Consider the following 123,162-nt stretch of genomic DNA (forward strand, 5'->3'; position numbering starts at 1 on the left):
ACTCAGCTAAAGCTTATAAGCTGCTGCTGCCTCCTCCTTTCCATTCTTGTGTGAAGTCAGGCAGCTTCTGAGTAAACCTCCTGGACCAGGCCATGCATGTGATTTAGGCAGAGGAGCACCTATCTTCCCCATCCATGGCTCCCTCTGGACTCAGGCATGAGATAGGCATTTGGAGCAGCGAACATGCTCAGAGGCAGGAACTTAGGTGCATATGTTTACTGCAAAAACTTAGGCACTGAGCAAGTTTAAGCACCTACAGGGTTAGGTGGCAGTTGAGCAGCAGTTTTGTGGATTGCAATGTACCCTGGAGGCTCTGGGCCTTAATCTCACTGTGGCTTAATTCCCCATCTGATAGAACAGGCAATGGAGGGCTTATTTTTGCCACATCTCGTTATAGCTCCATCACTTTTCAATCTGAGTAGAAGTGACACTTGGATTTAAGAGAATAAAGGTTTGGATATGCCACATTGTCAGAATAAAGCAGCAGTTAAACACTCTGTCAGAATGAAAGGAAGGGGCTGTTATTCTTCCATTTCCAGATACAAAGTTAGTCCTACAGCTTCAAATTCAAGCTTACATCCGCAAAAACAGTTTTTAATGGTTCAACGAGACTGGAAAGAGATCAATCTTCAAGGGGTCGAAGCTTTCACATAACTCTCAAGAATGTTTCTCTGTAGCATGCAGTAAGAATCCTTCAGAAACATCAAAAGTCTGTTCACCTCAGGATGCCTTGTATCTTTTTAGCAAAACAAGACAAATCAATTAAAGCAGGGGTAGTCACTAGGTGGACCATGGGCCAAATCCGGACCCACCAGATGCTTTTCAATAGGCCATGCAGCCTGAAATGGAGTTGGGGCTGGAGCTGTATGGAGCTGTGCCCGCACCCCAGTGCAGGGCTCTCTCCCCCTCCCCCAGCAGGTATCTGGAGGCTGGGCCAGGCTACAGGGAGCAGTGTGTCCCTGGGCGACTGCTTGTGCAGCTGCAGCCAAACCAGCAGCAGCACAGGTATTGGAGGAGGCGAGCAGCAACTTTTGGGAGAGAGAGACCACACCCCATCCCTGGCAGGCAGCCTAATGTGTCTCCGCTATGCTCTGCCCCTCCAATCAGGGAGTGATGGGGTGTCACCTGCTCACTCAGCAGCCCAATCAGAAGGCAGTGCTGTAGAGGCCTGTGAAGGGGTGTACCTACCCTGGACTAGAGACAAGGGAGTTAAATCTACATTGTGGGCAGAGGAAGTCCCACGCCTTAGACCATGCAGGGCATGCTCCAACTATTACCTTCTGCGCATCTGGATCCTCTGCACATCGGTATACCACCCGCAGACCGGTGACTCATTGAGCATTTCAATGGGACGATGAAGTTGATGCTGTGCAAGTTCGTAGAAGACGACCTGAGACATTGGGACTCGCTTCACCATACGGGAGGTGCCCCAAGGCTCAAAGGGTTTCTCACCCTTCAAACTCTTGTATGGGAGACAACCACGAAGTATCCTTGACCTCCTGAAGGAGGACTGGGAAGAATAGGAGACACGGGTTCGTGGAACCACCCAATATGTTCTACCACTCCGTGAGCACCTCTGGGTCTTGGGGATGTTCGCACAGAAGAACTTGTTACTGGCCCAAATGACCCAAGAGTATCAGTACAACCAAGGAACTAAGATATGCAGTTTTAAGCCAGGCGATAGGATCCTCCTCTTGTTACCTTCCACTGAGTCAAAGCTTTTGGCCAAGTGGCAGGGTCCATTTGAAGTGGCCCGGCATGTGGGACCAGTCGACTATGAGATCAAGCTACTGGGGTGTCGCAAGGAAGTCCAGATATACCATGTAAACATTCTGAAAGCATGGAAGGCTAGAGAAGCTTTATTCATCACCCCAGTGCCCCAGAACCCGAACTAGGGCCTTTATCTGGGAAGCCACAGGAACTGAGGCCGATGTTGGTGGGAGATAGATTAGATGACACCCAGCGGGAATGGTTGCAGCTACTTGTACAGGATTTCTCTGACGTCCCGTCAGTGCAACCAGGGCGGACCACGATCATGAGTCACCACATCGCTACTCCCTCAGAACAGACAATACGCAACAACCACAGACCCTTCCCCCCAAAAAATGTGGGCCACCACCCAGCAGGAATTAATTAGGATGTTTAAGATGGGAGTCGTAGAAGATTACCAGAGCAAGTGGTGAAGCCTGATCATATTAGTCCCAAAACCAGACAGCACCCTAAGATTTTGCATCGACTTCCACAAGGTCAACACCATCTCCCGGTTCAAAGAGTACCCAATGCCGCATGTCAAAAACTTCTACAGATGCTTGGTGGAGCTAGATATCTGTCAACCCTAGATCTAATGAAAGGGTATGGGCAAATACCCTTGTTGCCGATTTCTTGTGAGAAAACAGCCTTCCCCACACCATATGGCCTGTTCCGGTTTGTCACCATGCTGTTCAGCTTGCACGGGGAAGCCGCCACATTCCAGTGCCTGATGAATAAGCTACTACAACACCATGATCAGTACACAGCAGCTTACAGAGGTGATATTGTGGTCTATAATAACAGCTGGGAAGATTACCTTGAACACCTCTCCATGGTACTCCAGGCCCTGAGAGATGCTGGACTCATGGCCAACCCCGCAAAAAGCCACCTTGGTCAAGTGGAGGTGACCTACCTGGGGTAAATAGTGGAGGGGGTGGGGGGACAAATTGCAACCCCTGGTTGACAAGGTTCAAGCCCTGAAGGACACTCCAGTTCCAACAACGAAAAGACAAGTGTGGCAATTCCTAGGCTTAGTGGGATATTACCGCTATTTCATGCCCATTAGCATTGCTCACTGCCCCCATCACAGACCTCACCAAAAACTTGCAACCACAACAGGTGCGGTGGTCCACCAACTATGAGACAGACTTCCAGACCTAAAGCATCGACTGGTTCAAGAACCCATCCTCAGCTACCTGGACTTTACGAAGGAGTTCATCCTACAAACGGATGCCTCAGGAGTCAGGCTCAGGGCTGTCCTGTCACAGGAGGTCAATGGGGAAGAGCAATCCATCTTATACATTAGCCACAAGCTGTTCCCAAGGGAGCTCAACTACTTGACCATAAAAAAGAATCCCTGGCATCGACACCCTGCGATATTATCTGCTTGGGAATACCTTTCAATTGGTGATGGACCATGACCCCTTAGGTGGCTGAGCAGCATGAAGGACACTAACCCTTGGATCATGCGATGGTACCTCTCCCTCCAACCGTATGACTTCTGTGTGTTCCACCACCCCGGTAAGGCACATGCTAATGTGGACTTCTTCTCCAGGGTGAGGGAAGCACAGGGGGACCTTCTTAAGGGGGACTGTGTGACAGGGTGTGCATACCCTGCACTAGAAACAAGGGCATTGAACCTATATTATGGCTGGAGGAAGTCCTGCCCCTTAGACCATTCTGGGCATGCTCCAACTAGTGCCTCAGTATAAAAGAGAGCAGCTGAACTCATGCAGAGTTGACCACTGAGGAGGAAGGATGCTTGGCGGAGGCTCCAAGCAGGGAGATGCTGAAGCCACTAGCTGAGGGAACTGGAGACCCAAACAGAGACTGGTCACCCATGACTGACTACCGAGAGCCAGATGTCCAGGGAGCTACCAACATTGGGGAACCCAAAGGCCCTTCAAGACCCAGGCCACCGCATCAGGAGGCAGGGTAGGAAGTAGCCCAGGGAGACAATGCAAGAGTTGTCTGAGACCAGTCAGTGCATTGTGGTAGGATCCCTGCTGACCAGGGTGCTGACCTTCCCCATCACAGACAGGGCCCTGGGCTGGGACGTGCTGGAGTCAAGTGGGCCCACGTCCCCCTACTCCCCCTGCCACTCCCCTTGGGGTGACAGCAAACCCCTACCTGAGCATCAGGCTTCAGAGGTGCGCCAACCCCTGCCATAGCTATTGACTGCTTACACATAGTCCTGACCCCAGGGCAGCTACTAACTCTGGCCGTCAGCCAATACTGCCCCACTCCCCTGGCAGTGATTTGGACTTTGGCCATCAGGCCATACTGCTACACAGCCCTGGGAAATCAGGCCTCCCAAAGGGGGATGTGGGGTGCCTACCCCCAACAGGGCCCTAATTCAAATTCTTCTTTGCTTTCTGTGGAGACGGCGAGGCTGGCTGGGTCATGGAGCTATGACTCATGGGCTCTGGGCCATACCAGGCAACTCGGCTGGTAAGTGCCCGACCGGGTCCTGCAGCATCTGCTTGTGCCAGGGCTTCGTGCCCCCATCCCCAAGTGGTCTCCGGAGCTCCCCACTCCAGCCTTCTGTCCTCCCCGCCCCCTGTCCTTGGGGCCAATCCTCAGAGCTCTTTCCAGTCCCAATTGTACCAAATGGCCTCTTTCTCTTCCCAGTCCACCTCCAGTCACCCACTTCTGCCACATCCCAGCCTCCCCCCACATCCCCATGGCTGCTATCTGGAGTCTTCTTGGTCCCTCCGTCTACCTGGAGCCCCCTTCCTGCCCCTCTGCTATCCCAGCCGCCAAAGGGGCATCACACCACTAGCTGGATCATAGTCTAATAGCTTCACCTCCTGGCTCCAAGCTCAGAAATACTCCCACCCTGCTTGGCTGCCCAGATCACAACCCATACCGATTCCTCCTCCTCCTGCCATCATCTCTGCTACTTGGCTCAATTGGGGGCATGGAGGAACATTTGATGGGGCAAGCGGTGATGCCAGGTGGCTTTGGCCAGCCCCGCACATCCCTTTTTCAGTTTAGGGAAATATGGTCATCCTCCTCTCTGGATGGGACAGGTGGGAAACTGGTGGCCAATTGGGGGATAGGGAAGGGAAACTGGGTGGTGGTGGGGGAGGGCATTAGGTGGTTATATACCTACAATAATTTTGAGAAAATCAAAAGTTAACACTCTTCATAAACTCAAAACAAATTCAAAACTTAAAAGTTGTCTGAAAGTGTTTTAATGCTAATATTTGCATCTATTTGACATTTTACCTATGTACTTTCTAAAAGTCTCCAATTCATTACATCTTTCTTGGAGGTTATTTTTAGGTTATACAGCAGTTTGAGTTTATTTTTCATATAATGCCTTAAAAATATAAGCAATAGACCCTGGGTCTATTACACAGCATTGTATGTGTTTGTTGAACAGAGGCACTTGCGGTGTGAACAATGTTTCTCTTGACCTGGACCTTGACTATACCTTGACCAAGAAATGTGGGCCTTGACAAAAAAATAATTGACTACCCCTGAATTCAAGTCTTTGTGCCACAGAATTTTATTCTGACTATCCTAGTCTAATGTAAAACAAGAGCATGTCAATCAGATTTTCTCAGAAGGTACATTAACCCCTGCCCTCTACAAAGCATTGGTTCTCAATAGCATCTGATAGTCATTTGATATGAATCGGGAATCCTGCCAAGGACTGTTTGATCTCCATAAATCTCCCACAGTACTGCAGCCAGGTATTCAAGGTGGTCTTCTGAAACACTGACAATGCAGCCTTTGAAAATAGTTCTCTTCTCCTTGTATGTGGGAAGGAGGATGGGAAAAGTGTCTATTTACCAGTGCATAGAAAGGGGAATGGTTCACAGACATTACATTTTCCCACATCATTATTATAAATAGTGGCTCAAAAGTCAGACTCTGGTGTGAGGGGGTTCATTTCTTTCTAGAAACACAAAAATCAGTGTAGTGACTGGGGAAGGAGGGGGGAGGAGTCACATAAGCGTAAATGAGCTGTTAACCTGTGACTTGAGCTACTGCATCATGAAATATTCAGTGACCATTGTATCAACTTCATAAGTATTGTGCGTATCTGTGCAGGCTACAGGAGAGTTACCAGTGTTTCCTGAAGGAACTAAAGGTGCTAGTGGTAATTAAAATAAATCTCTATGTTGGTAAACAAGTGTGTGTAAACACACACTCACATCCCTAAGGGAAACAGCATGGTTTGAAATGGTTAAAAGCAGCTACCAAACCAAGAACTGAGAACAGTATGAAATGGCCAGATTGTCACAGGGAAGAGATCATTCTCACCCAATGGAAGAACTGACATGAGACTGCATGGGAGACCCTGCTGAAAGGGTTTAAGGACTATGAGTCCTCCACAGGCCCTAGTAGTAGACAGGTATTACCCGGTAAGTGTGTGAGTAAGCTGTTCATTGTTTTATGTTTTCTCTGTAATGCTTTTGTTCTGAATAAATACTATTATGCTTTATGAAGGCTGGCTATTCACTGGTTAACCCCCTTATTGCCCCTGAAAGAACACAGCAGATGCTGAACTAAAGTCAGACTTGCTAAGATGATCACAGTGAAGAAGGGAGGAAGAATTGCAGCCTAAATTTACAGTCTGGATAGAGAGAGAGAGGAACACTGCTTCCTGCTCCAAGAAAAGAGGATGATTAGAGGCTTGCAATCTGAATGGGGTGCCGGCACTGTAGCACCATAGTATAGATGCTTTCTACAGAGATAAAAGGGGTTTATCGTTGATGTAAGTAATCAACCTCCATGAGTGGTGGTAGCTAGTTCAACAGAAAATTCTTCCCTTTACCTAGCTGTGTCTACACTCACGGTTAGGTTGGCTTAACTATGGCACTCGGGGTATATGAATTTTTCGCACCCCTGAGGGATGTAGCTTCGTCAATCTAAATTGTAAGTGTAGACCAGAGCTCTAATCAGCAAATAGGGGTCAAATTCTTTTCTCATTTATGCGTCTATAAACCCAGAGTAACTAACTTGATATTATTTCTACTTTGTGGAGACTGGTGTATAGCAACTATAATTACAGTCCAAAAATAAAAGGTAAGATATTGTGAGAGGCATAGAAGTCATCTTTAACTGTTGATCTGATCATTGTATGAGTTAATTAAAATACTGGCATCTACAATGGTTCACAGTAAAGAGGCCAATGCTGTTGAAATCTGTTTGCCGGCTGTTTCTTGGCATACATTGATGATGATTTTTTGGCATACATTGCTCAACAGATATATGGACAAACCTGACCTGACCTGACCTGACCTGACCTTTAATGTTAGCTTAATAATGAAATGCAGTACTATTTAACCAAGTTTCTGAAAAAGTAGTTCTATTCTGAAAATTATCTCTGACATCATGGGAATCTAAATGACAATGATTTTCACATCAGTATGCTCAATTTATACATAACATCCCCGCAAACTTTTGACCTATTTTATCTTCTCACTTATATGAGTGTTACATTGAAGTTACTTCAGATTTATGCTGTTATAAGTGAAAGGTGAAGCTGGCACTATTTTCTTAAGTGCCCGTGCTGCAAATTCAGGACCTCACCCTCCTCATTTGGGCTGGTGTAAATCAGGAGAATCTCCACTGAAGCCAGGAGAATTATACCTCTGCAAGTGTGATCAGAATCAGCTCCTCAGCCTGAGATCTGAAAATCCAGCAGTAAACCTTCCGCATTCATCACCAGTTCAAGGAACTGCATTTAGAATTTAGCTGATAATTTTGTTAATAGTGCATGAGGCAGAATGGAATTCACCTCATTCTTTCACATACTGGCTAGTTCTATTATCTCTGCAGCTTTAATAATAAAAGTGAAAACTGTCTTTTGTCTGCAAAATAAACAAATTTGACCCAAAGATACATGGGAAGGAAGAGGGCCAGGGTATTTTGAATCTGAAAATGCTGGTTTTTACAGGTACTTTCTGACTATAAGCACACAATTTAAATTCAGCTGCACATCTCTAATTAGATTACACTAATAATTAGAGTGAACAATTATCCTTAAATTTGCCAAGTGGTGTGTGGGGATTTTATGGCATCGCACTTATTAATGTCAGTGGGGATCACTGTTAAGATAGTATTGGAAAAAAAAGATTCTGATATCGTCACCTCGTCATCCTCATTTAGATCCATCCCATCATTGGCTTTCCCATTCCTAAGGCATAAATTTCAAGCTCCTTTTCATTGCTTTCAAGGCTCTGCACAGCTCCATCACTCCCAATATCTCTGTTATTGTTCCATTCTACCTCTACCTAGATCCATATAACATTATTAAAAGAAATGGTTGTGCATTGTTTTGAACAGCAGGATTTTGAGCCTGGGTAGCGCATAACAAAGATAATTTTGCTGCTTTTCCTTGTTATTGGACAGTCCTATCAACTCTTCAGTCAACGATAGCTTCCTTCTGTCACATTTGCTAAGTGACTGTAAATAGAAAACCATTACATGTAGTGAGTACTGCTTAACAAAAGCGCTTCCCAAGATGACCTAACTATTTGGCACTTGCACAACTTTCAACCAGGCAGGAAAATTCAAATTCAATACTTGACTTTGATATCTTGCAGTAGAAAAAATGCCCTTGGTGCTTATGACAAGAAGTAACTTATGTAACTACAAAATTATGCGTCTAGCAGGTTTATTGTGTGATGTTAATGTCTCCCTCCTTAGCCTGAAGGATGTTCATCATGACACAGATTCATAAGGATGGTAGAAGTAAGGAAAAATGGGTGGAGAATACTTGGAAAAAAGGCTCTAATATTTTATATGGAGATAAAAAACCCAAACGTTTCCATGAATAATATATGTATGTTTAATTATCTGCTGTTTTTCAACAGACCTTGGTCTTGACAAAAGCAGAGAAAAACTGAGCAAGCTGGCTTGGAAAAGCTAATTTGAAAACTAAGGAGATGTCACAGCAGCCACATTGACAAATGATCTGACCTTAAGCTGGCACAATGTTTGAAGTACTGAATCTAAGCAGAATATGAGCTTGGCAGAACTGGAAGCAAAAATTTTAAAGTTGTTTTTTTTTTAAATCCAAATCTCCACACTGTGCAATTGCTTGCAATCAAAGCAATCCAGGGCTCATCACCCTCCACTTCCATCTCAGTTTTTGGTTGTGTGTTCCAGGTAATAAAGTTTCGAGAGTCTAAAACTGTCTGCAAACACCGAGAAAAATCAGTATAATTTTGTCAGAGGATCTGAAAAAACAGTAGCTGCAACAGCAGCAGTGGAAAAACATTCAGTCCACATTTATTGGCAAAAGAGTAAATATAAACAAAAGTGTGTGTGATTTTCGTCACCCTTTAGACTGAGGAAACACCAACAAGGAAAGCAGAGTTACTTTTCACTTAGAAATACAGAGGAATGTCTAGTCGGCAACAAAATCAGAGAAGTAATCTTTACTTCTTCATTTTCTGGGTAAATTAAATATGGGTAGATTTGTCAAGCACTGAGAGTCTGCATCTAAGTTTCCCGACCAGTCAGTACTTACTGTGACAGAATGCTTAAGGACCAGTTTTGTAGGCCTTGCTCGTGTAAGTAGCTCCATAGACTTCACCTCAGGTGGCCTGCTTAACTGAGATAAGAGTGGACTGGTAACTGCTGTTCTCTAACTGTATTCTACCAGATTCAAGGCATGTTGACCAACACCTCCCTTTCTTAAATGTTTCTCAAAGCCGCCCCGATTTCTTCTTTATCTACTATTAAAATATAAATGTAGCCAAGGGACATGATGAGGATGAAAAAAATTAGACATGTCCATAAAGTTGTGCTCTTGTTTGTGTTATCTATTGTAAACGCACGATGGGTCAGATCATGAGGTCTTGCCTCAGTCTTTACTTGGTAGACTCTGGCTGAAAGTTAATGGGTTTTTTTGCCTGAGAAAAAATAAGGAAAAACTTAGGTTTAGACCTTAGAGCAAAATGTATTCGAAGAGGAGAATGTGTTAGTCATTCTGTGTAGAGTGGTTGAACAATCCTGTCATTATTTTCCTACAAAATACTAAAACAGCCCCCAAAATGTTTTTTAATTGGTTTCATCTTCCTTCCCTGTCTCCCTGATCACAATTTTCAACAGAAAATAAGGAGAGTCTTCCACATGGCATAAACATCCATAAACGTGTGCAATTGGTTGCTGCAAAATTAAAACAAAGAGGCTCTTTGCAACAATGATTGCAGAAGAAATGAATAAACCATAAATGTGTCTTTAATGGGGTCACAGTGTTCTGTGTTTGCACTGCTCTGCCTATGTAATAAACTCATTTCTACAGGGCATCTGTTGCCCTTTTCTACAATTCCCAAGGAAACTGCATCTCTGACCACTTCATGGCATCCTTGGCATAGTTGCTGTGCTATAGCTGTGATGTTATAGTGCCCATAGTGCAGACATGTCCTTAGAATTTGGTTCTAAAAGTTAATATAGCATCAGCTACTACTTTCCAACTAGCTGGTAAATTCATTTCCTGCTACATGATTAAATATTTAGAGGTGATCAAAACTTGGAATTTACGTCACAGGAAATTCCAACATTTCAGCATTTGTTTTTGTCCCAATTTGGAATGAAAACAAAAAACTATTGACATTTCCCACAAAACAAAATTCTGGAAAATAATTGTTTTAGGTCCATCGAAATGTTTTGTTCCAATGAAATGAAAACATTTCATTCAGATTTTTATTTTTAATTTTATATTCTGATATCCCATGAAATAAAAAAAAATTGAAATAACAAGTTGTTTTGAAACAGAAAATTGAAACATTCCTTTCAGAAAAAATTGATATGGGGCATTTCGACCTTATATAAATGCTTTTTCCATGTTTTTTCAAGATTTTCATTGAAATCAATGTATTTCAGCAAAATGTTTAGATTTTGACAAAATGCTATTTTTCCAATGGAAAAACATTCTGACTGGCCAAAATTTGCCCTTTCCTCTATATTTTTTTTATTTGCTTTCTTTTGGGTATGGCCATGGAATATTCATCTGCTAATGCAATAGTGTATTACACAGTCCAGACTTGCCAACACTATTATGTAAGGTTTTTAGGTTTTTTGATATATTGGTACCCCTTTTTGATCCAAGTGGTTAGTCAAAGTTTGGGGCTGTGTAGGTTGTTCCAGTTATCAGGAGAAATTGCTAATGAAGTGTAGAATTTTATCTGATGCAACCTTATTTAATTACAAGGAATGGATAAAGTTTTGCTTCTCTGAACACAGGAGGAATAAAAAAGAACAACATCAACAAAAACAGGATAGCTTTTTTACTTACTGCACCAAGCCTTTTTAGCCAGCACCAGACCCATAAGCTCCCTCTCTAGCTTCTTTCAGGATCATAGACAATGCTTCTCCAGGCTGTGCCTCTGTGGTTTCCAGTCTGTTGTGTTCCAGCTTGCCCTGTATCTCTCTGGTGCACATGCATGCAAACACACACACAAAACAGTTCTACTAATCAAAGTCTGAGCCCTTGCATTTTAAAACCCTGGTGTAACATCATTCAGCTTCTACTCAGCATTTCCATGTACCTGTGATATTTGCATGCAACTGCTACTGTTTCAGCCTCTTGAGAACAAAGCGTTCTTTACATTTATCCTGGCTGAAAGGCGGCAGCCACACCTGATCAATAACAATGTTTAGCCCAACGCATAGCGATATTATAAGGTTTACCAAACAGGTAACATTATTTAACCAATCCTATCAGTAAAATAGTGTAGTGATATAACTCCTCAGCACCCGTTCTAGTTTTATATCCTTCTGATCATCTCTGGAAAACAGAAGGGTCTCGTTTAGTTAGTACTGACTCAACTTGGAGAAATAGGTGGATTAGGAAAAGAAGGTTAACGAAAACTCAGGGAGAGCGGGAGTAGGAGCAGCAGGTTGGAAAACAAACAACACAGAGTATCTCAACAGGAAACGCTTTTCAAAGTATTGACATTGAAGAGAGCTGTTGAAAAAATAATTGGTTCTCTCTCGAGTACCAGGGAATTAGAGAGAGAGGATGAAGAAGTATTAGTGAAATTCCACAGCAGATTTATATCAGTTTTTACTAATGGATGGAGATTTCCTTCAACGTGGGATCGTATTTCTAGAAAGCAATAACAAATATAGTCTTCAGCCACATGTGCAGGCTGAAACCTAGAGGTGGAGGCTAAAGCAAAAGACTTGGGAAACATAAGATGCCAATGGTGTCCAGTGGTAAAAGTATGGCAAGTAGCTGCAGACTCCTGACACAAAGCTGACTCAGATCAAAATGGAAGAGGAAAGCAAGCATAAGAAGAAATCCAAGGCAAGAATCTGGGGCTTGATTTTTCAGCATTTGGAGGCATGTGTTTATCAGATGTGCACACGGAAATCTGAGATGTGGTTGGATGCACATATGGCTAGATAGAATGAATTTTCCCCTTTGCAAATAGCACTGCGTACATACATAAAATGAATGCATGTGGTGAATGATTGCTGAATAATAGTGTGACATAAAATGGAGGCCAGTGTATTTAATCCATGCGCATGGCAGACATGAAAAATGTGTGTTGTCATTTAGGGGGTGAGGGAATGCACAGTTGTTCCCTGATTTCCCGTCTAGTCCTGCTACTTAGGCAATTAAATAAACTAGATAAGCCACAAATTTCCAATTAGGTTTATGTTCATGCACAAATACTTGATGGTGACATGATAAAGCTTAATATGAAGCCTTGTATCTGGCCAGTACAATCTGGATTTTATCTTTTTTGTCTCTCATTCATGCAAGCTGCAAGGAACTTGCAAATCTGGGCTCCACACACACAGCCTATTTCAAGAGAGGTCAGGAAAAGATTTAATATGTCCTAAAATTCTCGAGGCCACCTGCCTCCTGTGATCTCTCTTTCCCTATAAAGCTCCTCCATTCTCTGTGATTTATTTAGGTACGCCTCCTATTTATAAAGCTTGTGTCACGAATCAGGGAACAGATGCACAGCGTGACCTAGGGGCCCAATGACAGTGTGAATTGTGAACAGCAAATACTGATAGTGGCCAGTTCCAAACCAATCAACAGGCTAAACTGTGGTTGCACAGAAGGTTTGTCAAATAATTGCAACTAGCAATATAATTAGTAAAAATCTTAACTTGGTAGTGAATAATCAGTAAACCGAAAATGGTCTTGATTTAACCTGATTAATTTCTTGCCCGGCTCTACAGATAGGACAGTAGGAATTGCAGGGGGATCCTAATTTAATTCATGTAGATCACTCCACACTGATGATCAGATAGTAAATATTTTTGGTCAGCACCAAATAACCTGTCCAGATTCATATCAGCGACCAAAAGGTGAAGAGCCCTGTATCAAGCTCCTACTATTAGTATTAAGAATAAGTATTTAAAGGGTAAAGGATTGTGAACCTGACAAGATGCAAGTTTCAAACAACAATGCAAACATTACTCCAAAGGGGTGATTATTGTGAGGTGATTTATAATATATAATATGAATGTTTTATTTTTAATTCTCCACATCCTGCTTGCAAAAAATCCACTCAGAAGCTTGAAAAGAAAACATTCAATTTACCAGTGAGTGTTTTCCTTTCCCATTTGGGCTGCACTGGAATTTTCTTCCCTTTTCAAGTGAAGATAAAATTAAGGGCAGGATAGTGTGGCTGGCCATTCCACCAGTGTGTAAGGGTGGTGGAGGAGAGTGCAAGAAACTGTTTCCCACCTTTCATCTTGCATTGTCAAAACAGGGGCCAGCCACCAGGAAAGCTTTTGCAATCTCCAGAGTGCAGGGGCTACTCTCTGCTATGTACCATCCCCTCTGCACTGGCCAGTTCCATTCAGAAACCTTCTGAACTATGAACTGGATGCTTAGCCAGTGCATGGGACTGTGCACCCCATGCTTCCCCTGTCGCATGCTCCAGGACGTGAGGCAACCTTTCCTCCCGCTTCTCTCACTTTCCTCGAGCAGGTCCTGTAGGAGGATGCTCCCTGTCTGCTTCTCACTTCTGGCCCTCCAGAAGTCATCATCAGGCCCCTTCCCTGCAACTTCCCCAGCCACCCCCAACATGCAACCTCAGTTGGCTGACCACCAGGCAGCTGGTCCACCTCCGAACCACACCCAGGAAACATCTGTACACACTCATGTTCTGCACTATTCACTTCCTCGCCCTCATGTCCTGCCCTGACACCAAGTGGCAGGACCTGTTCTCACCTAAGGAGGATGAGGAACTCCAGTGGGCCAGTCTGCACTCCATTCTGGTCCCACAGCCTGCTGGGAATATCAGCTGGCAGCATCTCCATGGAGATTGGTGTGGTCCACAAACTCCCCCACCACACCTGTCGCTTTTGAGGCAAGAGGGAGACCCTGGCCCACATCTAAATAGAGTGTGTCAGGTTGCAGTCCCTCTTCCAGCTGCTTAAGAACCTCTTAGTGAGATTCTGCCGGCATTTTCCCTACATTTGCTGATCCTGGCACATCCCATCAGTGGCCCCACAAAGTCGTGGGACTTCCTCGTCAGTCTCCTCCTGACATTGGCCAAGATGGCCATCCATCATACAAGGAGGAGGAAGTTGGATGGAGGGATGCTCTGTGACTATGCTGCCTATTTCCCTTCCATTGTCCATTCACACCTCTAGGCAGCATTCCTCTGGGTGGTGGCCACTGACTCCTTAGATGCCTTTGAGGAGCAGTGGGTGCTGTCTGAGATTCTCTGATCAGAGTCCCCTTCTGGATCCCTGATTCTTTACCTCTGACCTCACCCCGGACCCTGTTTTTTCATTTGTTGTTCCTCATATTCAGTTGATGCCTGGACCCAATCATTCTGTCCCCTTAATTGAGGAGGAGGGTCTTTAGTTTTGGGCACATCTAAGCCCACCCATTCCCAGCACTTCAAATGGTAATGACCAGTTTCATAGAGTGTAGGCTGTGACCCATCCCATGCCCAGGGTAGCCACCTGAAAATGCCAGGGTCAGGGCAGGCTGCAAACGGCGAGCAGATTCTCCCAGCACTGGTGGGTGACACTGAAGTCAGGCCTCCCAACCAGCCACAAACTGCACTTCTGAATCCCCACAGAAGCCAGTACACAAATACACACAGCCCCATTTACTGCATTTCAGCTTCTGGTTCCCAAATCAGCACTAGGTCCAGTAAAGAGACCAGTTATTTAAATTCTATGCTCTTTACTAAAAAGGTTCCCTCTGACCCCGAGGGGTCAGCCACAGTACCAGTTCAATATAAGTCTGGATCTTACCTAAAATACCAAACTGCCAGCCAATCCTTTAGGAACTAAAACTAAAAGGTTTATTGAAAAAAGAAAGAAAGAAACCATGAGAGAAATATTAAAAGATTAGAGCAATCACATACATACAGATGATTAAAAGTCCATATACATCAGGTTTCTAGAAGAATTGTGGAGTTGCAGGCTTGTACAGTTCCTCTGGTATACATCCAACATCTGGATGGGTCTAAGTCCTTTGGTTCAGTTGCAAAATGAATAGATCCAGAGGTAGGTCTGTGTCTGCAGCTGGACAGGAACAAAGACAAAATGGTTTCTGTGGCTTGGCCTTATATACCCTCTGGCCTTGGCCATGCGGTCTTGTGGAATATTACAAGAACTAAAATGGAGTCCAGAATCACATGGGCCAATCCTGGTAACTCTTCAGGTATGCCTTTAGTGTCTTCCTGTGCCCCTTGCATCCGTGAGTATCTTAATGGGCCATTAAGCAGTCTATTGTTCTGCCGCCATCCTATCTGGGGTGTTGCCTAGGCAGCACAATTTGAAATACAGATATCTCAAATATATCTATAACTTCCATTTCACATATTACACCTAAACATAAGTATTATCATCTGACTTAGCATATTATAACCTTTCCAACAGTACCTGACATGGCGTATCTCACATGAATTATTATGATTTTGACATCTTGATGTCAAACAATATAACAAATGCTCTCCCCCGCATCTACCCAGCATGACATAGGCCACAGCCCTGTAAGGCATGAAGCAATAGCTGCTCACCTCAGGAGCTCCAGTCAGGCATGTGAGCCAGTGTGGGAGCGTGGATGGGTAGTAATCTGCCACTTCCCTGAATCACCACTCCTCCCTTCGGCTTCTCCTGAGAAGGTGCCATAATGTGAGAGAAACCATCTTGAACAAAGACTGTATCTTGCCAAATCAAGTTTTAGCCTTTTAGATGCGTGTTTTCACTTTTATTTGCATTTAACCATCTCTGTCTTTAACTCTTTTACTTGGTATCACTAAATCCATGCTCTTGTGCTATTAAACTTGTTTTACTTTTACTATAAACCAATTCAGGGCTACGTCTGAAGGGCAACGTGTATTCACCACAGTCACGTTGATAAACTGTGATGTACTGACCCTTTAACAGATCGGCAAACTTAATATCTTCTGTGAATGCACAGTGGAAGGGGCTATGCATTGCACAGAAACATCTCTGAGGAGTTCAGAGGCTGCAGTGCACTGATTCTTACCTGCTGGATGAGGTTGGGGGCAGGAGAGCCTTGAGGAGGTTGCTGGTGAGATAGACTGGTGTGGCAGGGAGCTGACACCCAGCTGAATCGCCAGCAAAACTCACTCTTGCTGCAGCAGAGAGATAACAGCGGCTCACAGCTCTGGGTATCCCCTGCAGTCTGTTAGCCACTTCTTTAAACAGCTGTATGTTACCTGACTCTAATAATAACTCCTAATAAGCCCTGATTGACCATCAAATTTAGATTGGCAATCTCTAATATAGGCCTATCTATTTTGGGTGGGCCATAACATAGGGCATTTGAATTCTTTAGGGTGCCGTGTGCAAAAGTTAGGTACCATGTGCATCTGACTCTAGTGCCATGTGGAAACATCTGAGTGCCATGCACAAAACAGCGTGCAGTGTGCAAAAGGTGGGAGAGGGAAGCTCTCTGATTGGTCAGATCGGTCAGAGCAGTCAGATTTAAGACTTTTGGAAACCTCCTGAGCGGTGCAGTCCTCCCAGGTGGCAGCCCACAGACAGCTGCGTGTGTTCTCCCTGTTACACTGGATTAAGATCAAGACTTACCTATTCATCATTTCTGCTCCTGTTGTAGCTGGTTCCTGTCCCTGCATTGAGTCCATTCCAGCTGGTTCCTGTCCTCGTTGATTCATGTTTGCTCCTGTTCCCTCCAATGCCTGAGTCCTTTCATGTCCGCCTGACCTTCGTGTGTTCACCTCACCTGTAAGTAGCCCAAGAGGCGTAAGTTAGAGATTTCTGGTTTCTTTGTTATTGCCCATAACTGCCATCTCTTTTGGGCTCCAGGTATCTCTGGTTCTGTGCTATTCTTTAATAAACCGTTTGTTATTTACTTTACATTGCCATTGGTTTCCTTCAGTGAGTCCCTGGCTGATAGATGCCAGTCAGGACAAGAGTCTGTAAGAGGGCCACAATACAAATTTTGGATCTGTTGCTTATTTTGAGTTGAAAGGGAATACAGGCCCATCAGCTCTGGGAGGGTGTTGGCATCTGTTATTTCTCTTCCCCCTCTCATTTCTGCAGCATCTAGTACAACAAAAACAGGTGGCAATGGGTTAAATCAAACACTTCTCTACTGCAGTATAGCTATCACAGATTTCATTATTACATTTGTTCTAACTAGAGCTTCCTTAGCTTAGCTTTCACTGACAATTCATGGGTACTTACTAGCTAAGCTAGAGTGACCAACTGGGAACCACAATTTGTCATTTATTAAGGTTGCCTATGTTAAACACATTATCATCACTGTAGTAAACAAGAATTGTTAATATTGTTTCAGGCACACTTTACTGAGAATTAAAAATATTTGTCAAGTAATTTAAGTTTAAAATATTACAGATGTTGTCAAATGAGTTATTCACACATATATTGTTGATTTATGAGCTTAGTTTTAAAGCTGGGCAAATACTTTAATAGGAAAAATATTTTAAACTTCGTCAAATGAATTATTTAGGTCATAATATTCAACCAAATCTAACTAAGAGCCAGAAGAGGGCATATTTGCTGAATAAATGGTGCTGTAGCATTCTGATCAGAAAAGAGACTGTAGAAAATTCCCCAAAGCTATTGGCTAGCCTGTTTGCACAGTATACATAAAATATAAATTAAAGGTGTTCATTGTTTCTACATAAGGTTAGAATTCAGTTGGAATACTAAAATATGAGTACACAGCCCGGGTCACTTTATTCTCCAGCACAATACAACTTGATTTCTGCATCATTTTAGAAGTGAAGTTTTAATAGACAATTTCTCAGGATGAGAAGAATAACAGATCTCCAAGATTAAAGTCAAGAGCAAGGTAAATTTATTCTCATTGTGAAAACCCAAACTCTGATGATCATCTAAAATGGTGTCTTTTTGTAATGCTGCAGATGAATCCTACTGAGTTACATTAACTATCTGTGAACAAGGATCATAACAACAAACTACAAACCGTCTAGTCTCTTTCTCCTACACAAGACTTTTTCTAGAATAGTTTGAGGCAGCCGGTAATGGAAAGCTTGTACAACTCATGCTGTACCTAATCTGTAGATTAATGGAGAACTTTAGTCTCAAGGCTGTCAATGTGATACTTTTCAGGAGTTCTAAATTCAATTATAAATGTAAAAGGAAGTTTGAAGACAACCGACAAGTCCAGAGAGCAAACATAATAATAGAAACAGAGATAAAATGGCAGGCACTCTGAACTAATAAACATTGATCTTCTATTCTCGTTTTAGCTCATAGTGTTTACTTCCTTGTATATCTTATTCTGGAACAAAGCTCAGGATCCATGGACCAGATGCTGATCTCATTTATGCAGTTAGTCAGAGCTTTGGCTCCAAGATGGTCCCTTTGTGCCACTCCAGTGGTATAGAGGAACTGTAAAGGAGCCCTATCCAGGCAGCTGTGACTTCTTTGGAGTGAGGCCCTGGGTGCATCTCAGCTGTGCCATGGATGTCAATTCTGCTGCACTCTGGCTTTCCCTGCTGGGGTAAGAGTTTCTTGAAGGCTGCCAGCTTGAAGGCTTTTCTGACTCACAAAAGGGCCTACACAGGCCTCAGAAGCTCCAAGGATCACAGGAGTGCAAAGATATCACATCAGCCACCTTTAGGGCATGTCTACACTTCCACAGCAGCAGGCATTGATGCAGCGGCATCAACTGAGTGGGTCTGTGTAGACCCGCTCAGCCAATGGGAGAGCACTCTTAGGTTGACTCAGTTAGTACCCCTCCCAGAAAGGCAGAAGGTAGCGTTGACGGGAGATGCTCTCCCATCGATGTAGTGTCGTGAAGATGCCATGCTCTGTAGACATAAGTACATTGAGATGAAATACACTCGTTATGTTACATAACTAGCATATCTCTCATCAACCCAGCAAGGCAGGGTAGACCAGGCCTGCGTGGTTAAGGCAATCGGTTATAATCCTGAAAGTTATGGGTTTGAGTTCTCACTTAATCTCACACTGATAGACCAGCTGGGTGAACTGGAGGTGGCCTATCTGTTAGAGCAGGCAAATGTGGTCAGACATAATGCTGGCCACATCACTTCCTTATATACCATTGCCTGTGAAACTGACATGCCTTAACTGCCTCAGCCCAATAAGCCATTGGCTTGGGGGAACTTTAACATTTAGTCATTCTAGGTCCCCATCAAGGCCCAAGAATAGGGCCCAGTTCTACACCAGGGCAAACAAGTGTATTTCATTGGATTTACACTGGATTGATTTACACTGGCATAAGCGAGGGACTCAAGTCCTGTCACTAGCATCTGTAGATTCGCCTGACTACTGACCTGTAAACAAGAGATGGACCAAAAGTGGGATGCTTGAGCCAAACACCTCAAACTTCCTGGCTCAAGCACTCTTCTTTAAAATGACTGATTTACAGTAAGTACTGCATCACATCCCCCTGGGAAAGCTCTGTATAAGTTACTCATGCTCTTTTGATGCATGCTTAGCACCAGATTGTGGCTGGCCCCTGTCTGAGTGTGTAAGGGGAGGAGGAGGCCCTTGGGATTGGTCATAACTGTAGCCCTTGCACTGCCCTGAAACCAAAGTTCCAGGAACCCGTTGATACTCCGGTTTGATCCGAGCTCGTATCTAGCTGTCAGGGATACTATTCTTTTATGCATTGTTTGGGTAATTGCTTCTGGTTGTCATCTAAGTCTATGATCTTGTTTGTGGCAGATGGAATTGCTCTTTGTTGCAGCTAGTCGTTGGCAGCATGTTATTGAACATTGATTAACTCTGGAGCTAGAGAATCTAAAAACCTTGCAAACCACAAGAGGGCAGAGCCGTAACAGCAATGCACGACTTGACACACCTCCCTAGCATCAGGCAGTTAAGAAATGCCTGCTTTCACTGATAGATGATATTTAACACCAGTGGGCTTCTGTTTTCACAGTGCAATTTACAATATATTTTATTTTAAATGCTATTTAAAACATGACACTGTTAATATGGATTTATAAGATCTATGTTTGTATGAACAGCCAGCCGTCTCTTTAGAGCCTGCAGAGGCATAGGGCTTACCTATCTAAATAAGAGACTGCTTCTTTCCCTGTGATACGCTGCTGCAGTGGAGTGGCCAGAGCCAAAGACCCATCACTGTGAGAGAACAGGAGTGGCTGGTAGGGTGTTCTCCATTAGGGTCCTGGATTCCTGGGCCTTTGCAAAGTTGAGTTTGTTAATCTGGAAGGCATGCAGAATGGGCAACACGTGACTCCTGCCTTTGGGGAGACTGTGTCGGGGGGCACCAGTGGTGCTCAGATGTGCTCCCATCCCCTGCTCCATCCCTTCCCCCTGAAATTCCACCCTCATTCCACCCCTGCTTCACCCCAGGCCCCACTTCTGTTCGGCTCCCTCCCCAGAGGTGGGGAAGCCACAGGGGAGGGGGCCGAGCAGGAGCAGGGTCTGGGGTGGAGTGTGGGCAGGGCAGAGAGGCGGAGCGGAAGCTTCCAGCAGCGGCTGTTTGCAGAGGCTTAGCCTCACCAAGCCTATTATATTCACCGCCTATGACATGTAGCAAAACTCACCTTTTCTCCATGGCCTATGAGGAGACGGATGTTAGGGCAGGCTAGGTAGAAGGTTTGTGCAAGGAGGCTGAGTTTTGTTATATTTATGTTATTGCTGGATTATTTGATTTGATCTGCAGTTATTTCTTTAGGGCAGGGACCATTTTTGGGTGTTTGTACAGCACCTAGCACAATGGAATCCTAGTGCAGGCCTGAGACACCTAGGCAGTATTGCAATACGTATTATAATTGATGTGTCTTTATTATTAGTTTATTTTTAACAATATTGTCAAGGGTCCCAGAGCATCGGAGGCGAACTCTTTTAAAGCAGAGTAATAAAAATCCAAATAAATAAACCCAAATATAAACCATATTTCTATCAAATGTATCTCTAGTTAACTACAGAGGGGGGAAACAAAACAAAGTACACAATAGGTGTATTAGGCATCTCTACAGAAATTTGACTTTATTTTCCCGTAGACTTCCTGATTAGTATCCAAATGGAAAATTGACCTTTCTAAATTAGCTACATCTACAAACTGATGAATCATTCTGTAACATTTACAGTGAAGTGACTTGTGAAATGCTGAATTTTTAAAGAGCACATTTTTAAAGGTCATACCCCAAGCTTTGTTAATCATCACCCGTTGTAGCATTATCTCTAATTTAGTGCCCAGTGCTGCAAAACCTCCACGCTCATAATGGGAATTCCATGGGTAAAGATCTTGTACCTTTAGATTTAAATATCCTCCAGGCAAGGAACGCACATTTATAGCATTATACAATAATAGATATGGATTCTGGCAATTTATCAGCCAATTTAAACAAAATGAGCTTAATTCTTCATTCACACCAAGTGGTTGGTATAAATACACTGGGCCAGATCCTCATCTGATGTAATTAGTGCAGCTTCACTGAAGTCAACGGAACTATGATTTACACGAGCTGAGGATGGAGTTACTCCACTGCTACATCAATGTCACTCAGAGCAGGCCAAGGTCCAATAACGTAGCCCAGCAGGATACTTTCACTTAGACAATAAAGCTCTTTATATAATTTTATATCTAATCAGGGATAAATGTTCAAAACAATCCAGAAGGTTTAGCTTTGCAACTCCTATCAACTTTAACAGGCATTTTGCAGCCAAATCCCAGCAATGTACTTCTAACGGTGCTGGCAATGTAAAGACAATGCCTCTTTCCTTTTTATTCCCTACCTTGGTGATTAGGTACGTGTATGTCTTGGACTTAGTTAAAACAACCAGTCTGAAATACTATGGTCACAAAACTGAGTACATGTAACAGCGAGGGCACATGTATCTCTATGGGATTTCTTTTACCTGTCCATATATAACAGTGTAATCCCTTAAAAGGAGAGGACATAAGGTGCATTATCAGTTAATATTTTACAGTGACTATCATCTGCAGTTGTTGCAAATGACAGGCAGCTGACGTATAGTGGCATACTTTTGTGGGATATTAGCACACTTTGCCGACAATTCTCACTGCGTTCATATGAGATTTGAGACTGATACCAAGAATGGAAATATATCACTATTCTGTAGTTTGGAAAAGAAAATGTATAGAGCTTCAGGTGGAAACATCATATCACACAACTGATGCTGTCATCAGCACTTGGACACATGAGCTACTATAATCAAATAATCCACATAAACAGATTCATAGACATTAGACAAATGGAAAAAAATTAGGAGGTCATCTGGTCCCCGTCCTTATCCCTGAGGCAGGATTCAGTGGGAGTTGCTGGATGCTAGCACACTGGAAAATCAAGGCACTAAGGTGCCTAAACATGGACTTTTGGTTCCTATTTTTGAAAATATTGGCCATGGTTACTTGTCTGCACAACATAGTGATAATATTGCTTATAAAGATATTTCATGTATTTGATCTCAGTTAATGTGAATCTAGCATTGTGCACATTTCCTCATCTTTGCCAAAGGGAAATTTAGTTTTTTGGCTCCTGGAATATTTTCCTCTATGAGAATGAGACATGATTGTGAAAAATATGACCAAATTCTATGGTTATTGTTTTTGAGATTAATGCCCCAAGACAGTTACATTAATCATTTGTAACAGATAGAAATAAAGGCTGCAGTTGTAGTAAGAGTCACAAAATAATGTACAAAGCCATCAGTCTGCCATTCCCAAGAATGAAACTATTGTAAGGCCAATGCAGCCAATCCTTCCATGAGGAATTGGACCAATAGATGAGACCTGCTCATACCATCTTAACCCTAATGAAATAAACAGCCCCGCTTTCTTCCCACCATTAAAGAAGGATGTGATAAAGTTCTGTGAATCTCAGCTTCCAATCTGCATACTGTAAAAACCTCCTGTTTCCCCAAGCAAGTAACAGTTTTATGAGGCATCAGCAATATAATATCGCATATTAGTGTAACAATTATATATAAATCTGTCTGTCAACCAATATTGTGCCCACATAAAAAAACTGAAAATACCTCTGGAAGAATTTTTTAAATAGAGATAGGTGTTCCCAACAGTTCTTCCATCTATGCTAATTAAGCATCTCAGGAAATCCACATCCCTGTTTTCATAAAATTAAGGATGTGGCTAGTGCTCTTCTCAGCCCCAATGGATGCCAGTTTGCAGACTCTTGCAATATTTGTTGTTTTGCTTAAAGCCCCAACTCCTGGAGTCAAGGGATTATGTGAAAATCTCAGGTTTCATTTCTTTAATAAAGTAAGTTTATAGCCCTTGTGGTTGCAAGGAAAAGCTTGAAAACATGATCAGAGTGGGACCGAAAAGCTCAGAAACAAGAAGGCAAATAACCTCCCCCCCCCCCCCCCAAAAATTATCATTATTTTTAAACCTCAAAACTCCGGGGGGCCTAACTCATGGTTGTTAAACACTTAAGGTTGGTAATACAGGACTCACCGACCGAGGAAGAAAAAATAAAGTCCCAAATACAGATCTTTGCATGTCTCTTTCTTCAGAGCTTGCTTTAGTTCCAAAATACAGACTCAAAACCAGAACAAGTCAATTCAAACTACTGGGTAATAATAACCAGCCAAGGCCTTCGTAGCTTCAGCCAGCTGGGAGAGTAGAAAAGAGGGCACATCCCTCCCCAAGATAACTTCCTTTGCAGGAGCTTCTTTTTCCCTTCTATAACCCTCCACAGACGAGCCATATGAAAGGCAGGAACCCAGTAATCCTTTATGTGTTGAACTTCTTTCCATCTTGTCATATCAATTACCATAAAACAGATTTGCCTTCCCATTTTTGTAGCCAAAATTAGAAAATGAAATTCTAGGCATGAAAGCCTGTTGTAAGCTGATTCTCTATGGCTGTTCTGACAGCAGAAGAGTCTAATATATAAAAAATCCAAGTAGAGTACAAAATATACAAAGGCTTTTTTTCCAAACCACAAACAAACACAGAAAACAAAGCAAACATTAGGCAACTGCAAACCTTGCCAGCACATTCATACCATTTCATGAGTTATTTCAGATGCAATGCCACACAGCTGTACATAATGAAGGTTTTCATTTTCTTGACAGGTTGAATGACAGTGGCAAACAATTAGAACTTTGTTCATGTGATTGCTTTTCATTTTGTAAATGTTCTGTTCCCAACAAGTACATAGTACTGCTGAGGCAACTGCCATAGTACTCAGTGAAGTGAACTAAATTTTAATGGAGAAAAAGCAGTGGGACCCTCTTCACTTTCTGAACTCTGCATCAAACTGTTTTCTGCAAAATTATTTGCTGTCCTTCTGAATTAACAGCTAACTATTTTCCACCAATCCACCAATTAGCTCAGAAACTCTAGCTTTCAACAGAGTGGTGATTATTTTGATTAGACACTAATTCTGAAGATCCTGAGTTTATAATGCTTCTCTTTAAAAGTACCTATATGTCCCCTGTTACTCTCTCAGGCCCAGATCTTCAAGGTATTTAGACTCCTAACTTCCAATAGATTTAGGCCTGAGTACTTCACAGTTGCTTTTCAATTTATCCTCACACCATCCCTGAGAATAGGGACATTTTATTATCCCTATTTTACAGATAGGAAGTTGGAACACAGAAAGATTAAGTGACTTGCCTAAGATCATATGGGAAGTCTGTGGCAGAGCAAGAAATTGCATTTGGATCTTCCAAATCCCAGGCTACCATCCTAACCACTTGATCATCCTTCCTCTGCTTGAATTTGGGATAATTACAACATGCCTATAATGTATTTTCCCCTAAACTACTGATACGTATTCTCAGCTTCAAACCCCATCTAAATGTAGAATTTGTCTGGGAATATTTTAAAAAGAACCTCTGGAAAGATAGCAACACTCAGAAACAGCTAAATCCTCTAACACGATTAGAGATCATCCTGAGCAACAGTTTGCATCTGGATTTATCATAGAATCATAGAAGATGAAGGTTGGAAGGGACCTCAGGAGATCATCTAGTCCAACCCCCTGCTCAAAGCAGGACCAACTCCAACTAAATCATCCCAGCCAGGGCTTTGTCAAGCCAGGCCTTAAAAACCTCTAAGGATGGAGATTTCACCACCTCCCTATGTAACCCATTCCAGTGCTTCACCAACCTCCTAGGGAAAAGCTTTTCCTAATATCCAACATACACTACCCCCACTGCAACTTGAGACCAATGCTCCTTGTCCTGTCATCTGCCACCACTGAGAACATCCTAGTTCCATCCTCCCTTGAACCCCCCTTCACAAAGTTGAAGGCCGCTATCAAATCTTCACTCTTCTCTTCTGGAGACTAAATAAGCCTAGTTCCCTTAGCCTCTCCTCATAAGTCATGTGCTCCAGCTCCCTAATCATTTTCATTGCCCTCCGCTGGACTCTCTCCAATTTGTCCACATCCTTCCTGTAGTGGGGGGGCCCAAAACTGGACACAGTACTCCAAATATGACCTCACCAGTGCCGAATAGAAGGGAATAATCACTTCTCTCGATCTGCTGGCAATGCTCCTACTAATGCAGCCCAATATGCCATTAGCCTTCTTGGCAATAAGGGCACACTGCTGACTCATATCCAGCTTCTTGTCCACTGTAACCCCCAGGTCCTTTTCTGCAGAACTGCTGCCTAGCCAGTCGGTCCCCAGTCTGTAGCAGCACATGAGATTCTTCCATCCTAAGTGCAGGACGCTGCACTTGTCCTTGCTGAACCTCATCAGATTTCTTTTGGCCCAATCTTCCAATTTGTCACTCTGTATCCTATCCCTACCCTCCGGCATATCTACCAGTCCCCCCAGCTTAGTGTCATCTGCAAACATGCTGAGGGCGCAATCCACCCCATCCTCCAGATCATTAATGAAGATGTTGAACAAAACCAGCCAAAGGACTGACCCCTGGCGCACTCCGCTTGTTACCAGCTGCCAACTAGACATCAAGCCATTGATCACTACCTGTTGAGCCTGATGATCTAGCCAGTTTTCTATCCATCTTATAGTCCATTCATCCAACCCATACTTCTTTAACTTGCTGATAAGAATACTATGGGAGACTTTATCAAAAGCTTTGCTAAAGTCAAGGTATATCATGTCCACTGCTTTTCCCACATTCACAGAGCCAGTCATCTCATCATAGAAGGCAATCAGGTTGGTCAGGCATGACTTGCCTTTGGTGAATCCATGCTGACTGATTTGAATTTCCCTAAAGTTCTATTCTGTTTAGATCCAGAATTTTAGTTCAGACTCATCTTGATCAGTTAACTGAACTGAAATCTGTTCTAAAAAGAGATGCCTATGAAATACAACAATGCTGTAATGGGGAAAGGTAAACCTTACCCACCATTTGTCTGCATTTGTCTAGGTACTATAATAGAAGTAAAGGCATTCAGATCCCTTATAATTGTGACCAAATGGAGCACTTGTTGCCAGTGAATGCTTGGGCAATGTAAAGCATAAAGCTGCCAGCGGTATTTTAAGATAAAATGGCTCCATATCTGCTTCTTAACCAAAAACTCAGTCTCTGAAGAACTGCCTCTGAAAGCAAGACAGAACATAAGCTAAAACTGTAGCTGATGCAATTGTAAATCACGGTCTAAAAAAGATTTAAGAGCCCCTGGCTTTTCATTGACTGTGAAATGGAGAAGCTGCGAAACATCACGTATCACTGAATGTGTAGTTATGCTCTGCACGTTGCACTTTTATGCTAGAAGATATTTAGCTCTGAGCAGTTTTGTTGGAAAATGCCAGTTAGTCAAAAACTGTTCTTGAGAAAGGGTTAGTTTTGTGGGAAAGACTCTCCCACTTTGCAATATATTGGGGGGGAAAAAGTTTCAAAATTGTCAGAACATCCTGTATCAACATTTTCTTAAACAAAAAGTTTCATTTTTTGAGTTGAAAATTATTTTGTTTCATAACGTTAGTTAACGTATACCAAAAATAAAAAAAATAAAAAAGGTTGAAATCAAAATGAAAAATGGGATGGGAAAAACATTTTTTGCGCAGCTTATAAGAAATGAAATCACTGAACTAGAATAAATCAAGTGTCTGTTTATGAGCAGAGAATTTCAACTGTCTAGGCTTCAAAATGGAAAACAAGAAAAATAGTTGATGCACCGAGTAACAGGGTAGCTTGCTCCTGAGATCTAAAAGGTCTGGAGCCAGCCAACACTGATTACTAAGGACCCACATCTGGGAGTGAACTGACAGTTTCCCTATAAAGATCAGCATGAAGCAGTGACAAGTGAATACAGAGGGCTAGTCTACAATAGAAGCGCTACAGTGGCACAGCTGCAGCACGGCTGGTGAAGACGCTATATGCCAACAGGAGAGAGCTCTTGCATCGGCCTAATAAAACCATCTCCACGAGATGCAGTAGGTAAGTGCACACTGGTGCTTAGATCAGTATAATTTATGTCACTCAGGGGTGGCTTATTCACACCCCGGAGCAACATAAGTGACACCAACATAAGTGGTAGTGCATACAAGCCCTCAGAGATCAGTGAGCAGGCTGTAGTAGAGAGTCCTGGGAATTAGAACTGAGACTCCAGCCAGGTAGGGCATGGAAGTGGCCTGCCAAAGCAGAAAAGGGCCCAGCTAGGAAGGCCTATGAAAAGGAAGAGAAACCTTTGTTTTGTGTGCACTTTTGGACGGATTTTGTTCTGGGATTTTGAGTTTTTTATTTGGAGTTTATTTTATATTGATAAAGCCAGTCCTCAAGGCAGGGTATTTCTGACCAAAAATGAAAAAGGCCTAAGTAAAGTGTTATTTGAACAGTCCAAGAGGGAAACTGAAACAGGCTGCGTGCAGTGTGAGCTGAGGCCGTGCTGGGGTGCACAGAAAACAAATTACCTCCTTTCATACCCGCATATGAGTTGTTTCATGAAACCTGTTACACTGGCTGGATGAGACGGTCTGATAAAGATGAAGCAAAAATTATGTTTCATTAAACCTTTGAAGAAGTATTGATTTTTTTTTTTAATATTATAAATTTTCTCTAACTTAGATAAATAAATTAAACGAATAAACTCTTTTCAGATTCATTAACATTACAGGATGCATGAAATTGACAGCCTCTTATCAGCTTAATGACCATGTCATCATATGCCTATTAGATTCATGAAAGAGGGCAATTTACTTTGATTTATGAATGTTAAAACTTGTCTCAGGTTTATAAAATTATGTCTCTATTATCACATGTCTATCAGATTCATAAATCTGGTAGAAGATGACCAACCAGTTCATAAAATCAGGGAAGACAATTCTGATCTGAAATGTGATGTTTATTGCAAATGGTAATGGTTTTCTGGATAAGATTACAGAACTATGAAAATGACACTAACTATACTGAGATGAACTGTTCTATGTTTATTATAGAGATATATTTAATTAAACCTACCCAGAACTTTGAAGAACAAGATGTATAACTTGTGAATGTCAGTTCCACTGATCTTGATACACACAGCTGTCATGATATGCACAACACACATATGAAGAACACTTAGAGCAGTGAAAATACATTGTATAATGACTGTATAAAAATATAGTCTGGAATTCATTAAGGGCCAAATCCTATTTTCAGAACGCAGCTAGAGTGAAAGTCGCAATCACACACAATCTGTTTAAAAAAAAAAATGGGAGTGGGTTTTTTTTAGCACTTTCTATAGCACCTAACTAAAGGTATTAGTTTCACCAAAACACTATTTGAGCTCTTTGCATAAGCTGTACACTTCTTCCATAATTGCACTTGCCTTGAGCAAGTCATATAGGCCCAGATTTTAAAAGGTATTGAGGTGTTGCTGCGCTCAGCATTAAAATGCCTGAGTCTCATTTTCAAAAGAGATTTAGGCAGTGAGGAGCTAAAATCCCCTTGACAGACAATGGGATTTAGGCCCCTGTCTAAATTCCTTTTGAAAATGAGACTCAGTCTCCTAAATCAATTAGGCGTTGCAACTCTGAGTGCTGCAGTGCTCAAATACCTTTAAAAATCTGGGCCTTAGCCTCTCTGCCTCAGTTTCCAGGTGTAAAATGGGGATAACAGTACTTCCCTACCTCACAGGATAAATACATTAAAGATTTTGAGGCGCTCAGCTACTACAGTAATGGGGGACCATAGGAGTACCTAAGGTAGATGTATCAAATGCTTCACTTATGGTGTCTTTAATACAGCGGTTCTCAAACATTTTCCCTGACTCACCCCATTTTCAGATGTGTTGTTTCCTACGACAACATGGAAGTTGCAGTTTAAAAATGCACGTGCAAGGTCACGCTGCAAGCAGGATGCCATTTTGCTTTACAAAACGGCATCCTCTGGACAGCATAATCCCACACACATATGGTGCATGCAAGGTCATGCTGCATGGAGGGCACCATTTTGTAGAGCAAAATAGCATCCTCCGTGTGACATGACCTTGTGTATATGGTGTGTGTGAGGTCAGGCTGTGTGGAGGAAGCCATGGCGTCCTCTGCACGCTTGGAATTGCTGTGACCCCATCTGCTGATGAAGTGACCCCACTTAGGGTCATGACCCATAGTTTGGGAACTGCTGCTTTAGTATTTCCTGTAGTGTGTAATACAGAAGTTTCTTATGCTGTCACTATTCAAGATTTAGATATTAGTTTACATTCATTTAATTCTAAATTCAGACCGTTCAAGAAGTCTTGATAAAACTTTAGTGGCATGTTTGTAAAATATATAACTAGCATCACATTATTTATTTACAGCTTTGTCTCCAGTCTGCACATTTTATTTGTGACCGGCTCTGTAGGAGCATCTTGGAAGCAGTGTTGTAAAAACGTCTGTAATGGGGCTTTCAGCAGAGATTATGGCCCCTGTCGAGAAAGTGCCTGCTGTGTGTGAGGATGGCTGAGTCAGATATTTACTTATAGGATCAGAGCCAAGGAACAAAGAAGTAGATCAAAACAGGAGACCAAATCAGAAGCATAATAATGCTACATAATAGTGAATGATGAACACGTTCATTCTTTATCCTCACATTGTTACTAGGAGGAAAGTGACTATAGTTCATGTGTGGCTGAAAACAGTTCTACTAGCTGCCAGTCCTACACTAGGCTTGTATGATGAACTATAATGTGTATCTCTAATCTAAAGCAGAATTAGTCCAACTAATCTTTAAAAATGTCATAAATTTCCCCTTTCCTTTTTTTGGTTAGCAAATCATACACAAACTGATCCTTTTTTTCTTCATGTATATTTATTATTCATAAATATACACTGCATATTGTGAGCAAATTGTCAGTATATAGGTCATTTTCATGCTCTTCATTCTGACTACTTGTTATTCACTGTTTGCAATATATGGTTGGTTACTTTAGTGACATGGAATAGCTTCTGCTCCCTGACTGATGATAAAAAATTTAAATGGAGTTTAGCAAATAATGAATAGCAAATAATAAATAATGCACTTTTGGCACAGAATTTGTATGAATATTCATTTATGCTAAAATTCATGACAATGCTTTACCAAATAGAACTCCACAAATTATAGCAAATTTAATTAGCAAGATTATTCATGAATCTTTTTTCTTTTTACTGTTTGACCAGTTATAGTCTGATGTTTTTATTTTTCTTCAAAAGGTCCTGATTCTGAGGATTTTTTGCCTGCATAAGGATGGCAGGGTAAAGCTCAAATATTATTCTCATTTACCATATTATTTAGAGACTTTGTTGTGTTTTTTAATGATATAGTCTCATGTTAAAGTAATACAGAAGATTGTCTGGCTTCATAGTTAATCAAAGATTAATAACATGCTATCAAAAACTAGCTACATCAAAAGATAATCCCTGAACTTCCAACTGCAACAATACAGATCATAGACTCAGACAACATTCCTGAGCTAACTACCTGATCAATCCATAAAACACACCTTTCACAGCCAGAAAAAGGACTAAATCAAAACTCTGGATCATCATGTTTTGATTTCAGAGCAATTGTGACAAGTCTTAGTGGCTTCCTCGTCTTGAACACCCACATGGCATCCAGCCACAATTGGGTCCAATACATCAACAGTAAGTGCATATGTAACTTATCCAAAGATGAGGTACTGTGAATCATTCCTAATAGAGAGAGGTTTGAACTGTGAAGGTCAGCTTAGGAGCTAGATCTTCATTTTGGTGTTATGCAAATCCACTAGTATATTGTTATTTAAGAATAACAATTCTAGTAAAAATGTAACGATGGAAGTGAACTTAACAAAAGTGATCAAAATGATTTCAGAAAACTGTTTCTTCCATTAGGAACTCTCCTCTGCCATGTGAACACTTTTCAGATCTTGTCTTAGAAAACGCCATTTTTTCCTTCCCAGTGGTTGGCTTCTGTCACCTACCTTATAGAAGGGAGACAGAGAAAATTAATGGTTTCATAACATTGATTAAAATATTGCTTGTATCATGGAATTGCTAAAGTATATCAACCTACTGAAACCATCAATTCTTCTTATGCTTGCACAAAACCATGACATCAACTGTCTCTTATCAGATTCAGGAATCTGTTAGCACATGTCCATTAGATGCATGAATAAAGTGGAAATGGGCTAGCCATGCAAAAGGTGTCTAGAAAAACCAACCCGCTGCTGGGATAGTAATAAAACCCTTGTGTGAGAGGGTGTGCACTGAGTGGGGGGCAGGTTTGCAATTAAATCTGTACCAATAATGGATTTTTCAGTTTACTGCCAATTCCAACAGATACAGTGGAAAACACACTGTATAATGACTGTAAAAATATAGCCTAGAATTCATTAAGAGCTAAATCCAGTATTAATGCTGAAAGTTCCAGCCCATATTGCAATAGCTTATGGATCAGGAAAACTCTAGAGGAAACTACGATGGGATGCAAGACTTGAATAATCAAACAGAAGCTTGTCTGAGGTGAGGCCTACAGGACACCACACCAGATGTATAAACCAAGAGGTAAAAACTGCTGTTGGAAATGTGGTAAGGCAAAGGGGGATTCCATTAACATCTGCTTTGGCTGTGCTGAGTAACTCAAACATTTTGTTATCTACTCCAGACCAATCCATGCTGCACCACAGTAGGCCCCCAGCCTATTGACTCTAGCTAGGTTCTGAAAACAGGATTTGGCCCTTAATGAATTCCAGACTATATTTTTATACAGTCGTTATACAATGTATTTTCCATGGTTTGAAGAGAACACATACGGCTAACCATTGTGGGATGCATCATTACAGACTTGAGGCTCTTTAAGGTTCCTTAGCAAAAAGGAAGTCTTTCACTTAGATAAAACACTGCTGGTGTTATTATCTGCATTCATATCACAGCCTGTTTCATATTAAATGCAGAACTAATGGGTTTTCAGTTGGAAGCACAATCATTAAATACTAGCTGGCCACTTTTCTTTTCATATCATTTCGTAGTATGAATTCCTTTGTAAAATAGGCTTGTTTCTAGATGGAAGTTTAATGACACAACAAGCTGTAGGGGAAAAAAGGAGGCAATTTTAGATTTTTTTTTTCCACACATAAAAATGCTGATATATTTTATGTAGCAGATCAGCCATGTAAAACCAATTACCATTGGTAAAATGTTTCTTATAATAAAATAATAAAACTAATTCCTAGCTCTAATATAGCACTTTTTATCAGTAGATCTCAAAGTGCTTTACAAGTAGGTTAGTATCATTATCCCCATTACATAAATGGGGAAACTAGGGCACAGGAGGAAAGTTTTACTGAATGCTGATTTCAATTGCCTTATTATGGATATTTCATAGAATTTTTAAAGTTGGAAGGAACCTTTAGTAGCCACTTAGCCCATTCCTCTGTATCAGGACACAGAATTGAGTTCATTAGCAGAGCTAGTTGAAACTCAGAATTTCTACTCTGCAGAAAATTCTGACATTTTGAAATTTTGTTAGCTCCAAATTGGAATGAAAATAAAAAAAAGTATATATATCATGTCCCACTGTAACTAACAGGATGTGCAGATTCAGGAACTAACTCCATACCCAGTCACTCAACTCCCCACCGGTTTATATCAATTGGGGGCTGATTGAAAGACAGTTGGCAGAGGAGGCCAATTAAGTGAGTGGAGATACAGCTGAGAGGCCAATTGGCTGGAAGTAGCCCCAGCAGGTGGGACTATATCAGCAAATAGGAAGAAAGTGATGAGAGAACAATTAGAAGTCTGAAGGAAGGCAGAAATAGGCAGGACTGCCTACTACTAGTGCTATTGTACCCCTTCCCAGAAGTAAGTAGGGAATCTGGCTGTAGTAGAAAGTGCCTGAAACACGAGGCCGAGTATCAAGGGTCTAGATACAAGGCCTGAGGTAAAGTAGTAGTTGGGCCCTGCTGTTATAAAGCAAAGTTAAGAGCCTGAGTCAAGCTGAAAGCCTGCTTCTAAGCTCACAGAACACACACATTCCTAAGAACTAGGCACAGCACACTCACACAAGCACATTTCAGAAAGATGGTACCAGAACACCATGCTATCAAGTACGATACAAGTATACTCCCCAAAGAAAACAAGGACATGCTGCTCCCTCTTTAAGATAAGTTCAGGATGATAATACAATGGATAAAGATATTTTGATCGAATCATCAGGTACAAGGTAAAGGGAGGTATCCTACGACATCAGAGGATGGCAACTAACCACATCAGCGGGGCAATACATAACTTATTTGTATCAGTGTATAAAAGAGAATCTCTAAAGGAGTGTCTTTGGTCAATTTAGGGGGGAAGGGAAACGCCTGCCATTCATTGAGCTCATTCCATTGTAACAAGCATAATGTCCTAGTGTAACTATAGACATTGATCCAGGAAGCTAGCAGTGTGCTTCATCTACAATAAATCTGGCCAGGCGCCTTTGCTACTGAATCTGGGTCTGTGGATTTATTGGGCAGTTTGATCGATATCTGCTGTGCTGGCTACCTGCACACAAAGAGGAAACACACACACACAGCCAACACCTGATGGCACTGGCTACTGACTGTAAATATAATATATAAAAAAGCATAGTGGTGGTAAAGACCTGGAGTGGTTGTGGACTATGATTAAGGCCTGAAAGGACTCTCAGGGAACTAACTCTGTGACACGCACAAAGTGAAATTTTCCAGAAAAAAAAATTGCTTTGTGTCAACTGAAACAGTCCATTTCAATAAAAATAAAAAACTCAGTTCCAATTTTGACTTTATTTTAACAAATTTCAAATGAAAAGTAATTTTAAAGTGAAAAATAAGGTCACTGTGTTCTATTTTCAACCTATCAACATACTTTTTTTTTCCAATGTTTTTTAAGAACATAAGAATGGCCATACTGGGTCAGACCATTGGTCCATTTAGCCCATTATCCTGTCTTCCAATGGAGGCCAATGTCAGGTGCTTCAGAGGGAATTAATAGAACAGGTAATCATCAAGTGATCAATTTTTCTAAGCAAAATGTTATCAAAATCAGCACATTCCTGCAGAAAGTTTCAATTTTGAGAAAACAGTATTTTGAAAAATTCTAACCAGCTCTATTTATCTTAACCCATCTTTGCTTCACAGGGGAAAAGTTTGTTTACCTACTATCTTAAAATTATTAACCTAAATATTCTCTGCAGCAAATTAAACCATTCCTCCTTGGACAAGTTGCTTCACTTCTGTGTTTCATTTTCCCCATGTGTAAAGTAGGGGTAATAATGCTCACCTCATTTGCAAAACACTGTGAGATCAATTGATGAAAAGCACTATATAAGAGGTAGTTATTACTACTCTGCATTTGTGTAAATGTTTCTTATAAAGGAGAGTTTTAAAATTATTAGACTTAAGCTTTCTGTACACAACCACAAAAAAGCATACAAGGTATTCGGGGTTGTTATTATTAAACTGCTTGTTCATACCTTTAAATATATCAGGATTATCAAACCTCTTCTTCCCTGATCTTGCTAAAGGACCTCTAGGAAATCTAGGGGGTTTTTACAGTGAGTTCTAAAGCCTCTTATTGAAGAGGTGAGGATTTAGGTTCTTTAACAAAGGCTTCCATTCTCTAAAATGGTAAATTGTGATTGAAGTTCAATGTGTTAACAAAAACAAAACCCAAAGAATCCCTTCCCCTCTCAATTGCTCAACTTTCACTCTCTAAGCTCTTGCGATGTCGCCATTGTATTTGTTCTTCAGTCAACACAGTGCTTCCCAGTCTTTTAAAACCATGTAGATTAACAAATAAATAAAAAGCCAAACTTTCAGGATTTCTGTGCCCATCATTAAGAAGCAAAAATGACAGGATAGTTTTTTTCCTAATTCCGTTTGCTTTCAATTAGGATAATCAAGACATTCCCTCTTTTTAATGATCCTGTTTAGTATTGGGAAGCTATGTCCCCCTAACATCATATTTTCTCTTGGAACCAGAAAGAAGAAGTGCAGATGAGATGGGGACACACGGGAAGTGTGTTCTGAATGGCCGGAACGAGACCAAGTGGAGGGATTTTAAATCAAGAAGGACATCAACTTATTTCTCTTGAAACTTTGGACAGGCAACTGCAGCAGAGACAGATGACCCCTTCCCCCACCCCCAAGTGACAGCAGCACCCGGAGAACATTTGCAAATCTGTTAAATGTAAAGTGCTGCGTTAAAATGGTGTTAAGATGTCTGAAACTGACAGAAGTGAAGAAAATTGAAGGGACAGCTTTTAGCGCATCCTTAACCCCCATTCTGCGTTGTCAGAGTAATAGCTCTGTAGCACTGACTCATTGCACACTAGTTAGAGCACTTTACGCTGTGAACACACCACAGCGTGTATATATTTGCACAGCAAGGAGAGCTGGTTCATTTGAATGTGCTGAAAAACTGGGGCAGATAATTCCACTTATTGTTTGGAGAAGTGAAATAAAAAACCAGAACTGCCAAAATATGTGGGCCAATTATAACGCGAATGCACCAACCCTGCCATCTAACAATAGCCAGGCAAGTGATGAACTGAGATCCCTGCTTATTGTGCAAAATTGTACTCCTTTTGAGTTGGATTGGCACCTTCCAATCATAGATACATAGGACTAGAAGAGAACTCGTGGGCCATTGGGTTGCCTGCAGTGGCAGGGGACTGGACTCAGTCATAACCCTATCCTAGTGAGGGGCAGTAAGTAGCTAGGCTGCCCCAGGAGCAAGGTGGAGACCAGATTGTGGCACCCAGCATCACAGCAGTTGGTCCCTGCTTGCTCCATGAGGGAAGGAAGCTCAGCCAGCCCTATTAATGGTGTAGTTTACCTCCCCTTCACGCTGGCTCAGCTGCCCTGGCCAGTGTGGGGGCGGAGGGGGAAAACGGAACAAAGCCAAGGCTCCAGTTACCCCCAGATTTTGCCCACCCCTTCCCTAGCCCGTGCATGGGAGTGGGAGCAGCAGCCCAGCAGCAGATGTCCTGTTTGGTCTGGCAGTGCAGGTAGGCTATACATAAGGGCCACTCCCTAATCTCCCTTGCTCCCCTACACAACTGTGCAGCAGGCTCAGGACCGAGCCCTTTCTTGTTACCTCTGGCTGCCCACCCCACTCCCTCCCTCCTGTTGTTGTTTGCAGTGGTGTTGTAGCCATGTTGGTCCCAGGATATCAGAGAGACAAGGTCAGAGAGGCAATGCTCCTATTATTTGGGCCGGCTTCTGTTGGGGAGAGAGACAAGCGTTGGAGCTACACAGAAAAGCTCTGCACACCTGGGAAGTTTGTCTCTCTCACCCACAGAAGTTGGTCCACTCACCTCCCCCACCTTCTCTCTTTATCTCCCTCCCTTTGTCTGTTTTGCCCACCTATTGAACCTAGATTCTGAGCTCCCTGGGGCTTTTGTATTTGTTCGTACAGCGCCTCTGGCACCTCGACCCTGACTGGGATCCCTGGACCGTGACACAAATAAATAACAGTCCAATTGCAACCAAATCTTTGTAAAGAACCCCTCCCCCCCATCTTTCTATGCAAGTACTTGCATGGCAAATTTCAGCCTGGTTTCAATTTGAAGAACAAAGAGGGATGATCTAATTCTGCTATGCTGATTTACTTGCGTAATTTCCAGTAGCAAAAATATACTTTTCACTTGTAAATGTCTTTCAGAAAGGCATTTCATAATGGGAAGAGATGGGATTCTTAACTGCGCTATCTTCTCCTGGAAATCAGCCCTGAAATTGCTTTTTGGGATTCTTGCTTTTCGAGTTTATTATCTGTTAGTGTAAAATAAAATGCAATTTTGGGGTGCAATTTTCATTACACGCCAGGCGAGCTTTCAACACATGAAAGGTTGAACTACTCGAGTCATTCACAAAGACGCTAAACATTCACTGAACACAATTCAACAGGTTTGAGCGGAATGATCTTTTTAAAAAAACAAAACAAAAAACCCTTCACCTTTTTGAAAAAGGTGTGAATTTGATAATAGTCTTTGTGCGTTTGTGCGTTGGGTTAGACAGCGATTCTTTGTGTGTGTGTGTCTCCAAGTGCGAAGAAGGAGGAAAATGATGCCGGGCGAAGAAAGATGTAGCCAGTTCTTGCCCTACGAGTGGAAACCCATGCAGCTCGCTTGGCTAGGTTGTTATTTCCTTTGAATTCCCCAGCTTGTATTCGGAGACAGCGGGGACTATTGTTCACCGGTTCCCACTCTGGTTTCACCCACTGACAAGGCACCAGCCCGGTCCGGTTTGCAGTGGTGATCAGTCATGCCCCAGTGCGTTCCCACTTCGCCTCAGCCCCGTTCCCTCGAGTACTAAACACATATGGGAGACGGTGTGAGACGATCATTTCAATCGCCGGGTGAGGCGAACGCAAGCCGAGCAGATGCACGAACAGGTGCGGACAGAGCGCGCCGGAGTGAATGCATCTGGCCGGGCTAAAACTCTCCCCCGCCCCCGGCCCACACCGCCAGCCGGGATGCGAAGAAGGGGCTGCTGTTTTCGGCACCGCTCCCGGTGAAGGTGGCGATCGCGGCTGCGGCCAGCGGAGCTTTGCCGAGATCTGCCCCCGCCTGCGGGTCGCGGGGGAGCCGGGAGGGAGACGCGATCGCGCCGCAGCAGGGTGTGACTCGGTGAAACTGACACGGGCGCGGAGTGTGGCGCCGTCAGCGAAAGGAGGAGCCGGGGAGGGGCCCCCCTGCGTGAGGCCAGTGTGAGCGGCAGCGTCTCTCTCTCTCCGGGAGCCCAGCCGCAGCTCAGCCCGGCCCCGCGGCCGCAGCTCAGCCCGCTCCCCGGACAGCAGGCATGGAGGGCGGTCAGGCGACGTCTCCCTCCTCAGCCGATTCCCGCGAGGAGCTCAGCGCCGCCTTGCCGCCGACCAAAGGGATGTCGATCTTCCTCGATGTGAGTACGGGGGAGTTTGGCTCAGGCAGGCCGTCTAGTCCCCGCCTGTCTGTCTGTCTGTCTGTCCGTCCTTCGCGGAGTCAGGCCAGGTGGCAGCAGCCCGGTAGGTTAATCCGGGGCGCAGCCTTGGAGGGGCGAGTTCATCGAGACTGCAAACAAGCGGACTCGGGAGTCAGTCAGTCTTTAGCGCCTCTGTGCTGGCCCCCAGCTGTAGTGTAACCACGTCCGCAGGCCACCACACAGCTAGAAACCACTTCCTGGCCGGGGGCAGAGCGACTGCACGCACCCCAGTGGGAGCACAAACCGTGGGGTGGCCTCCGAGTAAAAATCCCTGGCAGCGATTTCCTTTGGTGTCCAGTGGATCTGGCAGCGATTTGCATTGAGCCAGGGTGCAGGTGAGGGAAAGTTTCGAAGGCTCATTGAGATGTGTTTTTACATGAAGAACTGTATGAGCCATCTGTTTTGTACACTGCCGAAATCCTGATGATGCTCGGGCTAGACTGGTGAGAAATGCCTCCTAAACTGATGTGGGATTAAAAACTCTCACAACCCGGAGCAGATTAAATTGGTTTTTTAAAGGCAAATATGGTCAAAGCAGTAATCTAATCAGAATAATTTAGAGCAAATGCTTATAGATAAAAGGTGTTTAGAGTCTGGGACCTGGTCTGCTTTCATTTATAGGATGCTAAGTGGATTTTTAAACGTCAAATATTTGTGTGAGAAAATGATGTTTCTAATAACACACATAGATAATAACAGTAGATTACAATCAGGTCTGATGTGAAGAAGCTGTCAGGAGAGATTCACAGCCATACCTCAGTTGAATTCATAGCTGAGCCAAAATAATTGAATTTGCAGGGATTTCTTGTGTTTTTTATTTTATAATCAAGAATAACGGATCCAGCAAGTGCCTCCTGAAAGGCACAGGGGCCTTAACTGCCAATGGACTCTAGAGGGACTGAGGGCATTTAGAAACTAATTGACAGTGTGCTGAGTGCCATCTGCAAGAGGCTAAGCACCCCATTGCTGAAGGTGGCACCCAGCACAGCTCAGGACCAGACCCTTCCAGGAACTGCTCATCTCTTTGCAGGATTGGGCTCAATGTTCTGGCCCTCATCCAGCAGAGCACTTGAGCTCTAACTTGAATTTTAACTTGAATTCAGGAGGACTATTGGCGTGCTTAAAGGTGAGCCTCTGGTTAAGTGCTGGATCAGCCACAGAGGGCTCAGCACCTCGCACAAGACTGAGCCCCTATGCATTGCCTACACATGCTGTGCAATTGAGTGTAATGACATTAACAAAGAATGTAGCCCCTCTTTAGGTCTGAACATAGGCAAAGGGCACAGGATTGAATCTCTTCTCAGATTGCGCATCTATGTTCTTGATTTGACCAGATCTATAGAGCCACACTACATTACACCAGCTTTCCCTCCTGACCACTTCAAGTACAAAGCACAGCATAGGTTGGTAACCATGTGTGCAGGCCTACACATTATACAATGAAATTTGCACTAAGGGCCCTTCTTCGATAAATACCTCTGAAGTGACCAAGCTAATGTTCCTCTGAGGTCTCCCAACAATTTTGTTGAGCGTTCAGTAAAAACTAGCTCTACTAGTTAAGGATTTTTGTAGATCCCTCCTGTAATCATTTAAGAAAGGCTTGCCCTTCGTTGCATTTTATTATATTTATGGCCTGTAGACATAATAAAAATGCTGCTCCTGGATATCACTTTGATCCTACAAGATTTATTCTTCCCTTGATGTGTGTGCATACCTCTCCTTAAAGCAAAAGGGCACACTGCTCAACCATTACAAAGAGGCAGAATCACGCGTTTGCAAGAGAAAGAGGGATAAGAGTAGGAGTGGAGCCTGCTGCTAAAGATAACAGCCTCCTAAATTGGGGAATATCCTCTAGAGCAGTGGTTCTCAACCTATTTACCATTGTGGGCTGCATGAGCTGCTCTCTATGTGTTATGTTATGTGGACCGCATCCACACTATATATATATATACTAGCTGTATGGCCCTGAGGATGTCACATGGGCCACAGCTGTGTGCTGATTGGGCTGCGGGTTGAGAACCACTGCTCTAGAGTGATCTCATAAAGATCCACCAGCACACAAGTAGCAGAAGGTTTGACCCTAAAAAGAGCAAAGTACATCCACTAACGGTGGGAGGGCAGGTAAACTGGATCTCAAGCTATACATTAACCAACCACAGTTGCAACACAGTGAACATTGCCTATGTTTTGTTCCTGTCTGCTCACAATAGGGTACATACCTACCTTTGATGTCACTACATTGCCACAAGTTGCCTGGCAGAAATACCTCTGTGTCTGGATTCCATCATACATTTCTGAACTCTCCTTATATACATGAGACTGCAATTCCAAAAAAGTAACCATGTATCTAGCCATGTGTGTTGTGTTGATGTTGTGGTAGGTTGGGCTCTGTTCTGACTGCTGCCTATTGGTAACATCAATAGGTGCTGGAACTAGGGGTGCTGCCGCACCTCCGGCTTGAAGTGGTTTCCATTATATACAGGGTTTACAGTTTGATTCAATAGCTCTCAGCACCCCCACTATACATATTGTTCCAAAACCCCCAGTAACATCCCAATAATTACGCTTAGCATTTATATAGCACTTTCATCTTCAAACAGCGATACAAACGCTAAAGCTTCTCCTGTTCACAACACACTAGTGAGGAAGGTAAGTAAGTGATAGTTGGACTCCCAGTCTTACTTTCAGGCTGCTGCATCGTCCTGGTTCTCACGTGCTATGGTATGATTCAGGCTGAAAGACCAGGATCTTTATGGACGGCCCTCTTGTGATGGTGATCTCACTTTGCCTCCCTATACATGTCTGTATGACGTGACTGACTGAGTCCATGACACTCTACTGGCTCATGCTTATCTATTACATAAGTCTCCACAGTAATGCAGATATATTTTAGTGATTCCTTATGTTAAGCTCACTGTAGGTTTATTACTGTATGGACCTCCAGTGACTGCATGAGCACTGCTAGTCTGAAGGTGCCAAGTTCAGGACTAAGTGCCTGCGTTCTGATGCCTCCAATACTTCAATGGAATGATGTTTGAAATATAATCACTTGCACTGAGGCTGAGAGTAGGGCATTGCACCAACTGCTGGTGACTCGGGTGTCCCTCATTAATGTATTAGCTGTACCACCCGTATGGTGGTATTGTGCATACTTCATTATTGCTCAGGGCACAAATAAGTTGTGCGGTCTGTTTATCTGGGCTGTGCCACTTGCTCTGTGTTGGAATACAGCCCACATATTTTCTCATTATCCAGCCCATTAGCCATGCTTACCCAGGCTCTCACAGCAGGCAATTCAACCCATGCACCTTTTCTTCAAGAAGCAGGATTTTTGCACTTGCCAATGTGGATTTGCCTCCCCTTGGGGGGGGCTACATACTATCCTCTTTTAACCAGATATAATCTTGTATAGCCAGCCCTAGTAATTGGCTTTACATCTCAAAATATCTTTTTGTTTTAATTCACAACTCTCTCTCTACCTGTTAGCATTAAAAAAGGAATCAAAACAACCATGAGCTCTCTTGCTGTCTCTACAGCTGATATTCACTAGCAGCTACTAATTCCAGTACAATGCACAGTCTTACAGACATTACTGTTGCTGGTGCACAAAAAAGGAAGCAGGCAAAATGGAGAAACATTTTTTATTTAATGTGAAATACAGAAGAAAAAACTGATTGTCAAATGAAAAAAACCCACAATATCAGCTAGGAATGTAGTGTTATATTTTAGCCATTAAAAGAATATTACAGAGTGTAAAACTGTTCTGACAAGGCTCCAGATGGTCCTTTGTCCTCCTGCATTTTTGTTTTTCAATAATGCCTTCTCAAGCTTAAGATCCTCAGTCTTTAGCAAATGGGTGTTAGTATTAGTACAGTGTTTCCAGAGAACAGGTTTTTTTTTTAAATCAAAAAGACTGAATAGTCCAATGGTGCTGTTGACAGCGGAGTTGCAAAGTCCCTTTGTTCAGAGGTATTAATCAGAGATTAATTTAAACCATGATGTTTAATTCAGAATGGACCTGACTCTAGATTTTGCACATTCCAAAGTTCAGATCTGAGTTTATGAAGGGAGTCCTGGATCTGGATCAATCTCTCTTTTTTAAGCTTTGTTCCCATGTTGAACAAAATACAGTAAGGTAAGGCAACCCACAGAGAGTTAAGATGCTCAAAGTTCAGGGGTGCTTGGATCTTGGGTTTTCAGTTGGTCCCATCTCTAATGTAATGCTACTCTAAGTGATTTATTTAAACTAATCCTAGCTAGCTTTTTAGTTGCACAGTTACTGATCTCCTGTGTTCTAACTGGCTTAGAAAGCAAACCTATTGCCTTGCCTGATCAACAGTACTCATGCCCATTTTGAAAATGGTACATTCTGTCTGCCTACAGATTTCTGTAGAATTCTATAGAAACTGTTTTCTGACCAGATAAAGGTTTATGTTTCTATGTCATGGCAACCTGTTATTAAACGCTCAGCTGTTATCTGACTGGTTGCCTCAGAGCCCAATGGGAACAGGTTTCTATCTTGGCCTGCCAGCCTTATGGTGGGTGCAAGGCCCTAAATAGCAATACAAATCATTGTGTTGGAGGGGAGACATCTTATGGAGGGAGGATTCCAAACGCTCCACGAACCTTTGAAACGGGCTTGTGGGTGGACTGGCTGGGGGCATGCTGAGGTACGGCCAGTGAATCTGAGAAGAGCACACAGCCACTTGCCCAAATGTTCACATGCCTTGCATTCTTCCTTCAAGATGGCAGGAGAGCTGAAAGAATCCATCTGTTCCTCTTCCATCTAGGTCCCATAATTAGGATTTGCATGAGGAGTCCAACATTTCACCCTAAGTATTTAGACAGTTTCTGGGTCAGGCACCATTTGCAGTGTGACAGGCCTCTACGATCTGTACATAAGAATTTAGATCCTGTAAATATTTCCTAGTAAAAGTCATGATACAAAGTAGCTACATTCTGCACCTTTCAGGTTTGTATCACTTCTACCCACAACAAGCCAGAATAGTAGCTCCCCTTTGAAATGTATTTTTCTTTATTTAATTCCTGCCTATTCTAGTGTAAGATCCTTCTTCCTGGCCTCTCTTCTCCACACTTTAGTCCATCCAGAACACAGCTGTCATCTTCCTCTTCCATTTTCCTGACCTTGCTTTTCCCATTCTTAGATCTCTATACTCATTTTTTCCCTTTTCTTCCACAGCCAGTTCAAGCTTCTCCTCACTTTCAAAGCAGTCCACAAACTTGCTCCTCCATATTTGATCTCACTGCTTCCTGCACCCAGTTTAATGCATTTGCTCCACAAAAGGTTCTCTGCTGACTGCTCCCTGTGGCTCCCTCGCCCTGTCTGAACCCTTTGTCTTTATTCACACTGGCTTTTATGTTTGAAGCAGCCTCCTAGCTCACATTCCCAAAGCACCTTGTCACGGTCTTCTGTACCAGATATGGACTGGCTGCAGCGTTTGCTTATATACCCCAGATGTGTTCATCCTTAGGTCATTTAATGGTCTGCCACGTATGGCTTAGGGTCCTTTAAATCATAGTTCCTCAACCTGTGGTACGGGGTACGCAAGACACAGGCAGGGGTACGCAGCAAAAAACCCAGTGAAAGGAGGCAGGCGGCAGCCACTGACTTCTGGGGAAGCCAGGGGGCAGCCGCCCGCTTCCCGCCCAGTCCCAGCTCCCAGCTGGGAGGCAGGCAGCAGCTGCTGGTTTCTGGGGGAGGCGGGCGGCAGCTGCCAGCTTCCCGCCTGGCCCCACCTCCTAGCTGGAAGCCAGGCAGCAGCCGCCCCAGTCCCGGGAAGCCAGGCAGCAGCCACCCCAGTCCTGCCCAGTCCCAGCTCCGGGTGGGAGCCTGGCGGCAACCTCCTGCGCCCTGCGAGCTGGGTTCGCAGCTGGGTGGCTGCCACCTGTGCCCCAGCTCTGAGCCAAAAGACAGCCTCCCATGTCCTGGCTTGAAGAGGGGCAGTGGTTGCCTGCTGCCTGCCCACATCCTCAGGTCCCAGCCTGCAGGGAAGCCTCCTCCTCCTGAGCTCGGAGCAGGTGGCAGTCGCCCACCTCCTGGGCTGGCAGCCAGGCGGCAGCCGCCTGCAACTTGCCCAGGTGGCAGCGCCCTCCCTGGCTCGGAGCCCAGTGCTCAGAAAGCCAGGCAGAGAGCCCAGCAACTTACCCAGTCCTGGAACTGGGCTCTATCCGCAGGCTGACTCTAGCTGAGCAGTGAAATTGACAACTATGACAGCCCCAGATTTCACCAGTATAAAAATTTTAATAGGGGCCCACACAGTGTGATTTGCCCCAGGCCCGCACCCTCCTAGGGACGGCCATGTGGAGTGCTGTTATCCACTCTGGTGGGCTGCTACTGCCTGCTCCTACCTCACAAGTTCCTGCCTGTGTGAGGAGAACAGCACATGACCCTGCCCTCAGGCCATAGTGATTGGCTGGCGTTGACCTTTGCTCCTATATGGAGGAAGGGGAGGAGGAAGGAGGGGAGAAGCTGCAGAGGGTTTGTGCTCTGCCACAGCCACACAGCACTGCAGAACTCAGAACTCTCCTGATTTACGAGAAATACAATTGTCCAGTGGTAAAGGGGAAAAGATTGTATTTCTCAGAGTGAAAAACTGAGTGTTGGGGTACTTATTAAAATTTTCAGAAGTTAGGGGGTACTTGCTACTTGAAAGTGATGAAGTGGTTGCAGCCCACAAAAGCTTATGCCTACAGAAATTTAATTTGTTAGTCTTTAAAGTGCTACAGGACTCTCCTGGTTTTTGCTTTAAATAAAGGTATTTTACACAGTGCCACCTAGTGGCTGAACTGTATAATACAGTTTAACATTACTTTGCATCTCCCCCTTTATATTCTACGTTCCTACCATTTACAATATTTACACTTTGAGGTTCAGTATGAATCAATCTGTTAAGTGTCTCTGAATTACACTGGTTTTCTAATTACACATCCTGAATGCGTAACAGTTTGGTCATCTGGATATCCATTAGTTGCAATGACTGTCTGTGGTTGGTTTGGAATCTCTGAGTCATCATCTTCGTTTTCTGCATTCACCATCTATAGAGGTTGCTCTGTTGATTGTTCTTTCTAAAGAACAAACTGTAGATGTCAGTGGTTTCTGTTTAACTCTCCACTGTCGGTCTCAATCACATATGATCTGGGCACTGAATTATTTTTCTTTATAACAGGTGGAGTTATTCATTCTTTTTCTCCACCCAGTTTTGACAGGAAAACAGTCACCAAATTCTAGACCCGGCAGCTCTCTAATTGAGTGATGTCTGTTGAAAAAGTATTCATAGGCTCTTTTGCCTTTACATCTAATTTGGGTACTCTCTTTATTGTCCAAGTGGCCAGACATGGATTCTTTCCCAAAGTTGGAACAGTAGTTCTGAGATGTCTTCCCATCAGGAGTTGTGCTGGACTATGTCTAGTAGTTGCTATCACTATTGATTTGTAGTTTAGAAGAGCAAGGAATGGATTTTCCTGTTATAAGATTTTCTTAGCTGTCTGTAGACCTCTTTCAGCTTCTCCATTCGCTTGTGGGCTCCTAGTAATATGATCAAAATCATATTTTGTTCAGAATGATTTATATTCTGCTGCAGTGAACTGTGGTCCCTTGTCCATCACTAGTTGTCCTGGAATACCAAAGTGAGCAAAAGTACACTTCAGTTTCTCAGTAACACTGAAACATGTTATGTCTTTCAAGTGCATTATTTCTATATACCTGGAAAAATAGTCCATAACAACCAGGTGGTAATGTCCTCTGAATTCACATAAATCTGCAGGAAGTCTCTTCCAAGGTCTTTCTGGTAGAGGTACACTGTATGATCCAGCATTGCCTCTTAAGTTTATTTTTGTACAGGATCTCCTTTCAAAAGTCCAATATCATCAAATTCTCCACTGAGTTCTTCCTCCTTTCTCTCTAGGCCCACCGTGGGTGCCATGTTGCAGCTGAGAAGGTTTCTGGTCTTTGATAGAGCCCGGCACGGATACAAAATTTTTATCTGCATCCAATCAGTGATGTGCAAACATGGTCCATGAATATCTGCAGATTTGCAGGGCTCTACACGTACACTCTGAATGCATAGCTTTTGTCTTATTACTGTGGTGAAGTGGCCCAAGCAGTTCAAGTACCTCCAGGGCTACTGAGAGCTGTGTCAAGTGACTTCGTCTTTGAAAGGATTTGAATATGATTGTAAGCCCCTACTGAGATGTGTAACATCAACTTCTGAGTCAGTTTTAAAGTCAATAGTCCTACCGTGCCATAACTCGAGCGGGGCAACCGCTCAGGGTGCAAAGCTGGCAGGGAGCCAAAATGGGGTGGCATGGTATTGGGCCTAGCAATGTCAGCCCCCTGCCCACAGGATAGGGCCCAGCAGTGTCAGCTGGAGCCAGGGTGCTCAGTATTCCCCCTTGTCCCCAGGGTTGTGGGCCCAGTGACCTAGCCATTGCAGGTTCTCTGGTGCTAGGACCGTAGCAGGCAGGCAGAGGGCAGAGCACCTTTTTTATTTCCCCTCTCACAGGACAGTACATCTCAGCAGGCACTTCCCTGGGTTGTGTCCTCAAAGGCACAGGCATGCCAAGGCCTAGCCATGTCAGCTCCTCTTTATCTAATATAACCTACTTAGGTTAGACTTGATTCAGTGAAATATTTTACATACACCCCCAAAAATCTCTGTGTCACACATTTTGAGTATTTAAAATAATCCCTTCTTAGTTTATATGTCTGCATAAAGTCTCCTAGTAGTTCACAAATTTGTCTTATCTGCTGCTGATTCCCTGAATTGCACTCCCTTCCTTATAAGCCATTTTAAATATAGTTTTGCTCCTTCTAACTGTTTACTTTTTCAAATGTTATTTTTATTACTATTACTCTTTGCGTGTCATCATTTACCTTTGTCAACATTGTGCAGATGGATGTCATCATGCTGTTCAATTTATATTTTAATAGCGAATAATCACTGAAAATGTTTATAAGTAAATAGTTGCTAGCAGTTTTAGCAATGACATCTGTGTTTCTAGTATAGCACTTCCTAAGTTTTTACTGTGATTTTTAATTTGGAACTTTTAATTCTAAATTTTTATTTTTATAGCACAAGTTTATTCTGTTGGATCATGTGTTTTCCAGGCTGAGTGATTTTCTGTTCTGCTGTCAAAACATCTTCATTTTCATTTGATCCACCAACGGGGATTGCTTTTCTTAACTGTTGTTTTGCCTCTCAGTCCAGTTCTTAGTGCTTTTTCACATGTCACTGCTTGTGTGTAGAATCTGGTTCCCAAGTATTTACTAAGGGCAGTATACTATCTCATATTAAATCCTTCTCAAAGGCAAAATTCTCAAAGCAAACATCTTCTGTAATTTTTACTGAACATAAGAACGAGCATACCTAGTCAGACCAATGATCCATCTAGCCCAGTATCCTGTCTTCCGACAGTGGCCAATGCCAGGTGCTTCAGAGGGAATGAACAGAGCAGGCAATCATTGAATGATCTTGTCTTCCACTCCCAACTTCTGGCAGTCAGAGCTAGAGAGACAGACACCCAGAGCATGGGGTTGCAACACTGACCATCTTGGCTAATAGCCACTGAGGGACCTATCCTCCAGGAACTTATCTAATTCTTTTTTAACCCAGTTATAGTTTTGGCCTTCACGACATAATGAACACACATCTACAAGCTGAAGATTGCTTGACAAGCACAAGAATTCAAAAATCATGAGTTATACACCCCCAAGCCATGAAATTAAAAAAAAAAAAGAAATCCCCAAGACTTTTAACAAGGCAGCTTTAGCCCGACAAACCCAGCAAGGGCAACAACAATCCCAGAGGCTGCCCCCGGTGGGGGGGCACAAACTGGGACACCCGAGGGGTTCAGCAAAGAGCCCAACACAGACTCCAATGGAACCTGTGACAGATGGTACCAGAAGTGGGGATATTCTCACTTTTTGCATTTCAGTTTTCACTCCAGCCCACCTCCCCCTCAGGGGAGAGGGGTCATGGAGGTAAACCAACTCTTGCAATGGCTCACAGAATCGCAAGCCCAACAACACCAGAGGCAACAGCAGCTGTTAGAGTAGATGCTGACCCAACATCAACAGCTGCTGCAACGGGCGATGGAGATGTTGCCCACAGCCACTGCGCAGGGGTCAGCAGCCGCAGGACCCAGTCCCATCGCAGTGCAAGGGATTGCCTCCAACCCCATGCTCCCCAAGATGACGACGGGAGATGAACCTGAAGCATTTTTGACCACGTTCGAAAGGGTAGCCTCTGCTTCAAACTGGCCTGTGACCCAATGGGCAATTCGCCTTGCCCCGCTTCTCATCGGGGAAGCACAGGTCGCCTACCGAGGGCTAGATGATACAGCTGCTCAAGACTACATACAGGTAAAAGCTGCCATCATAGACAGGCTAGACCTAGATGAAGAGGCTTAGCGGCAATGTTTCAGTTGTGAGCGCTATCCCCCCAAGGTCCGGCCTTGGGCAGTGGCCCAGAAGTTAAAGAACACCGGCTGGTGATGGCTGAAACCAGAGTCCCAAACAGGACCCCAATTAGCAGAGCTTATAGTTCTGAAGCAGTTTATATGAATCCTTCCCCCGGGGGGACAAGATTGGGTCTGCTGGTGATGCTGGCAGAAGCAACCCACCTAATAGAGGACTATATGGATGCTCAGATGGTCCGGGAACCCGCACTGAGGCTGGGACAACGTCTGACCCACCAGGGAGGGTAACCAGCCAGTGACCTAAAGGAGAGGGTCACCCTTGGAGGGAACCCGGGAAGCCCTGGATACCCACCCAACTTACCGGTAGTGTGAGGAGTACCACCATGATGCAAGTTCCACAGGGCAGACGCCCCCTTGACAGCAGAGATGCCCTCCTCCAGGTCCCGTCCCATGGGCACCGCTCACTCCACCTATGCAAGAGTGGGGGCACACAACCACAACAAAGGGAACCGACACAGGCCCCGAGCGACAGAAGGCCAGTACAACAGCCTGTTACTCTTGTGGGCAACAAGGACACTGGGCGAGAGATTTTCCTTATATGGAGTGCAACTTTGGACACGTCTGTGTCAGGGAAGCTAAAGCCTAGAAAGGGGGTCCGAGAAGGCTCATGATCCCTGTAGAGGTGGAGGGCCAACCGGCTCTGGCCCTCACTGACTCCGGGTGCGATCAGACCTTTATCCAGGAACAAATAACCAATGCAGCAGGGAAGCCCAAGGAGGACAGAGTCTCCATCAAATATATTAATGGCGACATGGCTCCTTACCACAGCATGACGGTGAGACTGACCATAGAAGGGCGGCAGGACCAGTTGAGGGTGTGTGTGGCCCTGGACCTTCCCTACCCTATGATCATAGGCCGGGTTTGGCCATATTTCTCAGAGCTCCTAAAGGTATCCCCCATGCCAATAGAACCCAAAGGCGACAACCTAGCAGAGATACCCGGGGTCCTGTTCCCATTTAAAAACCCTGGGAGGAAAGGAGAGAACGGAGGGAAGTGGGTGGAGTGGCGGAAGACGTGGACGATCAAGCTGAGGACAGGGATACCGATGACCCTGGGGAAGGGACCTCTGCAGGGACAAATACACAAATCCCTCCCCCAACTTAACACAGAGAAGGTAATGGGTTTCTCAGAGTTCTGAGGGGAGCAAAGAAACGACGAGACCCTGAGCTAGGCCTTTGAGCAAGTAGCGGTGGTAGACAACGAAGAGGTAGACCCAATGAAAATGCGACAATACTCACACTTCGCCCTCAGAGCCAATTTGTTGTACCGTGTAGACCAGGACAAACACACACAAGAGGTACAAACACAACTGTTGGTGCCTCATGCATACCGCCGTGAGTTATTACATTTAGCCCATGCAATACCAAGTGCGGGGCATTAGGGAAAGATAAAACACAGACCAGGGTCCTGGCTCGATACTTCTGGCTCAGTGTCTTCAAGGAAATTGAAGAGTTTTGTATCTCGTGCCCAGAGTGCCAATTGACAGCCCCTAAGAAAGCCCCCCTGGCTCTGCTAATACCTTTCCCCCTAGTAAAAACGCCTTTTGAAAGAGTGGGGATTGACCTAATAGGGCCACTAGAAAAAAGCTCCTCAGGACAGCAACACATATTAGTCATCCTGGACTACGCCACCAGGTACCCAGAGGCCATACCATTACACTTCACAAATGCAAAGACCATAGCTAACGAACTGCTAAAGGTCTTTGCAAGGGTTGGTTCCCTGAAAGAAATCCTAACAGACCAGGGAATGAATTTCACCTCCAGACTAATGAAGAAAGTGTGGAGGTTACTAAAGGTCAAACCCCTACGCACCTCTGTGTACCACCCCCAGACAGACGGGTTAGTAGAGAGGTTTAACAAAACTCTGAAGGGGATATCCAGCATTGGGATCAACTACTCCCTGTATTATTCTTCACCATCAGGGAGGTACCCCAGGCCTTCATAAAAATCACATTTCTATGAGGTATAAAGTATTCATCAAACACAGCCAGAACCCTTTCATAGTGATCTTTGTGGCTGTATACAGTAAAGTCAAAGGATTTAAAGACATGCTCTGCCTGGTTGCTCATAGCATAAATGAAAGATGATCCCTGTGTATCTCCAGTTTCTTTATGCAGCTTCATAACAATGTGAAATCTTGCAAAATATTGTTTCCAGTCAGTCCATTCTGAAGGTTTGTCAAAGCAGAAATTCTCTGAGGCATTGATGGATAGCATGCTGATGAGCTCCTACAACCTTTGTTGCTGTTTCTTTTATCTGCAACCTTTGCTGTTTTCCTTCTGTTTCTATTCTTAATTACTTCTGACATCATGTCATGTTCTTCTGTACCAGATATGGACTGTTCTACAGAGCTTGCTTATACATCCAGATGTGTTCACCATTAGATCCTTTAACGTCCTGCCAGATATGGCTGAGGCTGGTTTAAATAAGGTGTTTTATACAGTGCACCTAGTGGCTGAACAGTGTGCTACAGTTTAACATTCCATTACACAGCCTCTCTCTGCTCCTTTATATCACTAACAACCCCATGGTTCTGCATTGACTGCACTCTAACATCCACATGCTGTCCATTGTTTGTACCACCCCTTGTACATTTAGGGCTGGTCTAAACACAAACTTTCACCAAAATAATTAAACTGGTTTTTAATTCACACCTCTATTCATTTTGGTGCAAGTGTCTGTGCTTTTTAGCTTACGGTACCAACTCAAGTTAAATTAACATAGGATACTTGTATTCTGAAATGAGTGTTCACATACAGACTTGCACTGAAATCACCAATTAAAACCAATTGAGTTATTTCAGTGCAAGTTTGTGGATAAGATTATAACACCTTAAGAGCAGAGATTTTTATTTTCCCATTCCAGGTTTAGACATTTTAATTGCCAACAAGTGCTGTGTATAACTTCAATGATATAGCTGTATAACCTTGAAGATGTGCCTAGCACTTGTCAGCAATATGTATAAAAATAGAAATAATTATGATGGCCCTGGTTTTATGAATGCACAGCACAGGAGTTAAAGAAAGCATGGTATGAGAGGGGGACAAAAGCAAACCTGGGGCTTCACTTGCTACAGTACTGTGAAAATAGGATGGCAGAATAAAAAAAATAAATACTCATTGTTTAAAATTCACAGTGTCATACCATGTATACAGAAAATGATTCCTTTCTCTTTTTTTATTTAGATATTGAGAAGAGCAGACAAAAATGGTAAGACCAGTCACTTCTGACTCTTTTTTCTCTTCAGAAAAATCTATCATACCAAAACCTATGTTTTAATGCTTGATAAATCATTCTGCACTGGACACATTAAAATGAAAACTGCCTTTTTTAGTGTAGTAGTTGTCACTCTAGATGTCATACACTTCTATGCTTATGATTTTCTGTCCTGAACTTGCAATTGGATCTGTATGGGCCAACCCTTGTGCTTGTATGGAGTCCCACTGCAGTTGATGGAAATATGCACAGGTGCAAGGGTCTGTCCTTGTGGTTCTTATTGCAGGCCTTAGAGAGTAGCAACTACCTTCAGGTGATAAAACTGATTGCCAGTTTGAATACTAACTAGTTTTAAAAGCTAATTACCAATTGTTCTTTTAAATACAGCAGGCAGAACCTTATTAAGAAGAACTGTCTGTGCATGTGGGAACACATGCTACCTTTGGCTATGTGCCCACAGAATCTGTTGGGTCAAATCTTGCTTACTCAGACTAAACTCGCATTGATGTCAATAGTTTTGCTTGAGTAAAGACTGCAGTATTTGGCCCAGTGAATTAAGTGCACATATATCCAAAGGCAAAATTTGGCCTAGATATTCGACTAGCATCGTTGTGCATTGCATGCATGTGTATTATTAGTATCTGTGTTTACAAATGCCCTTTAAATAATAGCACTAATAGCTCCATTTCTACTATTTTAAAATACTTAAATATATTTCCTCAAGTCAAATTTGCTTTCCTTCCACATTTTCAGATATTTGTTTGTCTGTCCATGTGTCAGAGGTCAGGATGAATGCCCTGAATGCAATTCATGTGTGTGTAAATATAATACAAAAACCTCTTGGTACGTTAGCATGGATTAATGATGTAAAATATGTAAATTACGTAAAATACAATAAGAAGTTTAAAATGAAATACTGGAAGCCCTGACACACACATGCAGTCCCACTGGATTATGAGGATCATCACCAGGGAAACCAATGGGCTTGAAAATACAAGTGTAAGTGTTTGCAGGATCAGACTCTAGTTTTAATCCAAGTTCCACTCCTTGTTCCATCACACAATTCCTGCATGGCTGGGGTAAGTCACTTTCAGTCACGCAGTGCCTCAATTTTCCATCTGTAAAATTAGGCTAATAGCACTTCCCTACCTCACAGGACTGTTGTGAGGATAATTATGTGTGGTAATGGGAGACTATGTAAGTCCTAAGATAGATAAAAATAAATCTTGCAGATAATATCTTGGTACATTTGAGGGCTTGGTACATTTGAGGGACAGGAGGAAGCTCTCCTTAAATGTTATCTTCCAATACAGTAGCTCTTATCCTTTTTCAATCTGTAGACCTCAATCTAATGGAGATGTTCTGCTTGTGGACCACATGTGATGAACGTATCTGGGGCCATATCCATCTGCTGTGAATTGTTAGAGCTCCACTGTGGTCCATGGAGCTATGACCATTTACACCAGCTGAGGATCTGTCTCCTGATCCTTTGGAACCATGCCATCCCCCAACCCCAATGTTCAGTGGAACCAGCTGATTCTATGACAGCCAAGACCCTCCTCTCCCCTCCACCCAGCCAAGACCTCCATAGTGAGAGTTCTGCATTGCCCCCTAAATTTGTTGTCTACACTCTGTTAATTAAATAGGGGAAAAAGTAATCCCTAGTCAGTGACAAACCTGATTATTCCAGCATACCATGGCATGTGAGCTTAAAGGCAATTTGTCTTTGAAATTTACAAAATTGGATATATCATAGAAAACCCTTAATGTCACAAGAGCAAGGAAAAACTCATAGGAAAGAAATTCCTGATTCTAAGCTGATAAATTAAATCGCTTTAGTTGTATTAACTTGACTCAATGAACCTGAAGCTGAAACCATATTTCTGTCATTGTTTGCTCAACCACTGAATGCCAACAAGCCTAACATGCTTCCATTCTTTTGTGATTTAGTAAAATAAATGCTCATGCCACATTAAGGATACCTCTACATTTGAGCTGGAGATGTGATTCCCAGCTCATGAAGATATACCTGTGTTACCAGGAAAATGTAGAGTGGGGGGCTATCCTAAAACTGCTGGTGTGGTGGTCCGCCTTATTGGAATTTCCAGGGAGACAACCTGCCTTCCCTTGGAAAGACATGGATCCAGTCTTCCGATCAAGATCGGATATACAAGCTGTGATGTTTCCAAAACAGATACAATATTTATTTAGAAGTGAATGATTACATTAAAAGAGAAATAGAGCTAGAAGTAAATACTATACCAATAATCTATAATCTATATTCTATCTATCTATAATAATCTACTATCTATAATCTATATTCTTAACACTATAATACTTGACACTATAATACTTGCCACTATTAATCTAACAATAATATACTTTAACACTCTACATAAACCATAAACAAACATCTATCATCCAGCAAGTGTGGATCAGGCGGGTGCTGGATGGGTAGAGAGGGAGAATCTCACTCAGACCACAAACATCCAACTTTATCGACATGCAGACTCAGGTGACCTTTACTTACACAACTTTTAAAACATCCCTCTGTTCGTCAGGGAAGGTCCTTCTGCTCTGTCCAAAAACCTGACACAAGGATTACCTCAGGCTCAGACACAGAGCGGGGACTCAGTTAGCACGGTTGTCTGTAACCCAGAGGCACCTATGCGGCTTCCTGAAGTAAGGATTACCCCGGTTTAGACTCAGAGTGGGGACACAGTTAGCCCATTTGTCCAAAGCCTAAGGCACATCTTTTCTTCAGTGATGCTCACCTATGATTTCAGCACTTCTCCTTCTGCTGTTATCACTCAGGTCTTCTTATGCTCTTCTTCTGCTCCTCCTTCCTTGGTCTGCTCTTCCCTCTGGTTCTCTTCAAGTGTTCAGTTCTCTATAAACTGCCTACTGACAGTTGGCTATCTATATAGCTGGTAGTTTCAGATAGGGGAAGGGTGATGTTAGGAGGGAGTTTGCATCAGAATAGAGAAGGGAGGGGTGACGTTAGGAGGGAGTTCCTATTTTTAAGAAAGGGAAAAAAAGCGATCCGGGTAATTACAGGCCTGTTAGTTTGACCTCAGTAGTATGCAAGGTCTTGGAAAAAATTTTGAAAGCGAAAGTAGGACATCAAAGTTAACGGTAACTGGGATATATAATAAATAGGAAAATACAACATGGTTTTACAAAAGGTAGATCATGCCAGACCAAACTGATCTCCTTTGAGAAGATAACAGATATTTTAGACAAAGGGAATGCTGTGGATCTAATTTACCTAGATTTCAGTAAGGCATTTGATACAATTCCACATTGGGAATTATTAGTTAAATTGGAAAAGATGGGGATTAATATGAAAATTGAAAGATGGATAAGGAACTGGTTAAAGGGAGACTACAGTGGGTCATACTGAAAGGTGAACTGTCAGGCTGGAGGGAGCTTACTAGTGGAGTTCCTCAGGGATCGGTCTTGGGACCAATCTTATTTAACCTTTTTATTACTGACCTTGGCACAAAAAGTGGGAATGTGCTAATAAAGTTTGCGGATGACACAAAGTTGGGAGGTATCATCAATACACAGAAGGATCAGGATATCATACAGGAAAATCTGGATGACCTTGTAAACTGGAGTAATAGAAATAGGATGAAATATAATAATGGAAAGTGCAAGGTCATGTATTTAGGGACTAATAACAAGAATTTCTGCTATAAGCTGGGGACACATCAGTTGAAAGTGACAGAGGAGGAGAAGGACCTGGGTGTATTGGTTAATCACAGGACAACCATGAGCCGCCAATGTGATGTGGCTGTGAAAAAGGTAATGTGATCCTTGGATGCATCAGATGAGGTATTTCAACAGAGATACGGAGGTGTTAGTACCATTATACAAGGTACTGGTGAGCCCTTACCTGGAATACTGTGGCAGTTCTGGTCCCCCATGTTTAAAAAAGATGAATTCAAACTTGAACAGGTGCAGAGAAGGGCTACTAGGATGATCCGTGGAATGGAAAACCTCCCTTCTGAGAGGAGGCTCAAAGAGCATGGCTTGTTTAGCCTAACCAAAAGAAGGTTGAGAAGAGATATAATTGCTCTCTACAAATACATCAGAGGGATAAATACCAGGGAGGGAGAGGAATTATTTAAGTTCAGCACCTATGTGGACACAAGAACTAATGGATATAAACTGGCCATCAGGAAGTTTAGACTTGAAATTAGATGCAGGTTCCTAATCATCAGAGGAATGAAGTTCTGCAATAGCCTTCCAAGGGGAGTGCGGGGGAGGGGCTAAAAACCTAGCTGGCTTCAAAACTGAGTTTAATAAATTTATGGAGGGAATGGTATGATGGGATAGCCTAGTTTGGCAATTGACTGATCTTTGACTACCGGTGGTAGATATACCAATGGCCTGCAATGGGATGTTTGATGCAGTGGGTTCTTAGTTATTACAGAAAATTCTTTCTTGAGTGTCTGGTTGGTGAGTCTAGCCCACATGCTCAAGGTTTAACTGATCGCCATATTTGGGGTCAGGAAGGAATTTTCCCCCAGGGCAGATTGGCAAAGGCTCTGGGGGGTTTTCGCCTTCCTCTGTAGCATGGGGCATGGCTCACTTGCTGGTGGATTCTCTGTACCTTAGTCTTTAAACCATGATTTGAGGACATCAATAATTCAGTCGTAGGTTAGAGGTTTATTACTGGAGTGGATGGGTGAGGTTCTGTGGCCTGCATTGTGCAGGAGGTCAGACTAGATGATCATATTGGTCCCTTTTGACCTTAGAATCTGTAAGTGTGCACTATAGCAGATGCTGGCCACTGGGGCCTCTTCTGACCATGGGTCCTTGAGCCAAAGATCCTGCTGTTATCCTTCCCTGTTTGCATAAGAGTAGACATTCAAACATACTCCCTATTTCCCACCAATCCACTAGCAAACAGTCTGTGTTAATACAGAAAGGAAAAGCTAAGGGCATTAAGACCAGACCTTTTGATCTTAGAACAGTGACACTCATCCTTGATCTGCTAGAGAGCTGCTTCACCATTAAATGGAGTCACAAAGTGCCACACAATAATCACAGGGCAGTGCCCTGATGCTGCACAGTGCTCACATCGTGATGTTTCTAATCTCTCTCTTCAGCTCTCTGCAGCTCAGTGGGAGGAGGATTCTCCTCTTTCCTGACTGTCCTTTTCCCCTTTAGCATCCTCATATCTTTCACAGCTATCACTCAGAGAATGGAAGGGTGGGGGGAACGTGATGGTTTCTGCTCTCCTCTTTCATGTTGTGGGAGGCTGTGACCTGCACATAACCTGTATGTTGGCTCAGCTCCCTGTGGGCTGTCTGGTGTGTAATGAGAGAAGCGCTCTTTTAGGCCTATATTGGGGACCTCCATATGCAAAGTGTTATCTCAGCCTTTTAAAAGCCCCTAGCCCTTGTCCATGTGGAGTTAGCCTTGAAAACACAACTAATGGCTAAAGCTGAAATTTTGTCACTAATCTAGTACACTTCTAAAGGCACCCAAGGCTGGGCTTTAAGGGACCTGAATAACCAGTTACTTGTTTCCAGACCAGTTCAAAGCAGAGTGGCAATGCTGGCTGAACTGTCACTAAGGTCTCTGCAAGCTGCCTTCCAGATGATTGTCTGCATTTAACCCACATCCTCTCCCAGAGTGACCTCTGGCCATAACTCAGGGCAGCCCAGTGGCATGAGGGGTAATCTGGTCTGGTGGAGTACACGCAGAGTTCTATAGCAAGAGACGCTAATTCCCAGCAGGGCCCCCAAATGCGGAGGAGGGAAAAGGATACACTTTACCAGGGCTCAGAGGCTTGGCCCAGGCTGCAACACCCATTACCATGAGGAAACATTTTTTCATGGTTCATGAGATTATATGTATGGGATGAGGGATTGTGGTATGAGTGTGGGAGGGGGCCCATGTTACAAGTTTGTACTGGGCCTGAAAAAGTTATGCTTGGGCCCTGAATCCCAGTTCTGACACTGACACTCTGAGGCATTGGTTAAGTCACTGACCCCGTGTGCATTCATTTTCCTATATATAAAATATCAACTTCACTAGATACTCACCTTTCTGCAGTCACAATGGCCAGGATCTGGTGGTTACATTTCGGGATTGGGATTCCACATTTATTTTCACAACCCCACTCCAAAATATTAAGGCCAGCTCTGACCAGCACTCTAATAAAAACAAAGAGCTGAAATATGGCAGACCTATAAGAGAGAAGTTAAATGTGGATGCCTCTCTTTGAGTACAGATAGGAATCTGCTACTGTGCAGAGTGTAGCTTAGATTCCTGTTTCATATAATTCTTAAAACCCCTGAGAGAAAGATACTCAAAACAGAAAGAAAGATACATGGCTATGAGGAACACTACTTAGCATCTGCAACTAAATGATGAAAAAGTAAAAACCAAATGCACAGACCAAAACAAAGGATCAAGAGAGCATGGTCTTGAATATCAAGAACCCAATGGAAAAAACCTGCAGACCCAAGATCACTTTCCCGTCCATCCCCCCCGACCAAGAGTCAAGTAGGGTGTGTCTACCTTGTTGACCGATATTTAAAAAGAAATTGCTGCAAGCTCTAGTTTTTTTGCAAAATATTTTCTTTTAGCAAGTAACTTAAATGGAATTTTTTGATAAAACTTACATTCTGATTAGATTTACATTCAGAAATTGTTACAGTTTTCATACTGATATGTTTTCATTCCATATATCCTAATCTTTTTACGACACAGGAACTCAGTTGTCATTTTGTCATGTGGGTTTTTAAAATATGTATTATAAAAAGTGTGTTATAATCCTAAAATATCATCACTACCATCATATCTGGTTTGATAATTTCATATGCTCTCCTGTGTACAGCATTACCTTCAACATGAATACAATGGTTGAAATGCTGCCCCAATGAAGTCATTAGTAAAACTCATATTGACTACAATGAGTCTGGATTTCACTTCGATTCCAACACAATGCAAACAATAGTTCATCAAAAGCATACTGCCAAAGGACTCAAGATAATTTTAACATAAGACAAAATTCAGAGAGTGACTGAGAACCTATAGCTCCTGTAGGCTTCAACAGGAGCTGCAGCTGCTCCGCACCTCTTCATGATTGACTCATAATGCATACACTGTGTTTTCATTCATATGCCATGCAATTTACGTAGAATAAATGAACTTAATGATAGAATTGTACCATTGTTATGATCAGTCAAATATCTTGTAACAAGTTCCCCTAGATTTCATTATCCAGAGATCTGAATTCCATTTCCATGTTTAAAGGGTTTTTTTTTTTTTTTGATTTGACAGCTCAATTACAGGTTAAACATTAATTTGTACATATGAAACTTCTGTGTGGTTGTGGCTTTCACTAAAGCTTAGTTGTGGGGATAGCAATTTACAAGTAAAATGTTTTTGAAGTACTCAAAGCTGAGAGCATTGCAAATTCCTGACTTTAACACTGGGTGCTGGATGCAGGAATCACTTGGTGATGTTCTATGGCCGGTGGCATACAGGGTTCTGCTCTTTTGATCACAATGGTCCCTTATGTTCTTCAATTTTGCTTAAATATGTTGAAAAGTCTTGGGGGGTCAGAATCAACCCATGTCTCACCCTGCCCAGTGGAAACGATTCACTGTCACTTGCTGTTGGCCACATTTATTATCTGGCTAGCCCAGCAAGGTTTTGACAAAGTGGAAGTTGCTGGGATTTCTACTGGTAGACACCCCTTAACTGACCTCAGACATGCTGATTACATGATGATCTTTGCTACCACCACAGATGCAATTCAACAAACGGTGTAGTTTGTAAAAATAGTCAGTGAGGAACACGGCTTATCCCTGAATGGAGTGAAAATGAAATGAATATATGTTGACACAATTAACAAAAACAAGATGCAAGTGGACATCACAATTAATGGTCAAGATATAGAGGCAGTAGATTAATTTAATTATGTGGGATCATCCATATCCAACAGAGAAGGGTGTTCTGTAGAAATCAGAAGAAGTCTAGGAATGGCTCATTCAGACATGGCTTGCTGGGATTTCCTCCAAAAACTTTTGCACTCATCCACTTCTAGGAGAACACTTCATTTAGTTCTCTGGGATCCAAACACAATTCGACTCCAGCCTATCACTTAGGTTCCTTTGTTAGGCATGGAACAGCTCTATGCTCATGCTGGCCAGGCCCAGGGTGATATCATAATTGCAAATCATATCACACACTACACAATTTTTCCTAGCTGCTAACATCTATGCTTCTTGAACTTAATGGATTTGGATATGCAGATCATGTAAGGACCAATTGCTTTGCAGATCATGTAAGGAACCAATCGCTTATGTCTTCACCTTATCTACATTTCAAGTTTATCAGTTCAGGATGTTCCCACTTATCTCAACTAGCCTGAAAACATCATCTCCAGCGCACAGTCTGTCACACACTTTTGTTTACAGTTTCACCTTGCACTCAAATCAAGTTATATGCAAGTTTACTTAAGCCCAGCAAGATGCATACCTACAGGCCTCCCTTACAGAAGTTTGGAAAAACCATGTCAACTCAAAATGTATGAATTTTTAATTGGTGAAAAGCTTAATTTTTTTCCATAGTGACTTTTGGATGTGAATCATGGGAAATTAATCTTGCTGTCAAGAAGACAATTGAAGGTTTTGAGATGTGGTGCTGGTGAAAACTGTTGCATATCTCCTGGATAGAAAAGACTATGAATGTTTGTTAGAGATATTATTGAAGAGAAGCAAATCCTGCTGTTGGAAATCAAGAGGTGCAAATTTATGTGCCTTGATCACATCAGGCCTAGAGTTGGGAATAATCTCAAGAAAGTAATCATGGAAGGAATAGCAGCAGGCCAATATAGTAGGCACAACCAGTAAGGAGATGGATAGATGGTATGCAGCAGATGACTGGGAGATCAGCTGGAAGGTGCTCATAGCTAGCGAAGAATCAAGAAGTATTCCAAAAATTCTGCTACAATGAATAAATGGATTTTATTTACTTACAGCCTTAAAATCTATTAATCATTCTACAGAAAAACTGGGATTATAGTTGGGGACTGTGAGACAGAGCTCCTGAGTTCTCTTTTCAGCTATGCCACTGATACGTTGTGTAATCATGGTCAAGCTACTTTACATAAGCTGACCATCTGTGAAATGAGCATACTATTACTTCTTCTTCAAGTGCTTGCTCATGTCGATTCCAATTAGGTGTGCGCGTGCCTCGTGCACAGTTGCCGGAACACTTTTCCCCCACTACTACCCATAGGGTTGGCTCTGGAGCCCCCTAGAGTTGCGCGTCCATAATACAGGTCCATATATAGGACCCTGCCAACCCTCCACCTCCTCAGTTCCTTCTTACAGCCTGTGACGGTGGGCTGGAATCTATCGTCCTTTGCTCTGAAAGGGTTCTCGTCTCCCAGTAGTTCAATTCCTTTGTGCCTGTAAATAGTTCCATTAGTGTTAATAGTAGGCAGTTAAGAACAGTTAGTAGTTAGTTAGGTAGTTTTAGGTAGATCTCCTTGGAGGATCAGTCTGTTCTTCCAGGAGCCGGGGCATGCCTCGGTCCCCTGGATTCAAAGCACGCAAGGAATGTAAGTAGCCCATGCCAAGGAGCAACCCGCATTCCATGTGTCTGAAGGGTCTCGGGAAAGCACAGCAGAAAGACCATTGTAAAATCTGCAGGGGGTTCTGCCCTCACACCCAGAAGGACAGGAGTCAGATGTTGAAGTTCCTCTTTATGGAGGCGGCACTTCGATCATCTCCAAGCCCATTGGAGCCAACACCCAGCACATTGGCAACGATTAGAAGTACTCAAATCTCTATCCATGACCCAGTGCCGAGGAAGGACTCAAGTTCTCGAGACCCTCAGCACCGTAAGGAGTCACCGGCACCGAGAGCCGCGAGTGTTCGGCTCTGTTCCTGTTCTCCTGTCCCCAGGAAAAGGCACAAGAAGTTGGATCAGGGTCGTTTGCCCACACCAAAACCATTGGAGTATAAGGGAGATAGTGCAGTGCAACCCGCGTTGGGCCATTCCGGCACTACCCCTAAACCCAAGGCACCGTCGACTTTGACCCCAGAGAGGGATTTGTCGAGTCCGGTGCTGGCTACTCCTCCCTCCAGGGAGCTGGAGGAAGAGGGGGGAGACATTCAGTCACCCTCCATGACGGAGACATTTGAAGCAGCTGGCGAGCTCATGAAGAGCACAGTGCCGCAGCAACCGCAGTCATGGGGAAGACCACCGGAGGCGGTTGCTCCGGTACCACGCGGGTCGGTGCCTTCCAAAGGGAAGCCTACTCTAATGTCCCAGCAACCATCACCTTGGCACCAGTCACCAGCACCAAAGGGCACTACATCACCATGGTCTCCTAGAAGTGGGGCCGGATTGGAGTCCAAGGCAGAGTCCTACATCTCACAGAGGAGTTGGCACTGAGGCCAAGAGATGCCTCAGCCTTTTGTGATGCTGTAGCTCCCACAGTGGCAGATCCTGCCCCAATGGCCCTTCTGGACCCCATGGGCTTTTCATCAAGCACGGGGCCCCAATCTGGTCTTTCCATGTCTTTAGTGTTGGGGAGTAGGTTCTACTAGGCTAGATCGGAGACCTTTCTCAATCTGATGCCTACATTGGTACCAAGCAAGACCTCGATCCAGGACACGGCACTGATTATGGCACCTACGTCGGTACCAAGTCTGACGCCGCCAGCACCATTGAGAAGATGGATTGTTCAGTATTGTGGGATCCTCTGGGCGCCGAAGGACAAGAAACTGTCCCATTAAGGAAATTGTTTTCCTTCTGACCAGATGTGGCAGTGGTGGGCGACGCGCTGGTACCAGCAATTGAGGACAATATGGTCATTGCTGCTGCGACTGAGAAGGAAAGGCAGGGGAGCCAAGGCCCTACACCTAAAGCCAAGGAGGCCAAGAAAATGGACCTGTTTGGCAGGAAGGTGCATTCTACCAGGGGCCTGCAGCTACAGGTGGCGAGTCAGCAGGCTGTCTTAAGCAGATACTCCTATAACACCTAGAGGTCTGTCCAAAAGTTTGCAGAGTCTATTCCTGCTGACTCCAAGAAAGAGTTTGTAGCCCTTATAGAGGAGGACAAGATGACAGCAAAAGCATTATTGCAAGGGGCTTTAGATGCAGCAGATGCAACCGCCCATATCACGGCCTCGGGAGTATTTATGTTTTGCAGCTCTTGGTTGCAAGCATCTGGCCTCCCCCATGAGGTTCAACAGACCATGCAGGACCTCCACTTTGAGAACCAGTCACTGTTCTCCAACCAGACTGAAGCAAAACTGCACAGTTTAAAGGACCCTAGGGGCTATCCTTAAGTGCCCCAGAGGAGACATTTTAAACCACCGTCTCTTCCCCAGTTTTACCAGCCCCATCAGAGGCAGGATTTTGATTGTAGGAGGGGCAGAAACAACAAAAGAAAACCCTATCAGTCCTTATCTGGCTGAAATGAAGGTCCCGCAAAGCAGCCCCCGGGCCTGAAACAAAACTTTTGAGGGTGTGCTTCAGGATGGCGTAGCAATACAGCACTCAGATCCTCCACCCCTGTTATTTTCAAGCTGCTTATCTCTTTTCTACTGTGCGTGGGCCTAGATTATTTCAAACGAGTGGGTTCTATGCACGGTAGAACTGGGATACTCTATTCAGTTCAACTCCCTCTCACCCTTACGCCCCCCCCCGTCCCTCTTCAGGGACCCCTCTCACCAGCAACTTCAAATTCAAGAAGTTCAGCAGCTCCTGGCAGTGGGAGCGGTGGAAGAGGTTCCTCTGGAGTTAAGGGGAAGAGATTTTTATTCACGGTATTTCTAAATCTTCATTAATGATCTGGAAGATGGGGTAGATTGCACCCTCGGCAAGTTTGCGGATGACACTAAGCTGTGGGGAGGGGTAGATACCCTGGAAGGTAGGGATAGGATACAGAAGGACCTAAACAAATGGGAGGATTGGGCCAAAAGAAATCTAATGAGGTTCAACAAAGAAAAGTGCAGAGTCCTCCACTTAGGAAGGAAGAATCCCATGCACAGCTATAGAGTGGGGACCGACGAGCTAGGCAGCAGTTCTGCAGAAAAGGACCTGGGGGTAACAGTGGATAAAAAGCTGGATATGAGTCAGCAGTGTGCCCTGGTTGTCACGAAGGCTAATAGCATATTGGGCTGCATTAGGAGGAGCATTGCCAGCAGGTCACGGGAAGTGATTATTCCCCTCTATTCGGCATTGGTAAGGCCGCATTTAGAGTATTGTGTCCAGTTTTGGGCCCCCCACTACAAAAAGGATGTGGACAAGTTGGAGAGAGCACAGCGGAGGGCAACAAACATGATTAGGGGGCTGGAGCACAGGACTTATGAAGAGAGGCTAAGGAAACTGGGCTTGCTTAGTCTGCAAAAGAGAAGAATGAGGGGGGATTTGATAGCAGACTTTCACTACCTGAAAGGGGGTTCCAGGGAGGATGGGGCTAGGCTGTTCTCGATGGTGGCAGATGACAGAACAAGGAGCAACGGTCTCAAGTTACAGTTGGGGAGGTCTAGGTCGGACATTAGGAAAAAGTTTTTCACTAGTAGGGTGGTGAAGCACTGGAATGGGTTACCTAGGGAGGTGGTGGAATCTCCATCTTTAGAGGTTTTTAAGCTGAGGCTTGACAAAGCCCTGTATGGGATGATATAGCTGAGGTTAGTCCTGCTTTGAGCAGGGGGTTGGACTAGATGACCTCCTGAGGTCCCTTCCAACTCTAATATTCTATGATTCTATGATTAATTCCGAAAGCCAAGGGCGCTTTCAGACTGATCCTGGATCTAAGGAACTTCACAGGTTCATGAAGCTGAGGCTCCGCATGGTCTCCCTCACGTCAATTATCCCCTCACTGGATCCAGGAGGTTGGTATGCTGCCCTCGACCTCAAGGATGCGTATTTCCATGTATCGATCGTCCCAAGGCACAGGAGATTCCTCAGATTCGTAGTCAGCAGTCACTACCACTACCAGTTTACTGTACTTCCGTTCAGACCCTTGACCGCTCCCAGAGTCTTTACAAAATGCATGGCAGTGGTGGCTACTTTCCTCAGGAAGTAGGGGATGCAGGTCTTCCCGTATCTGGACGATTGGTTGATCAAAGGGAAATCCAAACAGGTGGAATCAGACATAGAGTTCATAAAGCTAACATTCACCAGTCTGGGCCTCTTGTCAACACACAAAAGTCTGTCCTCACCCCCACGCAGAGGATAAAGTTCATAGGGGCAGTTTTAGATTCAGACAAATCCAGAGCTTTCCTTCTGGAATCTTGGTTTCGCCACATTCTCTCTACCATAGAGGATTGGAATCGCTATCCTATGGTCACAGTCAGAAGCTGTCTAAGGCTGTTGGGGCACCTGGAAGCCTGCACTCAGGTAGTTCAGTACACCAGACTATATCTCAGGCCCTTGCAGGCCTGTCTGGCTTCAGTTTACCACCCCTCTTGCAATTGTATAGACAAAATAGTGTCAATCCCGACACCAGTGTTAGCTTCACTTGGGTGGTAGCTAGACGGGGGAGTGGTCAGTGCAGGAGTCCCCTTTTTGAGCCCACTCTCCACCATGACACTGGTAACCGACACCTCGAACTCAGGTTAGAAGGCCCATTTGGGCCGGCTGAAAACTCAGGGTCAGTGGTCACAAAGGGACTTGTCCGCTCATATCAATGTGAAGGAGTTGAGGCCAGTACAGCTAGCATGTCAAGCCTTCAAGGATCATCTAGTGAGCAAATGCACTGCAGTAAAAAAAGACAACACAACAGTGATGTTTTATATACACAAACAGGGGGGTGCTCACTCCTCTCCACTGTTTCAGGAAGCCCTCGACCTCTGGCACTTCTGCATAACTCACAGAATCCATACAGAAGTGTCATACCTTCCAGGGTCCCAGAATGTGCTATCACACTTCCTCAGCAGGTCGATAGCAACTCACGAATGGTCTCTGCGCTCAGATGTGGTGAACGACCTCTTCCAAAGGTGGGAATTCCCCAAGTAGACCTGTTTACAATGAAGTCCAACAGGATATGCATGCAATTTTGCTCTTTCCAGGGCCACAGTCAGGGCTTGATAGCAGATGCTTTCCTCATTCGCTGGTTAGGTCACTTGTTTTACACTTTTACGCCAATCCCACTGATACACAAGGTCCTTCTGAAGATCAAAAGAGACAAGTCAGTGATAATCCTGATAGCCCCGGCATGGCCGCACCAATATTGGTTCACCACGCTGCTCAAGCTCATTGTAGAGACCCCCATCAGTCTTCCGTTAGTGCCAGTCCTGATCATGCAGGATCAGGGTCGCCTTTGTCACTCGAACCTGCAATCCCTTCATCTCACATCTTGGAAACTCCATGGCTGAACCAGCAGGAGATGGAATGTTCAGAGCAGGTTAGGAAGATCTTCATGGGAAGTAGGAAACCTTCCACAAGGGCTACCTTAGTGGTGAAGTGGAAGAGTTTCTCCCTCTGGTTCTCGCAGAAAAGGTTCCCCCCGGAAGTTTCATCAATACCGCTTATCCTGAACTATCCGTTACACCTCAAGCCTCAGGAGTTGTCAGTATCCTCACTGAAGGTCCACCTAGTGGCAATCTCGGTGTTCCATCCATGGTGGAGGGCTGTTCAGTTTTCTCAAACCACATAGTGAGCTGCTTCCTCAAGGGTCTTGGCAGAATGTTCCCTCAAACCCATCAGCCGGTTTCTCAGTGGGACCTTATCTTGGTGCTATCAGCGCTGATGAGACCGTCATTTGAACCGTTGGCAACATGTTCTCTTTTGTACCTGTCATGGAAGATGGCCTTTCTAGTAGCCATTACATCAGCTAGGAGGGTATCGGAGCTGCAGGCCTTGACGTTGGATCCTCCCTACATGGTGTTTTTCAAGGACAAGGTTCGCCTGCGACTGCACCCAGCATTCCTTCCAAATGTAGTCTCCCAGTTTCACTCTAATCAGAACATTTTTCTCCTGGTCTTCTACCCCAAACTGCATGCTAGCAGCCGTGAATGGAGCTTTCATTCACTGGATGTTAGGAGGTCATTAGCTTTCTATATTGAGAGGATGAAACCTTTTAGGAGGACCCCCCCAGCTCTTTGTGGAGGTGGCAGACAGAATGAAAGGCCTTCCAGTCTCCTCCCAGGTGATATCATCATGGATTACATCATGTATTAGGATTTGTGACCTAGCGAAGATGCCAGCCCTGCATTGATGGCCCACTCTACCAGGGCCCAGGCAACTTCAACAGCCTTCGTAGCCCAAGTCCCAATCTAGGATATTTGCAGGGGAGCAATGTGGTTCTCCATTCACACTTTCACGATGCACTACGCCATCACCCGACAAGCCATAAAGGATGTAGCACTGGGCAAAGCGGTTCTGCAGTCAGTTCTCCATTGAACTCCAACCCCGCCACCTAAGGAAATGTTTGCGAGTCACCTAATTGGAATCGCCATGAGCAAGCACTCAAAGAATAAAAAACAGTTACTAACCTTCTGTAACTGTTGTTCTCCAAGATGTGTTGCTCATGTCCATTCCAAACCCACCCTCCTACCTCTCTGTCCGAGTCTCCTGGCAAGAAGGAAGTGAGGAAGCGGAAGGTCGGCAGAGCCCTATATAGGGAATTATGGATGCGCCACTCCAGGGGGCTCGAGAGCCGACTCTCCAGGTACTACTGGGGGGAAAAATTTTCCAGCAACCATGCACGAGGTGCACACATACCTAATTGGAATGGACACGAGCAACACATCTCGAAGAACAACAATTACAGAAGGTTAGTAACCGTCTTTTATTCTATGTTGTCCAAAAACAGAATCTGTATTAAAGCACAGTGCATTTGCCAGACTGGTTAGGGATTTGTATCGTCTTTATTTCTAGTGCCTTGAATGTAATAGACAAAAATTATTCTGTGGCACACTGAAATTCATGACTTGACATTGCCTCTGCACTCTTCATCAATATTATTTCAGCTGCTGTGCTGTTTGCAATTCTTCACATTTTTCTTTCATTTCCTTGCATCCTGTCCAGCTTCCCTGCTCTTCACTCACTGAGTCACATCAGGCAAAAATAAAAGCCAGAAAAAATTATTTTAAATAAGTGAAGTTGTTCATGCCATGTTTGAATCCATTGCTGATAGTTCTGTGCCCAGGACACCTCTCCATTATATGAAGGAAAAGAGGCAACCATGCCTAGGGCAATTTTGTACAAGCCCTCTATAGATACAATGTGGGGCTGTGTTTTAGCACATAGGCTCTTTCATCTGGGTGTCCTATAAGTCTTGTGACTGCCTCTGCCAGGGCAAATTGCATAACAGACTTGAAGGATAGGTGAGGTCTGATTATGGGCTGGTATTTATGTTGTATTTCAAGTTTCACTTTTATGGCAAAAATGAATGTATGTGGTCTGAACTTGGCACGTAGGACCAGATTTTCAAAGGTATTTAGATGCCTAAAGATGCAGATAGGTGCCTTTTGGGATTTTCAATAGCATTTAAGCACCTTAGGCATCTAACTCCCACTGAAATTATTAGGTCCTAAATTCCTTTGAGGATTTGACCCTTGATGCTTATAAAGCAGAAACAAGTGTTTTATTTGGACTGCTTTAATTTCATATGCTCTACTGTAAAAGTGAATGCTCTCCAGGGCTGGAGACATGTGTCAGTAGTTTAGTTTCTCTCATTCTCTTCCATCTTGTTCTTCAGCCCAATTAACTCATTTAATATTAATATTTTTCAATGAAAGCTTTTGAGATCATTGTGACAACGTGGCTCACTTTTTTGCATTCATAAGCTACTGGCTACCAGCCAAGGCTCCCTATCTTTTGTTGCCCTGTATCACAGTGAGTGCCTCCCTCTTATTCCATGGGGGCTTGAAGCTTCATCCCTTAACCTTTCTTTGCTTCAGCCTTGAGGATGGAAGATAATTGCTTTGTGCTTTATTCTTTTTCAGCACTTCAAAAGCCTCCTTTTCATATTTTTTTAAAGTTTCGAGAAAGAGCAATTTAAAAACGTAGGCCCTGATTCTCCCCTAGCTTGCTTAATCATTTACACACAGCAGAAGGATGGTATTTAGGAAGGAGGAAAGCTGATGAAAATTAGTTGTGGTTTGGCCCCATTATGAGAGCTGAAAACTGCAATTTGTGCATGTGCCATAATTTTTTTTAAATGATGATGGTGCTATTCAAGAAATATTTCCCAGTACGCTAAATGAAATGGAATTGCACTGTGCATATATGTAGTGCAAATTTAGGACCATAGAAATATAGTAGCCCTTGAATCCTTCCCTACACAATTAGTCAGAAATGGTAAAGCTAGCCCCTGCTTACTGGCTGCTTTATACTGTATATGTGGCAGCTAGCCATGAGGAGCTCTCACATTAGGTCAGTGGCTTGGATGATTTCCCCCTCCCCCTCACCTGCTCATTCTAATGCATGACATGCTGGACAATGACTGTTATCATAACAGGTTGCCCCTCAAGGCTTTCATTTATCTGCATAATCTCCCAGCTTCACATGGCATCCCCCACTACTGAAAGTCTGCCTCTAATCATATACGCTCACCACCAGCGCACCCTCATGTGTCTGGGTGCAGAATTGCAGGGGTTTTCCTCTTCAGTGCCCTCTGCAGGCCCTCTGGCTTTGTGCCCCAGCCAGCCCTCCGTCTGAGAAGCTGATAATCCAAACCCCTTCTGGGTAACAAAATGCACAGGTCCTAAAGAATCCGCCTAGCCTCTGGGCCCTGTGCTCAGCCACTTCCTGGGGTCCTGCCGCCTTCTCCCAACTCTGGTATCAAGCACGGTCCTGCCCAACTAAGTCTTCCAGGGGCCTCCAAAAGTCTATGGCACTTTTACCCTACACAGGAGCCAGCCTTCCCATCTGCTCACTGAGACTTCTCTCCCTGGGTCTCTGTTCTCATCTGATCCTTTCTTAGTCTTGCCAAATCTTGTCTCTCTAATATCCTGGGACCAACACAGATACAACACTGCATTCAGAAAAGTTTGTCTTTCATGAATCACCCTCTGTTTATATTTACCCATGAAAGATTGAAGTCTCTAAGGTAGAAATTTCAGCTTAACTGCAGTAAGTCACTTGAACCAAATGGTATTTTTCTTTGGGTTGTGAGGGAAATAAAGTGCGAAATAGACACACTGATAAAGATGTGGAGCACATCCTTACAAACAGCAGTCATTCCTAAAGACCAAAGAGGGAACGGATAGGCTGAGATGCTGCTTTAAGAGAAGCTTGCTGAGGGTGATCTAGTTGTGAACTTCACTTCAGTACCAAGCAAACTGATGGAAGGCCTGACTGATCACTGTATTACTGCAAGTTTACACTGCTATAACAGTTACAGTCCTATAAAATTAGAGTAATGCTCTGGTGAATCACAACTCAGAGAGTAACTAAAGACAGTCTAGTACAACTCTTGGAGGAGTATAACAGAACAGTGTCAAACCTTCATAGTCTCTATAAGAGACCCTAAAACCTGTCAGGGATTTTTTATGTTAATAGATAAAAGTGGATGTAGTTTTACTTGGATTTTCAAAAAGCTTGTGATAAGGTCTCTCATAAGATCAGTAATGAAGATAAATAACCATGATAAGGCAAGAGACAAAGTCTGCTCAGGGATTATAAATTTAACAAGTTAAGCAGTAGAAAGCAAACAGCTATAAGGCCCAATCTTGCTCCCTATTGGCAAAAACTCCCAATGACTTTAATGGCACCGGATCAGGGTTTCTTAAGAGTAGAGACAATTTAATAGAGGAGTGTCTCAGGGTTCTGTATCTTCACAGATACTATAGGCCACTCTGCTCTTTTAGTTAATCATGATCAGGAAAGGTTCCCAGAGAGAACATTGGTGTTACTGTTATGGGTCTGCATGTTCCTTCTTCACGTATAATCAATGCTACAACATTTGAAGTCCTTTTTTTTTTTAGAGGATGAAAGCTAGAAGAGGCAGTTTGAGTAAATGGATCATTGAAAGCATCTGTTAAGTCATTAAGCTATATCCAAAGATGATATTTATTAAGAAAAGCTTGTTCATAGAGCACTCATTTGATATCCACACTGTGTATCTAGTGCCACATAGAAGATGTATTTAGATTCTCAAGCAGATGTTTATGGCAGTTCTGTCACAAAAAAACTGCCTGTCCAAAGCAAAATATTGTGCCATTTTGGTTTTTTGGCTTCTCGTCACTTTTGACATTTTGTTTAGACTTTAATGGTGACAGCTGCAATCTGTCTCTTTTCACATCAGACATAGTGACGAACAAGCCTCCAAATGATTAGTTCAGACAGAAATTCAATTTGCCCAATTTTGACTCTGCTCAGAGATTGTGGGTTTAAAAGTTCTAGTTAGAAGACATAATGGAAAAACAAGAGAAGGAGGAATGAAGATCCTTAACACTACTCCCTGTGGATGTGCATGCAGTACAGTATTTAATTACATATGTATGTACTATTTTTCAGAGGACCTCTGCCTTGTTATGGCCAGAGGCGGCAGGATTGTGGTAAATTTCTGGATTCAGACCACCCCTGCTTCATTCTTTGCACTTGTTGTATGAGGGGTCATGCATGAGTGAGTCAGAGTGTTGCTAGAAGAGGAAGAATAGCCCTGTGGACTCAAACTCCTAGATCTACTCCAAAAATTGTTTGAATGGTTTACACAAACTCAGACTCTGAGAACTTTGTCCATTCTTAGTGCAGATCTTTGCTTCAGCTTGCATAAGTAGCCACTGTAACCAAATCTTTCAGTGTACTGAACCAGCCCCACACTTTCCCCCCAAGAGACCTCAGAGCAGCAAAGCTTTTCTTATCACAAATATCCAACATGCCCTCTCCCCCCTTTGTCCTGCACAGCCCCCACAAAGCACTTTTGTATGCTCATTCAAGATGTCTTATGAAAGTGAATGCTATAGGCTTATCTGTTTACTTCTTTGTCTTTTGTTTGTGCCCTGTTGTTCTTATTCTGATACACTACTAGGCCAAATTCTGCTCTGATATACCAGCAAAAACCTGGAGTAGCTCTGTTGATTTATATGGCATTATTATAGATTTACACTGGTATAATCAATCAGAATTTGAACCACTCACTTGTGCTGACAACATGGCGGAGGAACAGCAGGTTTGTTCTTCAGAGCGGAGGGACCCCAAGAGAACTCCCACTGACTTCTACAGGGTCAGGATTTCACCCATGGCCTTGTCTTTCGGGGAGTTTTACATCTACCCTTCAGCCAAGAATGTGTTTTACCTTCACATCACCTTCTCTTTGTCTACAGAAACTTGTATAAAACTCCATCCTAGCTCGGAGTCCATTCAAGTCATTGAGTATTCTATTGCCCTACTCTTTTCCATGTTTTCCTTCTCTTAAGGTTTGACTCAATGTCTAAATATTATTTCTTTACTCAGTTCATTTGATACACAGATTAATAGGAAAAATTTTGGCTATGCCTACTGACTACAGTATCACTTCACTATTTACCATGTCTGTCCTGAGCTGCTTTACACTCTAGTCTCTTGCTCTTTGAATTAAACACAGTTCTATAGCTGTGTTGCTGTGCACAGTGAGCATTTTCTATGCTGTGTATGCAAGTGCTATATTTAAAAACAGTCTCTGAAAGCTCAGGTTAATGGTGTTCATTGCTTTTGTTCTTTCTTTGTTACTGCCAGAAAAATTCAGTCAGATTTGTAAGGCAAGATACTCACTGTGTGGATTTATATTAACCATTATTGAAATAACTCCTACATATGTGTTTTCCTAGTCTGTCTTTAACTAGTTTTTTCTGATTGTGCAATTTACCAGCCAACATGTTTATGCTTCACACTCTTGAATATTTGAAAGGTTGAATATGAAATAGTGCATTCAAAATTCAATTTTTTTGAAACTGTGCTCTTTCAAATATAGTGAAATTAACAGATTATCATAATCATAAATTGGATCTATTCCTTAGCACAATATTTTACAACAGTTACACATGCACAACACATTGAAAAATTGATAACTGAAATGAGAGCTGTAGTTAAAGTCTGTAAAAAGTTTTAGTTTAGTCTGTAAAAGCAGGTGAAATTTCCACCCTGCTCCTAAAATAGTTCACAGGATTTAATCGAAGCCTACCACCTTACTGGGTTTGTCTTTTGTTGTTAACTTAAATGACAAAACAAACTGAGCAGTCTAAACATTCTCCTGAGTGTGTCTATTCCTAGCGATTTTCCTTGCAGGGCCCATCTACCCCTCCCACTAATTTTATCAGCCTCAGAGAGACTCAAAAAAAGCTTTTCATATGCATGGGTTTGAGCTGACAGGACTGTTGTATATGCTATGCTATGTGTACGCTGCCGACAAGACGGAGAGGAATAAATAAGCTTCCTTAAAAGAGGGGTGTTGTCAGTTGTTGGCTGCATGTGTTCTTTCAGTGTGTATGCTGTCCCAGCTCTGCACATGACTGATACAGAAAACCATAATCGGATTACCCAGTAAGACCACAGATCCGTTTTAGTAATGAAAGCACCAGGCTAGGTTTATTGCTAACGAAGCGTGGTAAAAAGCACCTATAGAGGATGTGGCCCTGTCTATCTCAGAGGGAGGCCACACCCCTTTGTGGTCACACCTGTGTAGACAAACTTTATACAGGGGATTAGCTCTTCATGGTCTGTGGCCCCAGCCCTTATGCAGGGCAGGTCAGGCACAGCAGTCTCTAGTGCGAGTCCGGGTGAGCAGGCTAAGTAAATAATCTATAGCCCGAGATAGGGTGAGCAAGCAGTCTGAATCCCAGGCCCTCAGGCAGAGCGGAGCAGGCATGGCGAATAGTCTATAGCCCTAGGCAGGGCAAGCAACCAGTCTAAGGCCCAGGCGGCCGCACCGGCTGAGAGGTGATCACCCCAGGGTTGGAAAGGGGGGAGTGGGACACAGGCCCACCCAACTCCGCCACTGAGTCAATGGGGCTCCAGCCAAAACTCGTTGGCTCAGCTGCAGGTCACAACACAGCTGGACTGTCATCTGGCTTCCCTGGGCTCCTTCCCTCCCCCCTTTCCCTGGAGTACCTGGCTCTTGGAGTCACTCTCTGTCTCTTCAGCGTACTCGGCTAGGGGTAGGCTCCACAGCCCCTCGACGTCGACCGGCGGCACACCGGCAACTCTTCGGGGATGCCGGCGGATGGCAGCTCCTGTAGGTCACAGGGCCCAGGTAGTTCCTCGGGCTTGCAGAGTTCAGGCAGTTTCTCCGCAGGGTAGGGTCCTGGTAGCTTCAATAGCTCCCAGGGCCCAGGTAGTTGTGACAGGGCCTCGGAGCCCCAATCGGTCGGCAGCCCAGGCAGTTACTCTGCAGGGCAGTGGTCAGGTTCAGGTCCCAGCACCAGGGAAGAGACGACCTCCTTCGGCTGCTTTCCTTCAACTGGACTGGGAGTCCTGCCCTTTATACTTCCAGTTCCTGTCTGAGCCCCACCTCTTTGCTTCTGACAGGGCAGGTGTGGCTTCGCTGACTCCGCCCTCCCCAGGCTGAGGGGCCGTCCCTCCCTGTCTGTCTTGGAGGGAGGCCATGTCCCCTTGGTACAGCACCCTATACATGTTACAAGTTCACTTAATACATGTATGCCCATGACAATGGACCAACTCAGTAAACAGCAGGACTTTCCGTTCCTCACTCAGCCAGACAAAGACACTCCATTTGAGACCCTTTTTTATACACTGATACAAACAAGTTGCGTATTGCCCCTCTGATATGTGTAGTTGCCACCCTCTGATGTGACAAGATACCACCCTCTGATATGGTAAGATAGCACCCTTTACTTTGTACCGGACAGTTAGGTCAAAACATCTCTATCCATCACATTGTCACCCTCACCTTATCTTTAAGAGGGGTCAGTGTGTCCTTGTTATCTTTCTGCCAACTCCAGCAGCGGGGACAGGGGTGGGTTGTGGAATAGACATGAGTAACACATCTCAAAGAACATCAGTTACTGGTAAGTAACCTTGTTTTCTTCTTCGAGTGATTGCTCATGTCCATACCACTATAGGTGACTTAACAATCAATACCTTGGAGATGGGTAGGAGTTACCGGTGAGCTGCCCTCAGCACCGCTCTGCCGAATCCTGCGTCCTCTCTCGCCTGCTGGACGATGGTGTAGTGGGACTTGAAGGTATGCACCGACGACCAGGTGGCAGCTTTGCAGATGTCCTGCAGGGGCACTCTCTCCAGGAAGGCTGTAGACGAGGTTTGAGCTCTGGTCAAGTGCACTGTGGTGGTTCCCGGAAGTGGCACCCTTGCCTGCTCATAGCAGAACCTGATGCATGATGTAATCCACGAGGAGATGCATTGGGTGGAGACAGGTAAGCCTTTCATCCAGTCAGCCCCTGTGACGAAGAGCTGCGTTAATTTCCTAAATGGCTTTGTACACTCGATGTAGAAGGCCAGGGCTCGTCTCATGTCCAGCGAATGCCATCTCCTCTCCTCCTCCAAACCATTCAGTTTGGGAAAAAACACGGGGAGAAAAATGTCTTGGTTATAATGAAATTGGGAAACCACCTTGGGCAGGAAGGCTGGATGCGGCCTCAACTGCCCCTTATCCTTATAAAATACTGTATAAGGGGGCTCCGAGGTCAAGGCCCTAGTCTTGGAGACCTTCCTAGCAGAGGTAATGGCCACCAGGAAGGCTACATTCCATGAAAGCATGAGCAAAGGGCATGAAGCCATGGGTTCAAAGGGGGGCCCCGTGAGTCTCGAGAGGACCAGGTTGAGATCCCAGGGAGGCACCGGGTCACGGACCTGTGGATAAAGCCTCTCCACCCCCTTGAGGAACCTGACCAACATGGGATGGGACAACAGGGATCTCCCCTCTAGCGGCTGATGGAAGTCCGAAATGGCCGCCAGGTGAACCTTCAGCGAGGCCAGCGCCAGACCCTGGAGCTTTAGCTGCAGCAGGTACTTCAGGATCGCCTGTATAGGTGAGAGGCTGGGTGGAATACCCCAGGACTCCGCCCAACAGGTAAACCGCCTCCACTTAGCCCGATACATGACCTGTGTGGAACGTTTTCTGCTGTCAAGCAGGACTTGTTGGACCTGTGCCGAGCAGGCAAGGCCAACAAGGCTCTTGCCGCCTGAAAAGCCTCCGGTGTCGACGGCATCGGCAGGGGCACTCTCCTGCTCTCAGGAGTCAGGAGAGGCTCCCTGCTCGGAGATGCAGGCACCGGAGAAGACTCGACAGGCCAGGTTCAGTGCATCTCGGCACTTGACCCTGCCCATACCGACGGTGCAGGGGAGTGTCTGCGCTCCTCTCGCTGCTTCTTCCTCTTTGGCACCGGTGATGTTGTTCAGTGCCGAGTCGAAGTCGGTGCTGGCGGTGCACTCTGCACTGAGGTCGTGCTCGGTGCCGAGGTGTAGTGGGCCAGCTCGGACGCCAGGCGGAGCACTGCCTCCATGAGCAGGACTTTTAACCGGATTTCTCAGTCCTTCTGAGTCCTTGGTTTAAAAGCCTTGCAGATCTTACATTTTTCTTTTCTGTGTGCTTCCCCCAAGCACTTAAGGCACCGATCATGGGGGTCGCTGGCAGGAAGGATCTTCCTGCAGGAGGCACACGGCTTGAATCCTGGCGACCAGGGCATAGCGCGGCCGCTCTAAGTCCTCTCTTAACAACTACTTAAAACTAACTAAACTACTTAGAATAACAACAGTTCAAAGAAGGGGAATAGAACTTGCTGAGAGCAAGGCTAGTTCCAGCAACCGTCACGGGTGGAAAGAAGGGACTGAGGGGGCGTAGGGCCGGCAGTGCCTAATATACTGCGGCATGTGTGCGGGACTCCAGGGGGCACCAGAGCCGGCCCTACGGGATCTGCTAAGGGGAAAAAAGTTCCAGGAACCATGCACGGAGGTGTGCACACACCTACAGTGGAATGGACTTGAGCAATCACTTGAAGAAGAAGGGTTATTTTGAGAAAATGGGAATCTGCAGTTCCCCCCTTATACACAGGCTGATTTAGTGAGCTCAGTACTGCACTAATGGAAAAAATGACAGCTTCATTTTTTCCAAGTGTTTCTATTAGACAATCTGGTCACATATGAAATTATTGCATACTTTTGTAGTTTAGTACATATTACTCCCAGTAATGGGGTGCTTCACTCACCACCGTTAGATGGCTTCTGGTGGCTCTCTCTGGGTCTGCAGCCCCTCTTCTGTTCCAGGAACTGCTCCTGACTCTTTGTGACTTAACCTCCGGCCACGTCACTCAGCATGTTTTCCCCTTCTGGGATATAAAAGGCTTCCAGCCTGAATTAACTCGAGCAATCCGCTCCTATAGGGTGACAATATGTCCTGTTTTGGCCAGGACAATCCCTTTTTCAAGCTGTGTCCCAGACATCATGACTTCTTTGGAAAAACTGGGCATGTGTCTCATTTGCTCTTGCCCTAGAGGAGCACAGAGGAAAGTTCAGGCAAGACAAAATGGGACAAATGCCCAGTTTTGCCCAAAAAGTCATGACGTCTGTGACGTCGGCTTAGGTGAGCAGTGATGCCAAGCACCTTGGGTTTGGGCCAGTATGGTGGGATTTGGGCAGTGCTTAATTTGTGCCAGGGCTCAGCCCAGCACCTTAAGGTTTGACAGTTCATAGCCCTGCGCACCTCCAGGCTCTCAACCAACAGCGACCAATCTTCAGCCTCCCGGATCTAAAGATGGCGGCACTGCCTTCACAGCTGGGTGCCCAGCCAGTAGCTGCTGCTCTCCACCACCCAACCAGTGCTTAATTTGTTCCAGGGATTGCCAGGGCTGAGCCCTGGCACCTCTTTCATTACAAATCAAGCACTGGACTTGGGCCAGCCCTACATGGGGCTGTCCCACATCACCTGGTATAACCACTTACCCAGTGTTCTTACTCCCATTGGCCATTCACTGGAAGGGCAAGAGCCCCAGCGAAGAGGCAAGGGCCTACAAGAATCAGAGCCAGCAGAGACCAGCCATCTTAGAGCAGCTGTATTACCCTCACCCACCACTAGAGGGTGGAAGAACACAAAGGGGTGAAGCAGTCCCCTGACCTGCTGCTAGAAGGAAGCACTGGACCCACTGAAGTAGAGGAGGAGCTTTGTCACAATTCTCACTTATTTATCAATTTAGTCATTTTAATCAGTGGTACCCTGAATGACGGCTACTGGTTTAGCTTTTTTCCAGGTTTTGCAGATAATGAGCATTGAATTTTGTTATTTATATGTGATCTCCACCTTATCTATGCATTTATATATGTTTTGTTGTGTTGTGTGCAATATTTTATATAGAAACAATAAAAATTAAGTTTAAAGTAATTATGCCTGTTTCCATTCTAAATTTGTCTAGCTTCAACTTCTACTCATTGGATCGTGTTATACCTTTCTCTGCTAAACTGACGAGCCCTTTATTAAATATTTGTTCCCAATGTAGGTACTTATATATTGTAAACAAGTCACCTCTTAACCCTCTCTTTGTTCAGCTAAATAGATTGAGCTTTTTGAGTCTATCACTAGAAGGCATGTTTTCTAATCTTTTAATCACTCTTGTGGCTTTTCTCTGAACTCTTTTGAATTTATCAACATCCTTCTTGAATAGTGAACGCCAGAACTGGATGCAGTCCAGCTGCAGTTGCACCAGTGCCAAATACAGAGGTAAAATAGCCTCTCTGCTCCTACTTGAGATTCCCCTGTTTATGCATCTTTTGGCTACAGCATCACACTGGGGGCTCATGTTCAGATGACTATTCATCACTCCCCCCCCAAATCTTTTTCAGTCACTGCCTAGCAGTATGTAAGTATGACCTACATTCTTTGTTCCTAGATGTATACATTTACATTTAGCTATAATAAAACACATTTTGTTTGCTTGTACTCCGTTTACCAAGTGATCCAGATTGCTTTAAATTAGTGACCTATCATCTTCATCAGGGCCCCATTGTGCTAGGTGCTGTACACACCTTTTTAGAACCTACAGTGGTGGTGTGCCTCAGTGTTTTACCCATGGAGTCATCTGGATTCTAATGACCCCATTTGGATTGCCAAAAGTACCCATCTGCTCTGGCTGCCAGGGTGAGTGTTAAGTCCCTATGCAGAGTCCTAACACTTGACTTCAAGGGGAGTCAGCCGAAAACCTCTGCGCCTCTAAGCAGTGTCCTACAATTTAACACCCAGTAACAGAGTCTAAGGGCTAAATTTTTAAAGGGCTCTTATCAACCCAACCTCTGTTTGTGCCCACGAAAGTACCTACATCTGCAATTTTTGAGAATGCAGAGGTGATAGAATTTATCACATTTTTCTGCAAATCATGGGGCTTGCAAATCTAAATTCTGCCACCTGCATATGCAGATGCTAATATCTGCATGTATGTATCTGTTCGCACATAGGCACAAATGGAGGCAACTTGTCTGGTTTTGTCTGTTTTTATTTTAATTAACCAAATATACTCAAACCCTCTCCCTACAACATAATTTAAATAAGGCAAGTGTCCATGTACTAGTCTAGCAATTAATAATTATAGTCACCTTCCTTAGAGATTCCTGTTTAATTGGGACAATCTCTTTGTTCTCTCTAATTTTTTTGAAGGCATCCTTAGCAGTCTGTTCTGCAATGCAGGATGACCTTATGAATTACCCTGGATTGCTCTGGGGATGGGCTCAATTATCCATGCTGTTTGCCCATCACGTCCTATGACTAATGGTCATCAGAATTAGCTCTGCTGAATTTTGACAGTAAGATCTTGGAAGGCATTAAAAGCCAATTTTTGAAGTGTTTTAATCTGAAGGAATTGCTCAAAATGTGATGGTCCATCAGATTATTCCACTGGTTAAAAACACATTGGAAAGTAGGCACTCAGTCCTATATTTTCAGTCTTTACACCGTAATTACAGAAGGTTGTACATAAAGGAAGAGTCTTTGGAATATAATCAGATAGCTCTAATAAATACTATTTTTTTTAATCAGAGTCTGCAGTATATTCGCCTTATTAAGGCAAAGAGCTTGTATTTAACAATTACAATTAGTTCTTTAAACACTACATAGAACAACAACCAGAGCCTCCTGCTGACTGCAGCTCCTTGCAGTCCAGAACCCCACCTTCCAGAATGAAGAATGGCCATTGATCTTTGCAGGCACAACCCACATACATATACAACAATTGCAGCAGCTCCAGACATGGCATAGTCTGTACCAGTCTACTCAGATTTCATTTTTGTAGCTCACAGAAAAACAGAAGCCCCACACATATCCAAACCAACATATTTTAAAATGTGTGGACTGTCAAATGTTTACTATGGCTGGAATTTTCAAAAATGCCTAAGTGATTTAGGTGCAAAAGTTTCCTAAATCACTAAAGCACTTTTGAAAATTCCATCTTGTATCCTCTTGGAAGGATGTATCACACCACACTGTAGTGACACCAGTCAGTCTAAAAAAGTATGCATTCCACAAATTGTACGTATCAGGTTTTCATCCAGCAAACAAGTTAGGACAGAATCCAGATTTGAAATGCTAACAGTTTGGAAATATTTGATCAGATCAGATAAATTGGTCAGAGACTGATTCAAGGATGTTGTCATGTTAGTTCACTGCATGTTACAATTAAGGTAAAAAAGCAGAGGAAACAGACTCTGCCAAATAATGTAGAAGCAGTATTACAATGAGATTATTTGTTTTCCCTCAGGGTTAATGCAATTCTTATTACTGTTCTAATTATTCCCATGATATGGTACTTTTCCCAAATCCCATTAGGCCTTAGGCACTTCCTGGACTCATTACTGTCCATCGGTCATCAAAAGGCCAATATGGTGATGGTTTGGCCTTATCTCAGAGAAGATATATAATAATGGATGGACCTGAGTTGGAACAAGTTAAACCAATGTATGAAAAAGAGTTGACTATATTTTAGTTTGGAAAATGGGGTTGACCTATGTCCCATCTGAGGCTTGGCCAGATTTACACTAGCAAATTAGGTTGGTTTAACTATAGTGGTCAAGGGTGTGAAAATCTTCAATTCAGTTAAGCCGACCTAAATCCCCAAGTAGACAACACTAGGTCGATGGAAGAATGCTTCCAACGGCCTAGCTACCACCTCTTGGGGAGGTGGATTACCTATGCCAACAGGAGAATCCCTCCCATCTGCATAGCTAGTCTCTACATGGAAGAGCTTCAGCTGCACCAGTCCAGCTGTGGCACTGGAGAGCTTTAAGTGTAGACAAGCCCTAAGCACTCTGGGCCAGATTTTTAAAGGTATAAGGCATTGCTGCACTCAGCGTTGCAATGCCTAACTGATTTAGGAGTGGAAATCTCATTTTCAAAAGGGAATTAGGCACTTGGGAGTGTAAATCTCATCAATTGTAAATGAGATTTGGGCTCCTAAATGCCTAAATCCCTTCTGAAAATGAAATTTAGATTTCTAAATCAGCTAGGCATTGCAATGCTGAGCACAGCAATGCCTAGTACCTTTAAAAATGTGGGCCTGTAAAATCACTGGCAGGAATTCTCAAGTTCATTAGCCCTTCTGCAGAAACTTGGTGCCCCTAACTATTAACATTATTCAGTCTGCAATATAGTCATGTTCTCTGGAGCAGAGCTGTGAAGTTCCAGGAGCAGTATTTGAAGCTGAACTTTTCTATGGATGCCCAGGGTCCAGAAAAACCTGCAAAACTTGGACCTAAATGAAGTCAGTTTACTGATGTCTACATTATGATGTCATGTACGCTATTTTCTGTGCTTCCTAGATGTTCTATATGAGTGTAGGTGATCACAGGCATGGGTGGGGGGTTGTGGCTCTCCCTCACTGTCAATCTCTGAGGGAGGCCATACCTCCCGGATGCTATGTCCTGTGGGGAGGCTTCAGCTAGAGGGGGGAAATTAGCAGTTCGTGGACCTCCCCAGCCTAGCAGGGCAATCCCAAAGCCCTGGGCCCCACCCCTTAGATGGGGCGAGCAAGCAGTCTATGGCCCTGGCCCTCAGTCAGGGCAGGGCAGGTAAAGCAAGCAGTCGCTAGCCCTTGGTAGGGCGAGCAAACAGTCTATAGGCCCAGGCCCTCTGGCAGGGCGGGGCAGGAAAAGTAAGATGGCTACAGCCTACTGAGGCTTTGCAGGCCAAGGGGAAGTCACCCTAGGGTGTGGGTGGCCAGGCGAGGAAGGGGGGGATGCAGGCCCACCCGACTCTACTGCATCCCAGCCCAGGGCCCTAACAGTGACGGGGCAGTCCTGCCCTTGGGTCAGTGGGGCTCCAACCGAAACTCGCTGATTAGATCTCAGGCTTGAATGCAGCCAAACTGAGGTCAGCTATCCCTGGGCTACTTCCTCCACCCCTGGGTCTGTGGTCCAGGTCGTAGTCCACCTCCTCGGGGTAGAACGCAAGGGGCAGTCCCAGCAGGGCCTTGGTGTCACTGGCGTCGGGCAGCTCCTCCAGGTCTCAGGGGCCAGGTAGCTCCTCTGGCTCACAGGGCCCAGGTAGCTCCAGCAGGTCCTTGGAGCTCCTCCACAGGGCAGTGGTCAGGCCCAGGTCTCAGCCCTAGGGAAGAGACATCCTTCCTCTTCAGCCGCTCCCTCCCGATTGAGCTGGAGGGCCCACCCTTTATTCTCCCATTCCTGTCCTGCCTCTCTGCTTCCGGTCTGGTGGATGTGGACTTCTGGGTTCCACCCACCAGGGGGTGGTTGACCATCTGTCACTGTCAATCTCTGAGGGAGGCCACACCTCCCGGCTACAATGACCAAGAGAATGTCTTGAGATTCTTCCCAGTAGATTCTTGTGAGTGGCACTTACCCTTTTTTTAACTTTCAACCAAAGGTAACGAGGAGAGCTCTACATGGCCTTCCAGTTTGCAAATTACTTAGAGAAAGATGGCTGGGTATCATTCTTCAATAAAGCCTTCCTAACACTAATGCAAAAACTAGAATTTCTTCTGGCTGATGACAGGACCCAGAGCTGCAATGACATTTGCCATTCACCAAACAAACTATACAGGTTTAAATGGGGGACAAGGGGCTACTATCAGGGTAAGGCAATAGACTGGCATTACCCTTCTCAACATGTCTTGAAACACTTGTGCTAAATTTTGCAGGGAGGATTAAATAAATACTGTGTTACATTATTTGATCAATTGCTTTTACATGTCTGCAAAGGTTGATTGACAGATCTACTACTACTATCATTTAACTTAATACTTACTATGTGTCCTGAGTATAATCTGTTATCAAGTTCCCAAATAAATGTAATCTAAATTTAAACTAATCTAAATTTAATCTAGTCCCATGATTCTATTTTTTTTAAATCTCATGTTCAGATTAATTAAAGTAAAGGTGACAACAAACTGTATCTGTAGCTAATGATGTTTTGATTTCTTCTTGGTTTCAGATGATGGCAAGCTGTCTTTTGAGGAATTCAAAGCCTACTTTGCGGATGGAGTCCTGAGTGGAGAAGAGTTGCATGAGCTTTTTCATACCATTGATACACACAATACTGAGTAAGTATCCTCATTTTACAAACAAGTGCTACATTTTGTAGTTGGAAAGAAGTTTAATTTTGGGGGAAAAAAACCTTAAGCTGTTTTTATACAACAACGTTGTTTCAGGGAAATTATACTGCCCAATTATGTACTCTGGTAAGAGCAAAATGTCTCTTCAGCTGATCATTTTCATACGTTTAAGTGTCCAAACATTCAGAAATACAGGCTTGCAGAATGTGGGGTGGGCATCAGATGCTGTGTGTGTCCTCACATCCTCCTCCCATGAGGGCAGGTGGCATCAGGGAAAGGGAAGAGATACTGTGGTCCATTCCAGCTCTCAGGCTGGAGTAGCCTTGTTAGGACAGCTGTACAGCTAGGGTGTGGGGATAGATTTCTGCCCCCACATAATAAACCAGGTGTTGAGCAGAGAGTTTGCCCGCAAACAATTATCATAGATAGCAGTGAGCAAACATTACCACCTGATGACAGTTTGATGCTCTATAGGAAATGGATTGGTGTCTTCATTGATGTTTTGTGGAAATCACAAAACAGCCATTACATTTCAGAGTAGCTGATGTGTTGGCAGGGTCAGCAGAAGCTAAGGGTTGAAGGGTACAGAGAGTGAACCAACTTCTTGTCCCAAGTATCTCTCTCTCTGCAGTGGGTTCATGCAACTGCCAGGCCACTGTGGGAAAGTTGTATCACTCCTCCTCATATGGCATGTAGTCTTTTTATAGACTACCGAGCAAAAAAGAGTTCCATGAAAAAAATTCAACTAATTCCAGTATAAACTAGTTTACTAGATAATCACGACAGTACTTGGCTAATCTGCATTCCGAATGATTCACACACACAAATCTGGTAGCCTCTTCCCGCTTCTTAGCAAAGAGAGGGAAGCAGACCACTGTACAGGGATCATTATTAAGACATCACATAAACTTGATATAGCACAGTTACTAGCCATAAATAGATGACACTGTAGTTGTGAAAAGTATTTTTGTGTGCATCATCCTTGCTTTCATTCATAGCAAGCCATCACAGAGAGTCCACATCAGGTACTCCTTTGCCATTTAGCCCCACACAAACCCTGCATATAACTGGTGTTTAGTACCTTGTGAAGAGGTTGACTTTCGCTCCTATTGATAACTGGTCACATTCAGTAATTCACAGTGGGGTCTCCCAGTTGATGGTATGAATTAGCAAGGTATATCTAATACCAGTACCAATCTAGTACCTTTCATGTAGACTACATTTGGGTGCCATTTCTGTGGTCCAAAACTACTGAAGTGATGCCATTTGTTACCTTTGGTTCCTAACAAGTTATAAAGGCATCCCATTTGCAGTAGTTGTGGTTGGCTTATTGGTTCTGTTTAGAAGCAGTGCGAACTCACCAGATTAGTTTTGCTTGACTCAGTAGTGCTTATTGGTACTGATGAAAATATTAATGCAGTAACTGACATTTACTCTATGTGCATGAAGGTTCTGATCTTGTGCACTGCCAGTCCTTACTGCTGCCTCAGTTTCTCTTCTTCCACAGGCAAATAAAGCCACCACAATTGGTGCTTTATAGTTACTCTACTCAACTGAGGACTGGTTAATTAACATAAAAAGGTCAGTTTAACTTCAAGTTAGAAACTCATGACCTTCCTCTACAAGCTTTGCAGTCACTCTTAAAGGTTTTGTTCCTACCCTTCACTATCAGAAGCTCTGGCTAGGCCTTTCCCTCTGGCTGGTAGGGAGAGCTTCTTTTTTAGTTGTCTTTGAATCTCCTGCAGATTTCTATCTTCTTTAACTTTGCATCAGGGCATCAGGCCCCAGGTCACTCTACTAGGCCTCTCCAGACAACCTATATCTTTCCTAGCCCCTAGTCTCCCTATCTTTGATGAAGCAGGCTCCCTCTTATAATGATAGCCCAGGGCTTCCTATGTGAAGCCTGGTCACCTGACCAAACCACCAGTCCAAACCCAAACCTATCACCTGAGAAGTGGAAAGTTAGCCAGAGGTGGGACTGAGCCCAACTCCCTTGGAAATAATAGCCGATCCTCTAACAAAGGGTTTCAAAATTTAGATGTAGAGTTTTGTAGGAAGCATCTCAGTTAATTATTTTTTAATTAATTTTTCAATCTCAATTATTAAAATACTACAGGTTCTTTCAGAAAAACACATGTTCTTTAGGAAAGAAAACTAAAATAAACCATAATAAGTATAAAGCATGCAAAATGTACATTCCAAGTTTTAATGTTAAATAAGCAACTTCTAGGGGAGAAACCTGACATCTCTTTTTAAGATGCCCTAAGGATATTTGTTAACCTAATAAGACTTCTGTTCTTCTCTTCAATCACAGTCAACATAAAATGAATTCAGATCTTTAGTATTCAAGGTTGTTCCTTCTAGTCTATATAAATATGTAAGATATATTCAGAGGCTCGGTACTTTGATTTCTTAAGAGCTTGGCAACTCTTTTTTATAATTGTGAATGAAGCAGACGTGATGAGCAGTATTGCTTTCCTGGTTATATAAAACCATGAAAGGATTACAGCCAGGAAACCTGTTTTGTATATGTTCTAAGTGTTCCTAAGGGACATAGCTCTGATCTCACATATATTGATGTAAATCAGACAGAACTCCATTGAAGGCAACTGAGTTTTGCCAGTCCAAAATTGGAATAAAGGGAGAATCTTGTCCATGGGACCTTACTAAAACATGCAATAAACTGTTGTGTACTAAAGAAACAATCGTGCAGTGCTAGAAATCTTGAAGATTGTCACTCAGGGTCTAAATTCTCTTTTTTACATGAGCTAATGAAAACGCCAATCGGCAACACCAGCAGTAAGCTGCCAGTATTCTGGATCCTTCCCAGTCAAGTTTCAAGCCAGACAACACTTGTCCATAGACAAGGAAGCACATCTATATTCATCTTGCTGGAGCTCTTTGACAGTGCTGGCCAATAAATACTCCTTCCTACCAGCAAGAAGCTATGTGGATGAGTGGAAAAGCCTTAAGATTTCTCCAGTCCTTCCTCTAAGACCAAATCCAAAGGGTTGCTAACTGTTCCTCCACTTCTAAAACACCTCACCTGTAGTGTTCAACAAGACTCAGTCCTCTCCCTCATACTACACAACATCTATATGGAATTTTAGATAGAGTTGGTGAGTCATGGTTGACATGCCAATAGCATGTGGGTAACACCCAACTCTATACTCTTTTACATAAAACAAACAGCACCATCTTTTTGCTTTTTCAATGTCTAGACAAAGTCAGCACCTGCATGAAGCACAGCTGATTAAAGCTTAACACAGGAAATCTAGAAGACACTGATTTAAGTGCCTCCCTCTACCTGAGAGCTTCCTTCCTGTACAATGTTCTCCTGTTCTGAGGGCAGATTCCCTCGATAGAAGTCAGTCCACAACCAAGTAGCTATAGATGCAAAAAGCATGCATTTCCTCTGTGAATAGCCAGAAAATTGTACTCCATCCTATCAGACCTGGTCACACCATTCGTGCATTTTTGATCACTAGCTTGATTAGTGCCACTCATTATATTTAGGAATGAAGCCACTACCCTAAAAAACTCCAGTTGGTAAAACACAAAACAACCTTTCTCCCTAGCAATACAGGTTGCCATGAGTACATCAGCCTGCTGCTCCAACCTCCGTACTGTCTCCACTGAATACAGAGTCCAATTCAAGGTCTTCATCCTGATATTCAAAGCCTCCCCAGGACTTGCCCTAATTATCTGAGAGGTCATTTCTTCCTCCATGACAATGATTTCCACAATAGCTATGTTCCACAGGCACAGTGGAACAGTTGACCAATAGGGGACAGCTTGTGAGTATAAGAGAAGGAATTTACCATGAAAGTTCACGCAGGAGATCACTTCTGCAAGAACTCAGAATAACTAGGGTCCTCACCAGTTTTAAAACTGAATGGCAAAACTCATTTTCTGCCATTCAGTTTTAAAACTGGTGAGCTTAGCCTTCCCTTGGTAAGTTCTTCACATAGATAAACATACAGTGTGCTCACACATAAACCTCCCTCTCTCTCTCTCTCTCTCTCTCTCTCTCTCTCTCACTCTCACACACACACACACACACACACACACACAAAAATGATCCTACAGGCTGGGAAGGAGGGAAGGAAGGAATCCATATATCTGTTTTTAAATTCTTGGGAGATGCTCTTCTACTACAATTATGCAGTGTGTTTAAGCTGCCACATACTCTTCATATACACACACCAATGTGTTCAACAAGCTATAGACTTTTTTTGTTTCAATTGTCGTAATGTACCACCATTCCCACTATTAGACTATAAAGGAGAAAATGCAATGTAAGCAAAAAGCAAAAAGCAGCACAAAACTATCTAAATGAATAATTAGGGATTTTGTGCATGATAAATATGCATTATTGGTTTTTGTGAATAAAAGGCTTATTTCTTAAAATAGATGACTCAAACTGAGATACCAACTTGATCTTACAAATGTGATCCAAAACAATCCTATTCATACTGAACAGCAAACTAGGAGGAATACCATGTGCATCTTCTTAGCAGATTAAGATCCTTCAAACACAGTTCCTATCCCTGTTCTTCAGAATCATCCCTTCTTGTACTCTCCTCCAGCATCTTACTTTCCTTACATATAATTTAAATGTGTCTTTTCACTAAAGCAGTCTTGTTTTACAGGAATTCATCCTTGTCTGAACTCAGCAGGGGCTATTTGAATCTTTTTGATGAGTTACTGAATTAGCCTGATCCTTTTCATTGTACAGTGTTTGATTTCTAACAATAGTGGCTATTACTTCCATGTTTTACTTTACATAAGAACATAAGAACGGCCATACTGGTCCATCTAGCTCAGTATCCTGTTCTCTGACTGTGGCCAATACCAAGTGCTTCAGAGAGAATGAACAGAACAGGTAATCCTCAAGTGATCCATCCCTGTCACTCAATGCCAGCCTCTGGCAAACAGAGGCTAGGACACTTCAGAGCATGGTTTTGAATCCCTGCCCATCCTGGCTATTAACCATTGATCGATCTATCCTCCATGAACTTATCTAGTTCTTTTCTGAACTCTGTTATAGTCTTGGCCTTCACAACAAAAGAGTTTCCCAGGTTGACTTTGTGTTGTGTGAAGAAATACTTCCTTTTGTTCATTTTAAACTTGCTGCCTATTAATTTCATTTGGTGACCCCTAGTTCTTGTGTTATGAGAAGGCGTAAATAACACTTCCTTATTTCTTTCACCATACCAAGTAATGATTTTACAGACCTCTGTCATGTCCCCCTTTGCTTTTCATTCTTGTGAAAAAGGAATATAATGCACAAATGAACTTAATTTTTTCCCAAAGGTAAATAGGCCTGAAGAATGTGTGGAAATAATAAGCATAATATTGTGACTTGGTTATCAGGAAAGAAGAATTCATGACAGCACTAATAGTTGGGATTTTAAATAAGGAACATTTTGAAATGCTACAGTTGATATCTGAGAACAGGCAGTGCAACTGGTGTAGCCATCTGAGCTAGTGAAATGTAAATCATCCAGCAAGAACACAGTGGAAAACATCGTGTAAGAAGTAGCAGGGAAAACACTACCATAGGAAATGGGTGAGGATATGTGGGGGGGTTGGTTTTGTTTTTTAAGTGGCCATTATTTGTGAAGGCCTTATACTCAACTTTGACACATTTGCATTTGTCTGTCTTCATGTGTGTATTATGTGATAAATTCTGAATGCTGCTGCTGCTCAATTTCAAAATTTCAGGGAATGATCCAGGTATCAATGGCAAAAACTCTATTGATTTTAGGGAAAATCAGAAAACTGAAAGAAAGAAAATGCAGGGCTCACAGATTCTGCCATCTGTTTAACACATCCACCACTTCAAATACCTATCAATTGTCTACAGAACAAAGAACTGGTTGATGGCACCCATTAATGACCTCCAGCACAGCAGTACCTCTGCTCATTCTCCCAGCAGAGTTTGGCATCCTGACACCCTGAACTATTTATCTCCCAGACTAATAATAATGGTGGGAGGAGAAGGGGAAAATGGTGGCATACACACAGCCTCTGGCATGGGGCAAAGAATGGGGGACCCTGGTATGGTGGAGGGATAAGGTGAGGACTCATAGCCACTGGCATTGGGGGGAAGATGGGAATGAGGGGGAGTGGGGATGGAGATGTACATAGAGTCACTGGCATGCCAGGGAGAATGGGAACTGTGGTAAAGGAGGAGGAGGAAGGGGGGCACACAGAACCCCTAGCAGAGGGGAGATTGAGGATGTTGCAGGGAGTCCCTGACCTGCAGGGAGATGGGAGGATGGTACACAAAGAGCTTGTGGAGTGGAATGGAAGGATGAGAAGAGCCCCTGGTGTGTGCAACGAGCTCAGCCCACAGAAGCTACAAAATGTGTGCCCCCCTAGAACCATAAGAGATCTTCTAGTCCAGTCCCCTGCATTCAAGGCAGGACTAAGTATTACCTAGACCATCCCTAACCTGCTCTTAAAAACCTCCAATGATAGAGGTTCCACAACCTTCCTAGGGAATTTGTTCCAGTGCTTATCTACCCTGACGGTTCAGAAATTTTTCCTAATGTCCAACGTAAACCTCCCTTGCTGCAACTTAAGCCCATTGCATCTTGTCCTACCCTCAGAGGTTAAGGAAAACAATTTTTCTCCCTCCTCCTTGTAACTACATTTATGTACTTGAAAATTGTTATCATGTCCCCCCTCAATCTTCTCTTCTCCAGACTACACAAATCCAATTTTTTTCAATCTTTTCTCATGTCATGTTTTCTAGACCTTTATTCATTTTTGTTGCTCTCCGCTGGACTTTCTCCAGTTTGTCTGCATCTTTCCTGAAATGTGGTGCCCAGAACTGGAACCAATACTCCAGTTGAAGCCTTATCAGTGCGGAGTAGAGTGGAAGAATTACTTTTCATGTCTTGCTTACAATATTCCTGCTGATACATCCCAGAATGATGTTTGCTTTTTTTGCAACAGTATTACATTGTTGACTCATATTTAGCTTGTGATCCATATGACCCCCAGATCCTTTCCCGCAATACTCTTTCCTAGGCAGTCATTTCCTATATTGTATGTGTGCAAATTCCTAAGTGGAGTACTTTGCATTTGTCCTTATTGAATTTCATCCCATTTACTTCAGACCACTTCTCCAGTTTGTCCAGAGCATTTTGAATTTAATCCTGTCCTCCAAAGCACTTGCAACCTCTCCAGGTTTGGTATCATCCGCAAACTTTATAAGTGTACTCTCTATGCCATTACCTAATCATTGATGAATGATTTAGTGTGGGACCTCACTTGAAATGCCCTTCCAGTTTGACTGTGAACCACTAATAACGACTCTCTGGGAATGATTTTCCAACCAATTATGCACCCACCTTACAGTAGCTCCATCTAGGTTGTATTTCCTTAGTTTGTTTATGAGAAGGTCATGCAAGATAGTATCAAAAGCCTTACTAAAGTCAAGATATCCCACATCTACTGCTTCCCCACCATTCACTCCCTATTAGTGCAGAGGTTCTCAAACTGTGGGGCGGGCCCCCCTGCAGGGGCATATAATGCATTCGGAGGGGGGGGGAGAGGAGGGGAAGGTAGATGAGACACTTTAGGGGAAAAAAACCTTACTATGCACATTTTACCCACAGCAATGAATAACTAGTAAAGCTGATTCCTCCCACATATCAGATCCTCAGATGGTGCTGTGCATTTTGACGGATTTCTGTTAAGCTTATACAAAGTCATTGCTTTCTGTAGGTTAATCCATTTGCTACAACATGGTGTGCACATTTAATTTTAGGCATCAACCACAGTCACAGTTTTGCTTTTGCTCTTATTACAATGGATCATTGGCTCTGTTTGAATCAATGCCTTACTGTTTTTAATATTTAGTGAGAGTTGCATGTTGATTTGTTTTTATCTGGTATATGTACTTGTATGGCAGGGAGGCCATAAACACAAAGAAGGTCACAAAGCAACGGTCTCAAGTTGCAGGGGGGGAGGTCTAGGTTGGACATTAGGAAAACATTTTTCACTAGTAGGGTAGTGAAGCACTGGAATGGGTTACCTAGGGAGGTGGTAGAATCTCCATCTTTAGAGGTTTTTAAGCTGCGGCTTGACAAAACCCTCGCTGGGATTATTTAGCTGAGGTTAGTCCTGCTCTGAGCAGGAGGTTGGACTAGATGACCTCCTCAGGTCCCTTCCAACTCTATGATTCTATGATTCTAAGGCAGGGGTTCAATCAAATAAGTTTGAGAACCACTGCATTAGTGCCTATCAAGAAGTTGGGCAGGAGGGATGGTTAATAAGATTCCTTGTTCAGTCTTAAAGATGTAACTCTTTACCATAGTCACATGACAGAACATACCCATAGCTAATACGAAAGTTTCAGTTTGAAGTAGTGATGAGAGGTTTCGTATTCTTACATGATACAATATTTTAATGCCTGACTTTGCAGCTTGCAAGTACCATATATTGTTTGATCTTTCATCCTACGAGAAATGCAGAAAATGAATTTTGAGGGCTTTCTACAGACCCCTTTTACCTTTGAAGACTCTGTCGTCAGACATATAGCATGATGGTGACATGTGGCAATGTGCCAGAAATCTGATGGAGTTAGTGAAGAGAGACAACTTGGGCAATATAGTATGAAGCCTGAGTCCCTGTTAGTACAGATTTCTAACAAAAAACACAAGTTCACATGCATGAAGCAGATGTGATAAGGAAGCCAAATGTCACTAATTAGCATCACACGCACATGTTGAAAAGGGCAGGTTATATAAAACGTCTGGTATTAACAGATTGGCTCAGAAAAGTATCAAAGTGTTCATTGAACCGTATGGAGTTTTGTTATGCAAGTGTAAGAATCATGTACACATCAAACAGACAAAAACCATCCATATGTGATACCTCTCACTTGCAAATTACCCTGTAGAAGAAAATGAAATTCTTAATTTATGCTTATGGCTGCTAAGTAGCTCAACGCTGCAGTTCAGTAGAGAAGAATGAGAATAAAATTACCTTACCTAGGATACATCCAGCAAGTGAACATTTGTACAGTGTTTTCACATTTTAATCCAGTGAAATAAAAAACAAAATCCAAGCTGTAACAAAGAAGAACCTTTCTCACTGTTTCATCCTTTTCTCTCTCTCTCTCTTTCCCCCTTGCTTCCCAGCCTAAGAGCAGTGTGAAACATTCCACTTGAAACTTCAACATTCAAGGGACTCAAAGTTAGCCTAGTCTGTGTCCAAGCTGCCCCTGCAAACACAGGGCCAAATCCTTAGCTGGCATAAATCCATGTAGCTCCATATAAGTCATTACAATGCAGGAACCTCAGCTGCTTTCATGGAGTTACATCAATTAATCTGAGCTATGGATGTGATCCACAGAATCCTAATGGGGCAGAATGAAACCCTGAATGTGTTGCATCACACAACCCTCTAGGCTGGCCCATCTTGAGACGGTTGGAGAATCCTGGAATATCTTATTCCCCCATGTAGCTACACCCATCAGTCCAATGAAGAGCCATTTTGATAGGCTCCAGTGAAATCTCTTTCCTCCGATTTTAGTGTTTCAAATCAAAAACTGATTTTAGATACAATAACATGGACAAAAACTTTTGTTCCACTTAGCCTGAGCTGCCAGAATGGTGGAGAAAAAGGTGGTGATGAGAAATTTCAAAAGCTAGAAAAGATAATCTTGGAATCCCACTCAGCTGCCTATCTGTAATGGGTGGGGTTTTGAAGGCTTCTCTTTTTGTGTTTGCCTCCACCAGTGCATTTTTACCTTTTCAAGGGGGAATGGAGTTCCCTGATATCTTTCCTGTGCTTTTGTTAACAGTGTTATGCCATGAGGGTGAACACTGTTGGTCTGTCCCTTTTTATAACCTTTGTGTACAAGCAACACCCTACATATATAACATAAAACAAGAGAGATTTGTTTTTAACACACTCATCATGATAGTATCATGCACACATCAAAGAAGCAGAATCCACATATAGAAGCCTATCTGCAACTTTTATCCTAATAATTAACCAACCACTTACAGAAGAGGGCACTTCTCTCTTCCATAATCTAAAATGTCTCCATAGATGTTTATGCCTTTAGTCATCTAGCTCTTCCAGAGATTTAATCAGTCCTTACACGTTCAAACTAGCTTATCCACAAGGTGTTTTCACCTCTCTGAGATTCTACAGGAAATACAAGACATACATCTCAACATTTCCCTTCTTTATTACTAATTTGGTTATGCAGTTAGGGCAATGTTCCAGGACTTCCTGTGCAATGGCTTATAGTAAAATGCTATATTGATAAACTACTAGCCTAGGATTAGGGGGAGCTGGGTTTTGTTGGAGGCCCAGTGTGATCTGACTTGCCCGACTCCTGTTCTACAGCTGTTCTACAGGTGGCTGAGGGGAATACGCCATGGCTACTGGTTTTACCAAACTATTGGTAAAAAAAACAAACAAAAAAAAACACAACCCACCCTACCACCAAAGTAAATAAAATACTAAGACTTAAGCAAGGCACTAAAAAAAGCTTTAAAAAACATCACCCCCGACATGTGGTTGCCTGGTTTGCACAGCTTACCACAGTGCCTCAGTTAAATTATAGTAATTATGCCATGCTTTTAAGGGAATGTCTCCCATTAGACATCTTTGTGAAACTTCCCATAAATATACCAAAAAAAAAAAAAAGCACAAAGGGGTACCCTTATAAAAAATGTTTTTAAGATAGTAAATCCTGGCAAGCACATTGAGGTGCACTTTCATCTGAAGCGGCAAGACATAGGAAAATGCCCTAATACTTACTTACAATGTAAAAAAATCTTATGGCAAGCTATGGGGCATAAAAGGGAAGGTCAAGACCTTATAAATACAAACTTTCCAACTCGTTTCATAAAAGGGCTATGTCTGCAAGTAAAAGTTGCTTTGGGTACTTTAAATTTACCAGCTATAATGTGGAAGGCACTGTTACAAAAAGTTTGGCAAGCTCATTTACTAGTGAGCCAAGCCTTCCCAAATAAGCACAAAGGGAAGGCTATTGCACAGACAGAAGGAAAAGTGGCTGCTCAAATCACCTTTCAAAATCAAGAAAGTAAAAAAAGTAATTCAGTCCCTGAGGGAGGTAACAAAGGGTGCAGCCAAGGGCAAGGCCATGGGAGGATCAATCCCCTGTGCTGGGTACTGTAAAATCGAGCTCTCCAATATGCCCCTAAAGCTTTAATCGATGGAAAATCAAATAAACAGCTGGCTGACCTGATTTGTCCCAAAAAAAAAAAAAAAGGAAGTCTCACACTCCAAAAAAATGTGCTAATGAGGATCAATGGCCGACCTCACCTCCTGAGAGGAAGCCCCCCAAGTCCCTTAATACATGCAGCACCTTTAACATCTAATAAATGAAAACAACCCACTATTTGGGTAAATTATAAACGGGGGGATTTTGAACAGCATATGCTTGTAAATACTGGTGCCACTATTTCATTGATTAATAACCGCTTAGTTCCTGCAACAGTCAAGTTAAAAATAATATCACTGGCAAAAAGTTTAAAAGTTCCAGTGTAAATATGCCCCTCTCTCGTCCCCTTACTTACACCACTGAAAAAAAAAATAAACAGGAGTTTTTAGTTTGGCACATGCTAAAAAAGCAGCTACTTTGGGCATAAATTGTATGCTTAAAATGCAGGCTGTTGTTAATTTAGCTAATTGGGTGTTGTAAATTGAACTGAAAATTCCTAAAATTGTTGCAGCTGCGCACAGGGTGGCAGCTCTTAAAGCACCAGAGCCACTTTCAGTTACAACAAAGCAGTATTCCCTGAACTTTTCTAATATAGTACAGGCACACCAACAAGCATGGGCCAAAAATAAATTAAATTGTGGCCGGGTAAATGCCTGTGTTCTTATTGTAGAATCTAATTTGCCACTCCAAAAGCAGTACAAATACTCCCAAAAGGCTAAAAAAGGATTGTTACCCACAATTACTGCTTTCTTAAAGCAAAAAATGCTAGTAAAAACTAATAGTATAAACAACTCCCCCATATGGCCAGTCTGTAAAGTGGATGGAAAAGCCTGGCATCTGACAGTAAATCACCGGGCTTTAAATGAATGTACACCCAAAACAGCCCTTGTGCTGGCCAAGTTACAATAAGTATAAAAGCTAAATAGTTTTCAGTATTGAATTTATCAAATGCATTCTTTGCTATTCCTCTGCATCCTAACTGCTGGTATAAATTTGCTTTTACCTACAGGAACCATCAACTCATATTCAGCCGTGTTCCACAGGGGCTACACTGCTCCCCCATAATCTGACACGCCCATGTTATTAAAATAGGTGCACAAGCTCCGATAAATGTTATCTCTCATGTAAATAACATTCTCATTTAAACCGTAACCCGAGAAGCCTAACTGCTTTTGCTGAATAAAGTAATTTCCCTAAGTAAGCAAGCAGGTTTCCAAAATTAATTTTAATAAAGCCCAATTGTGTCAGAAAAGGTCCAATACCTAGTTTCAGTGTTAAAAACAAAAACAAAAATTACCCCTAACCAGCAGAGAGTGGAACTAATTTGTAAACTGTCAGCACCTGCTAATGTCTCTGCATTGCAATCCTTAATAGGTCTCACAAAATGGCTCCTCAACCATGTAAAAAATTTTGCCTTAAAGGCACAACCACTGTACCAGCTACTTAAAAAAAAAAAAAGTTCCCTAAAAGTGAGGCCCAAAACAAAATCAACCCCTATTAGAACTAAAGCAAGTGGTTACCTCCGCCCCTGCACTAGTATACTCAAATGGGCAAGTCATTTAATCTGTGTATGCCTCAATTTCCCCTTCTCTTTAACTAGTGAGTTGTAAGGATAAATGCAGTGATATTTGTGAGGCAATCAGATGCTACTGAGATGAGTGCCATGGAAAAGGCTATAAATCAAAATAAATATAAATAAAAAAATAAAAATTAAAAAATTCTGAACGTATACATTACTGTAAGTCTGGAGGAACCCCATTGACTTTAATGAGTTTGAGTGAGCTCTCTAAACCAAACAGGTAGTAAAACTATACTCCTCAGGCCTTGTAATCTCACTTTGCTAGAAGAGGGGGATTAATCCCAGTTTAGTATTTTAGATCTTTGAAAAGAGCAGACCAACATTAATGTAATAGCTATTATAATACCACAGAGCAGAATAAAATTAAGCAGTGCACATGCTGAATACTACTGAAATAAGCAACGCACATTGTCAATGTTATATTAAGGCAAGCAATAAGGAAATTAGTCTTCATTTTTGTAGTAATTAAGGTTATTTCTGTTCTGTTCAGGTAACTCAGTATGAGCTCTGCACCTTATTGATTTGTGTATATCAGGTGGCACTTTATAACAAATCTTATCTCTTGCAAACTAAAAGGCATAGTCAACTGCTGCCTCAGTTACTTGAATTACTCTGAAGAAAGTCACATAAAAACTATACACCAATCGAACACCATGTAGCAAAACTTGCTGTTATATGGAATGGTGATTGCCATGGTTGGAGTCTGCAGTTAGTTTGCAAATATAACTCATGCAAGTTGGTTTTATATTAACATCTCTTCTAAGGCCTGCTCCTGATCCCATTGAAGTCAAGGACAAAACACTCAGGGACACGTCCTTGACTTCATTGGTGCTTCATTCATTCATTACACCAGCTGAGGATCTTCTTTCAGTGGCAAATTTATATTTCAATGGACATATATCTTGTGTGTTTATGTATATATATTTTAAAAGTCTATATGAACTTTTCAAGAAAAATGCAGAAAATAAGTAAGACGTTTAAATTAATACAATAATTGTTATTAACAACATCAGGACTGCGGAACACAAACCTGCAAGTCTACTGCTATATGTTTTTATGCTTCTGTTTTCTCTCCTCTTCCCTTTTTTACACTGGAAGGATTGAGTGTATGACACAAAGATCAATAACTATTCATTACAAATATAATCTAAAAATGTTGGGTTTTAATAATGACATGAGCCAGGTCACTTGAATTAGTTCCTCATGTGACACCAAACTGACTGTATTTCCATATTTTGTTACCATTAAAAATATTTTGTTTCCTAGTGACCATTTTTTTGTAAAGATTAAATTTGTCAGTGCTGAGAATCACTGTGCTATAAAATTATAAACTACTCATAGAATAGAAATGTTTCTGAATGTCTTCAGTCCAGTGGTTCAGAAACCAACCATTTAACTGCTTGGATTTAGGCAGAAACATTCCACATAGGTGATTATTTCATAATTGTTTATGAGTTTTACATCTTCTCCCAAAGACATCTGGTACTGGCCACGTAGAGACAGAGGGATAGTGGACTAACTGGATGTTTATCTTGACCCAGCAATTCCTGATGTCCGATTTATCAGAGTGGGAGGGATAATACAGAGGATGAAGTTTTGTGGCAGATGAAATCTGAATGTCTTTCAATAAACAACTTTCTAATTATTCAGAGCCACTGTGCTTTAAAGTGGATTAAAAACCTGGCTTACAGATAAAAAGCTAGCACACTGCTTTTATTAAGCCACTAAGACGGTTCTGCCTGACATGTAATTTACACAAAACAACTGCTTTCGTAGGCACCAGTTTAATTATTCGTCTGCATTAAATCGTATGTGTGATATTGCATTGTTTGCATCATTAATGTTAAAGCTTAAGGGGGAGATTTTCAAAGGCACAAAGGACTCAACTCCAATTGAAAGTCATTTCCATTTGTGCTTTTTTTTATAATCTCCTCCTTAACTTTTAGGCACTCCCACTTTGTAGCTCATTAGTCAAGGGTTTATAAATCGTCACAGAAATTAATGGCAGGCTGAAGGTGAGACACAAAGTATCTGTGACAGAGAGCTTTTCTTTTACTATTTTAAGAAAAAGATTAAGATTCGGCAGCTCTAGGTAACTCTGTGGACCTATTCAGGATGGGCCCAGAATTGGGCAGCCTTCTCTTCCTGCCACACGCAAAGCACAGTTCAGCCAAACGGGATGATTAGTGCCATTGTATATAATAAAGTATGTATTTCATCCTCAGTCATCACCATAGCACGTTGCAAAGGGACGTGGCCTCCTTGCGACTCAAGTGCACCCAGATCAGTTTCTGGCTAGGTGGTTTGGCTGTATGTTCAGTTTGTGTCCATCATTGGCAGTTTTATCATACCACTTGTGCTTTTGGTGCCTACGTGATCACTGGCTCTGTAATAGCATTCTTTGGTACACACACCAGAATTTATAGGTCTTCCTTTCTAATAATATGATTTCCTATCTCCACAGGAATTAAGCCAGGCTGCTTTCCTTCACCCTCATTGTTGGCTCTTCTTTACCAAAGGCTACTTAAAGTATACTTTGAAGTTTAAGGACCTAATTCTCCACAGCCTTGCCCCTTATGTGGACATTAATACCTGTGCCAAGTGAATGTAAAACACCATCATTCTGACTGGGTAGTATTTCGTATTCATTTGGCACAGGTATAAATGCCCAGACAAGGTACAAGACAATAGAGAACTTATTCAAAAAGATTGGAGCTTTTTGGGCTATCAGTGCACAAAGAAGGTCTTAGATTTCTTTTTAAGGTGGAAAAAGTATAGTTACTTTTCTTTGCTCTGATAACTCGAAATGGCTTAAAGGATTTTCACTTTTCAAAAATCTTATTTTTGCACTGAGACAAAATGCAGAAAACTTAAGACCAAAAGAAGAAAGTTACAGGGGAGGGATAACAGGGCTATAAATCATCTTGCAACCTTAACGATTGTGTTCCTGGTATATCCTTCTTTGCACCACTTGGGTGGCAGACTGAAAAATGCCAGTGTTGTAAAGGTTAAGAAAAAAGACTAATCATACATCACTTGCTTTTTCTGGCTTTCTGACTTCAAATTTCAACCTTAATAATATTTGAACTTTTTTTTTTTTAAATTCAATTGCTTCTTGGCTTTTGAATTATGACTCACTAAATCAAAGCCTATGTCAAACCCCAATCACCTGTGAACCACCTCCTCCCACAATTACAAAATTTACTTTAAATAAGGAAGAAAGGTGACATTTTTTAATTGCGATCATGTGTACCTAAGCACTGGAACAATGAGTCCATTATCCCTATTAGCATCTTTGTATCTTAGTATTTTAATAAGCTCTCACCTGCTTAGTAAATCCACTTTTCCTTCCTAAGTTCATTGGGTTGTAATACTTTCAGAAAATGTCACTGAAGCCTCAATTCCCCTAAACACACAAGTACATACTTAACTTAATGCACATGCTTGAAATATCCCTATTCAGGAAAGCACTTTCAGCACTTAAGCATTTCGCTGCATTGTTGCCAAGCACATTGCACTGTGTTTTTTATAACTCTCTCTACTAACTTAATTCAAGATAATTATATTAAAGTAAAATTATTTTATACCCTATCATATCTTCACAGTAGATTATGTCGTATGACTCAGAAATGCTTTGCTTATTATCTGTGCTACTGCCTGAATAGTTGTAGTCAGAGAAGAAGAGAGAATACTCTGCACAAATATCAATGAGTTGGGATCCATTTAAAAATGTAACACTGAACATGTGAGAAGAATTTAAATATCTGGGGTACGTTATGGGCCCAATCTCGGTCCAGCTAGTGCTGCTGCACATGGGAGTTTGGGGGTGCAAGGTGACCTGTAGAAGGCTACAGGAGGGAAAAAAGGTTCTTCAGAATGGCTATGTCCCCTCCGCATGCAGGTGGGCAGGAGGAGGTGAAGGGGGTAGGGTATGAAAAGAGGGCAGACATTCAGCTCTGTCTCCACAACGCACCTGGTAGTATAGCTGTACTGGTATCTCACAGCACTATACTGCAACAGAAATAGACCCAGTACAGGTTACTGCTCCCTGTAGCAATGAGGACATCAGGTCACAGCCCAACAGCCTGGTCTATGAGCAACACAAACAACCACTTCCCCTAACACGGGGCAGGTAACAATGTGTCACAATCTAGCCCTATGAGTTGGCCATCCAGTCAATCATGTTACCCTGAAGTTTAGTGTGCTGCATTTTTTTCACTACCGTGGCATACAGATCACCCTTTCAGATCCCCTCATGGGCACTGTTGCCTGAACTGCACCAAGATACAAGGCTTCTTTTGCAGTCGCTCAGTAGAATCACAGCTTCAGCAGTTCCTCAAATGTTAATTTCATTTTGTCAGAATTTTAAAAAACTCAACCCACTATGGGCCATCCAAGCCCTTCTTTGTCTTCAAAGTTCCAAAACACACTGTTCCGAAAGCATGCCTTTTTGCCGTTAATAGTAGCTCTCTGACCATTGATTCATTAGGCCAGATTGTAATACATTTTCTTGGACAACCTCTATGTGCATATTTTCAGGCTGTCACTAGTTCTGAGCCCTCAAACCAAGTCTTAATTTTAATGTAAATGACAAGGAGTGCATGCTTCCATCCAGTGGCAGTCTCTGAAATAATTCTTGGTTACAGTGAATAATTTCTGGCGCTCATTACAAATATTCCCCCTACTGCCTTTTACACTTGCACAGTAATTGTTTTTATAATGGCATCCTGTGGGAAAAGTTGTCAGAAGATGACAAGAATATCTGTCAGGGTTACAAAATAAGAAGCACCATGAGACTGTAAACGGGAGTCTGTGTTCATCATTGATAGGAAGACATAGTGTGATAACAGCATCACCCACAGCGGACTGAAATGGGCCAGTGGGTAATACTTTTTTGAAGATTTATTTTAAGAGATACTGGGCCACATTTTCTGCTCCACTCTGCTGTGCAAAAGGAACAGAAACTGCATGCAAATCCCTAGTGGGTACAGAATTGGCATAGTCAGCATCAAAGCTACTCCCCTAGTTCCTGCAGACATGGCATAGAAGAGGTGGCTGGCGATGTGTCATGGCAGGCACATGGACACAGTACACTGCTGTCCAGCTACCCTCACACTGGGGACCTTGCCAGTTGGGGCTATTGTAACTTATGCCTAGGCTACTCTATGTGAGGGTTAGAGTGGAGTTGAGCAGAGAATCAAGGAGCCATGACCAGCTTCCTGCCACTCCCACTTTGTGGCACTAAGCAGATCTTGGACACAGCAGAGAATCTGTCCCACTTTTAATGCTCACAAAAGGTACTAGATTAGCATTCCTGGTGATCTAATTCCTCTTTGTGATCACAAGAAAGACCTGGCAAGCTGGGCACTGCCTTTCTCATGTGCCCAAAACTTGCTCCATACTGACCACCATCTAGGACTAAGAGGATACTTCAGGCCCCGAACACTGGACAGGTAGCAATGCATCATGATCTAATTTCTGATTCTGTGGTCCAATCAATCTGCATTAGCCTGGAGTTTAGAGTACTACACTTAATCAACACAATGGCACACAAATAACACAAGACAATAGTGCCTCTCCCAAGACCACAAAAAATGTGCAAGTTAGTGCCAGTTATGAGGCTTACTGAATGTAAAACTATAAAACTTCAATAGTTCAACAAAACTTTAAGAATGGTCAATATTTATCCCTTAACTGGTTTTCCATCAAAATCAGAGAGTCTATCTGAGTTCCATGCTGCTGCTGACATTCTGATTCCATATGCAAAAAGACTCACAACTGCCCAATAAAGTTAAAGAGAAAAAATATTGAACATCATCTTTTTTCCTCCCAAATACAATATGGAAATAAAACAGGCTTTATGAAAGCGGCAGCATGGGACATAAACAGCCTACCCAATGTGATGAAGTGCAGTTGATCGACAAATATTAACTTTTCCTTAAAGTCGTATGTAAATAGTTAACATTCAACAACAAATAAACTGGAAAAAATCAAATGAATTAGGTGACGCCACATTTGAAAATCAGGTCATTTTGCTTAAACGTCAGTGCAAGCATGAATTTTGCAGCAATATTATCATCAATTCCCAGAACCAGAGATTAATGTTTTATATTGTTTGTGAATAGGATATGCAAGTGTTCAGATGATATAGAGCATTGATTTTAGCTCTAATACTAAGTGTGGAGGAAAAGGCAAGATGATAATCAGAATCATCTGATTTTAAGGTCCAATATTTCATTAACCACCAAGGCTAGTAAAAACTATTTACACTATGATGTGGAAATATGAGATGTCAATGCACATAGAGAATGTATTACACAGCTCCGTTGATGACACAGCACCACAGCATAAGGTGCAAATAGAGCTGGTTAGAAATTTTCCATTGAAATAATTTTCCAAAGGAAAATGCAATTTCCACAAGACTGAAATTTTGAAGAGGAAAATCTAAAATGAAATATTTTGCTTTGAGGCAATATGACCCAACTGGAATGTTTCATTTTGTTGAACTGAGCCAAATGTTTTGAATCAATTCAACAAAACACTAAACTATAATTTCCTATTAGCACATTGCCTTGTGCTAATTGTAGTTGTAGTTCAGGGCCCTATTCTTTCCTTTGGTCCAGGATCCCTGGAAGACTACATCTTCCATAATGCATTGTGACTTTCCCTCCAATTAAGCTGCAAGGTATATCATGAGACTCACCCTCCTCTAGCAACATCAGGGAAGATGTAGTCCTACCAGGAAGCATGCCCCATAAGGAAGAATGTGGCATCAGGCTCCCAAACTGCATGAGACACTACGCCACAATGGGACAGTGCAGTTTAACACTGAACTGAGTCAAACTGAAGCATTTCCAGTCAGGTCAATAAACCAAAACAAAACATTTTAATTTCAAGAACATTGAAATGTTTCATTTCAATAAAAAATGTTAAAACAAAACATTGATGCTTCCAGCTCAAAAATGTCTAGAGTTTCTGTAAAACAAAAATTGTGAAATTTGAACTTTTTGTCCCTATTTGGGGGACAACTGTTAGAATTTACCCTGAGATAAAAATTCAAATTCCACTCAGCTCTAGTTTCAGAAAAGATCTAGATGGTCCTTGTCTCCCTCTCTATGTGATGCCATGGGTCAGACTATACCAACACAAGTTTTGGCTCTGTAGTCATTGTTGAGGACTTGACTTTTTTCATATGTGCAGCAACTTTTTATAGGTTTCTTAAGGCTCTTATTAGCAGCACAGATATATTTGGAGCTTTGATGACTAGACTAATGAAGCACTGATTTAGCATAGCCAGCTGCATAGTCATTGCATTCTTGTGAATCATCCTCTGGTGCAAGGGAGCAGTTTGTATTGTATATTTATAGGTGTATTTGGTTGTCTGAGAGTTGTATATTATATTGTCTCAATTCATTATTCAGAACAGTTTCATTCTCTGTTGTAACCACATCCCACAGAGTGATAACTAATTATTCTAAGGATACTTCTGTATAACAGTAAGGGATAGTAGCCTCACAGCTCCCGCCATTACCACAATGAGCACAGAACCATGAATATTAGGAACAAACAGATAACTCCAACTACCAGAATTAAACAATAATCCCCTACAGCAGAATGACTGCAGAACACAAAGAGATTTTAATAACTAAGCAATGAATTTCTAAACTCTTATTATGAGACTACAGTCATTGGTAGCAAAATGTCTAAATGATGCTGACTTTTTTGAATCTTTGAAATACTGTTCAGAGCTTGCAATAAAGTCTGTTTATGTAACATTCTTTACATCATGTCTACCCTATGCATAACTGCTTCCTATAATGAGCAAATGTAAATTATATTTCCCTGTGCCAGCAAAGCTCACTTCACCCCTTGGAAATCCTGAGTGCAACTGCCCTGTGCTCATTATCTGCTGGGGTGGATGTAGCTTTAGTCCCAACAAGGCCCTGTATGAACTTAGGTCATGGATACCCTAGAGTGGCACTGAATCAGTGGAATCTGGCTTCATTAGCCAGACCCTCTTTGGGGGAAGCTCTTATCCACAGTTGATGTTCTGATGATCCCTTATAGAGAAGGAACCAGGAACAGGTTACAGTTACTTTGCACTGCCACATTCTTGGACTCCTGGAGATTTCACCATCAAAGCACTTAGCCTCACTGAATCTGGCCCTCTGTAGACTGGTCTTTTATTGGATATTAAGTATGTTCAACTATGTGATGTGCATGGGGAAAAGTATTAAAAAAGAATACCTAAAATAGTCCTTAAAAATAACTTCATGACATTAGGCACAGAGAGTTTTAAGAGAAAAACCTCAGGCAGATGAAAAATATTGTATTTAATAGGCAGCAGAGATTCTGAAAACAATTGTGCTGATGTGAAATGTATGTGCTCCACTATACACTGTGCCTAGTATACTCATCATCTATCAGAATGATTATAGTGTTGGAATCAGAATGTCAGTCATCTGGAAAATATTGTAAATAACATATGTTCAGCATTACCAGATTATAGTCTATACTATGCATTCCTTGGCAAATATACCAATGGGACTGTTGAAAAGTTGTGCACTGCAAACCTGAGTTATGTTGCACATACAGCCCTGTGCTGAACATTTTCCTCCTCTAAGCCCCCAATTACTTACACAGGATTCTGCAGCTAGCTAGGCCTTTTTGTGAAGAACAAAATTTGGGAGGTTTATTTATGCCTATTGCTGATTGAAGATATATAGTCATTTTCATAGTATCTAACAATGACGGACATACAGGGTCTCTGCCCTGAAGAGCCTACTGTTTAGTTCAGTCTGGACACAAAGGACAATGGGACCTCAATGGGTAGGTACAATAGACAAGGAAGGATGGTACAGTGATTTGGGCACTAGTATGATCCCTAGGTTTGATTCTGTCTGCCACAGACTTCCTGCATGACCTTGGGTGAATCACTTAGTCTGTTTGTGTCTCAGTTCCCCTTCTGTAAAATGGGAATCATAGTACTTCCCAAACTCACAGGGTTGTTGTGAGGCTAAAAACACTCAACAACTGTAAGGCACTCAGATTCTATGGTGATGGGCACTCTATAAGTACCATAGATAGAAGGAAACGTAGATCAGTATGAAAGAAGTGAATTTTAAGGAGGAATTTGAAAGAGGTGAGGAAGCCTGGCTGGCAGATGGGATGTGAGAGGCTTTGAAGTGTTAAGATGCAAGACTTGATTTGCTTTTTTCTCCATGGAAAGAAATTAGGAGAGAGGATGTGAAGCAGCATAGGTTGAAAGAAAAGATAGGAATCATTCAGCAACACCACAACATTTTCTACAGTGTGTACCCTTAATTGTTCTGAATTATTTCAGCTATATCTTAGTTTATATTTTTCTATATATTGGCACTTAAAGATTAGGAGTGGCTCTTTTCTGATGAGCATCCTTCCAAAATTCTCTTGGGTAAGTGGCTCAAGTAACACAAAGAGAACAATAAGGGCTTCAGCCTGTTGTACCATATGGAAGTACCTGTTTAAAGATGGAGGTAAAGTTGTCAAAGTTGAGAATAAAAGACTGACCAGCTTCCTAATAGAACTGGTCAGGCTTTTAAGTCGATCAGCTGGATTCTACACCAGGTCCCCAAAAGTTCTGGACCCACATTTCTTTTTGAAAGAAAATGTGACTCAATATTAGTTTTATAAATGTATAAAATCCTTAAACTAAAATCAAATCAAAAACACATACCACCACAGCTAAACTACTATTAATAGTATTAACTAACTACAGTAAGAATAAAGTACAACATCAAATCAACAAATTAGTCTCAGTATTGGAATAAAGTTAAATCATCAGATTAGTACTGAAAGTGATCAATCCTTATACAGCCCAAGAAGGAGTCTAAGAAGCTGGCTATCTATCTGGTTATAAATACCTAATAAAGAATGTCACCAAAGTCAGTCAAAATCTATCATTTGAATGGTTAAGTATTTTAAAACTGAAACAAAATTATTATCTAATATCTCAACCTCAGAACCAAATATAAAGTTTCTTCTTGGATATCAATTCCTCTGTGGTGGCTAACCGGTTCCTCCTCCCACACAGATATTAAACACAGACTTTAACAAGCATATGCTAAACAGAAATTTAACAACTCTTATTTACCAGAAATTAGAGATGACAATTTCAAGTCTCTCAGGACTTTAAATACAGCTCACACTCTAATGAATAATTTTATTAGAAAATATTTAAACCTGGAGAACTTTTCTTTCAGGCACGTTCCCAGTGAGGACTTTATGGGTGCTTACACATTCAGGCACACAGCTGTGCTTCCACTGACACCCTCCAAAACTGAAAAGGCTGGGGCATCTCCCAGTTAATAAACAAACACAGAAAAAGGAAAAACAAGATACTTAAGACAACGGCGGGTGGAGGGCATTGCAAATTTCCAGCTCACACTGTCTTCTGGACTCTCTCAGAGTAGGAGCTAGAAGTGTAGGCAAGGGAGCAGACAGTGATGTTCTGCTAATTCAGTGCTTCTCATTAGTGGGCCTTCTGGGATACAAGGAGAGATTGGTCAAAGCCTGGAGTGGGCTGCTTATTGATGTCGTCACTTCCTTTTCCCAAGATGGCTGGCTTTTGAAGATTTTGGAAGGTCAGTCTTTCCTCAGGTTGCTTGTTGACCCGCAAGGTGAGGCTTCTCAGCCTTACCCTTGAGTCTTATCCAAACTTTGCTTATTTTGCCTTGCAGTGCCTTCCTCCAAGGTCTTCACACAAATCAGCTGTGAGGCCTACCTTGGAGCTGTGAAGCTTGATCCAATTAGGTGTGCATTAAAGCACCCTTAGCAAGTGTTCATCTGGAAAAGCCCTATTTAAATAAGCAATTTTTAAAATATTCTGTGTTCTGCACATTGCAGACGTTGAGTCTGTGACCCTTCTCCAAAATCTCAAAAATCCAGATACATTACACCCTTTTGAGAAAGCTGGCATGGTCTTATCTGCATGAAAGGTGTTAAGATGACATTGAGTGACAGTTTACGGACAGTTCAGTATAAAAATCCTACAAAAATAGGTAATGGGGGGGAGGGAACCTAACAACAGTGTCATTCAACATCCATCCATCAACAAAATCAAAAATAGAGCTCAAACTTATGATCAGTGTCATCATCTCCAGTTTCTTATTCTTCTTGGAAACAAGGCAATTACTGTAGCCTTGCTATTTTGGAATTGGGCTATAGGTTAAATAGCTTACCTTCTGAAATCTACATCTTGACAGAGAACAGCTAGTTTAATCTTATCAAGATGAAACGCATTTAAAATAGAAAATTTGAAATTTTATATAAGGTACGTATTTCCATATAAACTATTCTCACCATTAAACCTTACTACTAGTGTCCTGCATTCAATCTACACAATTTGTTGTGCAAAGTAGATGTAATTGCAGACACAGTGGCTGGCTTTGTGAAATGGGCATGACTGAGCCAAAAGAGGAGGAATAAGAAAAAAAAATCTACACAGCACTTATTTTTCAGCTGGACAAAATTGGTGTAAATTGGCTGGTGTGAACAAGAGCAGCCAGAAGGTTGTTGTAATTTCAAAAGTAAAGCTGGTGTAGAGACACCCCATTCACTAACACCTAAAAAGGCCATGCTTAGGGTGTGCACCGCTGCACACCTGGTGAGTTATGTCCCATTTTATGCTCCTCTCCCTGTATTGTGTGACATGTGCATGCTGGAAATTGCCATCTGTTTGCCCTTGTATAATATGGAGGACTGCCCTCACAACATGGAGCTAGTATGTGAAAGTCACTGATGACTAGCACAGGTAGAAGTGAGGGAGTGAGGAAAAGTTGGCAAAGCAGCTAACCATCTGCTGCTAAAGTAGTTCCACTGATAATGCAGCTAGTGTTCATCACTGAGATGGGAAAGAGTGATTTTGCAGGTTAACCTGAAATGACTGCACTGATGCAGAGATACGGGATTTTGCATTGGCTGTAGCATGGAGGTGAGAATGTACCATCTCCTCAAGAATAGGAAAAGGGAAACATAACAGGAGTTAAGAACTTACCACATGGAAGAGAGAATGTTGCTGCAGCCAATTACAAAATGGCTGCTTTAGCAATGATACACCTCTGCCATGTTCAGAAGGCAGGGTCAGAAAAAGTTCCTGAAAGAGGGCAGGTCTCCGCTGAAGAAAGTCAGCAAGGACCAGGCGGTCAGCATGAAAGGAGGGTTTTTGGAATTGGTACATCTTCTTCCATAATTTATAGTGTGGCTCAAACAGAAGTTCTGGCCTTGATGCAGAAATAACTAGGTGAGGCTCTTTGATGTAGGAGTAAGGTTGCCACCACTGAAGTACAAAAAACCAGGACACCCGGGATGATCTGGAGCCCATAAAACTGGACAGCTAGTCGCATGTACTGAGCACTCTTACGGAACAACCACAAAAAGGATGATCCTGGGAAAACATGGACAGGTGGCAACGCTATGTTTGAGGTCAGAACAGATCATCCTAATCCCTTCTGGCCTTAAAGTCCATTATATTCAGTATCACAGTCAGGAGGACTACCTAAGCAGAGAAAAACCTGGATGTGAAGTGCAAAGCAGGGATGCATGTAAATAAGGAAATTTTAAGTTACTTAAATAATGTTCTCTTCAATTATGAGTTATTAAAAGGTTGTTCCATCTGGAGAGATGGTTAATTCAGTCACTTATACCCAGCATATTATGTCTTGTTCAGAGTTTGTACAGTGCCTAGCACTATGAGGTCCTGATCTCAGTTGTAGTCTCTAGCTGCTACAGAATAAAAATAAATAATAATAGTTGTTATAAACAGCAAATGCCTGCAGGGCAGATGATCTGGACATTAAAAATAATATAGCATTTCAGCCCTACTTCAGGAAATCTCACCATTTGAGGAGATGCAAATGAGACTTACTCCATGATCAGCCTTAGGAAACAAAATAGATTGATTTTGTACTGTACCTTTAACTTGTGTGAAATCCCATGTATGCAAAACATACCTTTTCACTGGAAACTGTGTTTCTGAACATTCTTCTGAGCTTCATTTTTGTTCTTAGAGGGTTTTTTTGCGTTGCATTCTTTAACCTTTATTTTTAAAAAACTGTTAAGTTAGAGGAGCAGTAACAACAGAGAACTGTAGACAAATTAAATTTCATTCAATGTACTGAAACGGTAACCAACATAAGTAAAAAATAACCGACATTAATACAATAAACATGAGGATTGAGTACCACTTTGTTGACCAGATAATGTTCTAATATTTATTATTGATAAGGCAGTAGACTGAGAGCGTACTAGGCTGAAAAGAGAAGGAAAAGGGAAAGGAATGAAGGAACAGAGCACAACAGAAATATAGTGGGTAGAAAAAAAGGAAAGTGTTTCTCCTGCCCTACAATGCAGTATGTTTCAGGTTTTATTTTTTGCCATGAGAAATAAGTTTCTGGATGCTTAATGTTAGATCTTAAATTACTTTTGAGTCTTTGGTTTTGCAAGCTAATTTCATTCCTGGTATTTCAGTGAATTTACACCCCGAAGACCTAGAAAATCACTTCTAATAGCTCTGTCCCTCTCTCTGTAATTTTTGCTCATTTTGTAAAGGTTTCAGTTGCATACCCAACAGCTTGTAATTGTGGCAATGAGACGCAAGCTTCCTTCAATAGAAAAACATTTTAAAATATATTAATTTAGGAAAAAATCCACAAACTGTAAGCAAGTGTCCGATAAGGTCAGCAATCCGGCATGATGTGTGTAATGTAGAGTACAATATTTTAATTATAACCTCCACTGACTATTAAAACAACACTGGATTTCACAGTCCCTACTGCATTACTGCAGAAATACATAGCAGAAACATGGTCTTGTAAGAGCTCCATTTACTTCACTGTAAAGATTCTGCAATGGAACAAAAATGCTAATATATCAGAAGCAAGTGAAAGACAGAGATAGTCCCATCTGGACTATCTGTCGCTTCCAGGCAAAGAGATCAAAGAAAAGATTTCAGGGGCAGGAAAAACATAGCTGGATGACAATACATCTATCTATCAAATGGTTCAGTAAAGTAACTCAAACCAATTTCTAATACCAAAACAGAAAGAAAAGCCTTCAGATGGATGTTTTCTTAAAGCAACTAATTTTTTAAAACTGTTTATTTATTTAGGAAACTTTAGCATGTTTACAAATCCTTGCCATGTAAATAGCAAAAACAAACCAATCATACACGTTAGCTTTTGTTTAAAGAGACAGAAATATAGTCATCAATCTTTCTATTTAACAGAATGTTACCATATTACAGTGAGTGAGCATCATTACAGAGTGAGCATCATTACAACTATAATGCGTCATTTCTAGTGATTTTATTAAATTGAGTGAAGTGTCTATATACACATTTAGCAGATCAGGCATGTCTATTAAATGTTAATATTAAAAAAAAATTGCACAAGTGTTCTGGGGTTTTTTTGCAGATGGATGTACTTTGTCTGAACATTGAATAAAAGGTAACCAAATATCGAAGTATCCATCCATTTTGTCGGGTATGTAACTGATGTGTTAATTTTTCCATAACCACAACTTCCCATATTTTTTTTAACCGTTCCTTTACAGTTGGGCATTTTTCTTCTTCCACAGAGAGGTTACCAGTAGAGGAGCAACTACTAGCAGATGAGAGATTAATTCTTCATTTCCTCTTGTAAAACACTTAACTTTAAAGCCAAGCCTGAACAAGTGCTGTGTATTAGTTACAACTATAAGAGCTGGCCAGTGTGTCTGAATATTGCTCAGATCCCTGGCCAGGGGATGAATGAAGAATGAGTGCAACCTTCATAGCATCATCCCTTCTCTGCCCGCAGCCCCTGTGATAGTCCCTCCTTGGAGAAGGGGAGGGAATGCTGGGGCTGGAGGCAGAAAAGAAAGGGAAGGACCCAGGACCACGGAGGAACACACATCCTTCCCTCATCACCACTGCCCACTGGTCCAGGGTGGCATTCTTTGAAGAAGTTAATGCTGACTGAATCCATGACATGGAACTTCTCCTTCCTCAGGGGGCAGCAGGGAATGGCCAGGAAGTGTAGCTGGGGGCCAATGCTGCAGCAGGGACACAGAAGAATCTTCAGGGCTGACCCCCTGCTTCTCTGCAAAGCAGGACCCCATCCCCCGATGAAACAATACAGAGAGTGAACTTCCTGACCCACTGTTGATTTTTCCCACATAGGAGACAATCTCAGCCTATGTAACAAATGGAAGGAAGTTCTAACTCATAAACAGAGCAGCGTGTTAGGACTCCTGGCTTCTACTGGCAGCTCAGCCTTGACTCACTGTGTGACCTCCAAGTGCCTTACTCTACAGCGCCAATAGATTCACTTTAACCCCCCGGGACAAAAAGCCACATCAACAAAAATACCATGTCCCCTTTTTAATCACTCACAAGTCAAGTCAGGTTAGGCTTGTCTCCTGCTGCTTGTGGGTATGCACACTGCAAAAAACACAACCCACAGCAGCAAGTCTCAGAGCCCGGCTCAACTGACTTGCACTTGTACTGTGGAGCTAAATTTAGCAGCATAAACGTTTGGGCTCAGGCTGGAGCCTGCACTCTGAAACCCAGCGAAAGGCTGGGTCTCAGAGCGCAGGCTCCAGCCCAAGCCTCACCTACACGGCTATTTTTTCCTCACAATATGAGTGTGAGTCAGTTGACCTGAGTTCTGAGACTCGCTGCTGCGGGTCTTTTTTTTTTGTTGCATAGGCAAACCCTGAGAGAGCGACCACCACCAATTGCAACCTGCCTGGCTTCTATTCCCCTCTCTACTTCCTTCAGCTGAGCCAGCTCTGCTTCCTGTTCCTGTTTATATGGCTCAGCCCCTAGGGTGAGGCAGGGCTGCCTTGATTAGCCTCCAGGCTATAGGCTTCAACTTGTCCCTTAAAGGGGTACTGCACTTTTTCCTATACACTTTCACAGGGCATAATACTTATGTACTTCACAAGAATGTTATGCGGTATACTTGTTTGTAAAGATCCATGGAAGAATGGTACTCCATCAGGACCAAATACAATTATAATCACCACAGTGTATTTTAGATATTAAAATGCCAGTCACAATTATAGTTAGGTGCAGATACTACAAAGTGTACTAAAAAGGAACATAGTAATTGCCTTATTGGCAAGTGGTCCTATCTAGTCCAGTATCCAAAGCAGCCGATGCCAGATGCTTCAGAGAAAGGTGTAAGAACCCAAAAGTAGACACGTGGATTTATCTGGGCTTCAGAAAGGTCTCATCCCAGTCCCTAATTGTTAGAGATTGGTTTAATTTTTGAAACAGGAGGTTTTTATCCTTCCAAAACTATTTTGTATAGATTAATTGTTATAATTCTGTATATTCATGTTATCCATAAGTGTCTTTGAATCTTACTAATAAAACGAAAGAACACTGCTTAATTATATTTATATATTCTTATCTTTTCAGCAACCTTGACACAGAAGAACTATGTGGTAAGTTACCTTTTCAAAGACAGCTATACTGAAACAGGCTTGTTATTGCAAGTGAACACATCATGTGGCTTGAGCTCATTTTTCTTTGATAACCTTGAACAAGTATATAAACTCCATGGTCTGAACTCCTGGGAAAAATGGAGATGGATCAAAGGACCTTTAACACTAAATTGGAATATGCTAGAGAATTCTGCAAAAATACTTCATGAACATTTGTCTCATTATTTGATCATTCAAAAGTGTCTTTCTCTGCTGTACTGAAAAGACAGAGGCCTCCTTTATTTGTTTATTGTTAGACAACTTTTATTCCAATTATTTCTTTACTTCCCCAAGTATAAATACTTAGGTAATATTAGCGATTCAAATGACTTTGTTACTCTCCTCCAACTAGACAAATTCTGCCAATCTTAATCAAGTCAAACTCCCATTGGCTGCAGAAGATGGTCCAATGGCCTGTTTCTCTGCCCCACAAAAGCTGTCCATTATATATGCTTCCCTGAAAACCACTTTTTTTGTTCTTGAGCTAGTTTAACACCATCTGAGGCCTGGTCTACACTGCCGGCTTTGTTGACAAGAGATCCACAAGCTATGTATTGTAGCTTGCATATCTCCCGTCGATTTATTAACATTCTCTTACTGTGGCATCTCCACTGTGCTGCATTGATGGGAAACGCTCTCCGGTCGACAAAGCGTTACTCTTTTCGGGGGGTGGATTTACTGCATCAGCCGGAGAGCACTTCTGGGATCGATTGTCCGGGTCTCCACAGCCCGCTCAATCGATCCTGCTGCATCGATCCATGGAGACTAACGCAGCCCTGGCAGCGTAGACGTACCCTGAATTAATAATACTGTTTGCAGTGCAAATAGTACACAGTTCACAGCAGTTCTTCAAATCCACCCACAAAATCAGTTATTCTTTTTTTAAAAATTGCCTATTTCAGTGGGGAAGGGGGGAAGAAGTCAGAGAGTAATGGGTAGAGTGGTATTTGTGCATTTATATCTTTCCAGGATTGATAGCACAGAAGCCTTTTAGGAGGTCTCTGTGCAATACCCACAATTATTTGAATGTCAGCATGTTTCCATATGGGTCTAATGTGACACTGACCAAATGTGGGGAGAATGAGTGATCTCTTTAAGGTGAAATGCAGTGAGTGTGGGGCTGACAAACACAAGGCCAGGTCCTCAGCTAAAGTCAAAGGAGCTATGGTGATTTACAGCAGCCTAGGATATGGCTAACATTATTCTAAAGCTGATCACAAAAGGGAGGAAAATGGTTTTGTGTCCTTTCTTTCCTGTTTTGATTTATAGTTTAATGCTGGTGATCTGCTTATTACATCTGCAAACTGTGCACTCAGGCCCCAATTCTGCAGTCAGGCCCATACAAGCAGACTCCCGTGTAACCCCATTGTCTGTAAGTGCTGAATGGGGGCAGAATTTGGCATATAAGGTTTAAAGGTATCCTGTTCTTCCTATCAACTTTGATTAAACACAGGCTACATTAGCTACTCTCGTGACATTTGATCTTTCCAACAGCCTCAGAAATCTTTTATAAATTTCCACCAATGTGTTTCTGATCTTGCTTGTTTTTGGTCTTCATTATTCTGGAGCTAAATTCATCTGAACCCTTTTCCCTGAAAATCTGAAATAATCACATGCTCACATTAGAGATTTTACAGTTTTTCCATATTTTATTTCCCTCCCCTCCAAATAAAATGCATCTTCATCTCCAGGATATTGAATCACACTACATTCCACTGATTTTTGTGAATAATGAGACAATTTAATTTGGGCTCTAAACAGTATCAGTTTCTGTCACTAACTTCAACTTTTTGTTTCCTTCTCATCTAACTAAACAGCTTCACAGGATATGTGTACACTGCAATTGGAGGTGGGATTGTAGCGGGGATAGACATACCAGAGCTATTTTTAATCTAGCTAACTCAGGTACTGATAGCAGCAAAGCTATGGTAGCATCGGCTGTATAAACCCACCTAGAACCCTGGATACTTACCTGAGCATCTAGCGCACACTGAAATCCATGCTGCTATGTCTTCACTGTTATTGATACCTGAGCTAGCTAGTTTAAAGCTAGCTCAGCTATGTCTACATTTATTGACATCAAACCTCTGGCTGCAGTGTAGCTATAATCATACTGTTGCTACTTATTATTTCATATACTTCTTGAGGCTTCTGTCTAAATCTTTGACATTTGTCATTGTACTTTTACCTTTTTTCATTCTTCTTCTAGATATCCTAGTTTCTTAATCACCTGCCTAAATGTTCGTCCAAGATGGTAGATACTTAGGTTTACATTCACACTATTTTTTTTCTAATCTCAAACCTTGTGGGAGCATAATTATTGCTTTTTTGAGTCTTTCTCCTCTCTCACATCAGTGAGACAATGTAAGAGTATAACTCCACTGACTTCAGTATGAGTGAGGTCAGAATTGAGCCCTTCAAAACGTCTATTTTACAATACTCTCTCTTTGTAGCAGGATTCTTGGGAGCTAAGTATTCTGACTGATGTTCAGAGATATTGTTATAAAGTGGATAGCAATCATCAAATGTCATATAGCTGAGTATCATATCAGAAAGAATTGTAAAAAAACAACTTTGTGAACAAGGGTGAAAAATCTTAGCACCGCTTTGTCAATTGAGGTCAACTGTATAATATACTGAAAAGTTTAGAAACGTGTCCATCCTTATTCATCCTACTTAATATTATCCAGTCTATGCTTATTCTCTAACCTGCCCCCAAGCCTGAATCCATCTTGATCATGTACTGTACCATTCCTTTCACCACACCTAGATTTTTGTTATTTAATATCTAGTTGGTACCACATCTTTATTTACAGATTTATGGTTACAGTTATGCTTCTTTAACAGATTCAGTGTATTAGCCTAATCTTTTTATATTATCTTTCCTGTTGTATATCATCCACATTTTTGTTCTACCCACAGCCCGATTTTCTTTAAGCACGTATTCCTTCTAATCTGTATTTATTTCCATTTACAAGTTTTTTGCATTTATATATAAGCAGCTTTGAAAATCTGCTGATATTTTGTCAGCTGTATTTTTCTTCGTATCTCCTATAAGCCCCAGTGTAAATCTGTTATTGATAAAATAAATTTCCACTACAAGTGCATACTTTCCTTTTCTCCTTCAACCTATTTACATAGAGTTATGCCTTCTGTTTTGATATTTGTTATTTCTACTTCAATGTGCCTCTATTTAAAAAGCAGCTCCATCTATATATGGATGTTCTGCAGCCATATTGTTTCCTTGTTTGTTCATATGAATCTCTTTCTACATGGATCACAGTTACCTTAAAAATGATCATGGTGCCCAAGACTAAAAGCTGATTAGCTGAACTAATTAGCTGAACAACTAATTTAGGAGTTGTCTCTCTTTCCAAAAGCTGTAAAGTCTTGAGATACAGGCAGTCTCATGCTGGTGTCACTATAATGATTTTAATGGAGTTACCCCTGATTTATAAGAGTACAAGTGCACCAGATTCAGGTCCAATATGTTTAACCTGATATGTCCAGCCATTTTGTACTTTTGTGAAAATGTACCTTCTGCCAATGACTGCACAGAAGAGTTTGTTGATAAATGACAAAACTAGTTTAGTAAAAAGAAGTATAAATTTTGAAGTCGGGTCCATTCCTCAAAATGAATATTTATTTTGTAAAAATTTCCATGACATTTTATTTTTTCCCAAAAACTTTATAAAACTGGTTCCTGAATGTTTTTTGTTTTCCATTTACTGCTTTTATTCAAAATTTTAAAAGTCACCATTTCTGATTATTTTTTAAAATGTTAGATATTAAACTTGCAATCATAATGAACTAAAATTGAAATAAAATAATAAACATTTATATATAGCATTTTCACCCATAGATTTCAAAAAACTTTTTAAATGTGGACACATCATATTCTTACACTGGAAATGGAAAACTAAGGTGCAGAGATATTGAGCTGTCCAAATTCACTCTGTAAGTAATTGAAGAAGCAGCAATTGACCTCAGGGTCTCTCAATTCATAATCCCATGCCCTATCCACTCTACCATCCCAGTTCTCTCAAATGAACACGTAGTGCTGCTAATAGAAAAACAAATATAATTCTGTCAATTACTTTCCTGGGTAAAAGAGATCTTTATGGAACAGCTCTTCAGTTTCATCCCACATTGAAAGTTGTTTAAGGAAGTATATATTTCCATTATACGCAGAACATGGTCAGATGCTTGTTACATTCATTTTACTAGCTGGGTCTAATAACTAAAATCCTAGAGACATTGGAGTCATGATTTCTTCTTCCAGAATATTTTTCCCAGCACTTGGGAGAGTATGAAAATGTTCTGTCTGCCTTAGAAGACCTAAATGTTTCCATACTGAAGGCAATGGACAAAACAAAGAAAGTAAGTGGAAGTTATATTTATCTTCCATACAATATTTTGTTTGAGTCTTTTTCTATTGTGATTGATGTTGTACTGGATTTTCATTTCATTATCCAAAAAGTATTTGATAACTCTTGTTTAATTATTTCCACGTTTTTGTTGTTTTATTACTAGAAGAGAAACAGGCTTTTTAAAATGGTCAAAATACCAAGGCATTAAAGTCTAAGTGCAAGGAACTTGTCATTTCAATCCATGCAAAATTACCTTTTTGAATGACAGACTACATGACCTTCAACTCCTAATAGTCTAGGATGTTAATATTCCATTCAGAATCTAGGTATGATAGAGATGCTGCATTCCAGTGAAAATGGTCAAGTTGTATGAAGCTAATTACCTGAGCATAGAATGAGAGAAGCACTGATAATACAGCTTTCAAGAATTAGTTTATAATATATGTTCAGTAGCCCTATTTACAGTGTGGTCAGTTGCAGATTCGTAGATTTTAAAGCCAGAAGAAGCCATAATGATAATCTAATTTGACCTCCTGCATAACAGACCATAGAATTTCACCCAGTAATTCCTGCATCATGCCCATAACAGCATCCTATAGACCAGAGAAATGTGGTGATTCTCATCAGTACTAGAATGACAGAAGATGCCATCTTTTGCATCAAGGGTTTTCCAAGAGTACAGAATTGTATATATTTTAATTGAACTACTGCCATGTACAACAGCCAGATAGTTTATATCATAATGTGAAGGGGCTGACTCACAGCTGGCACCTCCTCATGGTAGAGTGTGGTGTGGCAGCACTGGGGTCTGCTGCCACTGATTGCTTCGCCTCAGCGGTGGCCTGTCTCTTCCTCTGACTTGGCCCTCTGGCCAGGTCACTTCAAAGTCTCTCTCCCTCAGAGTATCCATAAACATAACGCAAGGGGGAGTTGACACAAATAAACTGAGTGAGTAAGAGAGAGCACGGAACACCTCCCTCTCAGTGTGTCTCAGGATCTGGTCCTTCCTTACCTCAGGGAGGGACCATCAGGCAGTGGTTGGTGGGGAAGTTCCTGCCTTTCCTGAGGGGCTGAGGGTTGAAAATCTTTTCTCTTCTCTGGTCCACCAACAAGTAAGCTGGTCCTCCAGCCTGTACGTGTCTTGCAGGTATGGTGGAGCAGAACTGGCTGAGCCCAGAGCAGTGTTTTAACCTCTTGTTGTCCAGAGTGGTGTTTGCATACTCCATCACACTTACTTATTTAGAGCTTGATCCAGTGAGGTGCTGTGCACCTTCAATTCCAAGTGAAGTCAATGGGCCTTGAGAACATTCAGCCCCTTGCCAGATAGGAGCATTAACAAAGGAACAACTCCATTTGTTCTTTCTAGACATAGGCCTAAATAGAAACGGCTTGATGAGCCACATGTATAGGATAGTGCTAAGAGGCAGAACATGTCATCTGATAATTACTGGATGTAAATCAAATGCTACATTTAAGAATTACTTTGGAAGTTAATTACGTAGGAGGAGTCTCAGTAGAGTAGTAAGAATGATGTGAAGAAAAGCATTACTGATGAAACAAAACAAATGGGAAAATTGGGGATATTAATAAGTGTTACATTTGGCTGCCTCGGCAACTCAATTAAAAACATTAAAACTTGCCTAGACATTATCTTAACTTCTGATTCATGCTTAGTGATTTTTCTTTCCTCTGGAGATACACTGGACAGTACATTCCACACAGCATTATATATTGACAGCACTCTAAGGATAAGACTAGAGCTGGGAAAACACTGCAAAAATATTTTCAAGCATTAACTCTAATTTGTAGACAGAGAATGTGAACACAGACGAATAGAATGTGTTCATGCTCTGCAAAAATCCTAAGAGAATTTACTGGCAAGAACATGCCCCAAAACAGGAAATTGGAGATGGATTTTGTCAGAAAGCAAATCTTGAATTCAGACTTGCTAGTATTCCCGACAGAAACCTGGTTCTGTGAGTTTCACTCAGTCAGAAAAGAAAATGTGTATCTAATACAAACACTGAATTGAAATGCCACTTTTATACTCCAAGCATTACTAGCTATGAACAGCTTATAGAAATCCAAAGGCTGGGAAATAGTCACCAAAGTACTGTCAAGTAATTTGAACATTTATTAAAATCCTGTAAATCATGATCTGTTTGGACAATTTCCAAATGGAAAGACCTAAATTTGAGGAGGCTTTTGAAGGCACAAATGGCAAAGTTAGGCCATGTTTTGATAATCTAGTTCAAATTTCTCTATAAAGAAAATAAACAGGAATGGGTCATCTTTTAATACTAGTATTAAATAATGATAATAATACAGTGGTATACAAATCTTTCAGCCAGCCATTGTATTATTAACAACAGTGAAAACAGAACAACAAGGTGTCCAAGCAGTTGAAAAGCTGAGTAGAGAAAAAACCAGAGTACTCAGTATTTTAGAGAGTATTCTTTAAAGTTTCTATGTATTTTTATAATAGTGATAAATCTTTTCACACTGGAGGGCCTGCAATACTTAGTCATTATGGGGGAATAAGGGCCCAATCCTGAGAGATGGCAAGTGCCCTCAATTCTCCTGGACTGCCCACTGAGTTGAGGAAGCTCAGCACTTCAGAGTCAGGCCCTTAAATGATTGACTGTTTCCTAGACAGACAAGGCAAGTGAGGTAAAATATTTTATTGGACCAACTTTTTTTGTTGGTAAGAGAGACAAGCTTTTGAGCTACACAGACTTCTTCTTCAGTTCTGTTTCCTAGACAAGCTCTCTTTCCGATAGGCAGCTCATTCAGTCATGATTTCCACTATTTACTGGGAGAAAATAAACAGTTTGTTCCTTCATGCACTTTATCCACCCAACTTAAAATGAGGTAAACAACCACTGGGTATTTTATATGACAACTGCAGGATCAGGCCCCTAGATAAATTGTTCATCCTCAAGTAGAGGGGAAAAATGTCAGTCTTTAGTGGAAACATAAATACATTGCATCAGCATGTCTGAAATTCTAAAAACCTAATTGTGAACAAGCATTCAGTCCCTTCCATATTCGAAATATAAACAGACCTAAAGTGAGGTTGAATTAAGCTAAAAATTTGTTGGAGTTCAGTGTAATTTCTTGTTTACTGTTCTCACATTTTTCCCCAAAGCTGAATTTGGTAATATCAGAGTGAGCAACATTGCTTGATTCATATTCACAAATGCAAATATTCATTATTTTAATGTGCACCAAGGAATCACCACGAAGCTGATTTGATTTTTTTAAAATATTTTTTGCATTCAATTTTGTTTTTTGAAATTTAATAACACTTTTGAAAGGCATCTGCATTAACTAAGTCCATGGAGTTTTGTTCCCAAATCTTCTCAGCATCTGGAATTCTGCAGTCCTTAGCTGAACAGAACTCCAATATGAGTATTGCCTGATTAAGGGCTGTAGGATTTGGACCAAAATTAACAAAACTGTCCATATCAACAGAGAATATTTTCAATTGTACATATTCTTCCTGCACCCATGGGCACCACGGGGTTGTGGCCACAGTCAGATTCTGATCCCTATATAGTAATTTCAATGTAGTTTTATGTACTTCTATAAATTCATATAAAAACCTTTTTGGCTTCAAAATATAGTTTGAAAAGCTAACAGAACCTGGCCCGGCATGAACAGAAATAAATCAGACAAAACAAGAATGAGAGTTACATAGGGCAAAATATTGTCAAAAGCAGTTAAGAGGTTTAAAATAATGAGACAGGAAAAAATAGTATAAGAGATTATCAATAAGAATACGTTTGAATAGACAATGACTAAGAAGTCAAAAAGATGATCTGTAAGAGATGACAAATGTCACTTAATCATGCACAAGGACACCGCTAAAAAGTTATTTGCCTTTGTGTTGAGAAAGAAGTGATATATGGCAAAGAAGGGCATGGAATTTACATGGGAGAATACAGAAATATTCAAGGCAGGATCACATCCAACTCAGGGCTAGAAGATATTCAGGTAGCTATAGTCTAACAAAAGGACAAGAACCAGAAAGGATTTATCTGATCGTTTTAGAGGAAATGCCAAAGGGGATTTTTAAAAGCAAGTGAATTTAAAAATAGTTTTAGAAATAGGGACGTTACTAGTGAGCAAGAAAGGCTAACATGCCGTCGATTTGAAGTTGCCTTTGTGAATTTGATTAATTGAAGCATAAACAAACCAAACTACAAGAACATTTTACTCAGAATGCAAATTTATTAAAATACATGGGAGCATGATACCTTGCCTACAAACCAGCATTTGAATGAACAAAACCCAGTGCAGTGAGTTGAAAAGTAGTAATCATTGCTATCAAGGACACAGCTCATCTGTTCCCTCACCCTTGTATTTATTTTAAATGAAAATGGTGAGCCATCTAAGAGAGAGATTGCTGTATTTCACTGCATTCTGACTCATCAAATCCCAGAATGCATTTAAAAGCTTAATAAAAATCAGCAGGTCTGATGTATTATCATCATGGGCAGTATGTCATAAACACATGTAACCAAGTGCATCACCTACATTTCCGATAAAGATAAAAGGACAAAATCAGTATAGAAAAATATTCCCTAGTTCCTAAGAGCACTGGACTGGGACTCAGGAGATCTGGATTCTATTCCTGGCTCTGCTGCTGGCCTGCTGAGTGACCTTGGGCAAGTCACATCCCCTCTCTGTGACCACATTTCCCCATCTGTAAAATGGGGATAATGATACTGACCTTCTTTGTAAAGTGCATTGAGATCTGTGATCAAAAAGCACTACGTAAGAGCTAGGTATTGTTAATACAAACACCAAAGAATTAATCAACAAAGCTATACAAAATTCTGTACCTTGACTCTGATCAAAAGCCCATTGAAATCCATGAATGATTTTCCACTGATTTCAATGGGTTTTGGATTAGGCCCCTTTTCCTTTCCGGTGTAGGGCCAGATTCTCCCATTCTTACTGAAATTGAGTAGTACCTTACTCTGACTGGTCCCATTGAAGTAAGTGGGAATATTGTCGGCGCAAAGTACTGTGCAATGTGCATGAAGGTACAGAATCATAGCCTTCGCTTTCTTTACTGAAAGAGACAGCTTCTGCACAGTTCATTTCTGTGGAACATCATATCATTACTGTGTGAATACTAGGTGCCCTATCATTATTCATGTCTGAAGGAGAATCACTGAGATAAAGAACAAAAAGAAAGAAGTAGATGTAAAAAAGCATGTGTATTCAGTTAAAAAGTTTAATTCTGTTCCCAGTGAATGGTATTTAAGTGCTATATACATCTTGCTGAAGCCCTGTTGTTGCAGCTCTGATCCATGAGAGATGCATAGTTAGACAAGGAAGGGAAGGAAAACTGAGTATTCATAGGTGGGGTGGGGAGGAAAATGTGGTCTTTGATATTTGAGCAGTTCTCTTCTGGGGATAAGTTACAGTATGAGTCACTTTTGTTGCCAGGGAGAGTAGTTGAGAGGGATACATTAACAGTTGGTTTAGGTTATTATTCCTGGAGCTGACAGGTTACAATTTTCTTGCTCAAAGTGAAAGCTGAGATAGTTGTGTTTACCTCTCTCTTCTTCAATCTTACAAACAGGAAGCATTAAAAATTCAAGATTCAATGCTGCTATGACATTCCAGGGTGCAATCCTGACCAGTGAGGGGCTGTGTCACCACTTGCCTCAGAACCTATGGAGTCTCTCAGTGTTTTGCTGCTTTAGCTTCCAAACAGGCCTCCTCACAAAAGCATGCTGATCACATCCTGAGTGTCTGTGTGTAGCCACAGCCCTGGTCCAGCATCTCTGACCCCAGCAGCCTGTCAGCAAACACCAGCCACACTCTAGAT

General features: G+C 42.3%; 1 protein-coding gene and 1 long non-coding RNA gene across 2 annotated transcripts; one reads left to right on the forward strand and one right to left on the reverse strand.

Annotated features, from left to right (window-relative positions):
• Positions 1-15,095: 15,095 nt before the first annotated feature.
• LOC137159777 (uncharacterized) lies at positions 15,096-23,848 on the reverse strand. The gene is made up of 3 exons (XR_010921733.1): positions 23,624-23,848; positions 16,765-16,918; positions 15,096-15,228 (listed from the first exon to the last, which is right to left on the reverse strand). It is a non-coding gene; the product is annotated as an uncharacterized lncRNA (long non-coding RNA).
• Positions 23,849-37,966: 14,118 nt separating this feature from the next.
• On the forward strand, positions 37,967-117,327 carry LOC137159779 (N-terminal EF-hand calcium-binding protein 1-like; the record flags this gene model as incomplete). The annotated part of the gene is made up of 5 exons (XM_067558250.1): positions 37,967-38,434; positions 52,176-52,200; positions 83,521-83,629; positions 112,883-112,908; positions 117,230-117,327. Coding segments are annotated over exons 1-5 (357 nt in total), but the record flags the coding sequence as incomplete, so codon positions are not given.
• Between the last annotated feature and the right edge of the window lie 5,835 nt (positions 117,328-123,162).

The sequence above is a fragment of the Emydura macquarii genome, unplaced genomic scaffold (genome assembly GCF_026122565.2).
Source record: "Emydura macquarii macquarii isolate MOO-44397 ecotype Brisbane River unplaced genomic scaffold, CSIRO-AGI_Emac_v2 contig_1897, whole genome shotgun sequence".
In the NCBI taxonomy this organism is placed as follows: domain Eukaryota; kingdom Metazoa; phylum Chordata; order Testudines; family Chelidae; genus Emydura; species Emydura macquarii.